General features: G+C 48.4%; 4 protein-coding genes and 1 long non-coding RNA gene across 13 annotated transcripts; 2 read left to right on the top strand and 3 right to left on the bottom strand.

Annotated features, from left to right (window-relative positions):
• Window positions 1–489: 489 nt before the first annotated feature.
• UNC45B (unc-45 myosin chaperone B) lies at window positions 490–10741 on the bottom strand. Its single transcript, XM_066202028.1, has 21 exons — window positions 10691–10741; window positions 10500–10583; window positions 10205–10374; window positions 9896–9932; window positions 9439–9614; window positions 8790–8879; window positions 8164–8331; window positions 7786–7954; window positions 7329–7499; window positions 6327–6498; window positions 5788–6088; window positions 5523–5617; window positions 4758–4899; window positions 4171–4311; window positions 3855–3982; window positions 3358–3424; window positions 2915–3028; window positions 2710–2825; window positions 2257–2374; window positions 2012–2167; window positions 490–1298 (listed from the first exon to the last, which is right to left on the bottom strand). The coding sequence occupies exons 3-21, from the start codon at window positions 10364–10366 to the stop codon at window positions 1032–1034; spliced, it is 2790 nt and encodes a 929-aa protein (XP_066058125.1). The 5' UTR covers window positions 10367–10374; window positions 10500–10583; window positions 10691–10741; the 3' UTR covers window positions 490–1031.
• Window positions 10742–12029: 1288 nt separating this feature from the next.
• RAD51D (RAD51 paralog D) lies at window positions 12030–19352 on the top strand. Of its 4 annotated transcripts, none has more exons than XM_066202015.1 (11): window positions 12030–12045; window positions 12874–12983; window positions 13590–13651; window positions 13803–13921; window positions 14150–14231; window positions 14338–14472; window positions 15319–15414; window positions 15598–15688; window positions 16414–16484; window positions 17358–17525; window positions 18204–19352. In XM_066202015.1, exons 2-11 carry the CDS (start codon window positions 12902–12904, stop codon window positions 18285–18287), a joined length of 990 nt encoding a protein of 329 aa, XP_066058112.1. In that variant the 5' UTR covers window positions 12030–12045; window positions 12874–12901; the 3' UTR covers window positions 18288–19352. The 4 variants fall into 4 exon arrangements, with proteins under 4 accessions (XP_066058112.1, XP_066058111.1, XP_066058114.1 ...); XM_066202014.1 differs by lacking the exon at window positions 12030–12045 and adding an exon at window positions 12486–12537; XM_066202017.1 differs by lacking the exons at window positions 12030–12045; window positions 14338–14472 and having other exon boundaries at window positions 12695–12983.
• A 1835-nt stretch (window positions 19353–21187) lies between these two features.
• Window positions 21188–48271, top strand: RFFL (ring finger and FYVE like domain containing E3 ubiquitin protein ligase). 4 transcript variants are annotated; one of them, XM_066201620.1, is made up of 8 exons: window positions 21201–21286; window positions 24686–24764; window positions 39248–39432; window positions 43528–43932; window positions 45420–45506; window positions 45863–46070; window positions 47219–47242; window positions 47737–48271. In XM_066201620.1, the coding sequence occupies exons 3-8, from the start codon at window positions 39253–39255 to the stop codon at window positions 47916–47918; spliced, it is 1086 nt and encodes a 361-aa protein (XP_066057717.1). In that variant the 5' UTR covers window positions 21201–21286; window positions 24686–24764; window positions 39248–39252; the 3' UTR covers window positions 47919–48271. The 4 variants fall into 4 exon arrangements, with proteins under 4 accessions (XP_066057720.1, XP_066057717.1, XP_066057718.1 ...); XM_066201623.1 differs by lacking the exon at window positions 24686–24764 and having other exon boundaries at window positions 21188–21286; XM_066201621.1 differs by lacking the exons at window positions 21201–21286; window positions 24686–24764 and adding an exon at window positions 33296–33791.
• Window positions 48272–50491: 2220 nt separating this feature from the next.
• LIG3 (DNA ligase 3) lies at window positions 50492–64364 on the bottom strand. 3 transcript variants are annotated; one of them, XM_066201618.1, is made up of 20 exons: window positions 64262–64364; window positions 63442–64004; window positions 62860–62976; window positions 62001–62198; window positions 61469–61620; window positions 60417–60583; window positions 59703–59780; window positions 59447–59615; window positions 58157–58312; window positions 57615–57746; window positions 56755–56834; window positions 56278–56365; window positions 55366–55443; window positions 54997–55120; window positions 54524–54666; window positions 53712–53786; window positions 52991–53137; window positions 51822–51996; window positions 51121–51212; window positions 50492–51024 (listed from the first exon to the last, which is right to left on the bottom strand). In XM_066201618.1, the coding sequence occupies exons 2-20, from the start codon at window positions 63983–63985 to the stop codon at window positions 50791–50793; spliced, it is 2949 nt and encodes a 982-aa protein (XP_066057715.1). In that variant the 5' UTR covers window positions 63986–64004; window positions 64262–64364; the 3' UTR covers window positions 50492–50790. The 3 variants fall into 3 exon arrangements, with proteins under 3 accessions (XP_066057715.1, XP_066057714.1, XP_066057713.1); XM_066201617.1 differs by having other exon boundaries at window positions 50492–51027; XM_066201616.1 differs by having other exon boundaries at window positions 50492–51212.
• Window positions 64365–83499: 19135 nt separating this feature from the next.
• Window positions 83500–85029, bottom strand: LOC136300037 (uncharacterized). Its single transcript, XR_010723613.1, has 3 exons — window positions 84906–85029; window positions 84686–84764; window positions 83500–84540 (listed from the first exon to the last, which is right to left on the bottom strand). It is a non-coding gene; the product is annotated as an uncharacterized lncRNA (long non-coding RNA).
• Between the last annotated feature and the right edge of the window lie 53813 nt (window positions 85030–138842).

A 138842-nucleotide genomic window follows, 5' to 3' on the forward strand; every position in this document is an offset into this window, starting at 1 on the left:
GTGTTTAGCTGAAAGAAGCGCCAGTGGATGTCTTTTACAGAAGTTATTTCCCCACTCAACTTCAGCAGCAGTCAGGTAGTAGAACCTAGTTGCTTCAAAGAGAAGCTTTAACGGGAGAAGGGGAACTTTGCCTTTTTTAAAACACCGATGGCATTTTGTCTTGGTGTCAGGGATGCCGGTTAGGTAAACCTGTGTAGAGTTAATGTAAAGGACTTTCGAAAGCCAGATTCAAAATCCCTAAAAACGGATATCCAAAAATTGAAGGCTGGTAGAAAACAAACCGTATTTCCCACCACAGAATGTGGCTCCCTCAGTTTGGAAGAACAGTCTAATATCCCCCTGCTGTGACTATAAAGCACCAGCAATTTAACTGAACGTGATTACATTCATTGAATATAACTGGAATCACCCTTCAAATAAATTTGCCTTTAGGTTATCAGACCTATTAGCTTAAAATTTTCAATCTTTTCCAAATTCAGGACACTTGAATTCCACATGGAACAAAGTAGTGAATTTATTAAGAATTCACCCACCATCCTCACACTTTGGCACACAACTTCCAATAAATAAACAAAAAAAGCACACAGCTAAAATCCTATTTTCTGACTACAGAATGGAAGGCACTTAACCCTCCCTGTTCCACCATTGCTGGGAATTCCAGAAGGACCAGGAGCTGGAGGTGGATGCAGAACCGATTTCAGCTTTGTTGAGTTTCCTTCCAACAGCCTCCTGACACATCTCCAACACAACCCAACTCTTTTACAGCTGGGCCTTGAAGCTTTCATCATTATCAGCTGAATGGGGGCAGAGAAAGGATTTACACCATCTGGAAATTACTCAGATGGACACTTCCCAAATTTCCCAGGCAAATTCCCTCCTTTTCCTCATACAGCTTATGATCCTCCAAAGCTGTTCCCAAACTATTCACTGCCTTGACAGTGGCACTAGATTCTCCTCATGGCTCTCACTTTTTCCATATTTCTCCATTTTTTTTCCCCCACACTCAGCCTTTTTCGGTGCTTTTCATTCCCTCACGCCTGAGAGAGAGGTTTGATCAGCTCATAATCCATGCACTTGGTGAGGCAATCTCGCGCCACACTAATGATGTGCTGCTTCTTGGGGTGATCCTCCTGCTTCCCGATGTACGTCAGGATCTCCAGGAGCTCTGACTCCACCAGCTTCTTCGCCAGCTCTTTGTCAGCGCTGATTAAGTTGAAAGCAATGACCAGTCCTCGGTGCTGGACCTCCATGTTGTCATGCAAGCAGAGCCTCTGCAGGATTTCAAGCCACTGGGTGGTCTGGAAGGGAGAGAGGGATCATTAGTACTCATCTGAAGAGTATGTCAACCAAGAACATGAGTTTTGCTTCCTTCAGCAGAAAGAAGAGCAATACTCATGTCACTTATGGTTATTTCATTTATTTAAACTAAGGAAACCTGACTCCAAACATTTGAACCCAATTTTTCTTATACTTAAGTCAGAATTTTTCACAGCATTGGGACAACATGGAATATGTTTCATATTCAGGCTGCTGCATAAACTCTGTGAAAAGAATCTGACCAGAGTCTTGACACAGCTGAGATGACCAGGACACTCCCCCACCCCAATCTTCTTGAGCTTCTCTTTTGGCTTGATTAATCATCTTTATCTTAACGAGCTCCAGTGTTCAATCATGTGTGCAACAAAATAGGGTTCAGGAGTTCTCAACCACAGCTCTACAGACACTCAGCCATGCAGGATGTGGGTTCTCAGGGAAGGGACATCCTTTGGGATCTCTAAAGCTCAGCAGGTTATTGATCAAGCTCTTCTCATTTCTGGGTGGAACAAGATTTGGATTTCAGGTTATTTATCAAAATGGACTAAAAGCATGCACACCCAGGTCCCAGCTTCTCTGGGTTCCTCAGGATTGAACAAGTAAATAGTATAATTCTTTGGAGAGACTTTTTCATGTCTGAGCTGGGACCCTTTGCAGGGTACATCCACACTGCCCACAGTCAGGGTTATGGTCTTACCACTTGAGTCATCTTTGAGCAGAGTTTCTTTTGTGCTGCCGTAAGCATGGCCAGGGCTCCTGCTGCTGCAACCTGAACCTTCTCATCATCCTCACCACACAGCAACACCACCAGCTTCAGCCGGTCATTGCCATCAGCCACAAACCGCTCTTGAACCTAAAAAAACCCCAGAGATACCCAGAGGTAACACAATTAGGCATGGCTCCTCACAGGGGCAGGTCGGACATGCCCAGGGGGTTAGTTACCTCCTTGTTGACCACCAAGTTGCACATGCACTCTGTGGCTGCCTGTCGAAGTTGGTCGTGGTTCTCAAACATGTAGTTTTCGATATCTGGCAGGGCTTTCTCTTTGACTATCTTCAACCTGTGTCAAAGAGCAGTAAAAACCCCACATTATAGGTCAAGAAATAACCAACTTATCAAATATTAAGTGCAGGGAAGGCCTTGAAACAAATCAGTGTCTGCAGCACTGGAGCTTATGGTGTGGTTCATTCCCCGTCTAATGCAGATGAGGTTTGTGTTTTTACTGTTTCTAGAGGAAAATGTGCCATTCTTCTTTTCCTATTTCATTAATCTTTTAGCTCTGAGACCTTTGTAGCTCTGCCAAAGGTAGCTCAAATTGACCAGTCTTCATAGTCCAACAAGTAACTCACATTCACTCCTGGGGAAGAAGGAAGACTAAAAAGCAGTAAAGCTCACCTAAGTTTATCACTTCTTCCTGAAAAGTTTGTAAGACCTAGCAGAGCCTCGTAGTTCTGGAGGCCATCTCTCTCTGTGTTCAGCAGGCTGACAAGGGGCCTCACCACCTCATACACCTGGAAGAAAAGGCCTGCATTAGCAATTTTCACTTGCTAAAGGAAGTATCAATGCTTCTGGTTCTATTATTATTATTTTCTAAGCTTACCCTCTCCCCTGGGAATGCAATGTCTGGATTGGAGATAGCAGCGATTTTTGCCAGAGCATGAGAAGCCTTTATCTTGCCAACATCCGTGCCTTCCACAGCCAGAGGTATCAGGGCCTGGAGACACACAGGAAAAAGCATCCAGTGTTCTGAGAGGATTTACAGGATTGCCTTAACAGACTAAAACAAATTTTAAAAATCCTATAGCCCTCTGTGATGTCTTGCTTTTGTTCTCAAACAGGCACCATGCCAGAGCTTGTAGCTCACACAGTCACTCCAAGAACATCACTTCTTTGGAGCCTTGCAGAGATGGGACTGCAGCGTCAGTATGGCTCTGAGGGGGACAACCTGTGCTCTTCTGTCACTGTCCCTCACTGGAGACACACCCCAGGCTCCCAGGCAAACATTAATAGCACAGCAGGAACTGTGAAGATAAAAGTCATCACCTTCCCACCACCTTGGGCGACAATGGTCCCGCGGTCCTTGGGGTCTTCACACAAGGCAAGAAACACCCTGCAGGGGCACAGAACACTCAGTGAAACAGCCACGCAGGACAGCAACAGCCCACATGGATCTGAGGCTTCACTCATGAAAACCTCATGGGCTGAGGTTTTGCAGGAGTGCCAGAGCCACCAGGTAAATTCCAGATGCTTAACCCCGTGCACACAGCACTCTATGAGGAAGCAACAAATGGCAGAGTAAGAAGTTTCCAGGTCTGTAAAATGAACTCTATTCCAGCCAGAACCAATACAGAGAACTCAAAAATGCATTCCAACAAGGCACCTTGAAGGCCAGAACATGGATTTTTATGACACTGCTGAACAAAAATTTTGGTTTTAAATCTTTGCTACACACGTTCCCCCACAGGCAGAATGCCCCACCCCAAGTGTTCATCCCCATGGCACAAGGGCTGCCCAGAACCCCCAGCTCCCAGTGAAGGCACCTGGCGATGAGCTCCTTGCTCTGGTCTGTCAAAATGGCACTGTCAGCCTTCACCATGCAGGCCAAGGCAGAGACAACCCCAGCCTTCAGCAACCGCTTCACACGCTTCACCACAAAATCCTTCTTGTCCTGAGGAGGAAACATTGGGAAAGGATTAGCCCTTAGCAGCTGCTGTTCTGCCATCCAGCCACCTAACAGCCCAGCCTGGTCAGAGAGCAAAGCAATTTCAGTCTGGAGACAGGAGACCTGAAGCCTGTGACAATGGATAGACCAAAGAAAGTCTTTCTGAACAGCATCTCCAGCTGAACACAGCCCACCTTTGGATGCTCCTCAGGCACGTGCTGCTTGGAGAACTTTGCCAGCTGCACCAGCTCTGGGACCAGCTCCTTGGTATCATAGCTGTTGGTACAGTTCACCAGTGCAGAAGCCACGGAATACAAGATTGTCTTGTCGCTTGCCTGCACAGGAAAATGAAAACTTGTGTGAGGGTGAGGAGGGCACAGCAGGGAAACAGGTCCCTTTGGACTGCCATGAAGGTGTTTTGTGCTAGTGGAAATGTTCTTAGCTTTATCCACAACTTTATAGCCCATGAAAGTTTTCATGGTCAAACAAGGTGCTGGACACCATCAGGTGCTGTCAACACCTTGTCAACACCTTACTGCCTTTGGTTTTCATGGAATTGCTGCTAGTGAAGGTAGGAGCAACCTCGCTCAGCCTAGGGAGAAGAGCAGGATGGCAGCAGCCCTGAGATGGCTTTGGGGCACCGGCAAAACTGAAGTTCTGCTGAACCAGAGGTGAGGGGTTGGGGTCACAGCTCCTTCTGATTGGGGCATGGGGCAAGGCTGGAGGGCTGGGAGAACTTGATGCTGCCAGAGGAATGAGGGAACAAGGAAAGGAGATAGACCTTGGCTAAATCAAACATAGCTTTCAGGGCTGGCTCATCTTCAACAAAGTCATCCTTCACATCTGCATCGAGGGTGAGGTACGAGAGCCCTTCCACAGCCCATTTCCTTGTGCGGGCATCAATGCTGGTGTTGCACAACCACCTGGAAGAGAGAAAAACACTCACATTTCTATCTTGGGAGCCATAACTAATTAATCTGGAAAAAGAGGGAGGAAAAACAGATATTGAGGCTGATTCAGGCCCAAATATGTCTTCAGGTTCTGCTGCAGCTCCTCAGACTGGGGACGCTTCCCCTTGAGACACGACCTTCCTCCCATGGCCCAACTTGTGGGATCTAAATGCTGCAGGGAATGACAGACCAGGACAGCTACTCAGCTCTGCTTTGCCTTTTCCATCCCACGAAACACGAGACGCCTTGGTTACTCCACCTGGCAAATTCCTCCCCCTTCAAAGGGGGCTTGTGCATATTCAAGGTAAGCATTAATTAGGCTGTGCCACTCTGGCAAAGAGGGAGGCACTGGGTCTGGTGTCTCCCATGGGCAGTGACAGAGCGAGAAGGCTCCTCTGGATATTGAGGCAGGAGGAACACATGGCTGCTTCAGGTACAGAGGAGCTCCATGTCCCAGTGCAATGGCTCTGGGGGCACTGTCAGCTGGCAGGCAGCACAGGAAATGGAGGCAACGTATGGGCAGGATCTCATGGGAGAGGAACATATTGTACTTTGCAGAGCTTGCAATAACTGAAGGAAGAAGTGAAGTCACTCACTTTCGGCACTGCTTGGCTAACTTCTCAGTGGAGCCCTCAGCAAACTGCCGCAGGCCGTAGTCTGTGCCTCCTGCTGAGCCCAGCTTGCAGAGACCCTGAGGAGGACAAAAAGGACATACCAGTGAGAAAGGCTCATTAATCCTCTGGTGTTGCTGCCCCAAAACAGCTTAAGCCCACCTCTCATTCCCAGAACCTCCCTCCTCTCCCAAGTCTGGGATTAAGATGCTGAGTGTGGCAGGCGATAGAGGCAGGGCTGCATCCTTACCACCAGAGCTCGGATTTTGATCTTCTCATTCTTGGTCTTCTTGTAGATCTCCTTCAGGAGCGTCACCCCGTTGGTGATGATGAAGGTGGCTCGGCTCAGCTTGGTGGAAGCGTGGATGAGGGCTTCCACAGCCACCAGCTGGTCAATCTCCCTCTCAGACCCACACAGGGCAACCATCATCTCCATCACTCCCTTCATGCCAAGCAGCTTGTTGCCCAAGTCAAAGGGCCCTTGCAGAACACCAGACACAATCTGGACAGCATGGAGTGTCTTATCCATGTCTTGTGGGTCGATTTTGCTCCTGTATGGGATAGAGGGAGTAGGGTATAGAACGGTAGTGGGGAGGGAATGTCCTCCCTCAGCTGTGCTGCTGAATCACATTGGGTATCTGGGAGTGCAAATTCCTGCAAAGCTGTGATCCAGCAGGATCTCAAGCAAGTCATAATCTCCCAGTTTTGAACACAAGTGGATTTCAAGTGCCTGATCTCACCCCCAAGAACCCCTGCTCCTGCTCTCTGGGGCAGCTCCCCCCGACTAACTTGATGTACTCCTCGCAGATCAGCCGGTAGTTGTCCCGCTCCGGGTCGCAGCGCAGGTCATCGTAGAGCTTATTTAGGAGGACAGAGGCAGTCAGCTGGGTGTTCTCTGTCAGTGGCAGGCAGTCAGGCATCTCAGGAATCTGGCCCACCACTTTCAGTATCTTTTTTAAGCCTAGAAATGATGGAGTGATAAGGCTGTCAGAGGGGAGAGGGTCTGTGCAAATAAACCATTTGTTACTTTCTTGCTGTGGAATAACCAGCTTGGAAGGTTTTCAATTATTTTGCAGCCTAATCACATAAGCCTTAAGCAAAAAAGACACTCAGATATTTACTGGGGAGGAGCTTCTGCTGGTGAGATTACAGGTTTGCAGCATCAGGCTTTTTTCCAGTTCTCAGTGAGATAAGCAGAGCTGCAGTAGGTCCCAGGCTGGATCTGTCATTTTTGTCAGGAGACATTAAACCTACTGACCTCCAAGGCTGGAGGGTCTGACTGAGGAAAACTCTGCCACTTTCAAGTGATTTTGGATGACTTAACTCTCCTTTTGCTGAATTATCATCAAATAACTTCCATCAAAATGGTAACATACACATGCATTGGAATTACTATAAAAACACACAGCACGCTTATTCCTCACCCTTGTCCAGTTTTAGAATTGATCAGTTTATGGGTCCACCAAGCTCAGCAGGCACTCATCTCATCCTGCCTAAACCAGACAATTTATCCAAGCCAAATCCTCCTAACATTAGCAAATACATTGGAGAAACTAACCAGAGATATTAGGCAGTCCTTTAGAAACTCCAAAATTCCTGTTCTTATACAAAGTTAATTTTCTCTTAGCATTGTTTCCTGCTAATAAGTCTAACTTTGTTCCAGGCTTGCATGCACCAAAAAAAGCCAGACAGGATTTATTTTATAGGAAGGACCAGTTCTACAGGCATTCAGGCGAGAACACACAGCTCCACTTCTCCCAAATCAGAAGAGGATGGAGGGCAAGGACTCACCATTGTCGATGACAAAGATGCTCCTGCTGTTGTCATGGTCTTTCAGGTCCTTCCTTGGTATGTTCTTGTTGAGGAGGTTGAGGGCTCGGTCTCGCCCTTGCCCAGACACTTTCTTACTGACCAGCATATCCAGCAAACGCATTGTGATCATCCTCAAATCCTTCTTAGTGTCTACACAGAAGCAAAACAGTAACAGCCAGTTACAAGAAGTTACCTCTGAAAGCAGATGAGCTCAGTCAAAACCATTCAAAGCCATTGTGTAGCTGGAACAGAAGTATTTAAGCTATTCATGAGGATAAGAGCTGTGTGCATGGTGGTCTCCTGTACAGCTGAAGGTCAAAGTCCCCACCTCAGCAAAGAACAAGGAATAAGGTGGAATCCCAGGAGCAGAGCCCTCCCTGCTGGGCCCACTCCTCCTGCAGGCAGAGGGAGAGAAGAGCAGGTGATGTGCTGTTACCTAGCACGAGAGCCTCCTCCTTGCCGTGGTGCTCCTCCTTGCCCTGGCCCAGCAGGCAGTCGGTGATGGTCTGCAGGAGGTTGCAGACAGCCAGGGAGATTTCTTCATTGTCCACCGACATCCACATGCAAATGCTGTCGATGCCCAGGTAATGGAGAATGGCAGTGGCCTGGCCCCAGGAAGGAGAGAGCAGGACAGTGTTAGCAAAGGCCTTTCCTTCCTGTGTCCTCTAGGCTCAGCTGGGACAAAGAAACGATTTTCCTCAGTGAATCCTGAATCAGTACAAGATTTTAATCTTCTCCCACTGCTCACAAACAACACAAACTATTTCAATCTCCCCCTCCCCAGGTGCAAAAGGGCCAAGCACCCTGTCCTTACCCGAGCCTTGTGTCCTGTGCACATTCCTGAAAGTGTCCTCACAGCTGCCAGGATCAGCTCAGGATTTTTGGTTTCTATCAGCTGCAGCAGCAAGTTGACCCCATTATTCTGGAAAATCCTCTCGGCACCTGCTTCCTCCCGCCCCAGGACTATGAGGTTGTTGGCAGCCTGGGTGGGAGGCAGAAGAACCAGGGGTCAGTGGCACAACCCAGCCTCCAGAACATCTCCATGCAGCTCTGGGAGATTCTGGTGGGAGCCATCTCCTGACAGATGCAGCAGATCAGCTCAGACCCCACCAGACAGTTTAACCAGCTGCATTTAGGGATCAGCTCTGCTCTGCCCAAGAAGAGTGGGTCACTGCTTGGAGGAAACATCTGGAGGGAGATGTCAGAGATGGACCTGAGCAGAAGTCCAGGCTGATCCCACCTTTGGTATTTTGGGTGGCTGGGCCACCTTCCCTTGGCACAGGGGTGATTATCCCTCTCTCTGAGTGCAGTTCACCTCCCAGCTCCTTCCCTCATCCTCCATCCAGGGGAGGTGGGCAAGGGAACGCAGGGTTCTGCTCCCTGGTGCAGCCTCTGACATCAAAGAGCCACTTTGCCAAGTCCAGGGCAGCTCTCACCCACCTTCTCTCGCTTTTCTTTGTCGCTGTTCTCATCCAGCAGGATCTCAAACATCTTCTGCACCCTCGAGTCCGTGGAAAACTGAATGCGCAGCTGTGCCGAGAGAGACAGTGCAAAGCATCAGGAGGAGAAAAGCAAGGAGCAACTTTCCTTTTTTGCTTCAAGAATACTCCCTCCCTTCAAACCATAGGTAATTTAAGCTGAATAACAGGAAATATAGTTTCTCAGCATTCAGCATCCATTACCCATCTCATGGCCACAGGCAGAGCCAGCCCCAAACTTTAATTTCTGAGACTTCACAGTATGTAGTTGTGCAAGGATTTCTTCACAGCACCCCTTTAAAGGTAACTGTAACAATGTGGCAACTGCCAGACCCAACCCAAAGCTGGTCCAGTCCCTTGCCAAGACCTTTCCAAGACACTCAGGACCAGGCCAGCCTCAGGAGGGAGCTGCCACACTTTTTAATTTAACCATTCAACAACCCAATCCTCATATTTACACACATCAAGTATGAACTTCCAATCAACGGAGCCTATTTATCCCCCTATATTGCCATGAGTTTCCAGTATGACCAACAATCCATCGATGTAACCCAGAGCAAGGATTTCCCACCCCTGGTCTGTGAATCCAGGACAGTTCCCCTGGCATTTACCTTCTCCTGGATGTTGGCTCCCAGTCTCCTCAGGGTCTCCTGGAAGTTTTTGTTGCGGGGTTCGAGGGTGGCACATTTCTGAGCATCTTTGAATGCTTGGTCCAGCTTCCCCAGTTTTTCCAGGGCTTGGCTGCGCCGGTACAAGGCTTTGATATCTGAAGCATTGATGTCAATAGCTGGGAAAGGAATCCAAAACACCAGGCATCACAAATGCTGCTTGGAAAGGGCCTGTGCAAACTGTGATTTGCTTTGTTGTTAGCATCAATCAGTGCCTGATTAGCACTGATTGCACCAGCACACCAAACTGGGACATCACTTGAACTTCCAGGAATTCCCCTGTGGCCTCAGCACTTGGGTGTTAGTGGACATCAAGGAATAAGGCCACAGTGTCCCAAAAGCAGGTGTGAGAGCAGGTTGAGCAGGTAAATCTAGCTCTCCTCATAACCCCCATCCTTACCTCTAGATGCATCCGAGGCTGCCTTGGCATATTCCTCCTGTTAAACCAGAAAGGAGAGGTTTGTTAGCCATGGAATAGCAGGGCATGTCCCCACTGCTGATGGACATTGGGACCTCTCTGTTCCCATTTCCCAGTGGGACATCCCAGTGAAGCTCCAGCACAAGCCCAGAACATTCCACTCCAGACCAGCTGGAAACACCCTATTCAATAAGTGGACAAACCACCCAGTCCACAGACAGTGAGTGCCCTTGGCTGCCCTCCTGTTCTTCTCCCCTTGAGCACTGCCCAGGTGAGGGGAGCTTTTCTCACCTTTTTGAGGAAACAGGCTGCCCTGTTCCTGTACAGCACTGCCTGCAGCGCCTTGTCCTTGTTGAGCTTTATGGCTTGAGTGTAGCTTTGAAGGGCTTTCTCATAGTCACTGGCCTGAAAATATTTATTGCCCTCCTCTTTCAGCTGGATGGGATCCTCCATCTGGAGAGCTTGAAAGAAAAACATCAATTTGTGTCTCATTTTCAACTGCCTGGGTCGCCTGCCTACTCCCCCCAAGCTGAGTTCCACCATGAGACTCACATATAATTAACACACATTAATAAAAGCAGCTTACCAGGCTGAAGAGTTTTGAAAATGAAGACCTAAATTGCTCTTCAAGGCTGTGGCTTCTCAGCAGCTTTTCCCACCAGTGTAGATCCTTAGGAGACAATTTTAAAAAAGGTAAAACAACAACAACAACAAAAAAAGAATTAAAGAAATCTGCCAGCACTACAGAGAGTCTGTGTGGCTCAGTAAAGAGCTCACTTCCCACTCCAAGTTTGGGCAGGACCTGGCAGCTCCTGCTGCCTGTCAGTGTCACCTGTCACCACAGCCTGTCTCCTCCCTGTCCCCTCATGCTTTATATGCCTGAGGAGGGCTGGGAGCCAGGGCCAGCTCGGGGGGGGGGCACCTGGCTGTAAGCAGGCAGCCCCCTCTGCAGCAAGAGGGAATCCTCTCCCACCTGCCAGGGCAAATCCCAGCTCCCCTCTGCCTGCAGAGCTACAAAGGGTGCAGGGAGCAGGAAGGGGGAGGTTCATGCCAGAAAAGCCCACGGCTGGGATGGCTGACCCCTATCACAGTGCTTAGACCCTTTTCCCTTTCTATTTAGGGAAGCATGAGACAGCTGAGCCTTGGGAACAAGTGGCCCCAGGCCAGCAGCTGCAGCAGTGCCCAGCACCTTCCAGAATTCCCTGGGATGGAAAGCTGACAACCAGCTCTGCCTCCTCCTCCTTGCAGGGCCTTTGGGAGCCCATCCCACTAGAATTCCCACCCCAGTCTGGTGCTGCCACCCGCCCCACATGCGATCATCCAGTGACACCCTGACCTGGGCGAACACACAGGTCTGGAGTGGAACATGCTGGAAGTGCTGTGATGAGTGCCTCAGTTTGAGTGACACCAGGAGACACTGAGCACTGAGCTCCAGGAGAACTGAGCCTTTCAACCCACTCTGCTCCCCAGCAGTCACAATCAAGAATTCTGCTTTTTGATTTATCTCCCCCCAAGCACAGGCCTTGGCTTTCCCAGTGTACTCACCAGCATCCCAGCTATAAAGCACAGCAGGGAACTGGCAGGATGGGGAAATGACTGAGGAGAGCATGGGCTGACCAAGACACTGCCAGGAGCAAAAATATCATTGTCTTTAATTGTGTGAGCTGTGTTGTGGCTTGTGGCTCTTATGCAGCAAGAATTAGCACAGAACTTCCCTGTCCAGGGCTCCTGTTTTATTCACCCAGCACCAGCAGCACTGCCTGGTCCCTGGTATCTGGGCAGGAGGCAATTCCAAATCCATTTGTAAATCCCTTCACAGCAAATCATCAACACCACAGCTGCAGGCAGCTTCATCAAGAGCAGCTCCCACATCTTTACCTGTTTGGGAGTAGGTCCAAGGCACAAGGACAACAGCTGTGGAAAGTGCAAGATGCCATCCCTGCCTCGGACAGACTCAGTACAGCAGCTTTTCCAGCCTTCATTTGGATTAACACACCAGAAACTCCTTCCAACGTGGACTTAGATACTGGGCAAGACTCAGGGGGCTGAAATATCAGTACTCGTGGGATATAGCACTGCCTTTTCACGTCAGCCAGAACAAACCTTCGTTGTCACAAGCGGCAGCACTGGAGGTAAACTGAGTTACAAAATCCAAGGGTGTTGGGTGCTGCTGCTGCTCAAGGCAGAGCTGAGAGATCAGCGCAGGGCAGGCTCAGCAGCGAGTGCCGAGAGCCCTCTTCAGGCCTCGGCTGGAAAGAAAAAGATAATAATAATAAATACCCTCCCAAAAACAGCTTTTCCAGGAGAAATTCAAGCCTCCGAGGCAGCCAGGGAGGGACACATGGGCAGCAAAGCCCTCCCAGCCCTTCGTGCACCTCCATCTCCCACCCGGCAGCCCTGGCTGGTGAGCCTGGACAAACGCAGCCCGGGAAGCGTCACGGATCCCGGGATAGTCTGGGTGGGAAGGAGGGACCTTAGCGCTCGGCGGATCCCGGCGGAGGGCTGGGGAAGGGAAACCCGAGCGAGTCGGGCAGACGGGCTGGAGCAGAGAGGCGGTCCCGGCCCTTCCGCCGGCGGCAGGAAGCAGGAAGGGAGCGGGCAGGGGCCGCGGGCAGCCCGGGGCGGTGGGTCCCCCTCGTGGGGCTCTGATGGAGCTGGCTCGGGATGGGGGGATCCCGGGGAGGGAGTCCCTCCGCCCGCTCTGATGCCCCCGTGTCCCCCCTTACTCCCCCGTGCAGGATTTTGGGCCGTTTTGTCCCAAAGAGGAATTAATTACCCACCGTAACCACCCATCCCAAACACAGCTTGGGTGGCTTCTCTCCCCGGCTTCAGGGGCAGGCGCCATCCATGGCTCAGTGTTGGACCTGGCAGTGCAGTGTTCAGGGTTGGAGTTGATGGTCTTGGATGTCTTTCCCAACCTTAATGATCCCGTAAATTCCACTCTCCCATCTCCTCTGCAGGTCTCTGCGCTTCTCCCTCCCTGTAGAGATGGTGGTCCTGCGGGCTGGGCTCTGCCCTGGTCTCACTGAAGACATGATCCAACTGCTCAGGGCCAATGGCATCAGGACGGGTAAGAGGGTGGCACTGCGGTTTAGGGTTGGGGAACATCATCCCCTGTGCGTTTGGTGGACCTGTATCATCCCACATCCTGGGAGGGTGGTGGAGGAATATCCTTCTGTGTCCTCCTTGCTGGATGTCTTCTGGGTCCTTCTGGGTGGATACAGTGAGTAAGGACTTTTCCAAAGGAGCGGGAGAGTGTAAGGACAAGGTAAAAGATCTCTGCAGAGGCTTATTGAGGATTGATCCAGTGTGGCTTTTTATGGTGTTTCAGGAGGGTTTGTGCAGTTTTCCTGCTGAAAAATGCCCAGCTTCCTGGAATGCTGCACCCTGGGCACCTCCTGCCCTTAGAGGGGAGGGAAAAGGTGCTGGGCAGCTCTTGAACAAAACAGGCAAAATTTTTACTAGTGTCTCTCCCTGCTCTGTTTTTCAAGAGATAATTTGTTCTGTGATGAGTGATGGGGTCATCTCAGAGGACAAACTCCTCCACTCACAGTGTTGACAGAAGGCACAGACACTTTGCTTGTTGGTGCAGATTTTGTCTAAGCTGGTTGTCTTTTGGTGTTTGTGGTCTGCCCATGTTTGGCTTCCAGCCTCTTGTCCCTCATGTTATTTGCAGTGGTGGACTTTGTGTCTTCAGACCTGGAGGATGTTGCCCAAAAGACTTCCCTGTCTTACAAGGTAGAAGGGACTACTCCTAACTCCTGGTACATTAACTGGGGAGCTCAGGGCTGTTTGGCTTATGGACTGGGATGGGCTTGTTCGGGGCGCCCTTCTGCAGCAGTTGTTGGCCATTGATCGGTCCCATTTCCGGACATCTCTCTGCCCCCAGGCGCTGGTGGCAGTCAGGCGTGTGCTCTTGGCCCAGTTCTCTGCCTTCCCTGCCAATGGAGCAGACCTCTACGAAGAGCTCAAGAGCTCCACTGCCATCCTGCCCACTGGCAGCCCAAGGTGGGTACCTCACCCATCCACCCCCCAGCTCTGCCTGGGGCTGGGTTTGCTGCACAAGGCTGTGGTTGCCAGCTTTGAATTTCAGTCTCCAAAGCGTTCCCATGCACTTGTGTGCATTTGGGAAGGGGATTTTAAGGACAAATATCTGGGGACTGATGCCTTCCAGTGCCCCTGCCATTCTGGCTCCAGGGGTGTTGATAATAATCCCACCTTGTGTCCATCCCATAGCCTGGACCAGCTGCTGGACTCGGGGCTGTACACGGGGGAAGTGACAGAGCTCATGGGAGCACCGGGCAGTGGGAAGACACAGGTGAGTGGGGTGGAGGACAGGGGACAGGACAGGTAGGGTGGAGATGGTGCCATCAGGCACGAGGGACATGTAGGGGCAGGCTGACACCCTGTCCCTGTTCCCCCAGGTGTGCCTGGGCATTGCAGCCAGTGTTTCCCTGGGCCTCAAGCAGCATGTCCTGTTCCTTGACTCCACGGGGGGTTTCACTGCATCCCGTCTCTACCAGATGCTACAAGCCCGGACAGAGGATGAGGAAGAGCGGGCAAGTTCCCCTGGAGTTGGTCCCTCTGCTTGCTCTAAAACTTTGCTCTTGCCTGCAGGAAACCCCAGAGGTGGTTTGTCTTTCCAGCTCTTTGTCCTCATGGGCTTTTTTGAGTCCAGACCCTTCCTTCCATGGCCCGGTGGGTGCCATGCTCAAAACAGACACTGCTCTTTGCTGTTTTCCTTGGGAGAAGGGAAGGACTTACTGGACTTGCAGCACTCTGCTCCCTGAGCTCAATCCATGTTGCTTTTCCCATCAGTTCAATAGGGGCAATGGTGTTAATGGGGTGGAGGCAAATGTGGAAGAATAAGGGTCCCTGTGATACCTTGGGAAGGCTGACCTGAAACAGAAACTGGACAGAGCTAGAGAATAAAGTAGATACTTATTGAAAGGCCTTTAGGGTACACCTTGGGCAGGACAGGGCCTGACCAGGGCTACACCCATGGTGGACCCAAAAATGGTCACAAAATGGCTGACCAGTCATGAGGTCTCACACTTTTATAAGTTTTGTTTATTGGGGTTTAATTGTCCAATTCCAGCTCCAGGCTGTGAGGTCTCATCCTTCTTGTTCCTCCCTTCAGCCCACCCTTGCTTGTGCTTTTGAGCCTGAAAGTTGTCCTTGGTCTCCAGCAGGAAAAGGATTTGTCTCCCTACTCTGTGCAGAGAGCTTACTAACACTTAATATGAGGCTCAGAACTGCACCCTTGGGCAGCACGGAATCTGGAAAACATGAAAGATAAAACTAAAAGCATCACCTGTCTCCATGGCATGGTGTGAGTGCAGAGAGCTGGAGCAGGAGGAGTAGGACAAGTCCTGGGGAGACTGAGGCTGTGTTTTGTGCTGCAGCTGGAGGCTCTGCAACGGATCCAGGTGGTCCGTGTGTTCAACATCTATGAGCTGCTGAGGGCCCTGCAGGAGCTGCGGGATCGCCTCTCCCAGCAGGTAGGAATGAGCCTCTGGGCCCCTCTCCCTTCCCCAGAGCTACAGGGAGGGCAGCTGGGCTTGTGTGCCTGAGCAGTGACTCCAGATTGCCTCATCCTGGGGACCCTGGAGCCTCTGTGCAGCTCACAGCCCCCAAACCTGCTGCGTTTGTTACTCCACCTTGCACGTGGTGCCTCCTTGCAGGTGGTGAGCTCCATGGGACCTCTCAAGATGGTGCTGCTGGACTCGGTGTCAGCTGTGATTTACCCTCTGCTGGGTGGCAGGCAGTCAGAGGGTGAGCTGGGTCACTGCCTGTGCCAGGAGGCTGCAGAGCTCTCTGCTCATCAGGGAGAGCCTCTTCCACCCATGTGTGCTGTGCTTGGAGTGGGGGCTGGGGCAGGACTGATTTGGGTGTGACTGCTCCCAGCTTTTCCTTTGGGACTGGGTAAAAGGGAAGTCTGCAGGGTTAGGAGCAAACACTCCCTCTGGCTGTGGCTGTGCACGCCCATAGCAGTGGTCTGAAACCCATCCAGGGGCTTTTTGGACTCTTTGCCCATAAATCAAAACTTCTCTTACAGTGTCAGAAATACACCATAGTTGCTGGCACAGTTTGTAGAGCTCTTTCTGCCAGAAAGGACCATGAATCAGAAATGAGGATACCAAGGAGGCCTCTCAAACATCTCCCAGAGGGTCGTGCACAGCTGGGTGGCAGCCAGTGCTATCACAGGAGGTCCCCTGGCAGCTGTGGGTTGTAGGAAGTGAAGCTGTGAGCTGGAGAGATTAGTCCTGTGCCTGCTAAATCAACCTGGCCAGCTTTGTCTGGAGCTCCTGGTGCTTTTGTAGGGTTTTTTGACCTTGGGCCTCCTAAGATAGGAAAGGATGGGAATGGTCCAGTGAAGGTGTTTGTGAACACGAGTGCTTGCACTGAATGCAGTGCTGATGCAAAGCCAGATGTCAGCTGCTTCCAGGATGCACTTTGGAGGCTGATCCCAGACAGCCAAATGCTTTATCCTGCTCCAGGTTTGGCCCTCATGATGCACCTCTCCAGGGAGCTGAAGACCCTGGCCAGGGAGTTCAGCCTTGCTGTTGTGGTGAGTGTTGCTGTGCTTTGTCCTCTGTGTGCTGGTGTGTGGTGAGGAGCTGTGGGGCGGCTCTGGAGCCTGTGGGAGAGGGGACCCCACTCTCAGCTAAGCAGGAGCCAGAGGCCTGTGCCTCCCAGTGCCCTGCTCCCTGACACCTCTGCAGCCTGCAGATGTCTTGTTCCAAGCATGGGGCAAGACCTGATGTGCTGCCTCCTGCTCTTGCTGTCCTCAGCCACTCACTGGATTGAGCAAGGCAGAGTTAAGTACAGGCAGATTGAAAGGCTGGTTGTGTTTGTTTTTGATATAACACCAATCATTTAAAGGGCTGGCCAGCTCCCTGGGTAACCTCCTGGTCACCTTGCAGGAACTGCAGGGCATTGCATCATCCCACAGGAGCTGGGAAAGGCTCTGCTGTAGCCTTCCCCAGCTCTTGGCCAAGCAATTGCATTTGCCAGTGCCCCAGACAGGTGGGTGGGACCACAATCAGTGTGTCTGAACAGGGAAGGCCACACCAGAGGATGGTGGTCTGCTGAGCCTGGCACTGGAAAGTGTCCTGATAGTCCTGTCCTTCATTCTGATAAAGTGACAAGGACAGCCTGTCTGGAAGGACACTTGGAGGGCCCAAGTTAAACTTTGTGGTTACTTTAGCACCAAGTGATGCAGCTTGCAGGTATCAGTGAACTCCCTGAGTACTGCTCTGGGGCAATTACCTGGGCTGTGTTCAGAGGGGATGGCAGAGGAGCTGAAGGAGGGCTCAGGACGGAGAAGGAAAAATCTCCCCAGAAGCAGCAGCCTGGCCAGAATTTCCTGGTGACCTCCAGTGTTTCACTACTGAGTGGCACTGCTTTTTCCCAGGCACTGATGAGTCTGTTTGTGCTGCAGGTGACCAACCAGGTGACAAGGGACAGCAGCAGTGGCCCACTGAAGCCAGCCCTGGGCCGCTCCTGGAGTTTTGTGCCCAGCACTCGGGTGCTGCTGGAGAGCAAAGAAGCCACCTGGGAGAAAGCCAGCACACAATGTGCTGCCACCCTGGCAAAGTCACCACGGCAGGTGAGGCTCCCTGGAGCCATCCTTTGGGAATGCAGGAGTGGCTGTGGGATTTAGCCCTGGCTCCTGGGGGAGTGGGGCAGCACTCAGCCTCGCTTGGTGAGCCCTGGCAGTGGGAGAGGAGCTCGTGCAGCCTGAGTGATTGCTGCAGAAGAGAAGAGCATCTGTTCCCAACAGCCTGGGCTGGTATTTATAGGCAGGATAAACAAGTGGCACCACTTCCAATATCCAGGTCACTGTGTTCTTGGTGTTGGTCTCACTTTCCTGATGGTGTGTGGGCAGTGAGGGTCCTGTGGAAATGGCTCTGACACCTTCAAAGGTGACTCCAGCTTGAGCCGTGCCTGTGCACAGGCAGCACTGCCTGAGCCTCCTGGCTGTGAGCCTGCTCTGCTGCTTGATCCAAACAAATTTGGGTAGGGTGGTGTGCTAGGCAGAGAAATGCATCCTGGATGTGCTAAATAATGGTGCGTCTGGGGATGTCTCAGAGCAAGATGTTCTTTCTTTGCTAAATTGCATTGTCTATTTGTATCTCTGCATTCAGCAGACCCAGTTAAAACAGGGGCACCAGCAGAAGGAAATCCTCCGGGGGATGTAACTGGGATTTTTGGCTCTGAAACGGGAGATGGAGTGCTGTGGAGTCCAACAGTGTGGGGATAAGCTTTGCTCTGTTCCTCCTTGCAGCCGACAGGGATCCAGGTGGAGCTGGACATTGGAAATGGTGATGTATTGGAACCCAGCCTGGTGACACCCACACAGGGACTCTGATGGGATGGAAAAGCAAATGTCACAAGGCTCAAGAGAGCTGCACAAAAGCAGGCAAGCACTGAAGGTTTTACAAACTGACTGAGAGTCCTGCAACCCTGGGAAGGACCAATGTGAAAAATCTCTTGTTCTTCTGCCCCATGGACAAACTGAGTGTGGGGTTCCCTGGAGACCTGTGTGCCCAGCAGATGCTGCCTGCAGTAGCTGGGCTGCAAGGGCAGCAGGACTGCCAGCTCCTGCCCTCTGCTGCAGGCTTGTCTTCACCCCCCAGAGCCAGCCCTGTCCTCAGGTGTTGTTTGGGATCAGCTTTGTGCCTTGTCCCTGCACAACCCCACAGCTCCCCGTGCTGGTTTTGTTCCCCCCGTGGCTCCCTGGCTCCTGGGGTTCTGATCATCCTTGGGCACACAGTGGGCTTGGTGCAGAAATAAAAGATAAAGAGCTGTTGCACGTTGCTGTTGCACGTAGTTGTTGAGAGCTGGAATTCAATTAATGACAGCTGCTCTGAGCTTAATTAAAATGTTGAGCAGGGCTGGGGTGGGACAGGCTGCTGATGAGCAGGGACATAATGAGAAGCTTGATCTTCCCTTCTCCTCAGAGTAACACCAGGCCCTGTGGGGACCTGCTGGTGTTTTTGGGGCACAGCTGGACTGTGCAGAGGCTTGCTGATAACTGATGGAGGTTCTGATCTGGATCAGCTGAGGCAGATGGGTCCTGGCTGGCACCAGCTGGCCCTGCTTGATGCTCAAGGACCTATTCAGTTGCATGTGGTGATGTTTAAAATTATCTTCGCGTGCTCCAGTGCTTTCCAGCTGCTCTTGGCAACCTCCTGAGGAGAGGGGAGGCTCAGCTGTGGAGTTTCCTCTTGATTCCAGATGTCTCAGATACCCTCAGTTTAAGAGAGCTCCTTGGCAGGTGAGCTGAGCCGTGGCTTGCACTTCAAGGTAGCTGATGGAGAATTTGGAAGCTGGGGCTAATTAGGGCATGATCATTAAACTAAAAACACAGCAGCACAGCTCTGGAGTCCTCTAAGGCTGTGCTTGGTGCATTAAACATATGATTTTTACTGAAGATTTTAAAAGTTGTGTATTTATTTGCATTTCTGGGCTCTCCAAGTTTAGGAGGCAAGGTTTGGCTCCAGGGATTGCAGCCTGGTTGGTTGGGGTGAGGAGGAGAAGGAGGATGGTTTTCCTGTCTGCTGGAGGCCTATGCTGACATGGCTGGAATTAACAAGCAGAAATTTACCTTATCAGCTAATTTCTTGTTAGTTAATTCCTTGCTAGCTCCACTCTTGGAGCTATGGGTAAATGGGTGGTACACACACATTTCAACTACTAATTTATGTCTTTGCCTGAGGTTCTCTAAGGGAATCAAATCTCTTGTGGGGGAGTGTGGGGCAGGAAGGAGCCAAATAGAAACCTCTGGGGTTATATTTGAACCAAGAGGGCTTTCCAGGTGGTTCCTTTCCCTAACCAGCGGGATGAGAAGAGGAACAATGTGCTTTGAACCCTTGTTAGAGTCAGCATGAGACCAACCATGTGTGCGTCTTCCCTGTGATCCCTGAGAAATGACAGAAGAAATTCCACCCTTGCACTCAGTCACCAGGGAGTCACGGGGTGGTGACTCCACAGGGACACTGCCAGTCTGTCAGGAAAGGTGATGGTGTGAAGTCTGGGCTCCTTCAAAGCTTTCCATCCCAGCTTTCATTGGCATAATCGTGACTGGGGGAGGATTTTCTCTCCTTGGCATTCAGCTAATTGCAGCTGTGGGAGTTTTTTCCCTTTTGGGAAACATCTGGGAAGCTTGGGGAGGGTGGTGTGATTTGGGGCCTGGCTGGGTTTCATGTGGCACTTCTTCTGCTCCCAGGTGTGCTTCAGGGTCACAGGAGAGTCCTGAATTTCTGGCTGTGTTGCTGCAGGGAAGTTGTCACTGGGTGGGTGCTGGCTATTGCACAGTGTGGGGACAGCAGGAGCGTTCAGGTCATGGGAATCTCTTACCGCATCTGGAAAAACTTGACTTCCTACTCAAGCTCATTTGCCCTAAATTTGCATAGTAAAATCAGGCTTAAAGGAGTTTGACCTAAATATACTCATTCAGCCTTTCCCCTCTGTGCTCAGACAGGCACTCCTGCAGCTCTGTATTGCAGAGCTTGGGATGTGCTTTTCCCCTGCCTCTTCCCTATGCCCAAAACAGCTGGAAAACCACTGGGGAGGCTTGGAGCAGGGCAGTGAGTCCCATCCCAGGGCAGGCAGGGCACTTCTCACTCCAAGCAGCAGGGATGCTTTTTGGCACTAAGGGCTTATTTGCCCTTGATACTTATAAAGTACACATAGAAATGTGTTTACACGCATTGTGTGCATATATGTGTGTGCATATATAGGGATGTATGTCCATGTCTCTGTCCACCTGGCCGTGTATCTCAGGGTGAGAGGACATGAGTCTCAAGCTGTGTTAGGGGTGTTCAGGTTGGATTTTAGGAGGAAGAAGGGGTGATTAAACATTGGAATGGGCTGCCCAGGGCAGTGATGGGGTCACCATCCGCGGGGTGTTCAAGGAAAGACCGGACGCGGCACTCAGTGCTCCGGTCTGGTCAATGAGATCTTTTCCATCCCGATTGATTCTGTGATCCCTCGGTGTATGTGATCTATCGGTGCAATACCGACAAGCCCCGTGTGCACCCAAGGGGCTCCCCCGGCACCTGGGGAAGCCCGCAGTGTCCCCGTTTCCTCCCAGCTGCCCGGGGCGGGTCTCGAACGCGCGGACCTCAGAGCCTCGGCGGGCGGCGCTGCCCTCCCGGCCCGCTTGGGGGCGCCGCGGAGTCCTCCCGGCCGCCAGGGGGCGGTGCTGCCCCGCCCGGCGCCCCTGGGGCCGCTCCGGCCGCCGGGCCCCGCGGGCAGTTGCCATAGCGCCGCTGCCGCCGAGCGAGCGCCGGCTCCGGGACGGGTCCGCCCGCTCCAGGCCCGCCGGCCTCGCCGCCACCAGGGACGCAGCTCCGCAGGGGGAAGGTGAGGCGCTTGGGGCGCTGCCGGCGTCGGAGGGGCTGCCAGGTGTGAGGGGTGCGTGTGGGGCTGTGAGGCCTCGCGGGGGCTGAGAGGGTTTGGGGAGTGTTGGGGGTGTGTGTGTGATGCTTAGGGGGGGTGACGGGGTTTCGGGGGCTGGAGCACAGCTGGCAGGTTTGGGGAGTGTGGAGCGTTGGGGTACAGAGGGGGCTGGCAGGTTTGGGGACGTGTTTGAGGCTTTTGGAGAAGCTGCCAGGGTTTGGGGGTGTGGGGCACTGGGGGCTGCCTGGGTAGAGATGGGGGGAGAGGGGGCAGGTAACTAGGGGGTCCATGGGGCTGTAGAGTTGCCACTGAGGGTTATCCAGAGGCTGTGGGCTCAGGGAATGGCTCTGGATTGGGGTGTTGGCAAATGTAGGAGGACAGAGGGCAGGAGGGCATGCCAGGATTTGGGGGGCACAGGGCAGGGGGAATGGAGCTGCTGGGCTTGGGACAGGTACAGCCCCTGGGTTTCATTTTGGGGAGATGGGGTCAAGGGGCTCCCTCACAGGGTTTCCCTCATGAGGGGTAGTGGGACTCTATTGCAGTTTCTTTATTCATGTTTAAAAGTGATGATGAGCAACTCTTCCCTTTCTGAGTTCTGCTCCCAAAGGGCCTCTGGGGTTCAGTAGGTTATTCTGCTCAAATTGCTATGAGAGCTGAGGAATTCTGGATAAGCACCAGCCTTCTGTAGAGCTCTCTGCTTAAATTATTGTCTATTTGCATTTTAGCGTGTCCAAAGTGTAATTTGGTGTTAAGGACCCAAATTATTTCCTTCTCTGCTCCATACTGCAAAGCGAAAGCTGAGCAAGCCCTACTTTCGCTGCAGAAAGCAAAAGTTGTTCAGAAAATAAAAGTCCTCGAGTGTCCTTTGGAGCAGTTTGTTCCTGTAAGCAGGTCAAGGTGTTTCCTGTGAGGAAAGTATTGACTCATCCTCTGGTTCCTTAGCAGTATTTTGGTGTCTGCAGGTTAATAAATGTCAGCTCTGCCGTGAGAGCAGGGCCCTCTGAGTCTCCTCAGGTGAACAGGCTGAGGATGGGCAGGCTCAGTGTTTGACCCTGTGATAAAGAACCAGTTGCACTCCGGAAAAAAAACCACTCAGGTGGTTTCCAGCACTGCAAGGACAGCAGGGTGTGCTTAGTCAAGTGTGGCAGTAAAGGCAGATAGGAAGGGTTTAATTTTACACTGCTTGGATTGAGCTGTGCTCAGGGTAATGTTTAATTGGCTGAGGCAGAAGGGGTTTATTTGTGTGCTCCATTTGAGCTCACTTCCTCCTCTCTGACACACACTGTGTCTTCAGGATGTAACTTCAGGTGGTTGGTTTGGCAGAACTGTTCCACAGCAGTGCAGGGACCTGTGGCAGTTTGCTGTTCTGTCTAACCTCACTGTGGAGTTGGTGAAGAATTTAGTGAAGAACAAGGAGCTTTTTTAGCTCTCCATATCATTAGGATGGCAGATGATGGGTGCATTTTAAGTTGGTATTTTATTGTGTTTATGTTGTGGTGGGTTGTGTGTTTCGACACTTTGAAGCTCCGATTTTAAAGTAGATGATCATTAAGGCATGCACATGATTGCATAAACCAAAAGAGTTTTAATCCTTTGTTTTCCCACTGTTAACTTGTTTTTCCAGGGCTGAGAAGTGGAGCAGAAAGCTCTGATGAGCTTTAAACGTTTCTTACAAATTCCATATCCTTGGGTTTACCTACCTCCATCCATCAAACACTCCATCTCAAGACCTTTATGCCCACAGTGATGGGGACGGGATCTTGTAGTCCTTCTCTGCAATCGCTATTGTTTTTGGTGGCACAGTTGGGTTTAATGAACCAAAACAATCACCTTTGGCTGCTGTGTTTCCCACTGGGGGCTGGGAATCCTGGGGCAGAGTTACCCAGCTGCTGCACCCTGTGACTGCACATCCACTCAGCTGGAGCAACTGAACTTTTAATTAAAGGCTGATTGCCTTGACAGTGGTGCTCATGGGTTAATGCTTAATTGCTCAAGTTTTTGCTGAGTTGGAATAGTTTTGAAGTCATCACGTAAGTATTGTGTCTAATTGTAGGGTAGAAAAAGTAGCGTGGCTTTCAGTGGGGCTCAGTCTTTCTCATTGTCAGGTACCATGTGATTTGGCTCCTAAAATGGGAGCTGAATGCACTATTCTGCACTGAGAGTACAAAGGAATCCTATAGATGAGTTTTTGGGAGGTTAGTGGTCACTAGTTGAGTTTATGACTGAAATCTGTCTTCATTTATTCAGTTTTCTCTTTATTGTTGTTGACTTCAGCGTGGGTTTGCGTTGGTTTGTTTGTTTGTTTGTTAAATGGTGTCATTTTCACTTCTTGTGCAACTTTGTACCACGGTTTGTTGTTAATATCAACTGAGATTGTAAACTCTTCAATTAGGCTGGAGCATGAGCTGAGCTGAGCTGCCAGTGCTGTTATTAAACCTGGAGCTTGGACTTTGAACCAGTTTTTGCCTGGAGGTGTGGAAGCAGATTTCCCTGCTCTGCTCTGTGTGCCTGCCTCTCCTCGGGAAGCTCTGAGGGGGCAGTGGGGCTGGGCAGGCTGTGTCTGACCCAGCAGTGCAGTCTGTGTCCTCAGCTCTGCCTGGGTAAAGTGCTCTCCTCACCTAGGGTGTGTTGGTTTCACTGCAGGAAAAATGGTGTTTAATTAGGGTTAGGCTGCTCTCCTGTCCCTTACAGTGGGTTTTCATAGGATGTGGAATCACAGAGTGGATTGGAAGGACCTTAAAGATCACCTAATGAAAGATCCTCTGGCTCCATCTCTTCTCTAAACCTGACCAGTCCTCATCTGAGGATAAGGAATCAAAACACATTGAACCAAGTTCTTGTGCTTAAAGTAACACACTGTTGGCAGCAGGATAATGAGAGCTGCAGAAAAATGTGTGCATGTGGCTCTGTTTTGGACACAGTTGTGTGTAACCTGCTGCTGAGAAGGGAGAGAGGACCTCTGGGTACCTGGGAGTTAAGAGAAATTGGTTCTTTTCTCTAGTCCCAGCTCTGGCTACAGACATAACCCAGCTTCACCTGGATATTGTGGCAGTCTGGATACTGGATTGAGCTCTGGAACAGTGCAGCCAGAGCCCTGGTGAGGTCTCTGCTCTGCTGTTCACTGCCTGTGCCTCATGCTCTGCACTTCCACGTATTAACCTGGTGCAAATGTTCCCCCAGCCCAGTAATTCCAGTCATTATCCCTGACAGTCCCTCTCTGTGGTTACCCACCAGGCCTGTTTTCCCTCCCCTTCCCAGGGACTGTCCTTACAAAAGCCAGGGGCTGGGAGTGTGAATTTCCCTGGCATTCAGGGAGCAGGGAATGCTCTGCAGGGATGAGTAAGTGGAATCTCTGTTTCACAGGTGGGGACAATCCCGTCACTTCTGGGCTGATGTCAGGACCAGGACTCACCTGCATGCAAAGGTTTCCAACCCCCTGCTGGTAGGTGCCTCTAAAGCTGATTCTTTAGTCTTCAAACAACATTGCAAGGTTGAAAAATAACCCTCTTCTTTAAGAAACCAAGATGTCAGATCAAGAATTCAGTTTCTGTATTAGGTTTTTCCTTCTTTCTCAGCTCAGATGGCTTATTCTAACCTCTGAAAGGCCTTTTTGGCTTGTTAAATTTATGCTCCCATAAGGGACTTTCTTTAGAAAGAATTGTTGTTCTGAGCTGCTGTTAATTCTTCTCACTGTCTGTAAAATCTACAACTTCTTCACATTAATTGCTCTTGAGGTTTTCAGTTTACTCAAAAATATTAATCAGGCTTCTTTCTCTAATGCCCTCTGGCTCCTCTGCCAAATAGTCTTGGAATAGGAATTTCCACATTTTATTTCAGTGGAGACTAAAATATTCATTAAACATCAGCTTTTTCTTTAATGCTGCCACCTTTTTATTTATATTCAGAAGGCTGTGGGATATGCTTATAAGAATATACTTAAGGAGCATATGCTTTGAATCTTTCAGTTTAGGCTGATGTGAAGGGAGATTTGAAACTCATGAAATGTAATTTAAATTTAAAATACTCTCTTTTGGGAGTAGCTTGTTGCGTGGTAACCTCTGCTGCACGGAGGATGATTCCTTTGGGCATTATATATTCTACATATACACATGGATGATTTCAAATTGCAGTGTCACTGAATTCACACCACTTGAGCTTTTATTGCTCTGGCTTTTCCCCAAATGAGTGAGGAACTGCATCCCACAGAATTCCAGGCTGACACTGACATGATGCTCCTTTTTGTTGATGTGAAAATACCTTGCTCAGAGCAGAGTGACTGGATGGCTGCCAGGAGTCCTTCACCCACAGACTCTCCTTGCTGGCATCACTCTTGAGCAATTCCTGTGTTTGAGGTCATCCTTCGCGAGATTACATCATGCAGTATCCATAAATTTGCTTCCATGGAAGTGTTGGTGCTTCCCAGGACTTTGCCTGGGCCATGAGGTCTTGGAAAGCTGCCCAGCAGTGCTGTCCCTGGGCATGGAGGGGTGATAAGCAGCAGCTTCGTGCTCTGCTGTAGCTTGGTGTTAAGATAATCGTGGCCAGTCTGGGAACTGGTGCTGCAGCTCTGAGGCACTGAGCAATTCCTTCTCTGTGGGATTGCCTTTGAATTTGTTTTATATGTGTCTTAAAAAGGAGCTTTTATTCATGTGCTGGACTGGATTTCTTTATAGACACTTGAATTTGCCAATCTGAGGACAAACAGGCCTCTAGGTTCCTGAACAGTTTTTAAATGGCAAATTAATGGTTAAAAGAAGGGAATTCTCTGTTTAGATTAACAAAATAACTTTTTTTCTTACTGAATCCATGAACCTCTTCCTATATATATGCCCAGCAGTCTGGGCCAGCAGCAGAGACGGATAGAATGTCGAGCCTGATAGATTGTTGGAGCTGGTTTTTGGTAGTTAAACAATAATGGAGCTGTTGTGTGCTTGCAGGGAAACACTGAGCTCTGTGTGCAGCCTTCAGCCTGGAGAAAGTTCCAATTGTTCCAGAGAAGGGCGAGTTCTAAAATGCAGCTTCTGTGGCTGGTGGCACAGCTGGCCAGATCCCTGCCTGTCCTGAGGCCCTTGCACAAGCATTGCAGGAGAGTTTGGAAACAGTTTATTTTTCAGATTCCAAGTAAAGTGTAGATTTCCAAGTCCCCTTTGACTATATAATCCTGAAAAAGTAGAAATGGAAGCTGTTTTTTATGTAGGGGCTGTTTGATGCTCTTGGAGCTCAGGGCCCAGGCTCCTGCCAGTCAGGCAGAGGCTGATATTCCATAATCCAGGCCTTATGTCTCTCAGATGGAAAGGCTGATCAGTTGTTGCAAGGGATCATGGAGTTCCTTGTCAGCTCAGTCAAACTTCATCTGTCTCCGTGCATCTTCTTGTGCAGAGGGCTCTGGGGTAGGAGGAGCAAGATTTTGTCTCTCCTGCAAAAGAGAAACAAGAGTTGAGGCATAAATTCAATAAAATGAAGCCCAAATCATCAGCCTACTTTTTGGCAAACTGCTTCTTTCTATTCCTGCTGTTCTTTGTTACTGTTGCTTTATTGCTGTTACTTGTTACTTGTTCCCCTGACCCAAATATAAATCACAGGCAGATTTTTGCAATGGAAATACCCAAGTCAGGAATGTCACTTGGAGTGAAGGAATTCCTGGAAAGAATTGAAATATGTTGTTCAGCTCGATGCTGGGCTTCAGGAATGCCTACAAGGTGTGCAGGGAGAGTGCAGCTGGAATTCAGAGCACCTGTAAATGACTGCTTGTGTATGGCAAAATAACACACTTGGGAACAAAGCACTTGTAGCATTTCTTTTTATCTGCCTTCTGAGACACCTTAAATCAGCTAATAACCTTATCTGATCACCCTGATACCATCTCTGAGCTCTGCCATGGGTGAAAACCCATTTCAGGGTTTAAGCTGTGTGTGTTTTAGGGAGAACACACACCACATTTAATACAGTTTTATCATTTTGGTGCCTTGGAACCCTCTAACATTGCATGATTTCAGTTTGTCCAGCTCTTGCTGCGGTAAAGGCCGTTTATATCAGGTTTTCAAACAATGTGTTCAACTGCATATAATGAAGCCTTTTCATCCAACAGAATGTAGGCCAGAGCCCAGCCTGGGTCATGAAAGGCTTTACTTTGTCTGAGGGAAGTAAGATGATCGTTTTTGGAATGAGGCCTGTCTCCCTCAGTGCTGCTCTGCCCAAAGCCAAACTCTCTTGGTAAGACATTGTTCTGGAGGCCTGAGCTTGCTTTTTTACTTCTGGATGTGGCTCTTAATAACATGAGCTAAAGCTTTCATTGCTCTGGCAGGAATAAGAGATGCCGGCTTGACATTAAATCTAATACATAAAAATTCCCCTTATGAAAGAAAATGTGAAGAAAATGGTACTGTCCACTGTGTGCTTGGTTGATCAACCTTAATCCTTGATCATGGAGGAAAGAGTCTAAATGTATTGATCAAACCTTCTAAACTTCTAAGGAAAAGGGTTTCTTTACAACATGTGCAACAGATTTGAAATCTAAAATCCTTGATGTTTTCCTAGCCAGCAGTTTGACAGCATGCTGCCTCCTTCACACCTTTTCTTGTCTCAAGTCCCAAGACTGTGTTTTTTGTTTGTTTTGTAGTGTTTTGGGTTTTTTAAAGGCCACATTTGTCAGTAACGCTTTTATTTTTAAGTTGAAATGCCCCTTTAAGTTTCTTGAGCGATATTTTTTTTCTTCATGTTGACCATAATTTTCATAGTGAACTGGGAAAGAGTTCAAACAAACAAACAAAAAAAGCCACAAAAAATGAACAAGACTTGCATTGTCTTTTGTACTTGTGTCAAACGTGAATTTGGCCTCAAAATCATCTTCTTTTGTCCTGTTTATATTACGTGTTGTAAGGATTGTTAGGTGCTCTGCAGAATTGCAAGGAGGCATTTCTTCCCTTAAGTGCCTCACTTCTGTGAGCTCTGCAGTTCTCTGAAAGTATTTAATTCCATTACGAATGCAGTACTGCTTTAAAGAAATGAAATATTGATTCCATTCCCTGATGGGGCATTATCTGTATTTTGCTTATGGAAAACTCAGGCACAGAGAACTGAAGTGGCCCAGACTGAAAGAGTTGGAAACTGAAACTAAAAATCCTCACCCTGAATTTTCCAACATTATTTATCCCATTACTAATCTGAAAATAATTACCCAATGATAGATTTTGAAATTTGGATTTTAATTTTTTTTAATACGAATATCTGGTATCTGATTTTGTTTGTGTAATCAAAAACTGGTCAGTTTCTGCTGAACTATTGAACTGGGAAAAGTAGAGTTCAAAAGAGAAGAAAGGTCATGCTGATGTTATCAGGTCAGTGGTGGAAAAGATTGTGTCACGGGGAGCTTCTTACTGGCAGCAGTCCTGTCTGGTTTTGCTGAAATGCCAGATAAGTTATTTGTTTGGGATCTGAGGACAGAAGTGAAGATGTTTTGAGGTTTTATTTGAAAAATAAGTATTCTTTATTGTTAGAGAGCTGTGTGAAAGTACAAGACAGCTTAGTATGTTCCCAAACTCCATGATAGTTGGTCTGGTTTTATTCTTCATGCCCTGACACCAGGATTTAGTCTAATATGAAAACCTTGTCTGTCATTTTACAAAGCAAAAAACCCCAGAATGGAAAGAAATGCTCCTGCCAGTTACAGAGAAGCAAAATGAAAATGTGACTGTGTAGTGCAAAGGTTGAGGGAAAAAAAAACCCAACTGAAGGTGAACCAAAAAACCCAACGAAAATGAAGTAGATTTATTGGTTTCTAAACACCAGTGATTTCTGGAGCACTGACTCATGATGTCTGAATGTCTGGACTTGCCAGAAGCCTGCACTGAAATGTGACCCTGCTGCCTTGGGCCATATATGGGAAATCTCCCCTCTGTGACAAAGGTAGGGAATGCAGGAGATGCAGGTCCCAGGCTGAGGCTTTCCTTACCTCCTGTCCTCTCAGCCTTCTGTAAAAATACATTCTCTGGGTTGGATCCCACTGGGATTCCACGTTCAGCACTTTCTGTGTGATCCCGTGGATTTAGGTGAGCTCTGCCATCCCAGGATGCCCATCCTGCCTCTGCTGGTGCTGCACACAGGTGATTAAAAGGCTTGACTAAGAACTTAAATGTTCTGCCATAATTGATGTGTAGAGATGTGGCAATAAAGGAGAATTACTTTTTTTTGGACCGTGGCTTTAGTTCCCAGAGACAAATGTTTTACTGGAATGGTTGGTGAGCCCCTGTGTGGGCTCTTGCAGAATCTCCTCAGGATGTGCCCCCTCAACTCAGCAACCAAAACCACGGGAGCAGATGGCTGTTGGGTTTGTTCATGTTTCTGTTTGAATAAAGCCCGGATTTCAGGCTGCTTTGTTTTGGATTTCTCAGTCCTTAATGTTCTGCAGAGATTGAGGCTGGAGGGAGGGAGGGAAGCACAGCAGTTGAACAAGGATGGAACCAACCCATGTAGAACCTTCCAGCCCTAGAAACAAACACTGCAGATGGTTGAAATTGGACTTTTCCACAACATCTGTCCCTTCGATGCTGCAGAGAGTTCATGCTCATCCTGCTGGCACACACTGCGTGCTAAGGCTCGAACTTTCCCTCAGTTTTCAAGCTCTTCTCCAGGGCTGCACGTAAGCAGTTCTGCATTTCAAATGCTTCCGTGCTCAGGGGAGATTGGCACAAGAATGATATTTATGGAAATGCTTTAAGAGTACAACTTCAAAGTCCCTCTCAAAGTTCCACCTGTATTAACTTCCTTCAGATGAGAGTGGGGTATTTTCCTTTGTCTACAGATAAGGTGACTAAACCATAAATGAACTCACTTTTTTATGGCCCTATCTTTTGTTATCTCAGGAATAAAACCAGTCCTCAGTTTTTTATTCAACATCCTGGACCATTTTTAACTGCTGACTAATTTTGAAGTATTTCTGCGGCCTGGGAGGGCAGATCTTCCCACACCGTGTCGGATGTGACGTCCGTGCTGGTCTCTGTACGTGTGTGCCCAAGGAAAAAATCTGCAGCTGCATTTCCTTCTATTTCAGCACCTAGTTTGGATTTGAATTCCATTTAATTTGGACTAGGCATAGCTATGAAATGAATCTGCAGTGTTTGTACTTGTTATGATGTCTCTCAGTTATATACATCCAGATCTGTTTCAGTCCAGCCTAATAAAAATTATCTTTTTTCAGGCTCCAGTTAAATAGGTTAGAGGTTGCCTGCCAGTCTGCACAGAGCTGTGGTGCCTCCAGTCCTACTGCACGTACACTCTTCCACTTCTACAAATTCCATGGGGTTTAGGTTTGTTTTTTCTGCCAGCAGCTCCTGGAATAAGGTGGGGAGAGAAGAGTAGGTTTGGCATGTGAGGAATTTTGAGACTATCTTTTGATTTTGGAGGGGTGAAATTTAGAAGTTTACTGGTTAAAAATAAACCCATAGCTTGGCATGACAAGTAATTTCCAGGGTTTCCAGCTGGTGTAATTTATCAGCAAACACTCTCAATTCTGGGTGCCTGAGACACAGTGATAGGCCAGAGTCTGCGGAGCTTTAGGGCCAACTGCAATCCCAGTTTCAGGGAAACTTAATGTAATTCTGGCTAGTCTTGTCCAATCCCAAATTTGAGGAGCTGTATCTGGGATAATGCACTTCTGTCTTCTCCTTTCAATTGCCCCCATATGCTTGTGCTTCATTCCCAAGCTGAACTGTTGGTGAATATGTAATTTATCCAATTGTCATAATGAACCAAGATGTGTAATTGTAACCACAGGCCTTTGGGGCCAGGGATTCCAATGGAAATAGCTTGATCTCTTTATGCCTGAAGAAGGGAACTCGAGATGTTATGAAAATACAAATTTAAATCCTTTCTCCTCCCCTTTTTTTCTCCAGCTCCCTGAATTCCTCCTGAATTTAGGAGAAGGGTATCATTAAACCATCTGACAGTGGTTACCTTCTTCCATGGTGAAATCACCTTGCAGCAGAGGGGATTCCACGCTGTTAAACTGTGGATCTGCTGCTGTTTGTTTGCAATACCCAAACACTGAAGTCACTGAGTCCACAGCAGTATTTTGCAGCACAGCAGAAAACTTATTTTCAGCAAGGTTCTATTCTGGGAGCTGTAAAACTTGCTGAGAGAGGGAGGTATTTGAAGTGTGGAGAGGAGGAGGAGGAGGACTCCCTGAACAGCTCCTGCTGTGCCTTTGGAGCCACTTTCTGGTTTCCAGGTGGGCACAGATCCAGGAAACCTCCCCCAGCTGTTGCCACGTGGCTGTCATGGAAGAGTGGTTGAGGTGGGTTTTGAGATGAAATCTGGGTAGGATGGACCCTTCCTGGAGCAGGGCTGGTTAGGGAAGCTGCACAGTTATTTAAATGTTCAGGTTTGTGTTGAGAATTTATTGCTACTTATTGCAATTGCAGTTTTAGCAGTGACCCATGCTGCTGAATCCAAGAAAAACTGTGAGGATAGGAATGAAGGGAGAGAAAAATCCAGCATGGACCTTTTTTTCCATAATGAAAAGGACTGGTTGAGTTGGGAGGGGATAGTCTAGGATTCCTGGACTGCTCCTTGCTGACTTTTTGGTGGAGAGTTTCCACTTTCAGTGATACTTTTGGCTGTGAGACCGAGGATGGAGACACAGCCACCCATGCAGGATGCTGGGAATGGTAACAAACAGTACTCTGGAATCTTGCTTCTCCAGAGTCTCCTTTCTTCTCCTCCTCCTGACTTGGTTCAGGCTATAATTACAACTGACTTAATTCAGCCTTGCTGATGAATATCAAACCAGTGTGAAAGAGCACAGCAGCTTTTTGAATTGTTTTTCAGCATAACAGGAGAGTGGAAGGGAGATAAACCCAAGGTCACAGTATGTCCCTTGGGAACAGGTATGGGACTAAGGAATTGAGATAGACTGGGTAAGAAAAAGAATTTTCTAAACTCACATGATCTCATTAATCACTTTGTTTTGTTTTCTGTTAACTTGCTGGAAGAATGTCACTGACTTGCAAAGGAAAAAGGCAGTTGACTTTCCATCTTGGCAGATATCTCAAAACCTAATTACAGTTAATAGCAAAAAGAACTTTTTATCTAAATATTTTTCAATATAGAAAATGCAACTTTGAGTCAAAACAAACAGTTTATGTTAAAATAATACTCACCTCAGGTATCCAGTTCCTTACAAAACAGGATTTCTAAGCTCCTCATGATAAAATGGGGGAAATTTGGTGTTACTTGTGCTACAGAGAAGAGGGAAAGTGGGCAAGAGTTGAGTTTGCAATTCCAGGTGCAAAGCTGGGAGTCAAGTGAGAAGGTGTCTGCTTTGGAATTAGCTTTCTGGGCAATGCTCTATAAATCTCACAACTTTCTAAAACTGTTTTCTTCATTTCAAATGGGAATTGCAGCTCTCTAGTTTCAAAGAGGTGCTTGAAGCTGAGATCCTTTGTGCTTGTAACAGTGCTGGTGGGATTTTGGGTGGAGATCTTTCTGTAAACCTCCCAGAGAGCATCAAGTGTTGCTGGGAGTACTGATAAACACTGCCACAGCTGCAAAATGCTCTTGGAATACCTGCTGGATTTTTGTCATCTATATAAGAACTCGTAATTTTCCCCTCAGCTAAGCCAATTTTCCAAGGGCTTACCTGGCAAATGGTCTGCTCAACGTAAACCAGGTTATAGCAGCATGAAGGGGCCTTTGTGTGCACGATCATTTCGTGGGAAGTGACTTTTGGTGCTTCTCCGGGCTCAGCAGCAGTTGAAGGCGCTGGCGTTTCAGCAAGAGCTGTGTGTGGCTGTGCTGAATGCCTGTGGCCCCATTCCAGCTTTTTCCTGCTCTGCCTTGCACCCTGCCCCAGCGGGCTGCCCTGTTTACTCTCTGCTCTGTGCTAAATGGATGTCACTTCCTTCATTAAAATGCTGGTGCGTGGCCAGTTCCCCTTCCTTTGGGCTCGCACGCTCGGAGCAGCGGCGCTGCCGAATCCAGCTGTGTGCCACGCTCCGGGATCTGCTCCTGCCCGGGTTGTTGGGATCTGCTGAGCCTGCCCAGGGTCCTGAGCCCACACACAGAGGCTTTTGGAGGCATCTCCGGGCTGGAGAAGCACAGGTGCAGCTGTGTTGAAGAGAGGCTGAAGATGGATTATTGCTGGTGGGTGCAAGCGGCGCTTCCAGCCAGGAGCTGCATGAATCCCACGGGGAAGGTGTAGGCAGCGTGCAGGATGGGGTGCCAGCGCCAGTGCCAGCCTGCTCTGGCCAGCCTCTGGACATGAGGATGTGGGTGCTGTTCAAGGGCATCCCCTGATGTGCCTGGCAGTACAGGCACTCCTGGATACACAGGATCACAACCAAGGGGACACAGAAATCCTGGACGCCCCGTTGTGAGCGCTCGGTGTGGACTGACCTGAGCGCGCTGCCTTTGTAGCTGACCAGGGTCTCACCTGAGGAGTTTTAAACTGACATCAAAGTTGCTGATCAGACTGGTGAGCAATTAAATGTTTGTCTTTGTAAGGATTATTGCTGTTGCATACTTAGATGATTAGAGATGGGAAATATCTCCAGGCTTTTGGAAGGCATGGAACAAAATCGAAAAGTGTTTCCTCCTTCCATAACACAATTTCTTGTGTCTCCTCACCTGAACACTCCCGTTTCTAGCTGTGATCCAGTGCTGGTATTTACTTATTTTTTCAAGGTGTGCATGCTGTCCCCTTGGGCACAGGTGAATTAGTACCTTTACTATGAAGATATTTTTTCCTATCCCTACATAAAAATCTGACAGTCTCGGTCCAGTTATTTTAGACAGTAATCTAGATGTACATTCCTTGTGACAGATTTGTGTCCCATGTCTTCCTTTTCTCCTGCTCTGTGCTGATTGAGACACCACGTCTGCAAATGTCATGCTCAGACTGGCAACCTGCGTCCTTCCCTTGTCCCTTCTGCAAGTGGCTCATTTGCTGACTTTTCCAGCTGTCCCAACATATGGCTGCTCCCATTTATCACAATTCAGGTCTGTGCCTGGGACAAAGGCTGATAAAAATAATACTTTGTGCATAAGTGGCATTTGAGCAGATTATTCTATAGCTCTGTTATCAAGCAAATACTGGTTTTTTTGACCTAACTGTGGATTCAGTTTGTAAGTGGTATAGGTCATTAGTGAAAGTAATTTTAGCAAGGCATTTCTTATCAGTACAGGTTTGTTGAAATAAATAAAAAAAAAGTAGTAAATTGTAACAATGAGCAATTGTGCAGCACTATTAATAGGGCACCAAGGTGCTTAACTCTTTAAATCCCTCAATCATTTCAAACAGCATTCGTCAAAGTGAGATCTGATTCATTTTGCAGGGGCTACAGCATGGATTAATAACAAAACCAGTAATTTTAGAAGTGGGTTATCAATATATGAGTATTTTAAACCCACACTGCCTTCTTCTGGCCTCCTGAACAATTTTTCAAGCTATTAGAAGTGGCAGAACGAATGATTTTGTGATCAGCATTATCCCAGTGTTGTGTGTTGTGCTGAGAGTTGTGTCTTACAGTGTGTTGTTGTAGAGCATCTGTAGCTGCTCACTGCAGGTTCTGAAGGCCCCAAGAGGGTTCTGAAGTGGGAAGGAGGATGGTTCTCAATGGATGAGGGGCAGAGGGGAGCTGGGTGGCTCAGGGAACTGATGGAAAATCAGCTCGTTGTGGTGAACAGAGGAGGTGTGAGGGCAGCTCTTGGGGCTGATGAGCAAACAGCACTGCAGGGAAGCCGGCCCTGGCAAAGCTGCTCTCTTGCATCTCCCTCCCTTTTTGGCACCCAGCTCCATCTGCAGTAGCCTCCAGGGTCATCGACCCTGCTGTTCCAGTGGTTAAAGGCCTCTCAGGAGCAGAAGTACTTGCTGCTGTGGTTTCTCCTCATGTGGGAGTAAAATCAGCTGCTTCTGGGAGCTGAGTTCCCTTTAATCCCTTGATTCAAGTGTCTCCTTGGTGCTGCTGCATTCCAACTGCTGAATTCCTGAGCAGTCACGAAACGGAGCCAGACCCAGTCCTCGAGAGCTTTATTATACAGAGCTGGAAGCTCATTGATTCTGACATGTTCCTTTGCTTGCTCTAGTCCCTTGTTGTTTGTACCCTTAGGAAAATAAAGGCAGGTTTTATATTCAAACATTAACCACAGTTTCCCTCTGCAGCCACAGCCTACCCTTTGATGAAATCCAAACAGCATGTGTAATAAATCCTGTGTGCAGGCTGTGATCCCTGATACTCCAGCTAGCAAGGTTATGGCAGTGATACTGCATGTAGAGTGAGAACCTGAGTTCAAACACTTTTTAAAATGAAGATGGAAAGTATAATAATCCAGGCCTGCATTATGAATCCTGTCTCCAAACTATGTATGGGAGGAAAACTTTGACATCACTGGTACTTCCTTCAGAATTGCATTAACGCAGAACTCGTGTTGTGTAGAACGTGTTAATGAGCTGGTGATGAAATGAATTTCACTCTTCTATTTAAATCCAGTGAAGAGAGTCATGGCATGCATAGTTTCATACTAGAAAAATAAGTAATCAAATCAATAAAAGCAGTCCAGCAGAGCATGGTGGAGTGCTGGCACCACTTTGTCCATGGCAAGCACCTCCCTGCCATTTACGGGATTTCTTCTGGCTTTCCTTAAAGCAGCTGAAGAAAGATGAAACCCCCTCTTCCCAAGGTGCTGATTGCTGCGGGGGTGGATGTGTTTGCAGGTCCGAGACAGACTGTTTGATCTTGTGTCTCCACCCTTGATGAAACTCCCTCTCCCTTTGCCCTGGCAGATGCTCCAAGCACAACGTGCACTTAGGATTCGGGGCAGGTGGTTTTTGGCTTCCAGCAGTTGCTCTTGGGTGCCTGCCATGGAGCTCCCAGTTTGCCAAACCCAGCTCAGCTGCGTGGCTCAAGCAGTCGTTTCTGTGGCTCCATGGGGCAGTTCAGGCACCTTGTCCAAGGATAATGCTGCTATCAGTAGTGCCTCTAATGTCAGCTATGCCAGTAAGTCCACATCTTTTATTCAAGATGTTCCTCGAGAATTCCTGAAATCCGTGCTGTCATTAAGTTTTCCAGCTGGCACACTGTTATTAGTCAAGTTACTGTAAGTATTTTCCCAGCCCTGGAGCACAACACAGCAGTAGCTCATTCCACTGAGTGTTTTTTTTGTCTGGGCATTAATTTGTCACTTTGGTGTAGCTGTGGAGCTCCTTGGGTGCAGAACAGCAGCTCCTTTGCAGAGAGTGGACAGGATTTGTACAGGGCAGGATTTGTACTCTGGTTCTGCCACTCAGACTGCCACATCTGTAACATCCATCCATCCATCCATCCATCCATCCATCCATCCATCCATCCATCCATCCATTCCTTGGAGAAATGAGCAGTTCCTGGGCTATGTGTACCACGTACCTCCAGATGGGTAACAGAATAAATAAGGGAATAATTTTGCTGTAGCAAACATTGTAGAGTTATCAAGGAAATTGTCACCCTGCAATTCCACTGTGGCATTCTGCTTGTAACTTTGAGTCCTCTCTCAGTGGCAGTGCTCATTTCCTTGGCTCTAAAGCCGATCCTCTCCAGAACAATGGAAAATCCCTCTTGAAGCAGCTGCTGAATCTTACCTGTATTTCTTGCTGCTGTAGGCAGTACAGAGGTGTTTTACATGTGTGCTTCTTTCTATTCAGGTACAGAGATGCCTTTGGAAAAACGTTACAGATCAGAAGACGGTCCTGGTTGTTGTTTGTTTATGGGCATTTCCCTTCAATGCTTTTGTAGTTGAGCAGGATTAAGGTTCTTCTAAAGCAACATCTGAGCTTTTTTTCTGCCTTTTAATTCCTGGCAGTCACAGAGCTACAACCCCAGCTGAATGCTGAGCTCTGTCTTACTTTATCCCAGTTTGTGCACTGCCTTGTGTTTTTCTTCCCAGTGTTTGACATGTTGCAATGTTCCAGAGTGAATTAGTAGGCTGTCTTTTTTTAGGAAAACAAAGCTTTTGGGGGCAGGCAGTAGCATTTGTGTATTCTGTTATCGTGGGTGGCCTTCAGCTTGCAGGGGTCCTTGAAACAGGAAGGGAGCTGAACTCTGGGCACAGTTTTCCACTGATCTGGAGGCTGTGAATGCTTATTGGGCTGTGCAGCTTTCATGTTGTTTAGATTTGTGATTCCTTGGAACAAATTAAAGCTCCTAAGAGCGTGATTTCAAGTAGATATTCTGTATTTTTGCAAAAGAAAGGCTCTGTTAAGTTCTAAGTGGGACAGAGAGCTTGGAAATTAACGTGCAGAGAGAAAAAGGGTAATTGTTTCTTTTATGTGTGCCATCTAAAGTGCGTGTTTGATTGCAGGGCAGTGCTAATATAGCTGGGTGATAGGTTGTTCCTGTTCCTGCAGTGCTTTCCTCCATGTATTTATTGGGGTCTCACTGCCAGCCTAAGTGCAACCCACACTATTTATTGAGATCTGTGCCATTTCCACTGCAGCAATGAGCACATCAGCTACACCACGGATCCACGGGCTGAATGTGTAGATTCGCCCTCAAACACTGCAATGTGCTGAGCCTGCAGGGAGGGCTCCTGCCTCAGCTCACACTTTGTGGGCTTTGAAAGGCATCTGTCCAGGACAGCAGGGACTCCAACCAGCCAAATTCAGCCAGGTTTTGAAAGGATTAAAGATGCCACTAAAGCAACAGATACTGGAACAGCACCAGAGTGCAAAAGCTTCAAGTGCATCAGTCCCAAAGATTTAGCACAGTTTAAAAAGAGAATGTATTATACCCAATAACCTTTAGGATTCATACCAGCCCTGTTCCCTTGGGAATCTGGAGTTTCACAGTGGCAATACTTCCTGAGTTAAGAGCCATGAATTGGCTGTGCAGCTGAGAGATGTTTTATTTCCAGAAGTTTATAAAATCAAGCAGTTGCTGAACACTGTCAGTGAGGGAGCAGATTTTTAAGACATAAAAGAAACAGTTCAGGAACTCCCATGTGAGAGCAGAAATGCAGAGGAGGCAATTTGTATTCAGTTTACCCCTAAGTGATGACACATGGTGTGTGCTCCAGAAACTGAATGCCCAGATGAATTCAGATTTCTTTGTAAACTCCCAAAAGCAAGTTTCTAGCAGTGTATTTCTGGAATATTGCAGCAGAAGTGGTCTGAGAAGACTTTGGAACTGAGCATTTTGCACTGGACTGTGTTAGGATTTTTAGTAAGTGTGTGTAGATGTGTGTAGATGTGTAAAATTTGACTTGAAAAAAATAAACAAGTGATTTTGTGTCTCAGCTGCAGTCATTTTCTCAAGCAAGTTACCAAACCCAGTATTTGATTTTCTTCCATTACTGCCATTGACCTGCTGTGTGATGATTCAGCCTTGTAATGCTGTGAATTCAGCTGAGAACTGCAGTGTGTGAAATCAGTGGCTCAGCTGTCCTTGCTTTTATTTTATCTTTTTGGATTTGTAGCTGTAAATCTGGAGAGGGATTTAGGATAAAGCTGAGGAATAGCCATCTATGATCCTGCTGCTGATTTTATTTAACTGTTCTGTGCTATATAATTTGAGCTTTTGTGTTCTTTTCCTGATGCATTATTACGTCCTGCTAAGCATTATAGCTTATGTGAAATAGAAACAGCCTGTTACAGCAAACTCAGAATCTGATATAGCCAACTGGAGCATAAATTTTATCTTATCTTCACTGTAGTCTCTTAACTCTCTGAAGTTTTAGTAATAAAGTTCTCTTGATCTTTATTTGTCCCTTCTCACCAAAGCTCCATCATGCTGGACTGGGCGTGTGGGGTTTGTGTGCTCTTGTCAGGGAAAGGATCAGAGCTGACAGTGTGCTGTTAGAAATGAGCCATGGGTGAGCAGTTGAGCTGCATTTCCTGCCTTGTTGTCACCTCAGCTGCCAGCCCGTGTCCCTGCCACCTCTGACACGTGTTTTCCCTGGCAGGTACTATGTGGGCAAGCTGCTGTAACTGGTTCTGTGTGGATGGCTCCCCTGAGGAAATGCAGCCACCGCCGGCAGCCCGAGCCCAGGCCTATTCCAACCCCGGCTACAGCTCCTTCCCCTCTCCCACCTCTTCTGAGCAGAACTGTAAAGCCTGTGGGATGCACTTTGACAGCTCCTCCAGCAAGGTGAGTCCAGAGCCTGCCCTGCCAGGGGCACCTGCCTTCATTTAATTCCAGACACACTTTTCATACACATCTCAGATCTGAGCACGTCCCATGTGGGAGATGACAGCTCACCTCTTGTGTCTTCAGTCATTCAGGTGTCATTAATGTGACTGCAAATCCTCCAGCAGACTACCTCAATGAGAAAACCAAGCTCATAATCGCTTAAAGGAGCAGTAACTTGAACAAGAGTTATTATAATTCTTATTTGAAAACACCAATGTCCTTTAAAAATAAATATTGCGGGAAGAAGTTTAATAATGTTTGTGCTTTCAGTAAAGGAAGATATGCCTGACTGTTTTCCAAACTCGTGTTGCTCAATCTAAAAGCCAGTGAAGTTTTTTGAGGGTGTGTGTAGAACTGCTGAGCAAAAATAGCCCCAGACCAAACCCAAATCTGTTTTATCTTACTTGTAAACTTGATTTGTGGGTATATAAATGCCAAGATAATTGGTACAACAAGGCTTAATTCGACAGCCAACTGTGCCTGGGGCGTTATTTGGACATGGTGGGTCCTTTAATGCTGCTTGAAAATGTTCCAGTGAGGAAAATTGTTCTGTGTACACACTCTGTGGCTTAAGAAGTGTCTGATCTATAGTTACTGAAGTTAAGTATGTGAGAATTTAAAAATAATGGTGAATTCTGGCCACAGCCCTTTTAGATTGTATGGGAAAGTTCATAAATTGCTTTTCCTTGCACTTCTTTATTTATGCATGAGGACACACATCTGAGGAATGGTGAGTCTTGGCAGAGCTGCTGCTCTCTACTCCCAGGACAACAGGGATCTTGATGCATTTTTGCACTGAGAAGTGTAGTTGCTTCAGGAATCAAACTCTGGTGATACATTTTGGGGGGTGTGAGTATGCTGAGACTTCTCCTGCTGCTGGGTCAGCTGCAATGGGGCTGTCCCTGCTCGTGGCTCTGTAATGTTGTCTTTGACATTGTCCTCATTCAGCCACATGTCCTCACAAATGCTTGTGGAGAGTTACCCTGGACCCAACACTTGCTGTTGGGCATGGTTGCAAACAGTGGATGGAGATAATTCTGAAATGAAATCATTTCAGGCTGTGAGCTCAACAGCCCTGATTTCCCCAGCATCTCCTAAATACCTGTTCTATATGAGCTGCCCTTGGAGCAGTGGCTTCTTCAGAGCCATCAGTGGCTCCAGGTGAGCTCTGACTGTGGACAGGGAAAGCTCTGGTGCACAAATTGTGGAGGATCTGCTAAAGCTGTTGAAAACATTCCTGCCCTCAGAAGCTTCCCCCTTGTCCTGTGGGATCTGGCGTCCGTGCCCGTGTCCAGCTGCTCCTGCTCCAGGCTCTCAGGGAAATTGAGTCTGAGGTTTTTATTCTGTACTCCAAAGGGGGCTCCCAAACCTCCTCCCACCTTGCTGCTGCCCCAGCTCCTGGGCACTGATCTCTGGGAGTGACTGGAGCCTGGTGCTGCAGGTGGGAATGCTGGAACAGCTGCAGGAGGGGCTGCCAGAGCTCACCCATCAGGTCTCTGGTGTGTTTGGGCGCCATGGTGTTGCCTCAGGGCTGGTGCTGTGGAGGGAGAAGTGTTTGAAATCTCACTGTGCTGCAAGGACAGCATGGAAAACTCCATTCTCTCCTGGGAGAGGCAGCACCTTTGAACTCCAGTGTCCAGTTAATGTTTATTCTGAAATAAAGTGGATAAAAATTAATTCCTTCTGCACTGGTGACCATAAGGATAGCCAAGATCCTTTAAAAATCCCAAACCAAACAAACCAGCAAAAACCCCCACAAAAAGCATTTCAGGGCTGCCTGACTGTGCTGTCAGCAGCACTCAGATACGACCTGACCTTTTGGGAAAGTTTCAATGTACAACAACACTTGAAACTAATCCTTCTGAAGAACACAGTGCCTTGAATCACTGCCCTTTCAGTCAGAGTTCAGTGAAGCTGTTAAGATGTGCTTGATGCTGAGATGCAGCCAGAGTGTCCATGGTTAAACACTTGGTGCTCAGATACAGGCTGGGGAGGTGTTTTTTTCCTCTGAAGATAAATCCTAGTGCTGAGCTGCTAAGTCAGAGACGTGCCTGGGTTTATTTTCATTTCCCAAATGTCTCCTTTGATAACTGAGGCAGCATTACTGTAAACTGTGTTTGCTAGAACAGCCCTTGTGCTGTGTTTACTTGGTGATACCTAGAGGTGGGAGTGCCCAAGTTGGGGTTTTGTGGCTGCTGGAAGGTCCTTGGCCATACAGGGGTTCCCTTTGGAGTCAGTTTGGTGACCTGCAGGGCATGGGGAGGCTTCCCCTGCCACAGAAAAGTGGGGCTGCTTCAGGATTTTGGGTTGTTTTGTGCAGTTTTTGTGTTGTTGGGGTGTTTTAATCTCAGTTCTGATTGCTCCCATGGGGGATTCAGAGGGCAAGTGTTACCATCAGGGTTATTTTCCACTTCTCTGCCTTTGTGGATTTCTTTTGTTCCCCTGCTCTAGGCACACACAGCCCTCAGTTCCTGTCTCTGCCCTGAAAATTTCCCGAGGAACAGGATTGCTCCTGCAATCACAGGGTCACAAAAAGTCAATTACATACTAATTTTTTTGTTTGTTTGTTTTATGGTGATGAAGTTAAGGAAAACTCCAAGCCGGATGGTCTGTGGAAATTGCCCTTCCTGCCTTGCTTTGTGATTGGTGAAAGTCACTTTTCCTTGGCAGGCCCCCAGACAGCAGTTTGGAGATGAGGTTTCAAGAGTTTCTCTCTGTGGTAGAAATTTTCATCTCTTAAAATGCTTGAGCAGGAAATTGGGATTCTTTCCAGTAAGTGTCACTGTGAGTGTAGTGAGAGCTCTAAATGAGAGGCCTGGAGGTGTTAACTGGGGAGCAGGGAGGGCTTCAGGCTGAAAAGGGCATCAGAAAGAGCTTTTGTAAGCAACTCGTGTACTTACACCCTGTAAAACACGAGCAACATCTGCTTTCTTTCAGCTGGGAACTTAGAGATGTTCTTCAATCACTAGAGCAGTTCATAAACCAGTTTATTGTCTTTGAGTTTGTATTTATTACTTCTTCAGCTCCACCTGGGTGTTTTTCCTTGCACTGCTCTGAAGGATCAGGATGTCAGGATTTCACAGAGGTGCTTGGCTTCTCTGAGACTGTGAATTAACATTTTTAAGCAGCACTGAAACCACTTCTTTCTTCCCTCAGGACTTTTTAACAGGCACGTAATGTGGCTGTTCTGCTGTTATTCCTGTTGGAAAATGTAGAATTTGCCTTTCCAAAGGGTTGAGCAGTCAAGTTTCTGCAGAAGTCAGCATGGACTGTGAGTGCTTGGAACTTCTGAAAAGCAAGCCCTGAGTGACAAGATTGGAACAGTATCAAATACAAACATTTAACCAGCAGCATTTAATCTGTAAAGTTTTTAATTGTCTAGGGCATCATATTTCCAAAACTTCCAACACTTTCTGTCCAGCACTAACTGGTATTAAGTATGGGTATTGCTTTCAAAATAAGCTATTTTTGTATAAATAAATGTCAGATTCTTTGATGTCTGTGAGACCTTGCTGTTCCCTGTCTCTCTTATGGTGAAACAAAGATTAATTCCATGACTGCAGCAAATTGAAGGGGAAAAAAAAGGGAGTGGAAGGTCATTCATGGCAGGTATTTATGAAAGAGAATGTTTTTAAGTAGTTCCCTTCAATGCTGGAGCTTCCTAATGCGCAGAACAATGTGCACAACTAGCTGGAATCCACTTACAAGTCTGCTGCCTCAATCTCCTGGTTTCCTCTGGCTTAAACTGCATGAGCAGGTGCAGAAAATTCCTGTCATGTGAGGGAATCTTGTCAGGATATCACATTTCCTTCTGGGTAAATGGAGTGGGAACGGGGCTTCTCTAAGAACGGAGAAACCTGCTCATTGCTCAGGCATCGATCCTTTTCCTCCTCTAGGAACATGGGTAATAAGCACTTGGCACTTTTTCATGGATTGGAAGGTTTTGATTGTGCTTTAAGAGCCGCTGTGGCCGGGAGGGAAGCGCTGCCTGCGGCCGCTGCGGGCACAGGGCACGGGCTGGCTCTGATTCCTTCCCTCCCCTCTCTTCCCCAGCACATCTGCTTGGACTGTAAGAAGAACTTTTGCACGTCCTGCTCAAACCAGCCCGAGGGTGGGCCCCTGCTCTGCCACCTGTGCCAGCGCTTCCGAGCCACGGCTTTCCAGCGGGAGGAGCTGATCAAGATGAAGGTGAAGGACCTGCGGGATTACTTGGCGCTCCACGAGATTTCCACAGAGTTCTGCCGTGAAAAGGAGGACCTGGTTTTCCTGATCCTTGGCCAGCAGCCTGCAATTACCCAGGAAGATCAGATAAGAACAAACGCGTTTAATACCAGTGCCCCTGGACAGCAAGACTTTGTGAGTCACCCCCCAACCAACCTGGCCTCTCCTACCTCACATGATGAGTCCTCAGTGTCTGCAGATCCCATCTCAAGTTCAGAAGCTCAGGAACACCAACAGGTACAGTCTCTGGCCAGAACCATCTTCTGCAAACTCATTCATCTCTGCTTTTGGATTAACTACTAGGATGTTGCGTGTGTTTTTGCTATGTGAAGCTGTGACTGCTGTCACTGACTTTGATGTGCCATTCGTTATGGAATTCAGTTTGGTGAGCAGTGCTGAATATCTGGAGTGTTCGCTGTCAGAACATCATCAGTGCTCTGGGATGTGTTTTCTCTGGTCCACACTTCCATTGCCGCAAGATGCTCCTGTGAATGCTTCCTTTGGTACTTGCTGATGGCTTCTGGCACGTGTTTGTAGGTGTAATTAAATAGTTGATGCTGTTCTTTAACTCCTGGGCCAGATAACAAGCACGGTCTAAAGCAGTTTTGGAGCAGGAACTGATCAGAGGTGATGGGGGCTGGGTGAGGTTGTTGGTGCCTCCTGCACTCAGATCAATAGAAAACAAACCCTGAATCTGTTGCCAAGTCTTGGTTCATGATGAACCTGCAGTTCTGGTGAACCTTGGCAGGGGCATTTGAGCTTAATTATTTTTTATTGACCTTGCTTTGTTTGTCTTTCTGCTCTCTGCTAAGGAAAGTTTACTCAGTGTTTGACATCTGCTCCTTGTCCTGTTACAAAGTTAATGGATGTATTCAGTTCCATGTGGGCCAGAGCTGTGAAAATGTGTGCCCCTTCTGCTTCCTCGGCAGATATGTCTAGTTCAAAAGAAGAGTTCTCCTGGGAGAATGTTTTTTTACAAATCATTAGAAGGCATTTTCATTCCCTGGTTTTCCAGTTTTTACCAGCTCTGCTGTCTTCCCTCGCTGCTCCATGATACATTTCAGCTTCTTGTCTCGACTTGCATGACATCCTGCTGCAGTTCAGGCTCTTTGATCCTGATTGTTACTCCTGGGCTCTGTAAATGTTAACAAGTCCCCACTTGGATAAGTGGGATGGTAACATTACAGTCTCTTTGTCAGTAGGAAACCAGAGGGAGCAGTGGCTGCTGGGGTGAGTCAGCTGAAATTACACTGCTCGTTTGATCAAGTGTTCAAAGCAACTGCCCAGCTTTTCTTCTCCAGTTCTGCTGCTGCTCCCTCACTCGGTGTCTCCTGTTTACCCACTGCAGAGCCCACCTGGGGAGGTGTTTGCCTGGTCACTGTGAGGAGCTGAGCTCTGTTAGAGGAGGGTTCTGCTCTGACATCACACCACAGCACGGTGTGACCCTCAGGGGAAGACTGCAGAGATACACATAGAAATTTGGGGTTTAAATTTGGTCTCCTCCTCATCCAGCCTGGAGTTCTGTACTGGGGCTTTCAAGGTTCAGCTTCAGCCAGTGTTACTTTGTGTGAGTGCTGCCCGGGGAAAACCCTCTGTGAGTGTGCCTGGCTTGTGTCTTGTCCTGCTCCTGTCCTTCCAGAGGTCAGGGACTGCAGGGACACTGCCCTGGAGTTGATTTCCCGCCAGAAACCCACAGCTGGTGAAAGCTTTATTTCCTCTTCCAGGCCAATGGTCATGTGCCTCCGAGCCCAGCCTATGGAACAGCAGCTGAGAATGCAGCAGAAGAAGCAGCAGCAGAGGACGAGATAGAGGTTTGTGTGTCCTGGAGTTGGATGGCAGGGAATACCAGGGACAGGGAATACCAGGTTTCCTGGGCTGGATTTGCTACCAGAGGTGAACAGCAACTGAGACTGACCAAACCAAATCAACCCCTTCTGTGGCATCATCTTGTCCTCCACATGCAGAAAGAACTGATGTCACTTGGACACCAGAGCAGAAATTATTTATTTCTATCTCAAGATTCGTGTTTCTGATAGATCAATTCAGAGTAACCGCTTCTCTGTACATCCAGGCCTGAACTCCTGCTAACACACATGCTGAAAGTCGATTGAAATCTTCATTTAAGGTGTTGAGGGCAAGAATGATTCCCTCTTTTTCTCCCTCCCAGTCTAGTGACTCCGAGGATAACCTGGTGCTGGGCAGGAAGGCGTCCCTGTCCGACCTGACCAGCATCGGGGACATCAACGCGCTCTCCGTGCGGCAGCTGAAGGAAATCCTGGCCCGCAACTTCGTCAACTACAAAGGCTGCTGTGAGAAGTGGGAGCTGCTGGAGAGGGTCACTCGCCTCTACAGAGAGAAGGACCTTCAGCATCTAGGTAGGAAGCTTAGCAAACACGTGCCTGTTTTCCAGGTCTAGCCTTTTTATGAGGAAATAGAACTTACCTTACATTTCTGGTGCAGCAAAGTGCGGAGGAAGGAGGGAGTGTTTTGTGTAGAATGAAAGGAGCTGAACTCTGCTCACCACTCCTTGTTGTTCTTTGAGGAGAGAGTTCTGGGAGCCCTGCAGCAGCAGCAGCAGCACAGGGCTGTGCATCCTTCACACCTTGGTCGCTGCCTCGCCCTCACAACAGCTGGTGGGTGGCTGGGCACAACTGCACGTGCTGAGCTCTGTGGCACCTGGCAAAGCCAGCAGGGAAATGCTGCCCAGGCAGGAAACTGCCACCAAAGGGCAGCTGGGAGATTGAGAGCATGTGCTCAGAGCAGTGGCTCCCAGGGCTGCCCAGCTGGGGGTAGCTGGGATTTCACTCTCTTACCACCAGAGTGTTCTGCTGCACGTGTTGGGCCTGTACAGGTGGCTGTGAGGGGACAGAGGTGCATAGAGAATATATCTGGCTTGCTTTTCCAGGTGCCAGTTTTCACATCCAGGGGATTTCTTAAAAAAGACACACATTTGTAAATTACTTCCAAGAGAAACTTATTTTAACACTTTGGTTTCATACATTTGTTTCTCAGTGCTGTCCAACATACTGTTGTTTTCTTAAACATGTCTCTCTAGGCTTTGTCCTCTATGGATGATCCAAGATTTAAGACAGCAGCTTTGGGGTTATATTCTTTCATTATCTTGTGCTTTTGAAGCAATTTATCCTTTTCTTTCACTCACTGTGTGTCTGTCTTCAATCACTTGGTGATTGTGTAACAGTAGAGGAACTGGCACAAGAGGCTGCTGCAGGTGCAGCACTGGGAAGCCAAACTGCACACATTCCAAGGCTGTCTTAAAAATTGAGACATCCCTTTGGATCCCTTATCTCTGGGAAGCTGAACTGTTCTGTAAGTTCAGTGTAGAAGAAAGTTCTTGTCAGTTGTTGAACCTGTCCCGATCAGAGCCCAGCCTGAGCCTCCCATGCTGAGCAGCAAGAAGCAGTTTTGGTTTAGCAACTCCCTCAAGGCTTTCAGCCCCTGCCTGGTAACACTTCTCTCCCAGCCTTTCACATTCTCACCAAATCTCTCTCTTTTTCTGTTGCAGTTTTGGACACAGACGATCAAACTGGTGAGTGAGATCCTTAATCACGGAGTTCTTTATTGGGTAAAACCCTCCAAGATCCTGCCAAGGCCACCCCTAAACCATGTCCCCAAATGCCACATCTACATGGCTTTTAACCTCCCCCCCCGGGTTGTTTATGCCACCACTGCCCTGAGCAGCCTGTTCCAGAGCTTGACAACCCTTTTGAAAATGGGTATCAGGAAAAATTCCTATGTAACCCTCCCTGGCACAACTTGAGGTCATTTCCTCTTGTGCTGTTACTTGGGAAGAGAGACCCGTGTTGCTTCATTTGCCTCATCGCTGTGAATCTCAGTGGTGTTTGTTTCCATCTCACAGAAATCACTGTGCAAAAGCTAAAACTGCTCCTTGCCAGCTGATGCAGCAGCCACGAGGGGAATTCCTTTGCAGACCTTGTCCCTTAGGGAATCCCTTTGGCAGAGCCAACTGGGATTGCACCCGCCCCCTTTGCCTGACCCATCCTTGCTGTGGTGTCCCCTCAGGTGGTGCTGGGCCCCCCAGCACCGAGGACAACCTGTGCAGGATCTGTATGGACGCTGCCATCGACTGCGTGCTGCTGGAGTGCGGGCACATGGTGACGTGCACCAAGTGCGGGAAGCGCATGAGCGAGTGTCCCATCTGCCGCCAGTACGTGATCAGGGCCGTGCACGTCTTCAGGACATAAAGGTGGCTCTGGGGTCAGGGCTGCTGTGCCTTAAAGCCTCAGTGCTCTTAGGGAAAGGGCCAACATCCCTGCCAGTAGTTAACCTTGGAGATTAGCGTGGACCCCCTGCAAGGGAGGGAAGGAGGAAGCCTGGGGAAAGCTGCTCTGCTCAAGCCATGCCCGACTCTGCTCATCCCACCATCGTGCTTTACACCACAGTGCCTGGACTCCCTGGAGCTCATTGCCAGCAATCATTAACCACCTCCATCCTAGGATAATTTGAGGACAGATGGATGCCCAGCTTTCCACCAGGAAGATCAGCTGCAGAGGCTTTGTATTTTCCTCTGAATAATAAAGTGAACTGGGGTCTCAAAAAGTGTCCTTTGTTTTGCTGCTCAGGCTATGCCCAGCAACAACTAGGTTTTTGAAGATTAAAGTGTGCTTGTTAATTTTACTTTTATTTTTAATTTAATGTAAAATTGTTAGCTTGCAAGACAGGCAGACCACCCCTGCTTTCCCGAATTCCACCCTAGTGCAATTGTGGAAAATGTGTAATTTTATATCAAGGTTGTCTTTGTATTATTTGAAAACTGTTGGGGAGGGAGGCTGGGAAGGCTCAGCCTTGCCCTGTGTGCTGGGTTCTTGTTTCTGTGCCAGAGGGAGGTTTCTGGTTTGATTTTGTCGACTTTGACTTTACAGCACATGCCAGAGGTGGGGCTCAAACTGAGCAGCCCTCATTTGCTGAGGGAGTTACAAATCCAAGGCTTGAGTTTTCCTCAGGGTTCAGTGAGGAAATCACAGAGCTGCAGAGCAGTGAGGACTCCACTCCAACACAATCATGTTTAATTTAAGTACAGGTGAGTTTTTCTTTTTTCAGAAGGGAATCATGGAAGAAAGGCTTTGTCTCCCTTGGATCCATGAGCAATCCACACTGCAGATCAGCTTCCCCCCCCCTCCCCAGGGCTCGGTTCTACAGTTGTCACCTTCCACTGCTCATCAAGAGCAATTTTGTCCTTTCTGCTGCTGAGGGTGGGGAGAGGGGCTGTGGCCCGATCCCTGACAGCTCTCCTGGGCCGTGTTCAGCTGGAAGACGCTTGCTGGAGAAGAGTCCTGCTGGAGAAGCCTGGCAGTTCTTGCTGGAGGTGATTGTAACTGGCGTTTTCCTCAGTGGCCTGCAAGCATCCGGGGCACCTGGGCTGCTCCACAGCCAGGCCTCAGCACCCTGCTGCCCTCAGGGGCCATCCCCGTGGGCCTGTGCTCACCCCAGGGCAGCGTGAGCCCTGTGCAGAGCTTTCCTGGCTGCTTTGGGGACAGGGATGGCTCCGTGTTCCAGCCTGGCTGCCAGCAGGGAACAGCACAGACCCAGAGGGGCCCTGCGGAGTCCCCTCACAGCTCCTGAGGCTCTGCAGGGACAGCACCAAAGCTCCTGGGCAGTGGAGTGACGGCAGCGGCACATTTACCTTGTGCGCTCTGAGCAGGGACAGTGCTCAGCTGCAGGGAGTGCAGGGGCTTTGCCCCGGGGGCTGCAGCCAAAACAGCTCCTCAGATGACAAATCCATGGCTCAGGAAGGCCGGAGAGCCATGGATTTCTCACTGAGGTGGTCTCAGAACTCCACAAAACTGCAGCAGCTCACTGAACTCAGCATTCTGAGTTCTCCCTCTGTCCCAGGTCAGGCTGTTCTTTCATCTCTGACTTAAGGTTGAGCACATCCAGCATGAGAACAAACTGAACAAGTCAGTGCATGATGACAGAAAAAAGGGCAGGTAAGAAGTGACTCTCCTTGCTCTGGAGAGGGCACAGGGAATACAAAAAGTGCTGAACAGCCTCATTTGGGAAATTCACTGTGAAAATTCGTGTTGTCATATTTTTCAATAAACTCAGGGCTGGGGGAATTGAGCAGGAAGAAGAAGATTCCCCTATGGATAGGTGTGCTTTTCCTTGTAGAGGGTAGGCTTACTTTCTACAGCAGATAAATCAAGCTGCAGATCAATGCCTGAAATTTTAGGGATGAGAAGATCCACCCACCCTGTGACTCCAAAATGTGCTTTTTGAAGGGAGGACTCTTCTTGTTTCCCTTGTAGAAACAGATTCTCTACTTATGGATACGAGTGAGTTGTTTTTAAAGGAAAATCAAAACCTGGAGGAAACTGATTAATGATCCAAAGGAATATATTGTTCTGAACTAATAAAGTAAATGGAAATATTTATGTGCTTTATGTACACTGTACATTGTTTAAAGATTTTAAAAGTTAATATTCTACTTGAAAGGGCATGTTATTCACTATTAAATCCTCTGGTACTATGACAGTTAAACTTACTAGTTTTGGTACAGAAGTTTGGTTTATAATTTTATAATAAAGTTGAAATGTGATTTAGTTAACTTTGTTTCTGACTGTTACAAGCAGAGATCCTACAGCTACTGCTGAACCTCAGCCAGAAATTGGGATCCCAGGTCCTTAAATGTTGTTAGTGGAGGTGGAGGGGCAAAAAATTTACCTGACAACACAAATGACCTTGGCACCACAGCCAAGAGTCCCATGGAGCTGCTGGTGTGTTTTCCTGAACAGGAAGAGAAGAACCTTTGGAAAGTAAGTCCTGACAGCAAAGGAGAAGCTGCTTCAGTTTTATTTCTTTCTCTATAAAAATACCCAAACTTTAAAAACCCAAGGAGACTAAACCAGCACCTGGATAAGGGTGGTGGTCCACAGTACGGGCAGGACAATGGGATTCAGCAGTTCAGAGAACTTTTGTAATTCATTCCCCGGGGTTTGCTCTGGATCTCTGTAGCTACTCCTGAGGGCACTTCCCTTCTACCCACACCTCCGTGGAGGAACCTCCCCGTTCCTTCCACCTCCCCATTCCCAGCTGTGCTGCGCCAGCAGCGCCCCTGTGCTAGCAGGGGGCCACCAGCCTGCGCTTGCGGATGCACTCCCAGATCCACCTGGGGCTCACCCTCTGTGCCCCGGGGTTGTCCCCGATGTCCCCAATCACGTGGGTGGCCGAGGCCGTGTCGAACTCCTCCACCAGGTCCCCGTCGAAGGCGATGAAGTAACGGCGGATCCGGGCAAAGTCCTTCACCGAGGGCGCCAGGTACAGCCTGACGCCCGTGAAAATGTCCAGCAGGGGCTGCTGAGGGGGAAGGGGAAACAGAGCCTGGGCAAAACGTTCCTTGGCATGGAAGTGAACAGACAACAACTGCTCTGTACAACAACTCCCCTGTACCTTTTTTCCGTTGTCCTCCATCTCGGATGCTTTTCTCTTCTCCCCTCGTTTCTCCTCGGATTTCTGAGGGGATCCAGTGACTCCTTTGCTCTCTAAAAACAAAAGTTTGGTTCGTGCACGTGCTCTGTCCAGATCCTGGTTGTGTATTAAAGAGCAGAAGGGAAAAGTCTCCTCCCCTCTTTCTGGGAAATCCATGAATTGCTGTCACTAGTGAGACACATTTCTCTACTGGCAATGGTGTGGCTGCCGCTGCCACCTGCCCTCCCATGCTGCCACCACCGTGTCCTCTGTGAAACTGCTCAGCAATCTGCTTCACGTTCCAGCTCCGTTCACCTGGAAATCACCTCCAGCCACGTGTCCCTTTATACACAGGAATTCCATCCAAATCAAATTTAACACTGGCTCATGGCCAACAATCTCACACCAAAGGCTGTGACCTGCAGAAATGGGAGCAGGGAACTCCAACATGAACAGCACCATCAGAGCTGTTTCCATCCATCTTTCCCCAGTCCCAGGACATCCCAGAGCTGTGCCTACTCCATTCATCCTGGGCCAAACCAAGGATCTGAACAGCTTTGCCCATTATCCCTGAGATCCACGTGAAAGGTGGGATCAGCAAGAAGGCAAAGACCCAGAGCCAGGCTGCCCCAAGCACAGGGGACACAGCCCAAGGCTCCTTCCTGAAAGCACCATCATCTTACCTTCTGCCTTCTGGGCTTTTGCAGGAGACTTGCTTGGGGGACTCTTAATACTGCTGTGAGGTGTGGAGGACCTGGAATTCCCGTCATTCTCTCCACTGCTGCCAGCCGTGGACTCATCTTCCTCCCCAGCCGTAACATTGAAATCAGCCTTCTCCTTGGAGAGCTGGTACAGCTCCTGCCAGAGGAAACAGAGCACTGATCATGTCTGACACTGACACGAGCTGTGGTGCAGAGTCTGCTCTGCTTTTCTCCCCCCCGAAGTGTTTCCTCAAAAGCTTCCTCTCCCAGGACCTCTCTGCAGTCATTTTCCTGTCAGCTCTGTCCCAGCTCCCAGCATTCCACCCGTCTCCTGGCATTAAGGGAAGCCACATCCAACCGGCTACAGAGCCAGAGCCTGATTCACCAGAGGCTGAAGGATGAGCAGTGCCCAGGGCTCTCTGTGGGAAGGGCCCATCTGCAGAGAGGTTTGTTCCTCTCTCCTCCCCACGGGGATCCTGGCAGGCCCTGGGGGCTGCATCACTCCTTTTTCCATGGACAAGCAGCCCTGGCAGCTGCTGCCAGCCCCGAACTGCAGCAGCTCCCCTGAGCAGAGCTCCCCCAGTGCCAGGGCTGGCACCAGGCTCCTTCCCCCCAGCACAGGAGGGTGAGGAGGGGTGGCCGCAGCCCCGGGGCCCTGGCTGGTGCCACTTGGCCTCTTTGCCCCACGGGCACTTCCCAAATGCCTCTCCCAGTCTCAGCAACTGATGGGAAACTGAGTGAGCATGGAGAGAATAAAGGTCTGCCCAGGGAGGTGGCGGAGTCACCGTCCCTGGAGGTGTTTAACAAAGCCTGGAGGTGGCACTCAGGGCCATGGTTTAGTTGATGAGGAGGTGTTAGGTCACAGGCTGGACTCTCTCAAAGGTCCTTTCCAACCAAGTCCATTCTGTGAATGTGTGGTCACCTCTGAGGGAGGCAATTCCTCACCCTGTCCCAAGAGCTGATGGAACCAAGAGCCAGCAGAGACCTCTCTGCCCGGGCACCACAACACAACAGCTCAGGGGACTGACAGGCCTCCCCAGCAGAGCAATCCAGGCCGAGCCTGGCATGAAGGGAGAATGGCAGGTGCCACCAGAGGCAGCAGGAGCTGTGATCTGTCTCTGTGAGGCCCAGCCTGGCCCCATGCTGCCCACCTTGAGCTGCTGCAGGTTGGTGGCAGTCTGCCAGTCCTTGTCGTCGCGGATGCGGGTGCAGCGCGGGAAGCGGATGGAGATCCCGTCGGCCGTGTGCGCCTCGGCCTTGGAGAACTCGGCCCCCGTGATCTCCCACACCGGGGCTTTCTGCACACACAGGGAGGGACACACGTCACATCCCTGTGCTCTCTCAGCAGCCAGCTCCAAGTGTCTCACCCACACTCGCTCTCCACCCCAGCACACTCCCATTTGCACGGACTGACCTTCCTGCTCACCCTCGTTAGAAAAAGCTACTTTTTCACTGAGCCAGAGATCCTTCACTAACACAAAAGGCCAATTTCCAAGTAACACCTTCTCCTTCAGGCATACAGAGCATACTGACACATTCCCTACAATATCAGCAACTTTGGGGTTGCAGCTGTGTTTCAACCCTTTTAAATCATTTTTCTCATATCTCAAATTTAAAGTAAGCTCACTTCTGGAAGGGATTTAATGCACAAGAATATTTCCCAAAACTGCTGCAGGTGTGATTTCTTCATGAAGCTCTTAGCCTCAAATGCACCTGCAAGATTGAGAGATAAAAACTTGTGCTTAATTTCCCATTCCAAGTATGAAGATTCATTTCGTAACAGAGACAACTTCTAAGTTGTCCTTGTAAAGGATTTATAGAAGATTGCAGAATGAGGGCTGGGAAATGTTAAATGGTTACGAGAGCACTTACCTTTGGATCTGGGACAATGAAATCTGGGTAGTAGATTTTGTTAATTTTTAGCCACCTTGGAATTTTACTAGGATCCTGTTAATTAAAAGCACAATTAAAATCACTGACACTTATCATCATATATAAACCTAATTCTACAATAGAAGCTGCCGAAACACAACCTAGAAGTAGATCAGCATTGAGATATTACATTGCCTTTGCACGGGTGAAACTTGCACTGATCTGCAGCAGTTTCTCCCATCTAGAAAATCACCAATATTGCCTGAAACACAGCCCTCAATCCCTGTCATTCTGTGTGTGAAACAACAACAGTTGTTCCAACTGTGATTCATATAAAACTATGTTTAAGAATCTACAACCTTGCAAATGGCCTTTAGGATGTCAAAGTAATATTAAAATTCAGCTGTTTGTTTGTGCAGCCTTGAAAAGCAAGATTAGTCACTCACAGAAATTTTAACTCCAGCCCCAGCTAATGGAGCCACCAGAGCCTGACCCAGCACTTCCCTCCCACAGCCCCATCTAGTGACTGCCTTTGCCAATCACAACGTGCCCAAACATCCAGATAAAAAATTGGTATCTTCCCTACAAAACTTTGTCCTAGCAGGAAACAGATGGTGCCTGGCTTCCCACTCAGTGTCTGGGAACAGATCCCAGGCAGTGCCTCCTCCAGGAGCTGGCTGCTCTCACTTGTGTCAAGCAGCTGATGTGCTCTAACTCTGGTTCGTTCCAGCAGGAATGAATTCCTGCAGTGCAGCAGGGCCTCGAGGGCAGCTGAGCCCTTTGCTGAGCATGCCCTGGCTCCCCTCTCTCACCTTGCTGATCTTCACCATGTCCAGCTCCGTCTGCAGACGTGCCAGGGTGGCGTCGTCGTGGCCACCAGAGCACTTGGTCACCGTGCACCACTTCTCACTCTTGGGGTCGTAGCAGCCCATGAGGAAGATGGACATCATCCCACCTGCACAGGGACAGCGGCCTTCACCTCTCCCACAGGACAAGCCACAGCTTTTCACAGCCAAAACCCTTTCCCATCTTTGGGAGTCACAGGGGCCTGGGCTTGTGGTGGTTGCAGGGCCACTCACAAGGCCGAACGGAGCCCCAGCAGCCCAACCCAACACCTGCAGCTCTGCTGTGCCAACCAAGCCACAGCAAACCCCCAGCAAGGACAGGATGGGCTGCAGCAGGTAACCACTGCTCCAGCCACTCTCATTCTGGAGGCCTGGAACAGGAAAAGCTTGGGAGCTCCTTGGACAGAGAGATGTGCGACTTCAGCCAACCCCAGACCCACCTTTACTGCCTTGTCCATAGAAAGCCCCCAGCACCACCAGGTCAGCTGTGTCAGCCATCGCCCCCTCGTTGAGATAATCCTTCTTCACCTTCAGCCAGTGGCGTTTCCCTGGCTCATAGTTACCCTGTGCAAAGGAAGGCAGAGCCCCCTCAGAGACAGCCCCTGGTGGGCAGCAGCTCCTCAGACAGCCCCGGCCTCTACCCAGCTCAGCAGCTCCTGAGCAGGAGGAGCACCTTGGACTGGATGTCAGCACCGAGAAGCACCCAGAGATGTTTCCACAATGCTCAGTGTGTGATTGTGTCTCAGAGCTGACTCTCTTGTCATGCCCCAGTTCCCAGCTTACACCAGTGCAGGGTGAATGGAACTTGCCTTTAGATCTTTCAGCACCAGCCCCTCCAGCCCCTCCCGGATGACTCGGGTGATCATGTCTGCCAGGTCTGAAGCTTTCTGCAAAGGAGAGGGATCATCGTTAGTCCAGGACTGTGAGAAGGGCTGAGGTCTTCAGCCTTTTCATTTGGAGCTAAACCCAAAGCACCTGCAGAGGGAGGAATAGGTAATTTTGTAGTACTTTCCCATGGAGAATCCTGAACGCGTTCTCTTTGCTGCACATGCAGTGACAGAGCTGGGAATATGTCCCCAGAAGAGAAGGTTTGTCTGGTTAAAAAATACCCCTCAGAGATGTGGCTGCCCCACTGGCTGTGCCCCAGTATGGCCCATATCAGATCTGCTCAGCCAGCAGTGCCAGCTTCCTTCTCCATCCGACTGCCTGGGGACCTCTGAACCTCCTTCTGCCCAAAATGCCCAGGCATTCTCCACCACAGCCAAGGAGCCACAGAAATCAGTAGCAATGAGGAAAACAATGGGACATCAGGCTTGTGCATATCCAAAGGAAAACCCCAGTATGTTGCTGCCTAAATGCAGGTTTTAGCAGCCAGGATGTCTCAGGGCTGTGTGTTTGGGAAGTGGCCCAGTCTGGCTCCCTTCAACCACACTGCAGTCACAGCACAGACTGAGTGACAACAGATTTAACTCCTCCTAACAGGGTCACAGTGACAATGGCTACAAGATCAGTAACAAGCCAGAAAACCTGAGGTATGCAAGTTAAGATTATACTGAAGGGCTTGTGGCCAGGAAAAGATGGGAACACAACGCTGGCTCAAGCCTTGCACACAGAGCAGGAGAACCATTTTGCCAGGGTGAATTTGCAGAGTTAATCATAAAAAAAGAGTCAAGGGGTGGTGGAGCAGCAGGGTGAGGGCTGTGAGGGCACACTGGACTCACAGTGACGTGTTTCATCTCCGAGAACAGGATCCTGTTGGGGATCTCCACCATGTTGTCGTGCAGGAACTTGCGCCGCTCACACAGGGGCCTGGGGCAGGGCATGGAGAATGAAGGATGAGCAGCAATCCCAACAGGAACATTGAAAAAAGCTCTTTAAAGTCATTAAATTATTGATCTAGAGAGCTCCAGAGAGGACAACTAGTTCTTACTTTCCCCCAGGAAGAGATAAAATGGGAGTTCCAATGTTGGCAGTGTGTTTAGAGGACGTAAGACGAGCGGCTGAGATGCAGCTAATCCCAGAATTTTGGGGAGCAAGAGGAGCTCCACAGGGAAACTCCTTGGCACTTCAAGCTTCCTCCCGTGCTGCCCTGATTTCCCAGAGAGTGGCCAGTGTGACAGCCCAGCTGAACTGGTCTGTGTGCATTCATGGGCTTTTCCAGCCAGTTCATCCTGGGAAACCAGCCCTGTCACACACACCTGTCCATCAGGCTGATGTCATTGAAGTAGATGCAGTCAAACACAAACAGGCAAACGTTGGCATCCTGGAAAGCAGCTTTCTGAAATACAATTAACACAATTCTGCAGTCACAGCAAACAGCTTTAGCAACGTAATAAAAGGATAGGTTTTTTTATCTCTGTATTATTTTAGGTATGATAAGCTCACACCTCTTCTAAAAGAAGCATTCTGAGAATTAAGATTTACACTGAATGAGTCCAAGCACAAGCTAAGAAGATAAAAAATGTTCATTTCCTAGGAATGGGAAATAATGCTAAAAATATTAATGGCTTTGGGCTACGCAACATCTGTCACTACTGCTGAAAAAAACCCCACCACATTTCTACAGACAGCAGATTAATGGCTACTTTTAACTTAAGCACTTATAGTTTAATTTTCATTTTCCTGTCCTCCTCCTCACCCCCATTCAGTCTAGACACAGGCACTACATAACACTTACATGGAATAATCACTGCATCCCCGTGCTCTCCCAGGCTGCCATACATTGCTCAAGCCATGAGAAACAATGACAGAATTGCCAGATTTTCCAAAGATTTTTTTAGTGTTATTGTAATATTAATTTAAAATTAGTATTTTAATATTAATATCTTGGAGATGAAGTTCTATTAATGTCCTGGCAGTGATCAGGTTAATGTCAAATCTACTGTATTAGAGCAGTAGCTTTTCAATATCAGCCTTCTCAATAATCTTATTTTTTTCCCCAGATGCTCTAAGAAGCACCAGAGCTCTGAAATTATGCTGTGACAACAGACTGTGTTTAAGTCAGCAGAGTAACAGCCTCCAAACACAAAAAAGACATTTTTATTTAATCTTTTTTTACCTTGTGCACACCAAGAGTCCCAAAAGGAAGTGGCTTGCCAGTTTTATTGTCAATCAGGAGAACTTCTGAATCCAGGATCATACTTTGCCCACCAGGGAAAGCCTGGGGGATGAAATCCTTAAAATGGGCTACCTTGGGAAAAGGAAAAAAAACCAGAAGAAAAATAACTGGCTGAAGAGAGGGATTCACTCCAATGCAGGTGTTTTCTCCACAACTGTATGAGGCACATGTGGCACATCTGCACTTCTGATACCCAGAGCAGTCTACAAATAGAAAAATGAGGTTTTCATAACAGAACCAAGACACCCAACTGGCAGCAAGGCTCCCAAAAGGCAGTGCATAGAGAGGATTCTACAGCTGAAATTTAATTTCAAGCTCTTAATGTGCACCAGAATTAAATAATTACAGTTTCAAGCGTTGCTTTACCGCATTCTACACGTCTATACAAATTAGGAACAAGAGAAGGAATCCTCCTTGCCTGCAGAAGGAGGCTATTGGGAATGCAGTGGGGGAGCTAGCACAAGGGGGGAGGCAGTGCTTACTTTGTGGGGGAGCACAGGTTTGAGGCTCCTGCTGAAGTAGCTGAAGTGATCCCCGTTCTTGTGCACCTGCACGCGCTCGCCGTCGTACTTGATCTCGGCGTACATCCCGTTGGGACACTTCTTCATGGCATACTCGATGGACTTGCAGGCCTCAGCCTGGGGGACAGAGCATCCAAAACCCAGGGTGTTGGGATTTTAACTGAAATGGGACCTCTGAGAGATGTTTAAAGCATGATTTATCGCCCTCAGTTTCATGAAGGGTGAGAAGGCCTTCACCGCATACGCCAGGGGTTCGTGGTCAGTGGTCGTCAGTGGTCACAAGATCACAGGTTACAAGGTCTCTTAAAGGTTAATTAGCCAATAAACTACTGCCACAAAGAATGCTTTTACATTACTTTTCACTTCATTGGTGTTTTCACACCAATCCCTAACTGATTTGTCTTATAAGTCTCTGCCACAATGCAGACTCTCTTGACCAATCATCTAATGACACACAAACTTACAGTACAACACCTTAAAACTCCTTATTACCTTCATAACTACTTCTGCATCTTAACTTTTAAACCTTAAAACTTTCCACTACCTAGCTTAATATGTCTCTGCTTAAACTACTAACTCACATTCTTACTTATGGTCTCTAAATTTGGAAGCCTTTGCCAAGGTCTGAGGTTGAACCCTGGATTCTGTGCTGTATTTGACCCTGTATGCACAAGGTTCTGAGAATCCTCTGTGCTTTAATTTCCCACACTAGGTGATACATGGAAAATAAAGCTCATGAATGAACTACAGTGAATTCCCTTGTGGAGCTTTTTGTCCAGAGTAGCTGTTAGCAAGTCCAAGTTTTCCTTAATTATTCACTTACTTAGAACCATCTGCACATGGCCAGAAAATTAGAGCTATTCACTGCTTATCCCCTCCAAACCCTTTAAAATGTGCACTGTGCCTTCTGCAGGAGGTGTGCTCAGCCCAGAAGTAAACACTTAACCCTGCTTTGTTCACACAAAAAGCCAGACTTATTTGAATCTCTAATCCACTGGAAAAGCTTACACTATTTCCAGAGAAAGGATCAACTTCTGCAATGACAGCAAGAAAATAGAAAAGTCTGAGAGAAAGACTGAGAGCGAGGCAAGGTTTTAGCCTGGCAGTGGCACTGAGGGTGCAGGGTTCAATACACTGAGTATACTGAACATTTGGCGGTAGGAGATGCTTTTTAAACTGGCATTAAACAACACCGAGGCCTGCACAGGCACTCTGCTCCGTGCCTGGCTGCCAGGAGGGGCCCCAACCTACCAGCATGGGCTGCACCGGGGTCATGAGTGAGGCCTGCACACTCAGGGTCTTCTTCAGCCCCGGCACCTTCTCGGCCTCCTGCTGGTTCTGCAGCACCCGCTCCACCACGTCCTGCAGGTTCCGTGAGGCCTTGAACGCCTCGTAGGCGTTGGGATCCAGAGCGTCCAGCCTGCACGGAGAGAGGGGGACACGGATCAGTCTCAGGGCTGCTGCTGCTGCCTCAGGAAATTATCATTTCTGGGCTCCTGTCACTTACACGTGCTTTGCTCCAGCGTTCATTTTCAAGTCGTGCTTAATGAGCCTGATGATGCACTTCAGGTCGTTGCCCGTACACCTGGGGAAGAGAAGATTCAGCAAAGGTGTGAATGGAACAGCTTTCCAGCTGAGAAGAAGAAACTCATCCAGGTCTCTTTAAAAAATGGTGCTCCCCTTGCAGAAGGTCTAAACAAAACTCAGGACACCTCTTAACAGTGACACCTCAGAGACACAAGGGAATATCCAAAAGGTTTTCCAGAATCTTTATGCCAACATTAAGTCTGCCTCAGTGCTGATGTACCTTCCAAAATTTACTTAATTAATGCATCAGGAGTAACTGGTTGGGAAATCCTCAGCCCCAGATCAACACAAACCCAGCTAGACCAAGAATCTTTGTCTTAATTACTTGAATGCTTTCCCCAACATACTTAAGAACAGCAACTTAATTAACAGTTAAACACCATTAGAGTATTATTGCAAATCAAATTTTGATTGAAGTGTGCTGACAGGCAGGGACAAAGTTCTCTGGCATGAACAAGAGCCATAGATTTTCTCCCTTGCTGTCAAGATATCTCAATCACACCACTAACAGCAGCTCACAGATGTTAATTAAGCTCAGTTTCAGCGGCTCATGATTAATTTTTCACCTTCTCCAGCTTGTAGAGAACCATTCCAGTGTCTGTGCAAACCTTCAGAGGCTGATTCCTTCCCTCACCTGCGACTGATCTGCTGCAGGACACTCTGCTGGTCATCCTCCTTGGTGAGCTTGGACAGCTGGATGAGGAATTCATCGACCTCCTGGATGGTCAGGAGGCTCTTGGCTGCTGGAGGACACGTCTTGCTCTGCTCGAAGAAGATCCGGATGGTCTCGGAAACATCTCCCTGTCTCCAGAAACAAAATCAGGGGGTGGATGAGAGAATGGGGCTGCCACTGGGGATTCTGCGTGGTTCCAGTGAGGATAAAGGATAGCAGTGATGCTGGGATTGCATTAAATCAGAATCAAACACTTAAGGAAGCTGCCACGACACATAAAGCTGCTCAGCTGTTTAATTTGCCAAGAAAGGTAATAAGGAGTACCAGCATCATCTCATGGCTCTATTTTCCACTGCTGCAGCAGCACAGACCCTTTATTTCCTCAGGAAGAATCCACTTGTAAATCCAGGGATGTGGGACAGGCTAGTGATGTCACTAGAAGGCAGCACACAGCAAGGCAATGAGCAGAGATGAAAGAATTACCTTTATCATCTAATTCACCCCTTTTCTGCACCTTGCAGTGAGTCAGAGGGTGCAGAGTCAATCACCCGCTCCTGTGCACAGGGACTGGGTGCACAACTGAGCACTTGCAACTGTAGCAGCTTAATTGTATCAACCAACTGCAGCTGCCAGTGACAGGTCTGTTAATTGAATCCCAGGTTTTGATATGCGATGGTACAAAAAGAGCAATATAAATCAGTTCTGTAGGAATGTGCCAGACAAAGGAGTTCAGACAAACAGCTGCAGCCCAGCTTGCCTAGAAAATTTCAGTCTTGCTTTCTAAAGCTTTGCCAGGTGAATTCTTATCCTGCTTTCTGTTCAAACATGATTGTCTACGGGTTCCAGATGGCAGAAAATGCTATGAAAACTGCTAAAGCCAAGGAAAACCAAAATAAATCACCAGCTCCCATTCTAACAGTCAAGCTAAGGAGTGAAAATCCTAAACCATTACAGAATTTCCACAAGCAAAGGGCTGAACAGAAGAAATTAAGAGAGCTGCTGTCCGCACTCACCTGCTCCAGGTCCCGGACCATTTCTTCCTGGTTGCAGTTAAAAATCCTGCTGAACAGCTTTACAATCTGCTTATCATTCAAGTTGTAAACTATTTTAATGACACCTGGTAACAGCAACTTAATGGTCAGGTATACATCACCATGAAAACCATCTGGAAAAGAAAAAAAAGGCAGCACATTATAACTGTGAGGACTTATTTTCATGTCCAGGCTCCGGTTAGTTGTGTCCATTTATCCCTGGGGATAAAATCCACAGTTGGGGCTTGGAATTCTTAGGGGAAATAGCCACAATTTGCCTCTAAATCTGATCTCAGCACTAAATTTGGCACCTACAACAATGAGCGAGATATTTTTTGTCTGAATTTGCTATTTAAAGAGTTCACTTTTCAACGCAGAATCAGTTCAGAAATCACCACAGCACAAAGCTGGGACCACCCAACGATCAGATTTTAATTTCACTTTTTTTTTTTTTTGAGATCAGACCTTGAAGCTGACTCTGAGAGGGCTGAGAATTGCAAAGCTGGAGCCATACCTCCTGCAGATCCCTTCCTGAGGAAGTCCTGGATGATCTGAGTTTTCACATTGTAGCTTGGTTTTTCAGCCACCATGGCGCAGAGCTTGCGGAATTCCCGCAGCAGGCAGTCCTTGTGCTTGGGGTCACACCTGGCTGCAGACAGGCTGGCCTTGTGGGCAGAGTTTGCAGGGGCATCCTCTGAATTCTTGGGCTTGGCTGCATCAAACACACATCACAAGTTGCCTTTTTTTTTTAACAACACATTGCAAATGTTGAAGTTGCCTCTGCCTGGGAAGCTGGGAACAATCCCAGTGTGCTGGCAAAGCTTTGGAGCTAAAATTTATGACTTTTATAAAAGCCTTGTGACTATTTTCACCCTTCACATTACACCAGAATTTCCTAGATCTTAATTCTTCCCAGAAAAATATGGTGAAAATGAATTTCTCCTTCCAGATACCTGTTTTATTAATTTTTTTCTACTTTACAGGCTTTTACCCTTCCCAGCAAGAAGTTTTCCTTTCCATGAACACAACTTAGAAGCCCTCAGCAGTTTTTTCCAGGTTTTGAGCTCCACATGGGATAGTTTTAGCCTACACCTTAAGTCTGACTGGAATGAGCCAATGGATGCAGGGAGATGGAGTCAGCCTGACAATGTGGGTCATGGCAGAACCTTTGTTTCCTTGGGAAAACTGGAAATCCAAACATCTTTCAAGACGTTCTTTCAAGACTGACAGCCTAAGAAAGCACTGACAGCTTCTGACAAATAACCCTAAATCATCTATACGTAAAAACCTACTGATCTGGGCCAAGCTAAAACACCCCTTGGTGGTGAGATTAAAAGAAATTGATTTCCCAGAACCAATTTCTTAATTCTTACCAGAGAATCCAGAGAATTTCTTTGGCGGATCTTTTGTGGTCAGCTGTCCCGTGGCAGTGAGTTTTGCCTGCACTATCACCTTTTTCTTCGGGGTACCTCCAGTCTTGGAATTGGCTTCTGGAAAGCAGAAAGGTTCAAAGAGGCAGTCAGGAACAATCTCACACATCCCTCACCATATCATGTAGCTTACAAAGCAAAAAGCCTTAAAAGAAATGGGAATTGGAGAAGAAAAAAACTCGGGATTTTTTCAGATAACAAAAGTTAGAAGAATACCTACTTTATTAAAGATCACAAAAAAAAGGTGGAAATGGAAAATAACTGATGCTTCCTCATGGGTTTTATTTGCCCATGAATTAAATCACCTAGGCCTTGTCCCCAATCAGCTGTGACAAATGAATCAAGGAGTGTCAGTATAGAAGTGACCATTTCTTCCCTTTCCTACGGGGCTGAGAAGCACCACACACTTTGTCCCGAAGCCACACAAACAAACCCACGAGGATTTCATGGCAAAGACACAGCTGGGTGACAGCCTCTGGCATGACTTGAAAGTAAGGAGAAAAGTGACCCCGGCTCATGCCTCACCTGCGATGTACTTGTTGATTGTTTCTTTCTCCTCATCCTGCAGCTCTTCCCACCCCTCCAAGTCTGTGATGTCTTCAATTTTCTTGGTGGTGGCCCGGGCCTTGTCCAGCTTCTCAAAGATGCACTTGACATGGTACCACTCCTTCATGTCCCCTCCGGACTCGGTGAAAGGATTGGGAACGATCTTCCCAATGCGCACCATCCCCTTCACGATCTTCTCCTTGCACTTCTTGCAGCCCGCGGTGCCTCTCTTGGCATAGTCCACACAGTACCGCTGCTCTGCCATGTCCCCGGCAGCCGCGCAGGCCGAGCGCAGCCAGCTGCCCAAAAGCGGGGAGAGAGGGAAAGCGCCGGCAGCACGGCGCTGGTCTGGGGACGGCGCGGAGACGGGCCGGGGCAGCAGCTGCCACCAGCAGCCGGGGCTGGCTCCGGCAGAGCAGGAGAGCGGCCTGGGCACGGGGAGCTGCGGGCGAGGGCAGAGCAGCGCTGTGCCCCTGCCGAGAGCGCGGGCGGCGTGTGACAGCGTCCTGCCGCCCGTGGGCATCCAGTCCGCGCTGACGGTGCTGCGGGCGACAGAGGGGACACTGAGCACCCGCAGCGGCCCCGGGCCTCAGCCCCCGGCCCGGCACGGGCTCCGCAGCGGCGTCCATCGCCCCACACCCCGACCCCTCACAGCCCCCTCCTCGCCCCCAGCCCCTCTCCCCTCACGCCCCAGCCTCGCCTCGAGGCCGCTTTCCCGCCATGCCTACCCCGGCCCAACCACCGGCTCCCGCCGCCGCCGCCGCCGCCGCAGACCCCGGGCCGCCCCTCCGCCGCTCACCGAGTTCCTCACGGTGCCGCCATCCCGCCCCCGGCTCCGTCCGGACCCCCGGGACCTCCCCAGCCGCTCCGGCCGGGGTCGCCGCCTCCGCTACCGCCGGGACACGAGCGCACCCGCCCGGCTTCCGTAGAATCGCGCGCGCGCGCGCCACACCGGCCCCGCCTATTCCGGCGGTGAAGGGGCGGGTACGAACAGGCCACGCCCCTCCCGCCCGTTTAGCCACGCCCCCGGCACGCGCCCGTGGGCGTTTTCCCGCCTCGGGCGCGGCTGAGGCGGCAGTGGGACAGCTCCCGGGGCTGGGACTGTCCGTGCGCCGGGACCGGGACCGGGACCGGGACCGGGACCGGGACCAGAGGTGGCACCGTGTCCTCGCCCTGGGACAATGGAGAGTTCCCCCTCCGTGAGGCGCTGGAGGGTTTGTGCCCTGCGGTAGAGGCGCTGGAGGGTTTGTGCCCTGCGGTAGCGCCTGCTCTGTACCCTGAGGCAATGGTGGTGCTGCACCTGAGGCAATAGAGGGTCTCTGCCCTCAGGCGGTGCCAGGTCCCTGCCCTGAGGTGATGCTTGGTCCCCACCACACGGGTGACTCCACTGCAGCTCTGTGTGTCCCTCCCTGAGGGGATGATGCATTCCCGACTGCCCAAAGCTGCTTTTCCAGAGCACTACAGCAAGCTGGGGCAGGTGTGAGGGGATGCCCCGTTCCTGACTGCACCACACTGGCTCACCAAGAGGGCTGTGCTGCGTTAAGATAGCTTTGAGGTGCTGTTGGATCACCTGAAATGGTCTCTCCAAGCGTTCTAACACCGTGTTTGTGCACTGAGTCACTCCCTTATCCCCAGCCTCATGAGGGAGGAACAACCCTTCAAGAGTTCTGTGCCATGTTGGTGCAGGTTTGAGATGCTGCCGTGTCACCTGGGCCCTCAATACCTGCACAGGCCTGAAGTGCTGCCCAAAAATCTCCTGAAACTGTCCCTCACACTGTGTTTGTGTGGGTCTGAGGTGCTGCTGTGTCACCCCAGGCTCCTGAGAACAGCCCTTCATCCCAGCCCAGGTGAACACACACCTGCAGTCCAGCTGCTGGCTCTCTGCTGGTGGCAGCCACCCCTGTTCCTCTGACGGAAGCGCTGTTGTGCTGTGCCAGGAGGCTGCTGAGGAGGCTGGAATGGATGCAGAACACAGCTCCACTGGATTCCTGCCTTCATCCGTGGGAAGGATGCTGTGTGGGTTGACATGGCCAAGTCTCTGACCTGCTTTGCTGTACCTCAAAGGCAGAATATGAGACAGAAGGTACAGAATTTGCTTCCCCAGCCACATATCTGTCTTTTTGCTGGCCTCCAGCTGGTTGCAAAGTAAGCTACAGGCAGTCTTCATCTTCTTCCCAGCACATGAAACAAACCACACTGTTTGGAGCTGGGAGTGTAACAGCTGTGCCTGGTCACAAAATTGGGATGAAGTCTGACAGAGGCATTTCAGATCACTGGATCTGGCTGTGAACAGAGCCTGCATTCACTTGCAATATTTCACATTGCAGTATTTGCTCTCAGACAATGCATTCAATCCATGATCTCGGGATGGAAATGCACCTTCCTGTCCCTCATGGCCCAGAAGTGGAGGAAACCCCAAAACCAAAGAGAGAAACAAGCTCCCCCAATCAAAGCCAACTGGGAACTTTGAGTCACAGAAGAGGAATTGCAGAAGGATTCAGAGAGGTCTTCCTGCTATGGACTTTAGGTGGAAGGCACCCAGACCACCACTACACTCCAGATTTTTGGGTGAGTGCATTCTCTTCCAAGACCATGCATTTGGCAGACTCGGATTAAAGTTTTAATGTGTGAGTATAATGTGATTTGATTTTTAGCAGTTCAGACTGCTTTGAGAAACGATTTACAGAACCAGCAGTGACTGGATGCACCAGTTTGTAAGAATACTGGGATTTTAGAGGGGAAGAAAACAAACCCCAGGTAAAGATGAGGTGTTCAGATGCTGTGATGTGAAGATGTGCTGAGCTCAGAGAGAGCTGGCTGGGAGCACAGAGTTCATGGCACCACGGTGAGATCTCCCACTCACTGTGAGCCTGGTAAAAGAGATGGAAAGGCAAGGGCTGACACTGCAGCACATCATTATCAGCTTTAAATAAGGCAGCTGAGCAACCTGGCAGTGGTGGGATCTGCTTCCCTAACTCTGTCTAAAAGTCAGCTAAATGAGCTAAACTAGGCAGAGCCTTCAGTCAGTAGAGAGACGTTTCCGAGGCCTCAGCGAGGGTGAGATGAATTGCTCCTGGCTCTTTTCAGCCTGGAGGGAGTTTGGGTGGCAGCAGGGACAGGTGAGGGGAGGAGGAGGAGGCTGCCCCTCTGCAGAGTGGTGCAGGGACTGGAGATTGATCACCCGGCAGTGAGAGATGCAGCGAGCACAGGCAGGTGGCAGAAGGCTGCCACGAGAAACTGGGAGTTTTAGATAAATTTCCTCTCTCTGAGAAACACACACTACTGCTGTTTGGTTGTTTTGGAGAGGCCTGGGAGCAACAGCAGCAAAGCTGGTGCACTCTTAATGCCAGCTCTCCTCCTCTTGAGCAGTAGATGAAGACTCTGCAGCCTGGAGCATTAATTTTGCTGATTTTCTACTGTGGCTCCAAAGGAATTGCTGGAAAGTTGAAACTTGCTTCTTCAAAGAATGACAGGATGATCTGGGTTAGAAAGGACCTTAAAGCTCACCTTGTTCCACCCCTGCCATGGGCAGGGACACCTTCCACTGTCCCAGGTTGCTCCAAGCCCCATCCAACCCAGCCGGGAATGCTTCCAGGGATGGGACAGCCACAGCTTCTCTGGGCACCCTGTGCCAGGGCCTCCCCACCCTCCCAGGGAACAATTCCTTCCCAATATCTAATGTAAATCTACCCTCTTTCATTTGATCTTGTCATCTTTTTTTTTGTGGCTAACAGCTCTGACATGGCAGTAAGAAGTGATAAGAAAGTTTCTTGCGGCCCATCAGGCCCTGATTTTTGGTCACTGCTCCTAAATGTTCCCTGCAAGCACTTTCTTCCCCTGAAATTGCAATGTGCATCCACCATTCTTATTGTGAGTGGGAAGGTTTGTGTGCAAGGGGAATAATTAAAATTACTTTGGGTTTGAGAGTCTTATTGGAATAAACTCCTCCAGTTCTCCCTTTGGCTGGATGTACCTTCAAACAGCTGTGAGCAGAACAGTATATCCAGTGAATAAACCCACAAAACCACAGGACACTGAGTTCACTGAGAGAAAACCAGGAGACAAATCCATGCTGCTTTGCAAAGGATCAGGGAGAAATCACTGCTGGAGTCTCCCCTGGTAGCAAATACTGGAATTGCTGAGCAGAGCTTCTTTACATAATGTGCTCTCTATGTAAAAAGGCAGCAGTGACAGAGCAGTAGAGAGGCCCCAGGAAATCAGAACTCTGGTTTAAGTAGTTTATTCCACTAATACCAGGAAGATAATACCCAAAAAGTCAGATTCAAATGTTTAAGTCTGTCCTTGCTTAAGCCAAGTGGGCATCAAGAGTTCTGTCAGGAGTTAAGATATATATGAAAGGAAAATAATGGTCACAAGTTTTGCTTTTAGGAATTTTTTCCTCAGTGTTAAGAAGCAAAAAAATCATTTTAGCTTCATCTTAAACTAGGGTTGAAAATAGTCCATATAAAAAGGTTCACCTTGTCCACATCTTCTAGGGATATCTTAAATTAATGGAGTTTGAACTAAAATTAAAGTTTCCTTGCAAGCCTTCTGTCAGAGTTATATTCCACTGAATCCAATCTTCTTGGTATTGAGAAAATGTCTGGAATCTCACTAAAATCAAATAAAAGGAGGGAGATATTTAGAATTTTAATAACCCCAATGAACAAATATATCTCCCTCTCTGGCTGCTAAAGAAGATACTGAATCTGTACATGTGGTTTATTAAAATACAAGCGATAAGAGAAATGGGAAAGATTATAGGAAACAGACACATATACATGAAATACATTTGGCAAAAGGGAAGGCATGTCAGTTAAATGTCACATAAAATAGATTTGCAAAGCTCAGTATTAGTCACTTATTTGCATTTATGTTTGTTGGTAAGTCTGACTTTAGGGGGGGCTTGGGAAGGAAAAGCTCCATGGTCCAGTCTGAAGGGATTTGCAGTGGTTTTGGCCGGAGAAGTGGCTTGCAAGGCTTTCTCCTGCCTCGTGTGGGGCTGAAAAGTGGAAGCTGGGTATAACAGGAACAAAATCTCTTACAAGCCTCTTTCTGCTCCCTCAGTTTGGTGGGGAAAGGAGAGAATAGAACCTGTTGTCAGTTTAAAAAACAACTTTCTGTTCTTCGGTTCTCGTTTTCTTCTTAGTGTTTCCTGGAACAGTGAGAGGGACTGGATGTGATCGAAGGTGTAACACTGAAAATTTGAGGATATCTCAGAGGAACAGCTGTTCCTGCTGCAGGGCATGGGCCGGGTGTTCCCAAAGAGGTTCACCTTTCCTTCCCTCCTGTTCCCTTCTCCAGGGCACTGCCCGTGATTCAGCGCCTGTGACACAGAGCCACGGAGCTCCTCTGCCTCCCTGCTCCCATTGCAGTGACATCCCTGCCTGGGGCGGTGACAAACAGATGACAATGAGTGTGGGATTATCCTAAAATTGGTCTCTGCAGCCCTCTATGGAGGAGACAGTTTTGGAATGTGAACTTTGTCCTTTCATCCAAATGCAGCAAAAGTCTGTCTCTGCCCTCTCTCTCAGCACATCTCAGCTGTCTTTTTGAGGGGAAATTTTGACATTTGGGACATGGACATTAGGGATATCCGAGTGCAGGGAAAACAAATGGGAAATTTGTCATCTCTAATGCAGATCGCCCAAAGAGTCATTTAACAGCCACCAAAATAAAAATGTGTCAAGAGATTTCCAAAGGCACTGAGGAGATGCTCATGCTCATTTGCTATTATTACTAATGAGAAGTGAGTGTCCAAATCACTTGGACAGGTTTTGGAAAATCTCAGCTAGATACATGTCTTCCTGGGGGAAATTGCATTTGACAGGAGGCTTCTGATGCAGGGAGAAGAAGGGCATTGGAGGCCACGCTCTGAATCCATTCTATTTCGGTTCAGAAATCTGCCAAAAGTGTGTTAGACACAGAGCTGCTACCTCCACCTCTATTCTGCCGGCACCTAATGGAATATCCTTTATTTTTCTGCTTGCTGCATATGCTGTTAAATTAGATAGAGGTATTTGCAAGGTGAATGACAAGTGTAATTGGCTATAAATGCTCCATTTAGAGAGATTGCAAACTATGTTTAAGTTACACCCAAGTGCACCTGTACTTGAGATGCAAAGTCATTCAGCTCCCACAGCACCTTCATTATAACCATACTTCATCCTCCCACACAAATAGATTCTGAGGAAAATAATTTCTCCCCAAATGTACATCTGCTGCGAATTATCCTGGCATCATTACACATGCCAGGGTAGTGAACACAAATCTCATCCTCTGGGGTGGTGTTGATTGAAAGATGACACCTAGTTTTGGAAAACAAAGGAAATCTAAAATAAAAGCTTGGCAGATATTTTTTGGGGGGGAGTTTGTTTCAAAGCATTTCCCAAATTATTTTGTCATTTCCGCGTGCCAGGAGAGGACTTTTTTCCAAAATTTTAATTGAAAATTTTAGCTGTGAATACTTTAGAATGAAATTGAAACCACAGTTGATTTTTTTTTAACTGACCTCGTCAGGCAATGACTGTTGCTAAAACCAGAGATCATTGTGATAACATTCTTTGAGACATCCAAAATAATTCCAGAAAATCATCAATGTTTTCAAGACAGACTATAAAAGTTTTGTTTTGTTTTGTTTTTTGGAAAGTCTTCAATGCTACTGATTCAAAGGCTATTCTTGAATGCAAACAGCATTTTATTAAAACACTTTCGGTCCTGCAAAGGAACACTTGTGACCAGGAAGAAAATGGTGCAATTAGCTGGTGCCTACCTTGCATTGTCCTCTCTGATCTGGGCTTGGTTGTGGGGTGTAAATCACTGTTTATTCCCTTAAACATCCAGGAATCCTGCAGGCTTCAGATTCCCAATTTCTTCTCTCTGTTTGTTCCTTGTTCTAAGTGGCAGCTGGATACGGCTGGAGAACAGACAGGGCCAAGCAGCTTTAACTCCTTTTTGTGTCTCAGAGAAACTCTGTTCCTCAGTGCAAAGCAGTCCCAGGTTGCTGTGCACTTTCCCCAGGTCCTTTCAAGCCACATCTGTCATATCTGCACTCCACAGCTGCTCTGGCCTGGTGTCACACATCCAAAGTGAAATGAAAGGAATTCCTCAACAAATCCAATCTCGGTTGTGCCCTGCCGCCTGCGGTGTGGGGCTGAGCTGTGCCTGATTGCAGATCTAATCTCACCCTGAGACCTGAGGAGCAATAACGACACTGCTCCATTTGGTCCTGCCCAGGGAAGCTGAGGGATCTCTTTAGCTAAATGAAATATTAGCTAAATTAAATATTAGCACTTCCATGTTTTGGAAGGCAAATGGAAATTCAGTCACAAGGTGACTTCTGCAGACCCCAGCTCTGGGCCTGGGCTCTTCAGGACATTTAAGAATTGTCATCTCTGGGTTTTAACAGAGCTCAGGAGGCACAGACAAACTGCTTGGAGGGAAATTCTGATTTGAAATGTCACAGGACCTTTCTTACTTCAGTGTTTAACTGTGTTACTTCTCTTTGAATCTTCCCTGAAGTAGTCCTGTGATGTTCCCCACTGCTGCGCCGAGGGCTGCATGTGTAATTAGTGACTTGTATGACTCCCAAAAGCTGCAGTCTAAACCTTAATCCAACCTTCACGTTGATCACCCTGCCACATCACTTGAAAGCACTTATGATCAAGGAACTGCAATTCTCCGAGCCAATTCCACATTGGAGATGACTTTTATTGGGGAGACGGGATGTTAAAAAAAAATTAAACCGGTCCTCATTAGAAACTGGAGACATAAAAGTCTCCAGAGCCAGACTGTGAGTGCCACTGCAGAGCTGTTTATGCAGCTATTTATGCAGGGAATAGCTCCCCTGGGACGGGCTATTTGCTGTTGCTTCTGCTCAAAGGCCCCGCGCCGCGATGCCAGTGCTGGAACCGGGGGTTTGGGTTCCTGCAGGAGCAGCGGGAGCGAGTCCTAATGATGGCAAAGTGCTGCCTTTCCCTCTCTGGAGGGTGCAGGGGTTGTCACAACGCCTCTGTGTCACTCGTGTCGCCCCGGGGCATGGGAAATGGGATATAAACAAAGCCAAAGCGAATGCAGAACCTCTGACCTATCTGCAAATGTTTCTTCTGGGGCTATTTGTTTCTGTAATTCCTCAGAGCACGTTGGGGGAGGCCGATTTATCGCTGCCTGGGATATCTTATCCCTCTCCTCTCGGTGAAATGGAGCTCCTTTCTCATTCTGGAGGGTTTTGTGGGTGAACCGAGGGGCTGCCACTCGGCTTCTGTGCCAAATAACTCCACATTCACTCTGGTGCTGTCAGGACCACCAGGTCCCTCCCTGCAGGGGGAAAGATCAGGGCCCAGCCTGTTCCTGGGGTGCAGCAGCTCCAAGCAGAGGAGCTTTGTTGAACTCAGGAAGTTCCTGCTGGCCTCTTTCTCCAGAGAATTCAGGCCCCTCAGCAAAGGCCAGGCTTCCCTTGCCTTGCCTTGCCTTGCCTTGCCTTGCCTTGCCTTGCCTTGCCTTGCCTTGCCTTGCCTTGCCTTGCCTTGCCTTGCCTTGCCTTGCCTTGCCTTGCCTTGCCTTGCCTTGCCTTGCCTTGCCTTGCCTTGCCTTGCCTTGCCTTGCCTTGCCTTGCCTTGCCTTGCCTTGCCTTGCCTTGCCTTGCCTTGCCTTGCCTTGCCTTGCCTTGCCTTGCCTTGCCTTGCCTTGCCTTGCCTTGCCTTGCCTTGCCTTGCCTTGCCTTGCCTTGCCTTGCCTTGCCTTGCCTTGCCTTGCCTTGCCTTGCCTTGCCTTGCCTTGCCTTGCCTTGCCTTGCCTTGCCTTGCCTTGCCTTGCCTTGCCTTGCCTTGCCTTGCCTTGCCTTGCCTTGCCTTGCCTTGCCTTGCCTTGCCTTGCCTTGCCTTGCCTTGCCTTGCCTTGCCTTGCCTTGCCTTGCCTTGCCTTGCCTTGCCTTGCCTTGCCTTGCCTTGCCTTGCCTTGCCTTGCCTTGCCTTGCCTTGCCTTGCCTTGCCTTGCCTTGCCTTGCCTTGCCTTGCCTTGCCTTGCCTTGCCTTGCCTTGCCTTGCCTTGCCTTGCCTTGCCTTGCCTTGCCTTGCCTTGCCTTGCCTTGCCTTGCCTTGCCTTGCCTTGCCTTGCCTTGCCTTGCCTTGCCTTGCCTTGCCTTGCCTTGCCTTGCCTTGCCTTGCCTTGCCTTGCCTTGCCTTGCCTTGCCTTGCCTTGCCTTGCCTTGCCTTGCCTTGCCTTGCCTTGCCTTGCCTTGCCTTGCCTTGCCTTGCCTTGCCTTGCCTTGCCTTGCCTTGCCTTGCCTTGCCTTGCCTTGCCTTGCCTTGCCTTGCCTTGCCTTGCCTTGCCTTGCCTTGCCTTGCCTTGCCTTGCCTTGCCTTGCCTTGCCTTGCCTTGCCTTGCCTTGCCTTGCCTTGCCTTGCCTTGCCTTGCCTTGCCTTGCCTTGCCTTGCCTTGCCTTGCCTTGCCTTGCCTTGCCTTGCCTTGCCTTGCCTTGCCTTGCCTTGCCTTGCCTTGCCTTGCCTTCTCCAAATCTGGAATCTCATTGAAATGCACGAGTGAAAACAGCAGCACATAGAAACAAATGCATTTAAAACACCTTTTTAAAGAGCTTTTGTGCCTTGGTTAGCATCTGCTGTCGGTGTTTTGGGGAAAACCACTCCTGTGTGCCACCCCCATCACACACAGGTCACGTTTCCTGTCTGAGCAGGTGCTCAGGAACACCCACCTGCTGCAGGTGAAATGCAATTAACCCAGTTAAGGGCCTCATGTTGTTCTGAACACCGCAAGCAGCTCTGCTGGTTCTTTGCCTGGGCGGGGAGGGTGTGCCTGTGCTCAGGGTCACGACTGGGAGTTCTGTTCCTCATGACGTTTTACCCCTTAGGATGGGAATGCTGAGTAGCGCTGTTGTAGAACCGCGCCTGTCTGATCAGTGAGTTTTCCCTAAGCCGGCTCTAATTGCCTTGTCTAGATCAGGATCTTTCCCTCCTCTCTTCCAGGGGTATTTTTAGACTAGTTGGTAAGTCAGTGCTATGCCCGGACCCCTGAAAAGCTCCTGCCTCGGAGAGTCTAAAGGAAAGGGGGATGGGATCTGCCTTGTGAAGGGCCTGACAGCTGTTCTGAGCTGCTTAGATCTATTCCATACTAATGAGAGAGTTTCTTCTCTGACTGAACTGCAACTTTGCTTAACTGCTGTCCTCTTTTGAAAACCTGCGTTAAATTACCCTGAGACAATACTTCCTAAAAGGCACTCCCCTAACCTTAGTTTCTTCACTAAATTGGATGAATCTAGTGAAATGTCTCTGAGAAACAAATCTTTTTTAAGCCTGCACTCTATTCTTCTTAACCTCCCTGCCCTAAACAATTTCTGAGACAAGATGAATGCCAGCCCGTGATGATCATTGTACATATATTCCACTTAAGCATTCACTTGGCTGATAGCCTGGAATAAGTCACTGTTGGGGGTTAAACAACTTCTGGGACTCTAGATGGGACCTCATTATGCAAAATGAGGAGAGTTATCGCTGGAAGCAGCTCAGGTGGAGCTGCTGTGTTCCCAGAAAGTACAAGAGCTGAGGTTACCTGCTGTTGGAACCTCTCAGCTGAAAGCTGAAACAAGTAGGGTAACCTCTCTCCCACGGGGACCTTCCACACTTTGTCTTGGTTTTGCTAATTTAGGATCCATTTTCTGCTAGGAAATGTAGGAAAGGAAGGTTTCCACTCCCTTTAAGGATTATGTCGTTGCCTTGAGATGCTTTGAATTGCAAATGCTACCTTAAATCTGGTCGGGACTAAGGCACTGCTGAGAACCAGAACAAGGCTTTGACAAACCTTTCAAATCAGAGGCTTTTCCATTTGAATTTCAGATGTGCCCAAGGCTCTGGAGCACCAGAAGGCAGTGCCTAAACACGTGAGGGGAATGATCCTGCCTTTGCACTTCTCTGGGGTAACCAGCATGGCTGTTTTTCTCTAGGAGTGTGTTCCTTCAAGTGATCTCCACCTCTCCATTATCTGGTATCATTGCACCAGGTTGGGACATTCCCAGCTCCTTTAGGAGTGTTCTGAACTGAAGCTTGGTTTGGATTCAGGATCCAGGGTTTTAGCAGACCCTGCTGTGGGCTGTCAACAAAGACTCGGTTGGGAAGTAATAAAACCAAGAAAATCAACCAAAAGCAGCTGTTCTATTAATTCAATAAATAATCTTAGTAGATTTTTTTTTTTTCCTGATAGGAAGTTACTTTCTAAAGGCAGATAAAAAGTGTGTCTAGCCAAGTTTATCCTCACGTGGGACTGGGAGAGAAATCTGGATTGTTGGTTTGGACTTGCACAGTGAGGGGGGAGCTGCTTTGTTGTCTTCAAACAACCACAAAATCACTAAAGGTTCTAAACTTTTGTGCTGCAAACTTTGTCTGTGTCCTAGAAAAATCACCAAACCAAGTAACTTCTTTTTGGACCCATTTGGAATGCTGAGGTCTACAGGCTGGATTTTGAAACCTCAATGAAATGCATAAAGTCAGCTTAGATTAAGAATTTAACTCACCTGTACTGTGAGCCTAGTGTTAGGCTGGAATGAATAATGATGTGATTGGATCGCCCCACACAACAAGTGACACTCTCATGTCTCTGCTTGAAATTCAAAGTAGAATAGGAAATTTTGGAAAAGGAAAAAAAGGAAACTTTTTAAAGCTGAGCTTTGGTCTGCTCTGACTCTCTGCATTTCTCTGTGAGCTGTCTTCCTTCTGAATTAATTTAAATTGCCAGTAGATCTCCAAGCTGGTGGGGTTGCAGCATGCTGAGCTTGCTTTCAGCTATCCACATCCTTATGGGGAGGCCGTGCTGTAGTTACTGTGTTGGGATGCTCCTTCCTCCTCTGCATGCAGAACAAGCCCCAAAAAGCCATTGACCAAATGCTCCCAAACAGTGCCAGATTCTCTCAGGACTGGTGTCAAGCAGAATGTCACAGTGTGCTCAGGGCTCTGCTCATAAACATGCTGAACTGCGGGATGGAAATGGAGGATTGATTCACTGATGGATTGCTCACTCCCTGCATGGAAATAGAGACATGGAGGGTGCTGCCAGGACCCTCCAAAGGGTTGTGTAATGTCAAGGATCTTTCCCTGCAAATGCTCCCCCATGACTCTCCTGCAGATGCAGTGGCTGCCAGGGCTGTTCTGTTTTCCTTCTGCAAGTCCTCCTCAGCCTGTCCTTGCTTCAGGGCAAAAACCTTGGATCAAGGTGTCCTTAACCCTGTCAGGACCCTACAGAGGTTGTTCCCCGCTTCTCACCTGCCCCTGGAGCTGCTGCATAACTTAAATCATCAAGTTGTTCTTGCAGACTGTTCCCCCATTTCACTTTAATACTTCAAAGAATTACTGGACCTCGTAATATTGATCTATTCACTTCCTATCCTTTTACAGCTGCCTGTATAATTTCTGATCCTTAAATCTGACAACTGTGTCCCCAAGATGACTGTTCTTAATGTTGAAGTGATTGCTACCTTCCATCAAAACAATCTAGCATTAAAACTGGAAATACAGTGCAAAGGCAGTAAAATAATGTGTCTGTGGATTAATTTCTGACTACCCTCTCAGTATAAAACCAATGTGCGGAATATAATTTGATTTTAAGGTAAAAGTAGATCAAAGCTCTCTAAGCACGAACAAGAAATCACCTGGAAATAGTGCAGCTACAAGGAGAGGTGCCCAAATTTCGTACATTTCATGTATCTGAAATTGCATTGAAAGAATTATTTCAGAAAGAAGGAGGGGTTTATGCTTTTATGTAGATATCAAAAACACACAGGAGTGTGTTCCAAGAGTGCTAGAAACAGCAATTAATGCACCAGGTCTTTCAGTAATGCCATTTCCTCTCTGTTGAGCAATACGGTGTTAAACATTACTTTTTATTTTGTATTTTTTTAGTGGGTCTGTGTTTTCATGCTAAAGCATTGTGTATAATTTGGGGATACAACTCCTCATAAATGCAAAGAAAATTTCCCAGCTCCTCTCCTGCCTGCTCTGCAGACCACCAAATAAACTACTAATGCAATTTTAATTTATAGCTCTACCTTTTTTCCTCAAGCTCTGGGACAAAGATTCCCTAAAGTGCTTTAGAACAGAGGTCAGGCTGCATTTCTAACAGAGCTGCGAGGAGTCTCTGCTCTGTAATATAAACCCCATGCTCTCCATCTCCACAGCCCAATCCAGCTGGGAAGCTGCTGCTTTGGGAGGAGGGTAAATGTGCACATGGCAGCTGTGCACATCACATCTTCCTAGGAGTGGTGGATGCTTTGGACAGCCAAATTTCCCATTTTCCCCTGTTGCCGTGTCCTTTCCCTGCAGAGCCATCCCTCCCTCATGGGAGGTGCCCTAAACAGCAGCCCGAGCTGCCTGCCACGGTAAGGAGCCCTCAGCCAGGGCCGTGCTCCACGTGAAACTCTTACAGCCTCTCTCCCCGGATCTATTAAGAGCCGCGGCCTCGCCCAGCGCACTTCCCAGAGCTTCTGGCTTTTGGCTTGACATGTTTGTCCACTTCTTTGTTAGCTCACACCGCAGAGACGCCCCCATCCAGCCTTGGCTGTTTGCTCAGGCTTCTCAGAGCAAATGTCAAGTGGCTTGGAACCGGCTGTCTTTTAAGTCATGGTAAAACAGGCGTGAAAATCAAATGCAGCAGCTTTTTGAATCTGGGCAACTTCCCGAGTATGAGCTTCTACATTTCTGTGCTGTGAGGCAGGTGCTTTTTAGCAGAGTTCCTGTTTAGCTGCTAGTCAAACCTCCAGACAGTTACGTGATAAATACCTGCCAGTCCTGCATCCATCATCCCAAATATGCTTGGATTGTTTGCTTGTGCAGATGGAGCGTGTCTGGTGTTTGCATTTGGTTCAGACCACATATGTTACCTGTCTGATGCTTATATTCTGTGAAAAGAAATGAGATTTGAACCTTTTGTATTTCCATGGTACCTTCCCCTAATTCCTTCTTTTCCTCCCTCTCTTCTTTCCACTTCTTTTTCCCCTCTGTTTTCAGCCCATTCCACCAAAGGTGCACCAGCTGTGCAGACAAATGTTTCAAGGACAGAAAAGTGAGGTACTGTAATTCACAATTTTAAATACAATTCAGTGCAATGTCTGGAGAATCACTTACTGAGATGTCTTTCTTCAGAGTAAGATGAACTTTCAGTGAACAATCTGGAATGTCTCTGGCTCACCTAGCGGGGTCAGGTGTTACAGGAACACAGAGATTTTGGAAAGTGAAGTGCTGAGAGTAGTGGGAGTTGTTCACTGCGAATCAATCACAAGAAGTGTAACTTTGTTATCAGGCCTGTTACTTAAAATGTTATAAAACCCCCTTTTCTAAGTGCTTAATGATTTTGGGAGCTTAAGCTCACACCATGCTGAGTTTACAATCTTTTGATTAATCTCTTTCAGGCAAAGCACTGATAGGTAAAGCTGGGAAACATGCAACAGGCAGATCTCAGATTTAGGGCTGATGGTCTAAAATCTGTCAGGGCAGGAAGGTGCCCTGTTTGTGCTGCCCTCTTGCAGCATAAACACAGTGCTCAGCTTTTCCAGAGGAGGGCTCAGTGGAAATTTCTGTAATACAAAGAAGAATGAATTTTACAGGTTCTCCTTGATAACAAAAAGGAGCTCACTGAGATCTAGCAAATGTTAGGTGAGTAATTCAGCTTGGAAAAGCTGGTTCAGAAGGCTGCAGCTTTGAAGCAGTGAGTCAGTGTGCCAAACACAGCTCTGCTGGCAGATTTCGGTGACCCTGCCTGAAACTTCAGCTACTGGTGCCCACTGAAGTTCTGCAGGGAGCAAACTCTGCCTGCACGAGAGCTTTACAGTGGGGTGAGGAAAGGTAGCTTCAGAACAGCTCCTCCACCTGCCACCTACTCTCCTTTTCCACTGCCACAACTTTCCTGGCAGGGTTTCCAGGGTTGTGCACACAGCAGCACTAACAGGGCTCTTTCCCCGCTGCAGGGCTCTTTTTTGCACCCCATTTTAGCATCCTGGTTCACCCTGTGAGGGCAAACACTGAACCTCAGTCACCCACCCGTCTGAACTACTGAGAGCTCCTGCCAAGTCCTCCTTAGGGCAGACTGGCAAAATAAACTCCCCTCTCATCTCTCAGCTGACTTACAGACATCGTGTTGTTGGGGCTGCCCCGGTGTTGTCAGTTTTGTTTGAAGCAAAACATGAAAAATTGTTCTTTGCCTTGCTGCTGAGGGGGCTGCAAGATAGAAAAGGACAATTTCGCAGCTTGTCTCCTGCCTTCCATGTGTAACCTGCCCGTTGGAAAGCTGCTGGAAGTGCCAGAGTGGTGCTAAGCCATTATTCTCAGACATTATTTCTTCCTTGTGCTGGTGGTAGGAGAAGCTTTTGCAAGAAACTGCCACTTGAGCCTTCAATTTGCAAGAACAGAAATACCTTTATATAAGGTATATAAAAACCATTATATGAGGAGGGAAGGGAACCTGCACTGACCTTTTGATGGGAGAAATTTGCCCCTTCAGCAGGCTTGCCTGGGCTCTTATAACAAGATAATTATTTCAGTGCTGTACTTCAGTTGTGGCCACTTGCTGCCTCTTCTGATTTTATCTTCTTCCTTTTCTATTTTTTCCCTATCACATTTTAACATGTTAGAGAAGATTTTAATTTCTTTCTTAGTCTGAGAATGAGGAATGGCACGGGAGGAGGTGGTAGCAGCGAGGAAAGCAGGGCTGTGGTCATGTCTGCCATCAGATGAGTTTCAGGTGCTGAGCAGTAATGTGGTGTCAAAATACCAAGCAGTGAAGCATTAGGATGATGCATCTCAATTTGTTCCAATCCTCTGGAAGCTGAAAGGAAATCCCCTACTACTTCAGATCCCATCATGAAATAATGGCATTCTCCTCTTCTGCCTCCCTCCCTGCTCCCTGGGGGAGAGATCATGCAGGATTTAGATAACCTTTGTTCACATGGCATAATGATATTGTAAAGGAGAAGATTTTTAAAACAAGCAGCAGACAGACCTGGGATCAGGCTCAGCTCACTGTCCTTGTGGTTGATGGGTGGGGAAGGTGGTTCTGTTTTTGGAGAACTGCTCCCCATTTCTGCTGCTTTCCCTACTCAGTTCAGCTCCCTCAAGGCCTGTGATGTCCAGGTTCTCCCATCCCCTTGGTTCCTGGCTTATGAGTGACTGAGATATGGAGGAAGAGAGAGAAGAGCCTGAGGAGCTGTGTGAGAGCCCTGAGCTCTGCTCCTCTGTGTGACCATTCCTTCCTGGGCTCTTCCACTTGCTCCCTGACCTCACTGTTCAGCAATAACCATGCCCTTCTCTCACAGCCTGTTCTCTCTCCTGCTTCCCTGGGATGTGGCCAGAAAGGAAAACCAGGCTCTCCTGGGTTTTTGAGGCTGGCAGATGAGTCTGTAGCCTGCAGTGCTCTGGGCAAGAACAAGTTCCTTTTGATTAAAGCTGGGCTGTGTTGGTAAACCAGCAGTGGATGAGGGACAGCTTGAAACACTCAGATCCTCCAGGACTAGATAAGCATAATTGAGTATTTGGAATTAGCAAAACTGCAAGGATCAAAGCAATCTCCTGGATGGATAACTAGATCAAAGGAGAGACTTTAAAAGGAGAAAACATGGATGTTAAGTTCTCCATCTACACTCTATAAATACAAGATGCCAGCGGTAAAGAGGATATAGGAATAAAGGGAGCTTTTGCACATTTCTCAGCAGGAAATAATTTAGTGTCTGACTAGTTTGATTTTAAATTACGATAAAATAACAGGCACAAAACTCCAGCACAAACAAGGTTCTCCTTTTAAAAGCAAAGTCTGAATCCTTATTAGGATATAGGATAAAATCATAACTTCTTCCATAAATTTACATGAAAGAGCAATATTGTGTTTCTCTGCTTGAAGAACAGATGTTACCTGACTAAACAGCAAACTGCAACATAACCAAAAATCTATCAAGGGCTGTTACTTGGACTCCCTTTAAATCACTCCCTGACATCCAGATAGAATCAGAGAATACAGATTTCTCCCCGAGCACAAGGGGCCCAGCAAAGCTCACGGCAGATTGGAAACGTGACTGCTGCTTGTTTTGCGTGTGCCTGTTCAAAGGATGTGGCATGCTGGATGAAAAAATCAAGATGAGGATCTGCCAGTTTTGCCTTATCTTTCCAAGGGGAAGATGCTGCCTTTTAATATTGCTTGGTCTTATCTCGAGCAGCCTGGTGGATGTGGTTGTCCTGCTGGTGGATTGCCTGTGATGCTTTTAAGCAGGGTGGAACTGGGATGAGAGCTGAGCTGCAGCCTCAGAACAGGAGAGTCTCCAGAGTCCCTGTGCTGTGGAATGAATTCTCCTGTCATATCCTGGGGGATTGAACTCCCACGCTGACATGTGCTTCCTGCTGCAAGGGGTGCTAATGAACAAATACTTCTCCAGTTAAATGAGGTGTTTCAGAGGGTTGTAAAAGCAGCTTTCTGGGAGGAGAAAATGAGCTGAGCAGTGGTTTATGTGAAAAGGAAGTACAAATGGTACATGTCTGCATGCTCAGCCTGTCGCCCTCACCTCACTCCTGTGTGTGGATCTGGGGGTATTTAAAGGATTAGGCAGCTCTGAGGATCCCAGTGTTGGGCTGGACTGGAGGTTCTTCACTGAAATCCTTTTGTCAATCTGACCCCTCAGGCCTATCCCATGTGGATGTGAAAATCCCCTGACGGTGAAATATGGAAGGGCTGGGTGTTAGGAATAAGATTGACTTAACTTTTGTGGGGAGGCATTTAGAAGAGCATTAATGTTCTCTGCCTGAGGCTTTCCTTCATTACACTTTGGATGGGAGACAGGAAAGAACCATCCAAAAGAACAAGCAGCACTGCCGTGCTTGGCTCCTCTTCTTCTCTGAGCAGATAAAGCTGTGAGGAAAGAAATTATTGTGCTCTGCTCTTTCTCCAAACTCTGTGATCAGTTAGCTGCCAAGCACTTTCCAATCCAACCAAATCAATTTGCAAACTTTCACTAATACTATCAGGTGATCTGCAAGCTGTTTTCTCCCTGCCTTATTGGAAGGGCCATTAATACACAGGATAATGGATACCTCAGGGAAGCCAGACATTAAGTTAATAATTAATGTTTACAGAGGCCTTAAGGCAACTGAGCGCATTTACCTCTGCGAGGATATTGAAATTGCATTACTGTAATTTCAGCTGTCTCCCCATAGCTGGCAATCAGAGTTGGGCTGGAGCCTGGCTCAAGATGAGCTGTTCTTACCCTGGATTGCAATAAATAAAGTGTTCCTGGGAATTGCTGGGCTTCTCGTGCTGTCCTGTCAGTTTGTGCTAATGCTGAGGGAGGCATGTGGGACTAATCCCTCCTGACAGGCTCCTCTGGTGCTCTGCTGGAAGTGCTGCGTGTGGGCTCTGGGTGCTGAGTGCAGGGGGATGAGGCTGATGGCACGGGAAGTGTCGATCCTGCTCTGTCTTCTGAGGACACCAGAGAGTTTGCACAACCCCCAGAGAGCTTCTGTGAGGGGAAGGGGTGGATCCTAAGAGGGATATGCAATCCAAACCCCAGCCCTGGTCTTCAGCTAGCCAGGGAGGGGCTATTCACTGAATATACCTCACAGACATGGTGACAGTGAATTCACAACAGAATTCAGACCCCGTCAGGGTCTGGCATATGGACGGGTCAGGCTCCCCCTATAAACCTGACAAGCTGGGGTTTTGGTTGGCAGGTCTTGGGGAGTGGTATGCATGCTCTACCTCTGCAGGTCACAAATCAATTGTGTGTGTTCCTTGAAGGATCTCCACTTTTCATAGGTTTGCCTCTAACTTTTCTTCCCTTCTTTTTGCACCATCTGCAGTTTGATACATTCCTTGCAAAAAGCTGTGGCTCCACTTTGTCCCATACCCAGTGTATATTCCCTGTTCTCTCAGCCCACGTGTCTGCTGCCTCTGAGGTTTCCCTTCTGTGCTGATTTTGTCCCATTTCCCTCAGAGTGTTTTCCTGTAGGTATTTCTCCTGTTCCAGGGCCAAGCATCTGTTTGGGGTCAGAGTGCTGGGCTGGGACTGATCCTACTGCTGCTTCAGGACAACACTGAGCACATGCTTGTGCTGGGACACTTTTGGGACATTTGGGCACAAAGGCTTTAGCACAGGCATCGTCACATGTCAGGGAAAACTGGGTTGGGTATAAATCACATTTGTTGGCCCCAACTCCCATGTTTGGACAAATTTTTGCCAAGTACTGTAATGTTTAAAATAGCATTAGAAAAACCTCCCCTTCAATTTGTGAGCGTTCATCCCCGAAGAGTCTGGTTGGGTGTGTTTAATTCCTAAAGCCATTGTTTTCCACTCAGAACCTCTTCACTCTGGACAGGTGAACAGCTACGCTGAGCTGCTTGTCTTTCATCCAGCCTCCTGAAGATAGGTCTTATCTGGCTGTGAGGTGTAATTTGTTTGAAACTGTCCTCACTCATCAATCCCAATGATGTTAGCTCGGTGCTTAAGCCAGTCTTTTTATTAAGTTCCAGGGGTTTTGTATTCCACAATCCAATTTTGCATTATTGATAAAGTCTTGAGCAGGGGATTACTTGAGCCATGAGCTTTCTGGCACATTAGTCATATCTGAGCTGTATTTTTCAGAGGAAGCTGCTCTCCTCTTTAGTTACTGCCTGGCTCTCCTGATCCTCTGGAGCTCTGGGGTTCCTGACTCCAGGCAGAGCTGCAGGACCACAGCAGGGAGGTGACACTGCCCACAGGACAAGCAGAGGCTGTGGCCTTGCTGGTGAGTGCTGCAGTGCCACAGTGATCCCCAGCAAGAAGAGCAGAGCAGCTCCAGTGACAACAACCAGGGCCCAAAATCACTCTCCAAGTGCACAGAGCCAAGGCAGGTCTGGGGTCAAGCTGGGAAGTGATGGCAGCAGGTCAGGATCAGCAGGGGACATGGCCAGGCATGGACAGATCCATGGTGGCACCACAGCAGCCCCTCAGGGTGGCAGCCAGCTTGTCCCTTCCCAGTCCTGCAGGGTGGGGAGGGGTGTCAGAGGGGTCACTGCTGTGCCAGGAGTGGGGTTTGCCATGGCCTGCAGAGCTTCACAGGGAGCTCATCCCTTTTCCATGGCTGGACTGAGGTGGCTCGGAGAAAGGAGGGCAGGGATGGCCTGCAGGGCCACAAGTCTGTGCCAAGGTGTGGAAATCTGCCTGGAGCTGTGGAGGAATCCTAAAGGTCACTGTGTGAGGAAGACTGCAAGGTCCTTGATGCACTCAAGGCCCTGATGTGTGACTCCTGAATGACACATTTTCCCTGTGGATGGGCAGGCTTTGTAGTCTTGGGATCACTGTGATTTTCACATATCAGTTATTTATAAGTCTAAGAAAATGGTAAAACAGATCTTTTCCCCTCAGATTTCAGCAAAGTGATCATAAAAGGCATTGAAAGTAGTGAGAGCCTTAATCTGTTGGCTGACTGGCAGATGTGTGTGTGTTGGTTAAAACCAGGTTGTGTGCAGCTTTGCACCTTCCCATCAGGGCAGGGCAGGGCACATCCTTCAGGAATCACCTTCACCAGCACAGCTCTGCCATTACAGACTTGCTCACAAAACAGCACCAGCCAGAAAATGGAAACCAAATTAAAGCACTTGTTGTCTTTGTTGCAGAAGAAAAGAGACATTTCTTTCTGCAACAAATTTATGTCTTGGGTTTTCCATGACTACTTGATATATTTTTTAACCACTGTAGAACTGCCAGAAACAAGGTATTTACAACCCCACTGTGCAACTCAAAATAGACTTGAAACTAGTTGGTTCTTTCCTCTGAGAGTTTCTTAGCGTGGTTTGCAAAACTGTGCAGTGAAGTGTGACCTGTGCTGGCTGGTTTTGCTTTCCCTGACTTGTGTATCATCACTTGGGCAGGCCAGTGATGATGGAGGGATGGTACTCAGAGGATGTGCTCCTGCAGGGGATGTTAAAGCACGTTTTACAGTCACACTCCCCTTCCTGTTCATGTTTCTTGTCACACACTCATCGCTGCAGTATTGCCTTCCAGATGCACCACAAAGGCTGGAATAAAAATGTCCCCTCTGTTTTTCCTTCAGGCTCTCTCCTCTCCTGTCGGTGAAGGGGGAAAGACGAAATAAAATCATTTTAAAATTGGGTTCTTCTATGCAGTGCCTCAATGAGCAGGATCGAAGCACAGCTGCTTTTTAGGAACCATGGGGAAGGGTGGGGTTGGTGTGACAGGAGAGCTTCCTACTTCACTTGGGGGGCATCATCTGAGCCGATCCACCAGAGCCGTGCCCTATGGACTGAGAGTGTGTCCTGCACGCAGGAAACTGAAGTGATGAGACAACAGTGGGAGTTGTTGTTGTGTCCCGTGCCTGAGCCCCAGGCAGTGGGATGTCACGGGGCTGGGAGTGCTGCCTGGTCCCACCGCACCCTGCCCTGGCTGCCCAGCCTGGGGGCTGGATCCCCACCTGTTCTCCACGAACCTCTCCTTGAAACTCCTGCAGATCTCCCCCGGAGCTTCTGGAGCCTTTATTAGCTGGAGCTTTCACAGGCTGACATTATTGTCACAATTCACATGCTAAAAGGCCTTTTACTTCCCCCTCCCTGCCCCAGCCTCTCTTATAGAGGGCTGGTTTTATAAGCCTTATTAGAGGCTCATCTTGCAAGGCCTTTGGGGGCAATTTGCCTTGATAAAACACCGTATAAATTGGAGTGGCTGTTGATTTTGGAGCCGTTCTTACAAGACAATTGTGTTTCCAATTAGGGATTTCCTTCTCTAACATGCACAACATGGTTGGTTTTTTTTTTTCCCCTTTGCAAGATGGCTTAAAATGCCTGCCATGTGCTGATAAGCTCTGTGCTAGACCTTTTGTCTTCTGCTGCATGTGTGCAGGCCAGCGTGCACAATGGTGAGGTAGATACAACTCCCCAAATCCACTGCCAGGCACAAAAAAAGCTGATCCAGGACAGTGCTTGCTCTCCCCAGGAGCTGTGGGGATGTTCAGCAAAGTCAGTGATTCAGATGCTTGTTGAATACTGCCAAATGTGGAATTATTTGGTTTACGGGTGGCCTCAGGAGGCTGAGAAGGTAGATTAGCAAGGCAGGAGTGCTGGCAGAGGGCAGTGCCAGCTGGCTGCTGTGGGTGTGGGTCTCCTTGGGAAGAGCCTTGGCCATGGGGAGGATCCCACAGAGCCAGGGGAACAGGAGGACTGAAAGGCTCCCAGGCCAGTGCCACCCTCGTCAGAAATGACTGCAGGGCCACAATGAGATTTCTGCTTACCCTTTTTGCCTCTTCATTTCCATCGTGAATTAGACTTGATCATCACGGTCTTGCAGTTTCCCCCATCCCCTCACCACAAAAGGGTACAAGAAAAATAAAGAAGCCCAGCTTATCAGAGGTTATCGTCTCTTGGGATGAGTTCTGACTTGGGGGTCTGAAGTGATTTGTAGGCTCACTTGTAGTGAGCCTACAAGTGCCTGGGCAGCAGGCCTTGCTGATGCTGGCAGATTTTGAAGGGTGGAGGAGAGGTGGGTAATGTTCTGATCCTTTTTAAAGAAGAGCAGGAGATAAAGTTTACTCTGGAGTGTGTAACATGCTCCAGCACTCTTGTCCTCTGGTAGTGGCCTGTGCTAAAAGCACATCAATAAAATTGCTGATGCTGCTGTTAAGTAACAAGGTAATTACCAAGGATGGGGAGGGGAACAGAACTAAAAATCTGAAATGGTAGTTAATGCCTTTCCCATTAAGTTACCAGCCTTAAATACATGGCTTACTGCATCTCTAACTTTCACTGCTATAAAAGGGTGCAAATTGCAGACTTAAGAGATCATTAGCAAAATACACAACGGATTTATCTTCATGAATAAAAAAGATGCAGCACAGAGCTTTTTCTTTTGTGGGTAGGCAGATGGAAGCCAAGACAAGGGAGACCCTGTTCCCAGGTAATGTTTAGAAACAGCAAATCCAAAGGTTCGTGCTGTCTGTGTGGTTAAAGCTGTCTTAACCTCCTTGATGTAAATAGTTCTTAAGATAAAAGATGAAGCTCTTCCGAGAATATTTTGCCGTTCCCTGGTGACAAATCAAGGAAATGTTTTGTGCTGATTAAGTCACTGTCAGCAGGTCAGCCATCTCGGGGAACTGATTTAGAAGCCTCTTAAATAAATCACCTGTTTTTTCTCACCCCCGCCCATTCCTCACTCAGCTGTGTACCTGCCCAGGAGATGCAGATGGGGCTCTGTGTGCTGTAACCTCTGCTGTGACCCTCCCCTCACCTCGGGGGAAGCTCGAGCAGCAGAATCTGCAGGAGCTGCTGTCTCCCAGCTCCACTGCAGATCAGCTCCTGCTGAATGAAAAAGGAAGGAAATGTGTTCCCACAGCAGAGCTTTGGGTTTTTCTGCCCTTTTGTTACTTGTGGCTATTCAGGTTTCAGATGCAGTGAAACTGTGCAGGTGCTCATTCCAGAATGGTTGGAAAAGAATCCTGATTATTCTTGTTCTCCCTAGCAAGTGTGGAAACCAAGTTCCTCACTCCTGTGCCTTATTTCCTCTCTGCTAATGACAGAATGTGCATGAGCCCCACCTGTGCTCAGCCGGGCTGTCTGCAGGATGCCTCTGTCAGGTTGTAATTTCACAGCCACCCTGGGCCTGGGTGCCCTGCTTGTGTTTGTGCTTGTGACTCCTGGGCTGTGCTTGTCTTCCTGTCATCCCAGGGCAGGCACAGCAAGCATTTGCTGGCAGTAAAACCCCCCTGGCTCCTGACAAAGGAGACTCAGAGCTTCGGTCTGAAGGGGCTGTGCAGTCACCTACAGTGACCTCAGACAGCTTCAGAGAGGGGAGGGTGAGGAGAGGACTGTGTCAGAGACCCGGGGGATTTTATTACAAGACATTAACCAAGCATAAATTCTTTTATCATCATTAACATTTCCAGTCCAAAGCTGAACAGATCCAGGAGCTTTAGACCAGATCAGGGCTCTGTATCATCTGGCCATTACAGCTTTTGATACTGAGCCAACTTCATCCTATCTCTTTGGCTAACAAGAATCTGGGAGGCTTTTGCTCTGTTTTCAGAGCGGATGAGATGTATCACCAGCGCTCCAGCTCTCCTTTTCTCCCATTTCCTAAACCAATAAATATTTTCTCATAGATGGACCTAATAGTCTAAGCATAACCTGGCGGCTCATGAAATATTTCCTTGCTTTAATCAGAATCCTGAAGCAAACAAGGAGGGAAATAAAAAGCCAATAATATGCTTGGTTGTGTGCACAAAACTAGAATGAAATATATGAAGCTGGTAATGGCTCTGCTGTCACATCTTAAAAACATTTGCTTTGACTTGCATAAGTGTCAATTCAGCTTGCACTTGACACATTATACCATGGATAAAGCTGCTGGCTTTTAAAATCAGGTCTTTAAACGAATGCAGAGATACTCTAAGTAGCTACTCTGTATTGTTGGGTAATGATGTATGTAGCAGGGAAAGCTTTTTCTCTAAAAGCACAACTTTTAGACTGCAATTTTTTTCTGCTGTGTCTCTGCATTAGGGAAGGAGCGCAGCAGCTCATCCTCTGTCATGATTAAAGGCAGATCTCTTTAGCCAAGGTCACAACAAGCTGGGCCTCTTGGCCATTTGCTGGGGAGGAGTGCTCAGCCAGGCTTTCTTCCCAGCTCCTGGGCAGCCTGGCTGGGAGGAGAGCAGAGGAGCTGGGGGCTCTGTCCTGGGATTGCAAATCCGCTAAACCTGTTCACTGAACATCCTCGTGCTTAGATCTTCTGAAAAGCAAATCCTACTCCCTGCCCCAAGCCCAAGATCACAGAAATCTGCCACTCTTACCCAGGAATATCTTTTAGTTTCTCCACTGGGATTCAAGTTGACCAGCAGCCTCCTACCACCCAGAGAACTTTTGTAACTCTCTCCCCAAGATCTCTGAGTCAAAGGAAATCCTCCTGTCTTCATCCTCCACCCTGTCTGCCCTCTTTACCTTCCATCTTCTCATACTCCACCTTTGCCTCCTTTTGGTCATGAACATTCTGCATTTCACTTCTGTGATCAAATCTGATGGATGAACAGAACTTTTCTCACACTGAGGTCACACCTGTCCTAGGCTTGTTCATGTTTTTGTGCCAGCCCTTTCTCAGGTCTAAGATCCCTGCCTAAATGCACCACTGGCCCTTCTCTGGCTGTGCTGCTCAGTTCCTTCATAGCTTCACTCTCTTTGCCCTCTGGTAAGTTTTTCCTTCATTCCTTCCTAGAACTTTTTAGGTTTTCTAGTCCTCTTCCTATTTCACTCCTCCTGCACGACAAGAAGTGGTCTCTGTGCTGATGCTCCACTTCCATTTCTGTTTTTGCATTGCTCCTCCACTCACCTGAGTCCCTCCTGGAGGAACAATCCTCCTTCCAGAGGCACAGCCCACAGCTCCAGACCTTCATTCCAGCACTCCTCTCTGAGCCATCTCTGCTTTCCTTCTCTCTGGGCAGGAGAAATCCTATTAAAGGGCACTCGAGTGCTGTGTCCTTTGTGTCCCCACCTGTCAGGGTCGCAGTATCCATGCCCATGGTGTAGCTGGGTGACTTCTCTACTATCCCAGATCTCTCCTGAGCAAAAACTCGAGGCAGGGAGCTGCAAGTTAATGCACCTTGCTCCGGGCAAGGCAGTTTACCTTACAGCTGCTTCTCACGACTTCGCAGCCTCTAATTTTCTTGTCCTACTGCCTTGAACTTTATTTACTCTGGGGACAATTGGAGGAGATGGCTTTGAGTGTTTCTCAAACACTGAACAGCAAGAGCTGGGCTGGAATGTGTGAATTGCTGAGAGCCTTAAGTGACGGCTGCTGTACTTGTGACCCTTGGGTGAGGAAATTAGAGGCTGTGAAACCTCTGGAAAGGCTTTCTGCCACATTATTTACTTTGCCCAAGCTCCCTAAGGCTCACTCAGAAATGTGCTTCTGAGGACTGCTCAGTGCTCACATGTTTACAGTGCAATGGAGTTAAAAGCACTTGGGATTTACTGGAAAAGCAGGGTGGGAAGCCAAGCTGCCTTAAAGGCTTTTTAAACAGGATTAAAGCTTTTCATACTCGGAGAATAGGAATGGGAGGGCTTTTGCCACACTGTTGTTTGATCAGTGGGAAGGGGGTTTCCATCCCCAGGATTAGCTGCTATTCCGCTCCAGGGGCAGCCTCATGACGTGTGGGAGGATAAATCTGGACTTCGCCGGTGATATTCTTCTCTGTAGGCAGCTTTAGGATTTCCAAACTGAGCCCTCTCCCCTCAGAGAGGGCAGCAGTCCCTGGATAAAAAAGAGGGGCCGAGTTCAGAAAGGCTTTAAACAGGAATTTTGTCTTCATAATACCAGTCCTTTCCCCTCTACTGATTTCTGCATCTTCTTGTAGGGCTCCAGCCCTCCAGGTAACTTTTATCACTTGCCCTGTGGATGGAGAGGATATTTCTCTTCCCAGTCAGAAATCCTGGGGAGGATCTTCTTTTCCTCCATGATGAGAAATGTCTTTGCACTCAGCATCATGTTCCAGCCTCCATGTGAAGAAGCTTTCCTCGGGGAACGTGCTGGTAACTAAATTCCAGGGTCAAAGCCCTTTCTGAATATCAAAGTGGTGGTTCAGTCTTTTTCCAAATCAGCTCTGAGGGAGCGAGTTTGGGATATTCCTGGTGCCAGATTTATAAAAAAAAATCTGAGAGATGGAGCCTGATTCCCTGCCCTGCCAGTGGCTCTGTGACCTTGGATAGGTCCTGATCATAAGGGAAGTGGCTGAGATGTGAATTTGAAATGTTTTTGTCAACAAAAAGTGATTACATAGGCATTGGGAAAAAAAATAAATAAGTGATCCAGGAAATTTTGTAATTTTTTTTTTTTAATCTACCAGTACCTGGAAGAAAAAAAAAAATATCATGGAAACTTGGCTGGAGTCCCTATTCACTTAATCCTTTTCTCCTTGACAAATGCTGCAGATTCTGTATGCTGGAGGATATTCTTCAAGAGAAGCCTGGCTGTTAGTACATTAAGAGGCAATTTAATATTGAATGCACGCTGAAGAAGCAGAGCTCCTTGACTAGAAAGCAAACAGGACCAGAAAGGGGATACAAATAAATAGAGCAAGCACCAACCTTTCCCCAAGTCTCACCTTAAATTCCCTTTTAAATAAAGGTAAAGCTGATTCCAGCATTTCCAGCTCGAGGAACTGCTGCTACTTTCTCACTGTAAAGATGCAAACGAAGCTGAGCTCTGAAACAATGCTCAGGTGCTCTGGTGTGTTGCTGACATCGCTGTGCCCACGGGTCCTTCTCCTCTCAGCACAAGCACAGCTGGGTGGGATTTTTGCTGTCCTGAGAAGCCAAATGCCTCGGGTTTTCCCCACGATTTTCTACTGCCTAATTCATACGTGGGATTTGCTGTTTTATTTTACACCTATTTCCTGCGAGGTGGTTTTCAAACAGATTGAGGTGAGGGGAGAGTTTGCAGCACAAATATTGAAGCTCGCTGTGTCAGCTTCAGAGATAAGGGAGCATCTTAGTGTGTTGGCATTGCTGAGCTCTGCCTGGCCCATCCCGTGGTGGCTGCAGGTAAACCCAGCTCACACTCATCAGGCAGGATTAGAGCTGATTTCCTTCTGCTCTCAGCAAGAGGAGCTGAAATCTGAGCTGCTTTCAGGGCTGGAGATGCGCTCAGTTCGACAAGTAATGCAAAGCTGAAAACCTGGGGTAGAAGAACGTGCAAGCTGCCTGGGAAAAATTCTGGATTGCAGTGTTTTTCTTGCCTTAGTCCTGACAGCTGTACTAAAGCTACCCACAAATCTTATCTCTGCAGCGGACGGACACAGCACTGTGATGGAGATACTGCTGATTTTGGTGGATCACAGGGTGGCCCCTGGCTGGGCGTCTGGGTTATTGATTCACACTTCACTCTCCCAGCCAGTGTCTCCCACCCAGCACTTGCCCTTCCAGTCGTTTCCAAACCTCATTTTGCAAGACCTCTCCATGTGCAGAGGTATCCAGTGCTGTCCTGACATCCTTTCTCCCTGTAGGAAGCCTTAAGCAGCTCCCGCACAGGACAGGCAGTGACTGAAGCCTTGGCTTCACCAGAGAGTGTCTGAGCTCCCTAGAGACGTGAAGAGGGCTCTGCTCTGGCCTGTGTTTGGCACTTTTGAGTGAAGTGCACTTTCTGTGAAGTGCAGGAGAGTTGTCTCCTGTCCAAAGATGTGTTTCACCACTGCAGAACCAGCAGTGAATGTCATGGTGTGAGGGCTGGGGACAGGTTCTGGGTTCTCTGGCACTCAGTGTGACTCTGTGGCAGGTGCCTCGAGCTTTTCCATCTGTTCCCTGTCCCCTTCATTGTTAGTCTGTAGCTGAGAAAGGATGGACAAGCTGCTGGAGACTGGAACAACCTCTGCTTGTGATGGGAATAGGTAGAGAAATGGGCCTCCCCTCCAGGCAGAGCAGAATTCCTTTAGTGCCAGAAAACTCCTCTGAGGACGATGCCTTTCCCTCTCTCCTCCTGCCTGGGAGCAGATACAAATCGTCCCACCGTGCTCTGTGGGTTTAACTTCATTACAAAAAGTGTGCCTGCTAAAAGCCAATGTCCTTCACAGGTGCTTGGGGAGAAAAATGCCTCTGGAATAGCCCATCTGGTGCATGGATTTGGATTAGTTCCCTCTCCCTGCCCTCATTACTAAGAAATGCCCAAACGCTGTTAACAGTCCATTCCCATAATAACAGTGCTGCTTCATCGGGGGCAGCCTCCACCACAGGAGAAAGCAAAGCAGCTTTTTTTTTTTTTTTTTTTTCCCCTCTTCCTGTGAAGATGGAGAAGGAGGAAATCGCGTTGGGAAATTGTGTTTGGATGCAGAGGAGGGTTTGGGAAGGGAAGAACAGCCCTGGGGCTGCTGTTCTGTCAGGGTGATGGGCCGGCAGGTTCAGGGCAAAACCACTGAGATAACACCACTGCCTTTGGTGACCCACAAGCCCCAGGCAGCAGTGAGGCAGATCAGTGTCCTCTGCCTGGACAGAGCTCCCCAGCTCTTCGGGGGACGTGACATGATCTCTTCCTCAGAGAAATGTAGTGCTGGCCTTGGAAAAAACCCAGTTATGTTTGGGTCTGGAATAGCAGATATCTGAAAGCCACTTAGATGGGCCAGAGGTGATTTTGAAACCAGCAGAAGTGAATATATGACTAAGAGAGAGCTAAATGAGGAAATTACTTGCCCTGCAAAACACTTCTGATGCAAAATCAGATGTCAGTTAAGTGGCTGCTTTCTTTGCTTGTGTTCCAGAATTTCAGTTTCTTCCTGCTCACTTCTCATGCTCCCAGCAGGACCAGGCCATGCCCTTTTGCTTGGCACTGTGACCTTTTATCCCTGGCCTCTGTCTTGAAACATAAATTGCACTGTCTGGGCATTTGTGCTGCACAATAAATCTGTCTCTTGCTCAAGCAGAACTTCAGTGTAGGGGGAAGGAAACAGTAAATTGTGGGGAGATATTTCTGTTTGTTTTTTTCCTGATTTGCTCATCTTTAAATCTCCCTGCCTGGTTTTTGGTAAGTCATTGAGACAACTTGGCCTCTTTTTCCCTGCATGAATTACCAATAAAATAACAGGGACTTTTCCCTGTGTCCTTATTGTCTCTTGTTCTTATTCCACAGCAGAAGTGAGTGTCTTTCAGGAGCCTTGTTCCCTTTACAGATAAGTTATCAGGGCTTTCAGCACCACTTGCATCTAAGGCACTCAGCAGCATGGAATATGGCCTCATATTGGTAGTTCAAAAAGCAGCTTCTACAGTTGATTTAATGTCTTTATGGAGGAGGCAACAGAGACAGAACTGGTGAGGAGCCATTGGAGTCAAATCGTGCTTGTCAGGAAAACAAGCTGAATTTCTCTCCCACTGTGTCATCACTCTTTGGTTTATGAGAAGCTCTCTGAGTTGGCTCTCCCTTGCCTGGCTGGCAGGAATCTTTATTTCATTTTCTCCCTGGCTCTCCCCTTTGGTGCTCAGCCCTTGCTAATGCTCCACAGCTGCTTTAGGGCTGCATGTCCCTCACACCTGGACTTCAGCACAGACTGGTTTTTTAAGCTCTAGCAGCCAGATGTGCCACACAAAGCTGGACTTAAGTTGCTGCCGTGTCCAGGAGTTACTTCAGAGGGCCCTGCCATTGCTTGTTCTCTTGCAGCAGAGTGATTCTCAGGTCAGCCTGGTGTGGGTGTCACCTCCCCACCTCAGAGCTGTTACACAAGTGCAATAGGACCAGCCTGAGGCTGTGGCTGTTCCCCTCACAAACCCACCAGGAGCTGTTTGGAGGCTTCTGTGCAATCCACCACCAGCAGCACTTCCACCAGTGCAGGTTCCTCTGGAATTTCCAAGCCCATTCTGCACCTGGAGCATTCCCCGGGCAGGATTAGTGTCTGTTAAGCAGTGCTGGAACAGGAGCAGCCTCGGCCACCCACCCCAGGGAATGTCCCTGTGAGGACACAGAGCCCAGCCCAGCAGGGTACAGCTCTGTTTAGGTTTAGCTCTGCCTTCAGCCCGTGCTGGGGATCGTGTGCTCTCAGGACTGCCCTGGAAAGGCAAAGGCAGCTCCAAGGAAAGGTGTTGGTGATGAGGATGAGGAAGGAGAAGGTTTGACTTGATAAAATCCTGGCATGTTCAGCTCTTTCCATAACAGGCAGGATGAAGGTGCAGGGCCAGGAGTACCCCTGGCAGGTCTCTTCATGCATTCAGGGGCCCCATCAAGGGACTTCTTGCATTTCTTGCAGGTGGGAGATGTTTCTGGCATTCTCCTCACAGGCATGGCTGGGCAGAGCCAGCTGCACAGACAGCAAGAGGAAATCTCCTCTTTTGGAGTGGTGTGATGTCATTACACAGTGGGCAGGTCAGAGGGACAATAATGTGTGTGGACAGCAGCCAAGACATGCTGGAAAGGAGAGCAGAGCAAATATTTGAGAGACTTGTTCTCCAACACAGCCTCTCAGGGCCAGGGCTGGCACTTACCTTGAGTACTGCAGGGTTCAAGTTTATTCATTGTCAAGCTAATCCAGCCATGAGGAGAGGAACTGGGGTCTGTGAAAATGGAAAAAATCAACCATTATTTCCTAAAGGAGCCTGTAAACTCGTTACATGCCTAGGTGCACACAAGGGCTCAGATCCTTTCCAGCTAAAAATCAGTTGAGCCACCACTTATCAGGGGAGAAAACTTTATCTTGTTCCTGCCCTGCTTTCCATAGCCGCTGTCCTGTGGCCAGCTGGTGATAAGTTCCAGCTCCTGGTCTGCCAGCTCCCACATCTGGATCCACATCATGTGTCCTGATGCCCCTCAAAGCAGTGCTGTGGGAGAGGTCACTGGGGGAAAGGACAGCGGGAGGAGTGGAGGAAAGGAGCTCATCTGCTTCCTATCAGTTGTAGAAGTGCCAGAAACCACCAGGAAATCCCAATTCCTCTAAGGCAGCTCCACCTGGGCGCACTGCTCAATGCCCTGTTCCCTCCTGCCCTCCCCAAGCTCATCCCAGGGTTTTCCCAGGAGGATGCAGCTCCAAGGGCACCTGGCACATGCTGTCCCTGTTTGATGGCCGTCACTGCAGTGAAACAAATCTCTTTGTTTTGGTTCCCTGACCTTCAGCAGCCAAATCATTGGCTGGCATTTCCTACTCTCCCCTCTTCCCTACGCTGCCAATAACTGTGTGCACATAAAAGCTTAGGGAATGCTGATCAGGATAAATGTAATGGTGTTTCTAGCCCTGTGAGCACATACTTTATGACTATTGTGGGGTTGGGGTTGGTTTGGGGTTTTTTTGTGGTTTTTGTTTTCTAGAAAGAAGAAGTCCCCCAGGGTTTTTGTTCACGTAATTGTGTTAAGCAAATTTGAAATATTTGAAAGCTTTTAAGTGCCTGTTATATATACATCCAAGGTTTGTCTTGGAACATGCTAGGTTGCAATAGACATTTTCCAATTAAGTGAAACAGCAGTGAGGATAATGGGTTTATGGAAATGGAAGAGCCATGCTGGAGGGAGATGGAAAGCCAGGAAGCATTAATCTTAATAGGATCCTTTTTCTTTTTTAGCTTTGTTTTTTTTCTAAAAACTTTTAAAAAATTTCCCTAGGCATGTCCCTGGTTCTGCAGCGGCACGTTATGTATCTAGAGAATCTCTTCCCCTTTTTTCCTCATTTACTCCAAATTACTCTTTTTTTTTTTTTTTTATCCTTTCTCTCCAAGAAATCATCTGCACTACCCTTTCTCCAGTGATGGAGGCTCGTGCACACATCCAGTCATCTGTCCCTTTAACTGAGCAGGCAGTGTGGGAATGGGAATTCACAGCCTTCTGCTCTGGGAGGCAGAGAACCCTCCAAAGAGCCAAACCCTCCCTCCCTCTGCCTCTCAGAAAACCTCTGGGAGAGCTCTGGGCTCTGCTCCAGTCCTGCAGCCCAGTCACCTTGGGCCAGGCTCCTCCCTTCTCTAGGGTGAGGAAATATCTTTTCCAGGAGGCTTCCCAGTGAAATAAGCGGGAGCCAGGGTGGGATCGGTGCCCGGGACTGGCATCTTTCTGTGCTGCTGTGATTTCCATGCCGTGCCTTGCTGGGGCAGTCCCTGCGGACCGGAGCAGCCCAGTGGATGCTGAGCTCTGCTGAGGGGCTTTCCCTCTTTGGGAGGAGTCACTGTGAGAGGAAGGTGGGATGAAAGGGCAATTTGATAACTCACAGCCAGAAATCAGGACTCTGAGTCCCCAGCCAAACCTGCTGGCAGTCACTGGAGCTTGAAGAAAGGAAGCAACTTGTGGGTTGTACATGACACATCATACAGAGGGATAGCTGTGCCATCTCCCAGGAGGGCTGCTGGGCTTAACCCAGCCCTTCCCTGTGCCTGTCACCCCTCCCAACATTTCTGACCTGATCTGTGACACTTTCCCATGCCAGCTCTCCCTCCTGGCTCACCCTCATTGTGTGAACACAAGCAGAGATTCCTGTGAGATGCTGGATTTGGATCATCTCTGTAGGAACAACCACCTCGAGTCTGGCATGGATGTTTTTACTTCCCTTCCTACCCCTGGCTGTAAAAGTGGACCGTGTTTCTTTAAATCCACTCACTCCTTTACAACTGCTGCTTTGCAGGAAACAATGCTTGGATCTTTAATCTGAAAAAAAAAACCCCAAAAAAATAAAAGGGCTTAGGCTGCCCTACTGTATTTTTCTCTGCCCAAATCAGAAGGGTTGGAGTCTTAGACACCTCAAAGAGCTCCCTAAGGGTAGGTGCATTTCAATAGTGGATGAAGGGATATATATATAGATAGATATATAAAACATTCAGGTTAGATAGGCTTCTGCATGGGAAGAACCCCCAAGGAACCACATAATTCCACTCTATTGAGGTTCTAATGCTGCACCTGTCAAGGCAGTGTCAGTGTGATCTCAGAGCAGGGCACTGGGGAGAGCGTATTGATCCCATCTGGATACAGAGCTCAGCATCCTCTGCATCCTTTATGTCCAACACAGCAGTGCTTGCCCAGCTTCCCCCCCTCCTCCAGCAGCAAAATCTTTCATCCACGAGCCAAAGCAAAACGACTTCACCAGCTCTGATGTCCTGGGGAAATGTGTTGGGCCTCTGCCATGAGTACAGAGCCTCCTTCCACACCCAGAAGCTTTCAGGCAGTGAGCAGGATTAAGACACGCAGCCCTAGGCTTTGCTGTGACCTTTGGGTATTTAAACAGTCTTGGCCTGGCTTCATGAATATGTGCAGACTCCTGTCTGCTTTCCAGCCTAGCGCTCTCCCTGCACGGATAGACTTGAAAAAGCAGGTCTTAAATGGCTTTCTTGGAAAAGTAAAAAATACTACTGCAAGTGATAATCAGACTTTATGACTTTATTTCCCCGAGATATTCCGTTTCCCTCTGTTTTCAAGCCCTTTTTTATGGTTACTCTCGATGCAGTTTTTCTTTAAAACCCCTGCATTTGTGTGTGTGTGTGTGATGGTTTGAAAGGCTTTCTCCGGGCTGTTCTCCCACTAGAGGGTACTCCTGCTACACCAACCGTGGGCACTCGGGGCTGGAGCGGGTTCGCAATGCGTCCTGGCCTCCTGGAGCAGGCTGTTCACTGTCAGCGCAGCCTGCCCGTGCTCAGTCCTGCTGCTGCCCTGCTCCAGCAGCCACCCAGCTGCCTTGCTTTTGGGGCCCAGAGATGCTGGAGGGCCGTTTTGGCCTCTCCCGTTTTCACCTCCACGGCTACACAACCCTCTGTACTGTGCAATTTGGGGAATTTGACCCGCTGCGGGGCTGAGGTTGGTGCCAGCTCCAGGGATGTTGTGGAGAACCTCACACACACCACAGCACAACATTTTGATGTGGAAATGCTCCCATGGCTAAGTGGTGCTGAGCTGAGGGGTAGAGTTTGGGTGCTCTTGTTTTTAGGGCTTGCAAGTGGGGTGAGGAAACAGAAATTTTCCTGGCCATCCCCTTTTAGGCAGGAGATCAGACCCTGTGGTCCATTCTTGAACTCTGTGTGTGTGTAGCTGTTGATGGATGGGAGGCTCCCTTCAGAGCAGATTTATTTGGCTTTCATGTTGAGAGGCTGCAAAAGCAGCTTTGGGTACGGCTGGACCCCTCCTTTCCCCTCCATGCCTGACTGCCCCTCTCCATTTGCAGCAGGCAAAACCCGTGGCAGGCAGGATGCAGCACATGCTGTGCTTGATGCGGCTCTGGGGGCTGCAGCCTCTGCAATGGCACAGCCAGCAGGCTGCATTTTCGCTTTTCACCCAAGGAAAAGCCCCAGGTTCCTTGCCTGGTATGAGAACTCTCACTCCCCTGTCCCCTTCACACCTCCCAGCTCTGCAGAGCCGCTGGGATTTCCACCCCTGCCTGCTGCTCTCTCTTTTGAGCATGCTCGTGCTGCTGCCTGTTCTCACTGATTAAATGAGCAGGCAGGAATTACAGTCAACCATCCATCTCCCGAGCCACTGTTCCTTGACCCAGTCAGGATGAAAGAGGTCAACATTTTTCTTTCCCCAGCCGTTTGTAGCAGTGAGAAACCCAGTGAGAGTTTTCTGGCAGGGTAATTCTCCTTCCTAAAAGAACCAGCTACACAAAGTGGCATCTTCAGAGCAATGAGAGTCACAACTCAGCACTTGTGGTTGGTTGAAAGCTCTTCTATTCTCTGGAGAATAAAACATCATCTTCTGCCTTGTGTTGGTATTTGGAGACATAAATCCCTAATGTGGACCATGAAAGGGAATGTCACTGTCCCAGGAAAGGGAATGTTGCTGTCCCATGAAAAGGAAGGCCACTGTCCCATCCAGTCTATCTTAGGCCTCTCCAGAGCAGCTCTTTGTATGTGCTGCCCCACAGGTGTCTCCTTTGCTGCTGTCCAACACAGGCAAGGAGATAACCCAAGACACTGAATGCTCAAAGCATTTGATCCTCTTTGCCTGGATCCATGGGCTGTGGGTCTTGCAAAAGGTGGTGGTTGGGATATAGTTGTTCCTGGAAGCATCAGTAGAGCTGGCTCCTCTTCAGAAGGAAGTTAAGGAAGGACATCCATGAAGCTGGAGAGGAAGTTATACCCTAAACCCCAGCAAAACCTTCTCTCTTCTCCCAGACTGAGGTAGCAGAGGCTCTGATGGGAGGCTGGAACAGCACTCTCTGCTCTCCAGGAGTGGAAAGGAAGTTGGGGTGACAATTAGGAAGGGGAAAAACAGAAAACGGAGCCTACAAAGGGGAGTAACTCACCACTGTGACTAACTCAGAGAAAGTAATCTAGCAGCTCAGAATTACAGTAAATGACAGGCCTGGCTTAGCCTGGCTGCTGAGTGCTCCCAGGCTGCATCGATTTCAGAACCAGGCTATGAATTGCTGCCAGGCAATTGCTGCTGGCTGGTGGCTGAACCCTTACGTCCTCCCCTGGACCTGATCCCTCTCTTTGTCCCAGTTCCCATCAGAGGCTGTGGCTGCCATCAGTCAGTCCAGCTGAGTGCGGAATCAACTCCGTTTTAGCCCTGCCTAAATCCAGAGGAATTTCACTCTAACAGCCCTTCCAAGATTGCCTCAGGAGCTCCTTATTCTCTGCCACTCCTGGTCATTATTCAGAACGTTCCTGAGAGCAGCAGGGCATCTTGGAGCTCTGCTGGAAGGAGGAATCTCTATGTCCTTCAGCCAGCCCCAGGCACGCACGCCCAGGGCAGCCTGCTGAGCACCTCTGCACCACACTCCCCTTGCTTCCTTCCAGCTGGGAGCCGATCAGTCTGGGAGCTGGAGAGGAACATCCCGGCCCACCTCATCCCTGAGGCCTCTCCCCAGAGCTGTTGTGCAAACAAAGGGCTGTTTGTTTGTTTGTGCAGCCCGGAGCAATTAGGAAGTGCTGAACTCTGTGTTTGTCGGGCAGCTCCCGAGGACAGAGCGCTGCTTGAATCCTCCCCAGCCACAGCCGGGGTCAGCTGGGTCTGGCAGCCTCAGCTTTTGGTGCTGAGGAGCTGCTGCTTCTTAAACCCAGAACTCCCTGATGGAGAGGTTTGGAGAGGGAGGATTAGATTTGCTAATCAGGAGGTGTCTGCTGCCCGTGTTGGGGCGGCTCAGTGCTCGTGTGAGTCATTCCTGCTCAGGTTAGCAGCCTTGGGGGCAGGCAGTGCAAACAGACAGGACTCGCTCCTAATAATGCTTCATCCCCCTCATGGAGGCAGCTCCAGTCCAAGAGATGTTCCCAGCCTCCAGCTGCACTTTGTTCAGCTACAAGTCTGCAGGATTGGCTCTGTCCTCCAGCTTCTCTCCTCTGATTCTCCCTTGTTCTCTCCAAATCATGCTGTGCCGTGCAGCCATTTCACCTCCCTGGTTTATGTGCCTTTGCTTAACCTGTGGTGCCTATTTTGGGACTCTTGGTGTGACAGTCTCTGAGCTGGGAGGCTTTTTGCTCCAGGTAGGGAAGTTAATGGTAAAACACACAGAGCAAAACTAGGAGGGAACCACTGAGAAAGAGCAGCGCTCCTGGGCCGTCAGGCAGTGAAGGATTCAGGATGTGTTCTCCAGGGCTCACGGGAGACCAGCAGTGGTGGCTGGGCTTTGCTGCAGGTCTGTATGAGCCAGCTTGGAGGTCTGGAGTGGGGACAAGGCTGGTGGTGTGGCTGGAGAGTGGGCCCAGCAACGACAGATGGAGCAGGGGGAGAGGCAGGGGGAAGCCAAGGTGCTGCTCGATTGAGTTTGGCCAGGGGCACTTTGGAGGGGGACATCAAAGAATAAATTTAGTTACTGGGGGGTAATCATGGGAGAACAGCATTTGGGGGTTTAAATGTAAATCCCAGAGGGTGGACAGATCCCGTAAGGAAATCCTCCTTAGCAAAAAGCATGTGAGGGATGGGGAGATGAAACTACTGGAGATGGATAATGAACCTGCAGGGATGTTTGCTCCTGCTTCCTTTAGGTGCTGAGACATGAGGGAAGAGGGAGCAGCCTCACAGACCCACGGGAACCTTGGGAGCTCTGTCAGGACCTGTGCCTGTCCTTCCCTCCCCATGGGCTGACTGAAATCAAGTGACTTGTGATTGCTCCCCCAATTACCACAAAACAGCTTAAAAATGGAGCTGTGTCAAATCCAGCGTGTGCTGTCGCTGTGTCTGCAGAGCTGTTTGTTTGCCTGATGAAGGGGAAAAATAACGTGAAGCTGGAGATGAAACTAAGCTGAGAGAAGGTTTATTTTTTTTTCTTTTCAGTCTCAGCTTTTCCGGCATCATTCCAGTAGGTGCCAGTCTCACCTTGTGGAGCAGGGGAGGATGGAAACTGCCAGTAATTCTGCACAGAAATATGAAAAAATACAGCATGAGAGGGGGTGGGTGGAGACATGAAAGCCTATAGGAAAGATCTCTGCTCTCTGGGATGCTCACTTCATTTCTTCCTCCCTACTCAGCAAAGTTTATCTTGGGCTCAGCAGCACGGACCAGTCTCCCCCTCCCCTTGTTCTTTAATTAGCGTGCAGTAAAGGAAATGTTGTTGGGGGAAGGAAGGGGAAATGGGATATTGTGTTTGGATGCCCCAATGGGTAGAAAACTGCATGGTTTCCAAATATGATAGTTAATGCTTAATCTGACAGGCTGTCTCTTATCAACAGGCTGGATGTGACTCCCCATTACGTGATAATGGAATTCTGCATGGGGACCACAGGAGACCCAGTTCCATTCAATTAACTCACAAAACAGCAAACCTCTGAAAGCATCTTTGTCTTCTCTTCTCCCCACCTCTTCCTCTCCTTTTATTTTGTTACCCTGAGAAAATGAGAGAGTGAATATTTCCATTTTGTTTTGCAGAGGATTAGTACCAACTAATAGGATTAATATCCCAAGTTGTGTGGCAAATGGAACATTGTTAATAGGGTGATTATTAGAGAATTATATGGAGGGGCAAAAAAAAATATTAAAAACAGTTGAAAGAAAAGCATCCCTGTGTTGGAGAGACTGCCATTTCTGTGCAATAACCAGCTGCTGACCTGCCTGTTCTGGGTCAGACTTCTTTATTTCTCAGGCTTGCTCTGCCTCTGGGATTGACTTCCCCATCAGCACAGGGCAGGAAGCAATTTCAGAGGCTGGAAATTCTGGATGCAAAGAGCATCTCCTCCAGTGACAGCTCCAGGGACCCTGAGAGAAAAAGGAAAGTAACGAATAGTCACCATTGCACCTGGGATGTGAACAGGCTTCTGCTCAGGATGAACAACTCCATCCCTCCCTCATCTCACTCTGTTTCCTTTGGCTTTGCCCACGGGCTCTGCCCACAGCCACAGTCACGACTCTGAGGGGCTGTGTCCTCTGGTGGTGTTTGGTTTGGACACTGGTGGCTCTGTAGGACGTGCTGGAGAACTTTATATGAGATTGCAGAGCCAACTAGAACTGGCAAGAATCCTGTGGAGGCTGCGTGCCAGAGGTGAACTGGTTGTGTGCCATTGCCAGCAGGTGTAGGACAGGCACCTTCTGCTAACCAAGGGTGGAAAGGCCCAGGGCTCTGCTAGGAAAGCACAGAGTCCTCAGGAAATTAAAGCACATTTATTTGTTTCCCAGGCCCTCAAGGAGGGACTCTTGGCAGACAGGTTTCAGCAGCAGCAGCAGCACAGTTGATGCAGAGAGATTTTTTCTGACATCTGTCTGAGAGAGTCTCCTTATGCTCTGCATAAATCCATCTCTCCTGGGCCACCAACCAGGGCCATCCACAGCACTGGATGCTTGCTGGACAGGGGACTGGCACAAAGGACTCTGCCTGAGAGGTATTATCCTGAGCTCTGTGTTTCCAAATCCCTGGAGGTATTTAGGCCTGCTCCTTCGGAGGTGTTTGCTGTAGGAGGCTTTGTCTGAGCCACTGATAGGGATTTGTTCCCCTGAACTGGATCCCCATTACACCATGAGTCACTACTATTTATATCAGCTGTCGATCTCTCTCTCTGGCAGCTATTTCTGGCTACCTGCATTGTATTCAGGGGAGATTTAGCACCTTTTTAAAAACTTTTATTTCTTTTACTGATCTTGCTTTTAATTCTTTTTTCAAACGTTTTTTGTCTTAGTTTGTTTTTCAGCAGCTGTTGAGCTGTCTGCAGCTGAGCTGCCCTCACCTGCTGTTGTTCTGCTGAGAAAAAGGATTTTCAGTGCTACTTTCAGCAGATTCAGCTTTGTCTGAAGGAGTACTTTGCCTCAGAGTGAGAGTGTTGTGCCATCTAGAAATGAAAGGCTACAACGGGAACCAAAGCACTTTGCATCAAACAGGATTCTAAACGCTGTTGAACTGCAATCCAGGGTGGCAAGTCTGCTTTGTTTATAGCCCTTGTTATCCTAGGAACTCTTCAAGCAAACACTGAGTGACCCATTCTTGCAAGTAGATCAAAAAGGACCGACCCCTTTTATTGCAGAGAGAAGGGAAATGGGCCATGACAAGGGCTCAGCCTCAGCTGCACTGAGCAAAGTGGGAGCAGAGCTGAGAGTCCAACCAAAATCTCCTGAGGCCTGCTTGGATGCTCTGCCCACAAGGCTGAGCTTTCTGCTCCGCTCTGGTTTCCCTTCCAAATGTGCACACTCAGAATTTCCAACCCATCACAGTCGGTTAAAAAACTCATCGTCATTCTCCTGTCTTTTATCAGGACCAGGATTTTCCTTTTTTTTCCCCACGTCCCAGTCACCCAAGAGATCTCCTGCCTGCCTTGGGCTCTCTCTGGAGCAGTTCAAAGGCTTAGGCTGGAAGCAGCTGTGGAGGAGCTGTGTGAACTTCCAGGAAGGAGAAGATGCTCTGGGAGCTGCTGGGCAAACAGGGACCTTCTGAGGGGCTCAGATTAGGGCTTGTGTGCCCTGATCCTGGCACAGAGAGGCTGAGGAGCCACGTCTGCTCCTGCACAGAGCCGGCTGCTCTGAGGCAGGACAGGCAGGAGCAGCAGGATGGTGTTTTACGTTCACCTCCGTGGAAGGTAAAAGTCTACGTAATTTAAAGACGAGTTCCCTTATGCCAGGCTATGAAAAAAGTCTTCAGAACACCCCCAAGGTTTCCATTTAATTACCAATTGCAGCTGATTTCACAGAGCAATTTCTAAGCCTCCAGCAAGGCCTTGTGGCAGTTCTTTCATCTCTCAGGCTTATTGGGAAAAGCTGTATTAAACGTCTTTTAATCCTGCCTTGGATGCACTACCTTTGATCACCTACAATTTTATACATCTGTGCTCGGGCTCACGTTCCTACGTACGTGCCTCCCCATCCAAAATGCTTTAAACTGTGTCAGTTGATTAGAAAGTCTCTCCTGACTGATATCAAGCATCTTGCAAGCTTGACTGAAACACCCTGAGAGCTAATGATCATCCAGAGGGTCTGGGTGATCCAAGTGGATGGTTTAGCATTGCTGAGGAAGCTGATGAATGTCAGCTCCTCATTTAGGTTTTACTCCGTCTTCTCCTTCCTTAGAGAACAAGAAAAGGAAGCAGTGAATGTCCTTGCATGGAAAAAAAGAACTTGAGCCAGATCTGGCAGGAAATAATTTCAGTTACTAGTAGAACATCTCGAGTGTGGGATGCAAGAAGGTGGACATTCACAGAGAAGATGCAGAAATCCACACCCTAAACCCTGAGATTTCTGCAGTTCATTGAGGGCAGGGTCAGCTGGAGCTCTGATCTCTCAGCCTGATGTCCCAGGTACAGGACACTGTGTCCCTTTTCCTGTCCGAGGAGAACCTGGTCTCTTTTCTGGGAGGAACACAGTGGTGACAATAAAAGATTTCACTTGGGATTCAACTGGACTCTCAGTGCTCCTGAGCATGGAAATGTGCCACAGGAATTGTGCCACTTCCCTGCAAGAAATCCCCACAAAGCTCTGGTGGGATTGGCTGCCTGGCAAAGGGGAAGGAGCCGTGCCCTAGAACTACCAGTGTCTAAGTGGGGACATCTGCCTGCCCCAACAGCTCTGTGAGGCCACCTGGACTCGGGCTCCAGTCAGGGCTGCTTGAACATATGTTTGTTTTATCTGCAACAAGAAACCCGAGTGTGGGGTGGTGGGGTGGAGGCCTTGGGTTTGCTCACTGGAGCAGGAACAATCTCTTTCCCGGAAAGTCAGTGTGTGATGCTCAGAGAGAGAGAGAGCAGCCGGAGAGCTTTGTGATCTGAACAGCCAGAACAGCTCAGCTCTGCAGGAAAAGAGATGTCAGCTGCCAGATGGGGCAGCTCCAACCTTTTGCTCTGCCATGACCAGCACGTTTTGTACTTTGCAGCTTTTCCACAGGATCTTCAGGCTGTGGCATTCCTGGGCAGAGCCCCTTGAGGTGTGTGCCCACCACCTGCCCAGGGCCTGTCTCTTCAGGAGCCTCCTGCTTACCCAAATACATTCCTACAACAGAACGTGTTTTCTATTGCTCCTTTCTTGAAATCCTGGTGCTGCTGCTCTCCCCTGCCCTGGAAGGAGTGAATGTCTGCCTGTGGCTGGGCTTCTTGGACACTGGGAATGTCAGGAGATCATCCATGAGCTCCTCTTCCTGCACAGCAGCTGGACCTGGGGTTTTGGCTCGGGGGGATTCATTCCCAAGGGATGAATGAGGCTAATTGCTTTTCTCTTGCTCTATCAGAGAAGAGAGTGAATCCTAAAGGAGTCAGATGCAAGAGTTAGATGTGAGGATCCAGCACTGGCATGCTTTCCAGGTCTGATGAAACTGTGATCTGATGTGTCAAATGCATTTTAGGGTCTCAGTTCTGTGACAGCTTGCTAATGACTCTGAGCTTCAGGAAGCTTTGACTGATCCCTCCAGGAGCTGGCAGAAAAAACTGCAGCAAAACTTTTTTTTTTCTTTTTTTTCTTTTTGGAAACATTTTTGTCAAAATCAAAACATTGAATGGAAACATGTCTCCTCCAGCAGCATTTTAAACTGGAATGTGTCAAAACAAATGCTTTCAGTTTGATTTGAGTGAGACATTTATAATTTTTTACTTTATCTTGCAATAAGGAAACAACACATTTCCCATATTTTTATTTAGATCTTTGCTTTTTTGGATAATTATCAGAAATGAGGAAACACATGCTTCCAAAGCTGTGGCATTCTTGGCATTCCTATTCAGAGATTTTCAATTTCTTGTTGATGATGGAAGCAGATGTGGATGCTCAGCCAGAACTACCAACAGGGACAGGGCAGAACACGTCTTCAGGTAGAAGAATCAGGAATTGGAGCTATCCAATGAGGCTGGCACAGGAAGGTTGCTCTGCTGCTTGCTTGCTTGTTTCTTGCAACCTGTTCTCTGCATTCAGTCATTTTAGGCCCCAGAACTTCAAAACTGTGTGAATAAATCATGGTCCTGTCTCGCACTGAACTGAGCTGTCCTTACGGATCAGAGCCTGGCTGAGCTTGGTCAGACAGAGCCAAACCTTGTTCGTGTCCCTGTGCTCAGCCTGGGCTTCAAAGGGGCTGCTCTGGGTTGGAGGCAGCGTTTTCTCTCTGTTTTTCTTGCCTTGGGCTAAAAACGCCTTGTGGGTTTTCTTTCCCCAAGGCTAATGGTGATTCTTGTCTTGTCTTAATTGCTTTTTAAAGCACGCAGAGCTCCAGGTCTATCCCAGACAGGGCTGAGCTCCGTGGCGCATTTGTCATTTTCCCAAATACCTTTTTAATTAAATTGGAGCAGAACACTCCGCTTTGTTGAGCTATCCATCTCAGCAAGTTTCTTACTTCTGCTGGGCAGGCATTCTCCTAATCATCACTGGCAAAATTTGGTGACTCTTCCTCAGGCTTTGTGATCTGCAGGGAGATTTTCCTCTGGTAGGCAGAGAGCTGCTCACACCAAGGTTGCTCAAGCTGCCTGCTGGGGGCTGAGGATGTGCTGCATCCATCCAGGGAGGGCTTTTGCAGGGCTTAGGATGAAAAATGTGGTGTCTGTCATGGAAAGAAATGAGGTTTGACACCACATTAGGCCCTCTCTGCTCCTGAATTCTGCAAATCTGTGCGGGTTGGGTTTTCTGTGGCCAAGATGAGGGCTTGGAATTTGGTTAAAAGGGTAATCCCAACCCTGTGAATTTGGGACCTGCTCCATCACAGGCACCTGCAGCACCAGTGACCTCTTCTGCTCACTGTGGAAAATTTGTTGTCCTGTGAAAATCCACTGCACCTATTGGCTGGACAGCCCTGAGCTGTGCTGTGCCATTTCCCATCCCCATCCCTGCACAGGGGTCAGTGCTCAGGCCCCTCCTGCCCCACACACTGCAGAGCTTTAGAACCCAAACCCTGCTCATGAAGGTCAGCGGGGTGACTGTGTGGAGTGAGCCTTTCTTCCCTGACACCTGAGTTATGTTTGTTCTGTTGGAGGAGAAAAAAGAGAGGTGACTTCCAGTGTTTTCACCATCACTCTGCAGGATCAGCTCAGCTCTGGAGAGCAGTTCCATCTTCTCTGCCTGGAAAAGCAATGGAATGATGAACTTCCCTCTGCAAATCCTGCTCGACCTCCTGTCTGTGCCTTGAGCTCCAGCTGTGCAATCCTTCCACGGAAAAGGGGTTGTGGATATGCCTGACATGAGCAGCATGAGGTCCTGGGAATCTTATTGCAGCTGGTGATGATGACTGAGCCAAAGCCAAAATGATTTGTTCTCCCTGAGTGCGTTCCTGGGCATTTTCTCTTGGCAGAGGGGTTGGAGGAGTCATTTTGACAGGTGAATTGAGCAGATTTGTTGCTGACACTGAGAAAATGGAGGTGGTGCCCCACAAGAGAGCTTTGTAAACAGCTTTTGGAAACTCCAGCAGTGTGTGACACATGGAGTTTTCTGTGATGATCTGACTTTGAGAGAGACGAGGCAGCTGCTGCCTGTTGGCCGGGCACATCTCACGTTCAGCTGAAGAGATCAGGTGGAAACTGAGAGCTGGTGCCTGGTGGGTGCAGACAGGAAAACAGAGATTGAAATGAAAATTGCACCAAAACCCGTGGAAGGAACTCCAACACCAAATCCTGCATGGGTACAGAACCCAGAGGGCAGTGCTCACCCCCAGAGATGGACACTGACAAAGCCTCCGTGTTCCTGTGCTCACATTTTAAGGCTGGAACGTGGAATTTCCTCATTCAGATGGTGAAGATGCTGCAAGAATTGCAGTTTAGGAAGTCTCCGCATGGCTCTGAACATATTTGAAGGTATCTCTGGCCCCTGAGGTTCAGGTTGATTCATTTTTCTTCTGTAGTTACCTAAGAGGAACTTGCATGTTCAACCTGGATGTGTCAGACCGATGTTCTGGGACTCACCCAGGGAGAGGTTTTACATCTTTGAGACATTCTCTTTTTGTCAAAGACAATTGGATCAGAGATGTTCAGTTTTGTTGAGTTTTGGTTTTGACTCTTTTTTTTTTTTTTTTTTTTTTTTTTTTTTTTGTCACAACAGTTTTGTCTGGGAAAATGTCATTTTGATGAAACAGAAATTGCTGAAGAAATCTTACCAATTTTGACAATTCTGCTTGGAAGAGAGCTGAGGAGGAATATCTTGAAAGTGCTGGAGCTCCCAGTTATGACATTTTCTGAATGGAAAGGAGTTTTGATTTATTTCTTTTTCTCTTCTCAAAGTGATGTTTCAAAATGTACTGTTTTGTGGAGAAACAAAATGGTTGAACTAAAGGCCTGAAAGAAAAAAAAAAAGGAAATAAAATATTTTGACTGATCCAAGGCAGTTTCTCAGCATTTTATTTTGCAACTCTGTTGGCTTTTCGGACAACATGGGATGATTTAAAATTGTTGGTTGTTCTGTTCTGATATCCAGACTCACAGATGTGTTTCTCAGTTGAGCCAATGATGTATGAACCATACTTGGGCTTGTGGTGATAAATTACCTGGTTTCATAGCTGAAAAAAACCTGTTTTAATCCATTAACTATAGAGAACAAAATACCCCAAGTCTCTCAATTCACGGAACCATGCAAGGATCTTCCACTGTATGAATTATTCAGGAGCAGTGGTGGAAATGAAGTACCCATTACATTTACAAATATTCCACAAAGAGTTCAAGGCTGAGCAGGAATAGATCAGACAGCATTTATTGTAAAGCCTTGCTGAGTATTACTGGAGATGTAATTTCCCGTAGTAATTAACACAGGATCTGCAATCCAGCTTTGAAAAGACGATTGAACCTTTCCCTGTGAATTTAGGAATCATCTGAGTTATTCCATGCTATAGGTGACTGGGAGCATTGAGCCTTTGTCTGAAATTAGTCCTCAGCGTGGTGGATGATTAAAGAGGGTTCTTTCCTTCAGGCTACTCGGGATTGATGTTTTCTATTAAAAAATGCACTGCTAAGGATTTGTGAAATAGAGAGAGAGCTTCTCTGGGTGTGTGCCACTTACTATGCAGATGTGCTTAAGCCATCAGATAAATGATAAATGATTTCTCCGAGCTGGATGGGGTAGCATGACCCAAAGGGGATGGAAGGGGGGGGTTGTTATTTTTCTTCCTTTCCAAGAATCAGAGAGAGCCATTTGTCAGCTGAACCCAGCGAGGTGCCCAAGGATCAGATGTCAAAGGCTGCTCTGTCTGGAGAGGGAACACTGGGAGTTAATAGTGGTGCCCCTCCTCAGACCTCTTCATTTCTACTCCATTTCTCTGTCCTTCCCCTTGCTTTGAACTCCACTTTCTTCTGCCTTCTGAGGCTGTGAATGGCTCCGAGTGCTGCCTGCTGGAAAAAAAAAAGGGAGTGGAATTTTGGGTTTGGTTTTTTTTTTTTTTTTTTTTGAGAAATAATACGCAGAATTTCTTCTTGGTGGATGGAGTTCAAACATCTCTAGCACCATCCAGTCTTAAATCAGACTTTAAAAAAAACAAGCCTTTTTCTAATTACTCCCAGAACGTTAATTCACTGCTGGAAATTGGGATTCTGTTGAGTTGAAGTCCCTACATAGACTATAAGAGTCACAGGCCTGAAGATTTACCTACTTAAAAAACAGAGTAGGGGAAAAGTTATTAGAGCTGTTCCTGCCTTTGATATGTGTGAAATCTTTTAAAATCGAAAATTTCAGTGGAAGAAAAGGAAACTCTTTTGGAAACACAGTTCTTACCTTTCAGTTAACTCTGAGTCTTCTTATCTCAATCATGAAGAATGGAGATAGTGATTCTCAAGGAATATTGAATTTGACAATGGAGAAAAATGACAGTTCATCAAAAATGACCCTTTACTGTAGGAATCCATTTCACTGGAGGTCTTGCTGGGCTCTTTTGTGTTGGAAAAATAACAATTAAATCACATCCCAACAGTTTTACCCTTTGAAAATTGGTTTTCTTTTGTAAACTTGAAATATCTTACATCAGTTGAGCAAAACAATTTAGCAGTGTTCCCTCAGAAATAATGTACTTTGTAGGACTTCCTGCTGAGCTGTGTGGTGTCTCATCAAAGGGGGATTAGAAAGCCTGAGAGACATCTGTGTCATTGAGGCAAGGGGTGTCTCACCCCACATTTTTATGGCACCAACGGGACTGTGATCAAGGCCAGAGCACTCTGACACCACTGTAAAACTCCTTATTGTGTTTTTAACCTAGTCTGGAATTGCAGCAGAGTCTGGATTTTATTTGCCTTCCCCTGGAACATTTTCTTTTCTTACATGTAATGTAAATAGCCCAGAATCTTCTAAGAAGGGAAGGTGTCGGGATTTGAACAAATTGTGCTGGGTTTGGGTAGCAGGAGATAATCCCCAGCCAGTACAACACCTTTAGCTCGTTGTATGAGTTCTGTAGACAGCAATCACTTCACTCCACCCTGAACTGGCTGTGACAGCATCCCTGGGCTTTGCTACCTCCCCCAGCAAGGAGTGTGGCAGGGGTTTAATGACTGCAATCCTCTGTGGGTGCTGGATCCTGCATCCAAATGGGGAAAACATCCAGAGAGGAGCGAGCAACAGGCACAGAAAAGCTCAGCACAAGTCCTGACACTGCCACCCTGCAGCACCACGGCCTCCAGGAGCTGTTGTCACCTCCCTTCTCAGGGGGCTGCTTCCCTTCCCCTTCTCCAGGACATCATCTGCTTTCCTGGCCATCAGCTGCTTCACAGCCTCACTTGCTAATGCTGAAGGACAAGGGGAGACTCTGCTGCCAGGGTTGATACAAATATGTAATAATTTGGTTTTAATCAGTATTAACAGTGCTGAGATTACCAAGTCAGATCCGTTCATATCACAGGGTTGGGGTAACGAGGAGCGATCTGTGCCATGTTGGTTGAATTCCTCCTTCCTTACAAAGCGTGGAGATGACCTGAGCACAGCTCGTGCATGCAAAATCAAATCCCAGCTCGTGCAGCTTCTTGGGGAAACGACTTCTGCAACATCTTTGTTAACACGTGAGTCTCAGTGTACACACGGGCCTCTGAGGGCTCACAGAGCCCAGCAGTTCAGCTGTTTGCAAAGGGAGCTGCCTCCTGTGTGCTGACAATCTGCTTCCATTAAAAGAATAAAAGCAGGCAATTAAACCAAGCAACACGTTGTTTTCCTAACTCTGGCAGGTGCCTATCTGATTGCACAGGTAGGCTCAGGGCTGCTCTTTGTCCCTTCATGGCTTTGATGAGCTTCCAAATCAAAGCAGGACAGGCAGGAACCCACAGAGATGCCTTTTGCATTTATTCACTGTGCGGATTCCTTGTTGGGATCTGCACCTTGCCTTGAGTTGGGCAGTTTGGAGCCCATCCCCAGGCTGAAACACCCACTGGGCTGCTGTGGTTGTGTGTTTGTGGTGGAGGGATGGGATGGGATGGGATGGGATGGGATGGGATGGGATGGGATGGGATGGGATGGGATGGGATGGGGCTGTGAATGGGTGACCTCACTGCACATCCATCACCAGTGTCTTTTCCCTGCTGAGGGAAAAGCCAAACCCTGGTGCAGCTGCTGGCTCAGGGGAGCTGACTGACCCTTTGCTGCTTCATTGTGACAGTTCAGACCCCCCTGTACAGACCCAAGCAGTGCTGCAGTGACAGGGGACAGGGAACCTGCAGCCCTTTCTCCCACACTCTCCACTCTTTGATCATCTCTACAATCAAAGCCGGCAATTCACTGGTCAGCAAAAAGAAGGATCTGCCCCCAAATCATCAGGGGGGAAGGCCAAGAAAGGCCCTTGGAGATGCCCCCAGCCCTTCACTTCTCCCCTGAGGCAGCTGGGGGTCATTTCTCTGCAGAAGCGTGGGGTGGCCACAGCTCTGCAGGACTGCACAACTTCCCTGGTCACTGTCCACTGCTGGAGCTTTGCCTGCCCTCTTCAAGAAACAGAAAGAAATTAACAGTTTTGTGGGCAGGGAAGGAGCTTGGACTCCAAGCATTTGGCCCTAAAAAACCTTTCCTCAGCACCTGCTCCTTTCTCAGCAAAACAAAAACGAAGCAGCTGAGACCCCTGGCCAGCAGCCCCTGGCTGGAGCAGCGTCCAGGGGGTCAGCACTGCCCAGCCCAGCCAGGTTCCTCTGCAGCTTTAAAGCTGATTCCTGCCTTTACTTCCAGGGATGCAGCAGCATTCTCCACGGAATGAGTCCTACTTTTACCCCCAGATTTGCCCAGCAGCTGGAAGTGGCTGACGCAGGGCTGTAATTTCTCTCCTCTGTGAGCTTTCACCTTCCTTTTTTTTTTTTCCTGTGTAGTGGCCATCTCAGGAGTGTTTCAAATTATCAGGGCTGTGGTCTGCTGAGCACAGAGCAGATCCCTCCCTTCCTTCTCTTTCCCTGCATTGCTCACTGCAGTGAGAAATTGGCCCATCTGCTCCTCTTTGGCCCCAACAGTGGGGTTTTTGCCCTTCAGCGGTTTTTGCTCATATTGGGTGACTGAAAAGGAACAGGCTCTCGTCTTCAGGAGCCTCACAGATTTCTGTAAAAATATCCTTGTTGAAGAATTTCTGTCCTTTCGCATCTGTCTCTGCATTTTTAGGATTTCACAAGCTACGTTTCTTTTTCTTTTTACTGCTCTGTTTTTCTTGGGTTTAGCTAAGTTGTTATTTTATTTAGGTTTTTTGGTAAAGAACAACAGTTTTCTTCCTGAGACTTCTCCTTCTTTCCTCAGTAAATATTTATCATCTTCAGAAATAACTAAAGAAGATTTTTTTTTTCTAAGAGGTGGGCCCACTCTGTCTTCCAAGCTGGCTCCATCTACGTGGAGCTGCTGCTCCTTTGGACCATGTGACAGCTTTCCCATGTCCTGTCCTGGCTCTCCTCACAGCCTGGGCTGCTCCTCTCTCTTTACACAGTGAGTATCAAGATGTCTCAGCAAGGCATCAAAGTCTGTGCTGCGTGTTCAGACTCCAAATCCCTGCCAATAACGCAGAGATAGAAGAGGATTATAAGGCTGCGTAACAAATAACAAGGGTTTAAAGTGTCTTAAGAACACTGTGCTCAGAAAAAGAGGGATTGTTGGCATGGGGAAGCCTGCAGGTATGAAGAGAGGGTTTTTTTTTGTAGCATTTGCAATAAGAAACTCTGCTGTGTGAGATGGGTTATTATAAAGAACTTATCCTGGACTTGGGTGTTGCTCTCACTCTAATGCCTCTGGCCTGTGGTCACTTTCTTCTTCCTTCAAAGGTGTCCAGTTTTAGGAACAAATCCAAGGAGAATGAGCAGATACTGGGGGCTAAAGGCAATTGGAAATCTGCCCTTCCTGCCTTTCTTCCCATCCTTTTCTCCTTGGACCACCTCTCCTGCTTTGCACCCCCTCACAGCTCACGCGGGCTGCTGAGGAGGGCGATCCCAAACCTCCTGCTTGTGCTGAGCTGCCTCCCCACAGGAGCTCAGGTCTCCCAGAAAAGCCCTGGAGCCATGGATACTTCAGTCCCTTCATGCAGGCAAGGCCTGAGCGTTTCAAAGCTCAGTGTAGAACAAGGGCTGTCGTATGGGAAACAGAAGCGAGGGTGTCAGAACACATTAGTGCTGCTCGGAGCTCCTGCCTACCTGACAAATTCCCCCTTCCCTCTGAAATCCCACACAGGCCTTGCTTTGTACAAAGGGAGCTGCCAAATGCAAATGCTTGTTTGTTTTGTGTTCAACAAAGCCGCCTTCTCTTCCCCTCATGTTTTTGAGTAGTTGCCACACGTGGCAAGAGAAAATAGGGAGGAGGAACCTTGTGGGTTTTTTGAAGAAGAAAAACAAAACCCCCCAAAATGAGTAAATCTGAAACATCTAAGAGAGGTGTTTATTGAAGCTGGTTTTCTTTACGTGTTCCCTTTTTTTACAAGCTGAGACATCTGGATTTGTCTCATTTACCAGATGAGAATGGCAGGCAGCAGCCGTGGAGGTGATTACACACAGGTTTAAAGCAAACAAGGAGAACAAACCAGTTGCTATTTAAGTGCTATTTCCAAGCCAAAGGTGGCCCTGCTGTAAACACCGATTACTGTGGTGCAGACACCGTCACCAGCTGTCTCCTGGAGCAAGCCTGGCTTTGCTCTCCTGTGCTGTCTGAGCATCAGCTGTGACACAGTCAGAGTTTTACTCACTGCCTTCCAAAAAAAAGTGACTTTTTTTTGACTCTCCTCCTCCTCAATTCAACTGCAGGTCGATCTTTTCCTATTTTTAAGTGCAGAACACTGAGGTCCAGGTCAGCTCCTCTGTCTTAGCCTTGTGCTGGCTTTGCTGCAGTCCAGTGGTGCCCAGCACTGCAGCTGTGACAGTGACACTCCCCCAGAGGCACCCAATTATGGATGGAAGTGGCCCAGCTGCCTGCACAGATTAGACAGAAGCAAACACGATTTGCCATCCCTGTAGATCCTCTGACACACAACGTTCACAAAGGGCAGGGTGTCAAAATGCTTTTGACTGGAAATAAGAGAAGGGGGGAATAAAAAAAGCCAGAAAATGGGTCATAATGAAAAGCACTGGGTGGAGAGGGAGAATGCTTTAGAGATGCTGCAAAGTTTTGTGCTGCTCTGCTGGTTATTGTGTCGTGGAAAGTGGCAAGTTTCTGCACACTCTTAAAGATTTAAAAAGGCAACTTTCTTGTGTAACTTTACCTCTAGAAGTGTGTCTATTTCCATTGAGTGTGGAATTAATTTCCTGTACAGGAGGACTCAGGAAAGTTCTCAAGTGAGCAGGTGTACAAGAGCCATTATTGGTAGCAGGACTCTTAACTTGCCTTCCTAAATCCAAACCAACTTTCTATCCCAAATCCATAGAAAGTTCCCATCCCAAAGAAGTGCAAAACATATCACATCCTACGTACACAGTGCATGGTCTCCAGACAGTTGAAAAGTTTCTAAATGGGCAGAAGGTGGTGCAATCCATTGTGAAGGTCTTCACCAGAGAAAGAGGCTGAAGAAGCCGCAGCTCTCCCAGGCTGACCCTCCTGGGACTGCACGTGGCCTGGAAAACAGCTCAGGACTTGGGAAATGCTGGGAATGCCTCGTGTGAGCTTCATTAACTCAAACATGTTCAGCACAAGGCATTTCCAGGAGCTCTGCAGACTGTGTGACCACTTGGCCAAAATCTCCAAAGATGGAGACTGTAATCAAGGAGTTTTGAGGCTCATCGAGTCCCCATCTCCTTTCTCTCTCTTCCCCTCGTGGTGTTAGTGCTGACAGGCTCCTTGGGAGCTTCCAAGGATTAATCTGCGAGCAACCTTGTCCAAACAAGCAGATGCAGTGTTGGGTTTGTGTGTGGCTGCTGAATGGCTGTGTGTTTGCCTTCAGCAGGTTTCACAGGGGAGGACAGAGCCCCTCAGCTGGTTCTCCAGCTTTTTTACATCCACCCTTCCTGTTCAGGCTCCCCCTTTTCCCCCTAAAGCTGTCCTTTGTCTTGCAGAAAAGCCGTTCAGCTGGCAGGAGATCTCTCCAGGCATTCTGAGGATTGTCATCGCTCTGTGTTCCAGCCAGGCAGCTTTTGGCCATTGTTAGCTGGATCCACAGTTCAGCTCGTTTTCATCTTCATCCAAAACAGGGAACTAAATCCAGAAGTGCAGCTCCTCTATTAATATCTCTGTGCCGTGGTAGGACCACGCTGCCAGGTGCTCTGCTTTGTGCACAGTGAGGAACTCTATTGCTCCACTGAGCTTGAAGCAAAGGCACAGAGAGAAGCCAGATTACTTGGGAGAGCTGAAAAATCAGCTTTGGTTTCCTAAGCCTCAATCCAATCTTTGATCCACCAGGCTACGCTGCCTGGTAGTTTGAAATTGCTCACTTCCACGAGGACTGAATTTGCCCCCCTGCTCTAAAATGTGAGGCTATTGATGTCTGACTCCAAACTTTCAGTGCCTCAGGCCTCTCCTGAGGGTGCCTCTATTCCAGCAGCCCAGAGCCACTGGTTTGTAATTATTTTGCACACATTTATTACCAGTCAGAGGAATCCACTCTGCTCTCAGCTTCTTGCTTCAAGGGCAAACATCCTAATTACTTTTGGGCTCCGTGGAAGGATAGAGCTTCATGGAAGTGCCTCAATCACAGGTTTATTTGCCAGTTATCATCTTCCTCATCTGAACTGTTTGTATCTTACTGGGTTGGGGTCAGTTTAAATTTGTTGGCATCGTTCTGTTCCATGGAAAGGCAGCTGATGGGTAGCAAGTTCTCACTTGGCATCAACAACACTGGGCCCAGTGGTGAATGCCCACAAATTTCCTTACTAATTCCTGAAGAAAAGAACCTCTTAGAAACCCATGGTGCCCTGAGCAATCTCCCTTCTCATGCACTCCCAGTCTTGTGGAGTTGTAGGCTGGATAATCTCTCCAGTTCCACTCTCTTGCACGGAAGAGCTCGTGTTCCCAGGCAGCACTTTGTGACCTGAAATGCTCAATGGATGCTTCAGACTGAAGGGGCTCCCTCCACCAGCAGGATTTGGATCCGCTGAGCAGCTCCCAAAGGTGCCTGAGAGGGATTAAAGAAGGAAACAGAGGTGTAGTCCTTTCAAGCAGGGCGAGGGGGATGGAGCTCAGCAGCTCCTAATGGCCTCCAATCAGCTGTGCAGTTCTGCTGGCTGAAAATTACCTTTTCCCTTGGTAAGATGAGAAACAAGCCAACAGAAGAACACCCCCAGCATTAACAATCATAATCCTGAATTCACTCAGAGAGCACACTCTGATTTGAGCACGCTGGAATAATACTAGAACTTTTTTAGGTTAATAATTAATTGCGTGTTTTTAATTAGAAATTACTGTTGCATCCGCATGGACTTCTAGCACATTGCATCTTATTAAAGCTGTAATTGGAATGCGTTATTTATTTGTTTCCTTTGTTAATGTTCATATTTCTGGCTCCTGAGGTCACTAGAGCTGCAAAAGCAACTTGTTTAAAATGAAATGCAGCAAACTCCCAACAGTAAACGTTGCTGTGTGATGGTAATTGTTCTTGTTCCTCTCCGTGTTCCAGCATGGTGCTTCGGGATGGGGGGGTGCATATTCTTGTTGTATTCTGATGTTTCTGTGGTGTCTGCTCGTGGCTCAGCCTCAGCTGCTCACCAGGAGTCTGGGGCTTCTCCCCTACAGGGACCTGGGTGTGCTGTGCTGCCCCGGCCCTCAGATTGCAGTGCAGCTGGATGCTGGGTGAGGATGGAAGGATTTAAAGCACTCCCTGAAGCCATGCTGGGAGCAAACCTGGTGCAGCTGGGAGTGCTGCTGGATGGCTCTGAGTTCAGCCGTGTCCCTTCTCACTCATTCCTGTCCACACAGTGGGAAGATTTCCTGTGCTCATCATCCTCGCTGTTCCTTCCGCCTCCCCTCCCCTCACTGAAGTTTCTGGAGATAATCCTGGATGAAAAGCAGAGACTCTGCAGAAAAAGCTCTGCTTTGTGTCCTGTCCAGGCAGCCTGGACAGCTCCTGTGCTGCCTGTGGGGAATGGAACAGCCTGGGAAGGACTTGCATGGCTCAAAGCAGATGCTGAGCTCAGCCTTAAGGATCAGGTGGATGCAGCATGAAAATTAAGATAAGGAACAGAGTTAGAGACCTCCACAGGCTTTGGAAAACTTTAAAGAAGTAAATCAGGATAAGTATGGCTGGGAAACCAGTGAGGAGCAGTCTGGTCTTCCAGGGAATGATGGGCTAGAAGCTCCTTTGGGTCAGTCCAGTGAAGGTCTGGGGAAAAAATAACAAAGCTTATCAGAAAAAACAGCTTCTCTCTCGGTTCCAAACAAAATTGCATTTCCTTCCACTAGTTCCATTTGTTTCATTATCCACTGAGAGAATTGACTCAGAAATCCTGTGTTGTGTAAGAGATAATTCTGAGGACCCTTTGTAGCCTTCTAATCAAAAGTCTGCATGGAAGCTGACACCTAAAATCTGCCCTCATTAAGGCAGTTGAGAGATTACCAGTTGCAGGCCACCCAATTTGCCTGTAAATATTCAAGGAGCTGAGGTAAACTCCACAGATGGGAAAAGCCAGCGTGTCAAAGCAACAGCAAAACCTTTGGCACCCGTTCAGATAATCTTTGGAACACCAGGATTTGGGCTGATTAGAAGAGAAAACCAAAGCAATTTGAAGAAGAGCTGGGGGGAGGAGAAAGGAGTAAATTTAGACAAGAGAAAGCAATTACAGGCTTAAAAGGAATAATAAGCATCAATTAGCAGCAAGTATCTCTGCCTACAATGAAAGCATTTTCTAATACATCCACGGTGGAATAGAGAAAGAGAAAAGACAGCTCCGTCAATGAATTGCAGCAGGGATCCCGAGATAAAGGGGAGCAAATGCTGTGGAGATATTAAACAATTACTTAGCATCAGCCTTTTAGAAATTAAAAAGGTGGAGGCTGCCCTGAGCTGAGGAGCTTTCCAAAGACACCCGATAAGGCTGCAGATGCCAGCTGATAATGGCACGTGGCTGATCCTCTTCAGAGAGCCTCTCGTGCCTGGCCAAGCAGCAGCTTCCAGGGAGAGGCACGGCAGGAGCAGGGAATGATGGCAAAGGGCTGGGCAGGAGACGGGGAATGAAGTGCCAGCTTCATTCTGTGCTGGCACTGCCAGGCTGCCTGTGTGCCACTGCTTCCCGTGGAAAAGGGGCTGGGGGAAAGGTCTGGCTTCTCCATCTGCTTCTTCCTGCTCGTGGTCCCTGGTGGGTGATAGTGCTCCCCGTTCCGCCGGCCAGGATTCCACGCTTGGTTGTGCCTGGTGGGGAGCTGAGTGATGGGCAGCTGTGCTGAGGAGCCCAGACTTGGCATCCACTGTGAAAGGAGGGCAGGGACAGGATTCAGTTGGCTTCACCTCTCCTTAGCTGTGTCCATGTTCCTAGAACAGGCCTCTAATTGGATCACGCCAGTTATTCAGCCGAGTGTAGCTAATCCTTTTCTGTCTCTCTCCTCCTCCCCTGCCTCAAAATAATGGAGGCTGGGGCTTGGCCCAGGATTGTGGGGACTTGTTTTGTGCCTGGGACACTGATTTTTAAGCCTTTGTTTAGGAAGATCTTGTCCAGCCCTATTTTCTGAATGGCAGCAGTTGGCAGAGCTCAACTACATCTCCCACTTTGATCCCTTCTCGTCCCAGCAAAGGTGTGTCAGGAGTGATCGCAGTGTGGAGCAGGGATGTGGGAACTGCTGCCAGGTCAGTTCATTCCCACAGACCACCTGCACCGTGCAGTTCTGGGCTTCCCAGTTCAAAAAGGATCCAGGATAACTGGGAGAATTTCAGAATTTTCTGCCCTCCCCTCTGCAAGGGGTGAGCAGGCGGCCCTGACTGCTCCCTGTGAGAGAGTTCTGATGGCAGGGGTGTGTGAGGAAGGGCTGTGGAGCCAGGAAAAGCCTGTGGAGGGTGGGCAGGCATTGGATGTGCACTTCCAGCACAAGGGAAAGCTTCCTCTTGTAGGTGACAGCATCAAAAGAAATGAAAGAAGGTTGGTGCTGGCACTGATAGCTCAGCTGAGGAACTCCTCGCTGCAGGATGGTTTATACAGTATCAGGGAATGTCACACTGATTAATGGCAGAGAAATCTGCTTAGAGATACTAAATACATGAAAGCACTGCCCAACTCTGAATGAGACACAGAAGCTGGAATCTGAGAGGCTGTTTGGGGGAAAATGGTATGTTTGCTATTAATTCTCGTGCTTTTCCCAGGCATCTCTTTTTGGCTGCTGTCAGAAAGAGCTACCCAGATGTTTGGGCTGCTCCTTATCCTTGTGTGTTTTCCTGGTGCTGTATTCTGCTGGTAACAGTCTCCCTGGGGCAGCAGTGGGATTACAGAGCTCTTTTGGAAAAAACCAGCTGAGTTTTAGCCTGTGTGGCTTTCCCTGCTGCAGCAGCTGGGATGATCCAGGTACGCCTGACAGACAATGAAAGCCAACACTGATCTCCCTCTCCAAAACACTGCAGTCATTTGGGTGACCTCAATGCAGGCATGATCCTGCTAGCATTAAATGGAGCTGAAAAATATCAGTATTACTGCTCAGCAGCAGCTATTTCCAGAGTGGGAACAAGGGAAGGAACACCACTGATGCTTCAGCTGGCACATAAGCCATGTAACCCTTCGTTCCCTCCTTCCCCAAGGCCTGCCGGTTCTCTCCAGCATTCCACAATTAGCAAAGAAAGCAATCAGCTGTCCATATTGCTCGGTGACTACCTGGCAAATTTAAAGTTGTATTGTGAAGCTGCCTTGCTCTAATGTGAGCAGGGAGGCACTCACTCGAGATCAGCAGCGTCACACAGATCGGTGCCAGTTTGATTTGTGGCTCCCAGAGTCTGGGCTCTCTGTTTTCCCGAGGTGTTTGCAGGAGGCTGTGCCACAGCAGGTGTGACACTGGGGCTCCTCAGGATCCTACCAAATGCCAGGTGAGCCATCCTGATTGTCAGGAAAATCAGTCCACAAACGCCAGAGGTTTGTGTCCAAAAAGGAGACAGAGGAGTCCTGTTACTTTATTCAAATAAAGGGAGAGGCCGTGGGGTATTTCCCCTGGGGTATCTCAAGCTGTTAGAGGACACAGTCTTCTTTTTATTCTCATTTCCCAGCCACATTTCCCTCTCTCTTTCCCCACTGGCTGAGGTACTGGAGAGGTACAGACTTCCCAAATCACCTAATACAGACCCCCTTCTAATGTGTACCCTCCTCTTTCTTTTTCCTTGTGTCTCTGTTCTTTTACTCTGAATCCAGGGATTTAGCGCAGTTTGGGTGAATAACAGTCTGTGTCAATTCGTGGAATTCCTCTGGAATTTCTGGTTGCCCCCACTGCTTCTTTCACCTCTCAGTATCTGTGTTTATCTCCCAGCAGGCCCACAGTTTGTAAAGACTTCTCCTTCTCATTCCTTTCCCTGACAGGGAGTTCTTCCCTTTCCTACAAGGCTGTGCCAGGGCAGGGTGAGCAGTGGGAAGGGAGGCTCATTCCTTCCGTTACACTTCTTCCTCCACACAGCAGAGAGGTTGTGATCCTGACTGATCCTATAGAGGGCAAAACGCCTTTAAAAGTGTGGTAGGTGACACCAAAACCACCCAAAATAAAAATTAGGGTTGGGTTAAGGCTGGGTAAGGGTTGGGTTTGGTTAGGTTGGGGTTGGTTTTAGGTTTGGGTTGAGTTGGGTTGGGTTAAGTTTGGGATTAGGGTTAGACTTAGGTTTAGGCTTAGTGGTTTGGTTTTGTTTGGGGTTGTGGTTAGGTTTAGTGTTAGGGTCAGGTAACGGCTGGGTTTGGATTCATTCATGTTAGAATTGTGGTTAATGTTGGGTTGGGGTTGTGTTTAGGGTTGGGTTGTGGTTAGAGTTGGGGCTAGGTCTAGCCTTGGGGTTAGGGTTAGTGTTGTGCTTAGGTTTGGTCTCATTTTATTTAGGGTTAGGCTTTAGGGTTTATTGTATGATGAACGGTAAGGGGTTTTTTTAGGGTTAGAGTTGGGGTTAGGTCTTGAATTAGGGTTAGGCTTGGGTTTAGGATTGTGCTTAGAGTTTGGGGTGGGTTAAGGTTGATATTGGGTTAAGGTTTTTTGGTTTATTGCGTCCTGAAGGGATTTAGTGAGCTGTACAAATCCCCTCAGTCAGATCCAGATCCAAAGCTGGGTTTTTTCAGGATACCAGTGCTGGGAATGTGCTTGGGAATTTGTCAGCACTTGACTTCCAGGGGTGAATCTTCACTTTTCCCAGCTGCAGTTTTTCTCCTGTGATGCCAGTGTGCTGAGATGGCAGAAGGATCCAGCAGGAGTAGAGTGGGAGGAGCTCTCTGGGGGAAGAGGAAGATGGGGAAGGGAATGCTTCAGTGAACTAATTCAAAGCTGGTTTTTAATTAAAAAAAAAAAAAAGGAAAAGAAAATGAGATAAAAGTGAAAGACAAGAAATATCTCCTCAAGGCTGGACAGGCCTATCATGCAAATAAGGATTTTAAGTGGAAAATTAAAAAAAAAATTACCAAGAAAGAGAGGAGAAGCAAGAAAAGTAGCCAGCATAAAAATTAAGTTGCTGAGTCAGTCCTGGAAAGAGTTCAGAAGAGAGGGCTCCTCTTTTTTTTTTCCCAAATAGATTTTTTTCAGTAAATAATAGATGAAATAGGAACCAATAACACAAAACTGCCAGAGTTTGTGAATGCTGAGTGAGCTTCCCCTCATTAAACCAATTTTTGAAGAGACATTTACAGGAAACTTCCTGCCCCAGCAATGGCAATCTGCAGAGCACTTTGCAGCCACCTGTGGCTCGAGGCTTTGCTGAGTTCTCTTTGCCTGTGTGAGTCAGTGGTTCTGAGGGGAGAGGGACAGCACTGGTGGGATGGAGTCCTCGTCCCCTGGGGCTGGCAGGGCCTTTGTGCTGGGTGCACTGAAGCAGCTCCTCAGTGTGAGGTGGAGTGGGATCTGGGATCTGCAGCATCAATCTCAACCACGCCTGGGAAAAGCTGGCCAAAGTCTAATTTCCCATGAGGAGCCCTAAATCTGTATTTGGCAGCCAACAGCTGCCTGTTTGTTGTGTTTGTGGAGCTCCAGGAGGGGTCCAACCCCCATCCATGGCTGGGCCCTGTCCCAGACCCCTTTGAGAGCCCAGACCCCTTTCCCCGAGGGACAGGCAGGACACAAGGCTGCATTTGCTCAAGGTTCACTTGTTCCACACAACACCACTGTCCTGCAGAGCTCCTCTTCTCATCCCAGAGCAGACTGGCTCCAGCCTGAGGGGCTGAGACTTTGGTGTGTGGTGTCCCTGGGAGTGTCCTGAGAGGCACCACAGAGCCTGGGGGTGTTGTCCATCCATCCATCCATCCATCCATCCATCCATCCATCCATCCATCCATCCATCCATCCATCCCTCCACAGCCTCTTGCTTCCCATGGCTGAGAAGTTGCTGCATGAACAGGGAAACAGCTTAGCCTGATTCCACCTCTCTGTTTCCTCCTGGAATCTCCTGCAGCAATCCCCAAAGCTGTCAGGCGTTCACGTTCACTGGTAACAAATCTGTTTCCTAGAAGCTCACAGGAAGCTCTTATTTTCTTTCTCTTTTCCCAGGAGGTGTCCAGCCTGAGGACTCAGTTCAGAGTGTGGTTCCCTGGCAGCAGAGGGGCGTTGGAGGGGGCCCCATCACTGGGTGTGTGTCCTATGCTTGTGCTGCTCCGTTGTTTATTAGCAAACAGAAAACAGCTATTCCCGAGTAGCCCACACTCCTCTGCTGGCTTTTCTTGTGGAGTCACCTTATGGGATCTGTGAGGATCATCAGAGAGAATTCTCAAACATTTTCACCTCTTCCTTTTGGCAGGGTGAGTGAACTGCAGCTCTAATTGTGTGATTATTAGAATGCACTGCAAGTCACACAGCAGCAAGTGTCTGTGTCTTGCTGTACAGCAGCTCCAAACGTCCTCTGCTGCTCAGCAGCCTTTTCCAAAGACATGTGGGATGTGTTAATATGCACATGAAAGCCAAGGGTCACAGTATCACACACACTGACTTTCCTTGGGGTGAAACTTCTTGCAGCTCGTGCCAGAAGTTGGGATTTATGATGAACTCCCCCATGACCAAAAGATTGATGCAAACCTCTCCACCTTGGCTGATGGTGGGAGTGTGTCTTGGATCTCAGCAGTTATACCTACCAAAAAATATCTTTGTCTTAAAATAAATGCATAGATCACCTGGTTTTTTCCCACTAGGAAAAGATGTAGAGGCTTAACAATTTTTGTAGTGCTGCATGAGATGCCACAATGCCTTAGGCAACACCAGCTCTTGATCAGTTCTTGGGATGTACAGCTGCAAAAAGAAACTGGTGCCCTTCCAGGGTTTACCCCCTAATATAAATCACCCTTAAAAAAAAAAAAAAAAAAGAAAGAAAGAAAAAAAGAAAAAAAAGAAAGAAAATGCCCCAGAATATTACCTTTTAGCCATTTTGCTTTGGGGAGATAAATCTGAGTGGAAGACAATCCATCGAGGTGTGACATGAGCTATACTGCAGACACAAACCATCTGGGACTGTTTGTTATCCCAGGGTGTCCTGTTTGTGTCCAAGCACCATGAGTTACTGGTACAGCACTGCCCATGGAGGGGGTGACTCCACTGCTGAAGACACAGCAAAAGCAATTTTCTTCCTCCTCCATCTGGGCAGCGAGGACAACTCGCTTTAATCTCTTCTTTCCAAGCACTAATTAATCTTCTGCTGAAAACAGGGACAATATTTGGCCTGGCACAGTGGGTGGTTACTCATGCAAATGAGCATCTTTGTTCCATCCACAGAGGACAGAACTGAGCCCCCATCTCAGACCTGGGGCCAGTGTCAAGGCAATGACACGAAGGCACTGAGTCCATGCAGAGACACCTGGGCAGGTGTGAGAGCAAAAGCTGAATTCCAGCCGGGCCATTAGTGAGCCTTTTGCTGCAGCACTGAGCCAGCTGTGGATGATCTGCTTTGATAAACCCTTAGCTCAGACACCCTTAAAGCCAAAGAAGCAATAAAAGTGAGAGGTAGGCACTGGTGGTTAATGAAGTGAACTCCAGTAAGGAGGAATGTGTGTCAGGCCAGAGGCCCTGAGGAGGCACTGACACATTTTCCTCTGGAGAAGCAGGAGCTGGAGTCCAAGACCTGAGGATTCAGTAATTGAGTGTGTTTGAGCCTGCCTGGGGAGCTCTTCGCAAATACAGTTGTCCACCTGGGTAGCTGAGGAGGATTAAAAATAGCCCAGCAAGATGTTGGCTTATCCCTGAGAGAACAGAATTAGTTGTCTGGAAAGACAGAGCATATTAGAGGAGGATGAAAGGTGGGTGAATGCTGCTCTTTCTCTTCAGTTAAATTCCTGCCCTATCCCTGCAGGCTTCGGATGGAAGATCAGACCCTTCTTCTCTTCAGCACTTGCCCTCCCTAATGCAAAGTTAAGCACTGCCATCTATCCTCTGTCAGGCCTGTGCTCATGGCCACGACTGGAGAACAGCACCCAGAGCTGGGCAGCCCTGCCCCAGGCCCTGAGCTGCTCTGCTGGGGCTTTGTGCGGATAAACTGAAGCTGATCAGCTGAAGAAGCACTGAGCAGCAGCTTGGGCTTGTAGTTCTGAAGACAAGGCCAACCTGGTCGTCTCATGGGCTGTAAAAGTGTGGTCAGAGGTGTTTGACTGCTGCTGTTTAATGTGGGCTTGCAGCTCTTCCAGCTGGGAATTTTCTGGGCAGGAGAGGCTTCCCTGGTGTTGTGTCCCCCTGGGAGAGCTGGGGGGCTGCTGAGCTGGTCTCTCTTTCACCAGGGTGTTCAGCCCTGCTTTAATGGCTGCAGGGAACAGCAGCAGTGCTTGACAGGTGACATTTCCCACCACTTCTCAGTGAATATACCCAAATTGTACCCACAAGTTCCTGCCCCACTCTGCCCTCTCAGCCTGAGCAACCCAGCAGACCTTGGTTCCCTTGGTCTTCTCTCAGACACAACCATTCCCCTTCCTCCAGGAGTGCTTTTCTAAATATTTCTCTCTGTTCTGCAGCAATCATGAGGCCGGATGAATTTTTTTCCCACTTCTTCTGTGCTCTTCTATTACCCCCATTTTTAACTCTGACTCCTTGCTTTGCTGCCCCATTTCCCAATCCGTGCCAGTGGCCTCTGTCCAGATAATTTAGTCAACACAGGATGTTCCAGCAGGATCAGGCATGTTCACTCTGCACACAAATCTCATTTTCACTGCCCATGAACCTGTTGAATGCTGAGCCTTGGATCCAATATGGCAAAAGCCGTGCTACAGCTCAGTCTGTAACAAGTGGCTCATTCTAAATTGGGATAATTATTTAGTTAATAAATACCCATTAAAGATCAGATTAAACTATGATTCCTTCCTTTGCTGATCTGTCATTGTTTCTTATTTAGTAGCTTCATTCAGGAATATTCACACATGACTGCTTATGATGTTTTAATTGTCTTTGAAATGTTGTTTCACAGCTGAGGTTGGAACCTGGGTAAAGTGTGCATGGGATCCCGGAGATCATTGCATCTAATGGGTGTCTGGCTACTGATGCAGGGTTATCTTGGCTTCTTTTTGACTCTTTAATTGCTGGTAATAGTCAAACTTGGTTTCCTGCTGGCTGTGTCTGAAATCCTTCACCTTGTTAGGAGCAATGAGAAATCACCAGGATAAAGCTGTGCTGTTAATATCCAAGGAATATGGCTAACCAGCTGCTATCAATCTTAATGCAAACCAGACATTCAGCCTTAAATTGTATCATCCTTAATGGAGTGATGCAGTTAAGCAAGCATCAAGTGGCCCCAGGGCAAGGATGTTTCAGTTTCATTGAGCTTTTTTTTTTTGATCTGGCAAGGGCTGAGTCTTGGGTTTTGATAATTTGAGTCCTCCAGAAAGTGATGCTGCAGGGGATGGGGTTACCCATCTGAGAGAGCTCCCCATGGCTCATGTGACCCTGGGCAAAAGGGACAGCTGGCCTTGGCACAAAGCACCCTGGAGGAGCTGGGTCAGGAATTCTGCTCTTCCTGGCCTTCCCCTGGCTCTGCACAGCACCAGGGATGGTTTCCTGTGGTTCCTGGCACACACACGAGGGACTCTGGCCTCGATGCTTTGATGGAGGACCTGGCACTCTCTGCTCTGCTCAGGGCAGCTTGTCAGGTGCTCGCAGTACAAACAGGGCCCTTTCTCCCTGCAGGAGGGTAATAACCAACCAGGGAAACAAGAGATGCCTCTGAGCAGCCTGGCTGCACCAGGGAGAGAAATCAATCTGTGGAAATCCCAGATGAAGCACAGAAAAGAGGATCTAAATGTAGCTGCAGCCTGCCTGGGGCTCCTGAGGTTTGTGGCTGCTGGGGCAGTTGTTCAGAAGTTGAGCCTGCATCCAAAGGCTGCAGGCAATGCAGGAGAGCAAACACACTCTTGTACTTCCAGGTACGTCTCTTGAGTCTTTGGGATCATGGATTCATTTGGTGGTTGTTTTTTAGAAAAAAAAAAAAAAGGCAGTTGTACATACAAGGGAAGAGCAAGAGTTGTAGTCTGCACAGCAACGTCAAACAAGGGCCTGGAGGAACAAAGCTCTTCTTATCCTCCCTTCACAGCTGGGTAACTGAATTCTGTGAGATGAAGTGATTTGCCTGTGGTTGTGTGGGAAGTGGGGAGGCCAGGAACGGAGCTGGGATCTCAGGGGATCCGAGTTCACAACCAGTTTCTTTCTGTAGCTCCAGACAAACCCCGTGATTTCTCAGTGACCTGTTGTTTTGCCCTTGGCATTCCCCAGCAGAAGAATCAGCAGGTTGGCATCTCCAGTGGAAACAAATCAGTACAGCTCCTGCTTGGGACTGAGAATGTTGAGTCTTTTCAAGAAAAAAAAAGTCAAATCCACACTCCCTTTAGACATTGCTTGTTACCTTTTCTCAAGAGACAATTTGTAGATGCTACACTGAGGCCTGGAAGCAAACTAGAAACCTTGCAAAGTCTCCAAACTGCAAATTACAGCAGAACACGTTGCTGGGGCTGATAAAAGCTGCCAAGGACTCACAGTTTGGAAAGCTAGCAGCACTGAAAATTGAATTCCAGGGCAAAAGAATCTGCAGAGCTGTGACCAGAGGAAATTGCTGCTGCTTGCTGAGGATGGAGTGGCTGTTGCTGCAACCTGAATTTGGTGGAATCAACGCCACATCAGCACTAGGACCAAACTGCTGCATGTTTTGCTCAGTGAGTTCAAAGCAATCCTTCCTTCAGTGCTCATGGAGTGGTGGAAAGGACTCCAGATAAGTGAGAGGCACAAAGAAAAAGTACTTGCAGTGATCTACTTGCCTATTAAATGTTCTCTGGAAGGGGTCATTGTTAGTGTTGCTGCTTCCCATCTAAACAGGAACACAGAGCCCTCCTTGACAGGGAGTTTTTAGCAGGAGCTGAAGGGATTAGGGGGTGTTACAATATCTCACTTCTAAAAAGTTAATGTATTAGGGACGTGTGAGTCTAGACACGTACTGCAAGACTGATTTAGGATCTTAAAGAGGATTCTGCCTTTCATTCTGGCTTTTATTAAAAGCTTTGTAGTACATCTTTAAAGAGCCACTAAAGCCACAGTGAAAACATAAAGGAGAAAATAATAGAAGCAGAAAGATTTTTTTTTTAAATGGATTCCTTCCCCCATTTTCTCTCTTGCCCCTACTCAGAGTTGAAAAGCATTTGCATAAAAATATGATGTTCATTTTTTTTCTCTTTAAAAACACAACTCACTTCCTCTTTACTCTCTTCCCCTGAAAGCTGTGGGTCACTGTGCAAGATTAATGCCAGACTGTGGAGAATGCCTCAAATTTGGAAGTTCATCCGAACTTCCTCCAACTGCAGAGTGGTTGAGACAGCAGCAGGCTGGGGGAATCTGGGACAAGGTAACTGGTCCTCAGAAGGAGCTGGAGTAGCTGCCAAAAGATTGGGAAAGATGATGTACAAGGGAGCTGTGCAGATTTATGGAGGATGTGGATTTGCTGTGGTTGGTAAGAAAATGCCTATAGGAACACAGAGCTGCAAAACCTTGGAGAATGCAGTTATTTATTTGTGTGGGCAGATCCAGCTCAGCTCCTGCTGAATTAGAGTTATTTCACCTCTAATTTTGGAAAGAAAAAAAGCCTGGCACCCAACTTTTGGGATACTTGAGCTCTGCTTCTGCAGGGAAAGCCATCTTGAGATGGAAGAACATCTGCTGTTGACTTTTATCTTTTTTTCCTCCCAGTCTCTAACTTCTTAGGTCCTTTCAACTCCCAGGCACCCAATGCACTGAAAGTAGGCCTGCCTGACTTCAGGTGAGGAGGGAACAGCAGGGACAGATGGATTCCTCAGCACCAGAGTCTGGTTTCCATGCCAATAGAGCCCGACGACAGAGAACAAGGAGTCAAACTCTGCTGACAAAGGGTGTGGGAGCTGCTGGCTGAAAATTTCCCGAGGCTCTGGTGATTCCTTACCAGGTGGCAGCCAAATGGAGCAGCTTTCTGTTCAGAAGGGATTTTGTGTTTTAAACACGGCCTAAGTCCCTGAACAAAGCAGAAGAGAAGTCCCTACCAGCCCTGGTGGAATGCAAATGCACGCGTTGAGCTCAGCTCACCTGCCCCGAAAGGGGAGGAGGAAGGCACCACAATTTACATATAAATGAGGTCAGATCGGGTTCTCTGCAGTCATTAAAGCGGGTTTATTACCTTGCTCGTTCTCAGCAGAGCTGCTCAGCCCATCTCCGCCCCACAGCCCCTGCCAGCCCGGTCTGTCGCTGGGTGGAAGCTCCGCGGTGCAGCAGCCTGCCTTGCTTCCTTCAGGAGGGATGGGGAGAGAGGCCCTGGAGCCTCTGCTGCCGCTCTGGAGCTCAGCCACGCCTGGGGGATCCTTGTGATGCTTCACCAGGAGGGTTTGCAGAGAGAGGGAAACTGAGGCACGGAGGGGAGGAGGAGGTGCTGCGCTGGAAGAGCAGAGCAGGGCTGACACCCACTGTGGTGCACAGGAGCTGCTCTTTGCTTTCATCGTGGAGAGCTCCCTTTCCTGAGCTCCAGCTGGAGGCCAGGCAGCCGCTGAGGCTCAATCAAACACCCCCTTTCTTCACTCAGGCCTCAGTAGATCTGTGCCAGTTCTAAATTTTTTGAAATTACTCCGACTTCCCATGGGCAGAACCCAGCCTAGTGCGAGGTGCAGGATAAAATGCTGCTGAGTGGAGGATTTATATCATTTTACCCTCTGGAGGGGGTCCAGGAGTCAGCTGGATCAGCTGGGAACAAGTCTGCTAAAAGGCAGTTAAAAGACTTTGAGTGGTTTTCTGTCTTGCTTTCTCTTTGGAACAATCCCTGGAAATATCCAAATGCTCTATTAAGAGCATTTCAGAGTCTTTAGTGCTCAGAAATTACAGGTGACTCTGCTTTGCTCTGACAAATGCAGTGGGAGTGTGGGTCCTCCCCTCCTGAATTATTCACACCAAAAGGTAGTTTGAAGCCAAACCTCAAAGTTCCCAGATTTGTTTTGAGTTTTTACAAAATGCCTCCAATCAGCAGGCTTCTCTTAAAACATGGAATTTTCCTGAAAATCAAATTGCTTTGTTTAGTAAGGATAGTATTTTCTGTCAGCAAAGGTGTTGCAAGAAATGTAACAGAACTCACAGGCACAGCAGGATTAGAACAAAAATGTATAAAAAGAGAGGAAACACATTGAAATATTTCTGCCCATGGCTATTAAAACTTTTGAACAGAATTTGTGTCCTTCTAACTGGCACCCTTCAAAACCTGTACCTGCAGCAAACCCCTGACCAGGAGAACATCCCTGCATCCTGCCTGTGCCGGGGAGCTGTGTTAGACTGGTGTAGAACTGTGCCTGCAAAGTGGCTGCTCCTCTCAATAAAATATGGGCTTTCACTTCAGCAAGGGATCACAGCACAAAGTGCTAAGTGCTGTAAACACTTTCCAGCAAGGCATTTCAGGAGCTGAAAACTGACTGCTTAGGTAGCTGCAGTTGATAAAAAAGCAGACGTAGAAGCAGCTGAGCTCAGCCAAGGCGAGATTGTGCTTTCTGTGGAGTTTTCGGCTTGGATCCCTCTGGCTGCCCACGGTCACTGCGGGAGCGGTGGCTGCAGCTCAGGAGCTGCTGGGAGTTGTGTCACTGAGTTAAAAACCCTCTTTGAGCTCATTTCTAGGCTTGGGGTCTCTCATCAGTCCGACGAATTCCTTCTGTTCATCGTGGGATGATGTGAGTTCATTCCGCGTTTACCACGTGTGGTTTACGTGGCTGGGATAGAGCAGGGTAACAGATTGTTCAGTCTCCGCATCTTTCATGTCCAAACCCCACAGTGTAACACTTCACTGGATCTCATCATTCCACACCTTTCAATGGAGATGATTTCTCTTCCTCCCTGGACAGCTGGAGCACTGAGCACTGGCTCCTTTTCTCTCTTCGCTCTTATCACAACAATATTTTTCCAGCCCGTTGCCTCTGGGTGCTTTCCAAACATCACCTTCCTCCAGCAGAGAACAAGAGGGGAATGAACTTCCTTGTCCAGTCCCTTGGAGGTGACAGGGGGGAGAATCTGCCCTAAAACACCTCCCTGGGTGACTGCTGTGGGGGCACAGCCAGAGGCAGGGAGTGAAGTGGTTAAACAGCAGAAGGTTCTGCCAGGCAGTGGGGAAAACGTGGCTGATTCTCACCCTAAGTTGAAGTGCTAAAACTACCAGCAAATACTTCAATAAATAGCAAGCTCATAAATAACTTGCAACATTGCACTTCATAATAAAGCAGTGACAAATGTTACATCTCTCTCCAAGTGGATTAATGGTAATGGGGGTGGAAAGAAGGAGTGATGTCTGTGAGGTGGTATTAAAAATCACTTACATTTCACAGGTTCCCATAAAAGGGAGGCTTGTGCAAAACAATTAATCATGCATTATAAATGCAGCTTTTATTAAAGGAAAGCAAAAGCATAAATACAGCCAAGCCCCGAGGCACTTGTTCCTTGCAATAGTTAGTAAGTGTTTGGAAATATGAGCCAACACTTGGGACCCAGTTTAGCTCTGTTGTTATTGCTCTAAGAAAAGCTGGGATGCAGAGGTGGCTTTGCTGCCTTATTTTTGTCTTTTTTACAGTCTGGCATAGACTGCTCTGGATATCAACAGCTTTTCCTATGCCTTGCAGTACTTGAGGTCTAAGAACAGCCCAGCCACATCCTTCCAAGGATCTGGATTTGTCCTGGAGATGAGCCCTGCAGTGCAGAATTATGGAGCCATCTCTGCTGACCCGTATCCCCAGCTACTACAAGACTAAAACCTTTGCCAAAGCCGATTAAAAACAACTGCCAGTGTCCCACCGAGGCAGCAGAGAGCATAAAGAGGAGGAGAAAGTTGTTTTCCCTCAGGTTCACCATGGAGAGCTGTCCCAGTGGTTTCCCCATTGCTTTAGGGAAGGGGAGTTTGTTGTTGAGAGTCATGGTGCAATTCTGCTCTCCCAAATCCAGGGCCTGAGGAATGGAAACTTTGGGGGTCTTGTTTTATTGCCCTTGGAATGAAAGGGAATCCCCCTGGAATTTGCTCTTTCAAGTTGAAGTCTGAGCACTGAAAGAGGGAAGTGGCAGAACTAGAAGGTGATGCAAGAAGAATATTAAGGGGCAGGGGGATTTTATGACAGCACAGTCAGAGAGATGATTTATTTTGTCCTTCGAGCACTTTCTCTTGAAGGCTGCTAAAGCCCATTAAAGCTTCTGTCTGAAGCTACGGTGAGGTTCACTCCTTGGAAAGGACAGAGGTTTTAGCATGGGGAGCCAGGAGTGGGGATGGCTCTGCTTTCATCTGCAGTTATCTGAGCTGAAAGGGTTTCTGCTAAATTAGCAGCGGCCCTTGTTGCAATTAAAGTGCTCCTGTTTGTAACCACTGTCATTGCGGCTTGTTTGATTTTTGGGGGAGAGCCAGAAGACCATATCCAGGATCCCAGCAGTCAAATAACAGGAACCAAAGGGATTTCAGGAATCTGCACAGCCACAAATCCTCCCCAGCTCCACCTGTGCAAGTCCTTTCCTTGGACTTTTCTAATGTTCAGTGTCTAAAGCTCACCACCAGACACAATCAACACGTGGAGCTGGGATTCAGTGGGATTCAGCAAGACCATTGCAGAGTGTGTTTCCTTCCAAGGTGTGTTTCCTTGCTTGTGCAATGCTGCATTTCTCCATGTAGGAGTTGGGAATTACCATCCCAGCTCATCTGTGTGAATTGTTTCTCCTGGTCCAGGATTATATGGAGATGCACACTGTGGAATCAATACTGGGGAAGTTGCAAAAAACCCCCTTTGTCAGTTTGGTGGCAGCCCAGGAAATAACATCCATTCTGTAAAAGCGTAAATCCTGGTTATAATCTTCCCACCCTGCTCAGATCTGTCCTTTTGGCTGGCAGGTGATGGCTCCTCCAGCCACAGAGCCTGGAGAGCAGCCAGGGGTGCTGCCAACCCTCCCACTGCTCCCTCCTGTGCCTGTGACTGCTCCAAGGTACGTGGCACCTTCCAGGAGCATTTTGCCAGAGCAGCTGAGCTGTCCTGAGCTGTCACCCAGGCTATTAAATATTTAATTCATCCATCACTGAGGACTGCCCGTGATCAAACGGACAAAGGAGCTCCTGTTCAGTGCTGCTTGTTAATCAGAGCAGCACTGGTGAGCAGCTCTGACAAGATCTTGAAAGGATAATTTTAATTTCCATAGGGGTGCTCAGATGTGTCACCCTGGAAAGAGGACACCTGTCAAGCTGAGCAGAGCATCCTCCTCTCTCTGGCTGTCCCCAGAGACCAGAGCTCACCTGGCCTGGCAGTAGGGATGCTGCAAAAACTGGGCCTTTTGCTGGCTCCTGGAACTGGAGCAAAGCCTTGGGAACTGGGTCACCCTTGAATGATTCTGGTCAAGAGGAATGGGCAAAGAATTCCTGCATCCCCCAAGGATAAACCTGAGGGTTCCCCCTTCCATTTGGAGACAAACCATGATCCAGGATGAGGACACAACTCGTGCTCTTGGCTATCACTTAATGCTCAAGGAAAATGAACTTCCAGCAGTGAAACTGGATATTGGTTTTCTTGTTCTCACTGTGTGCAGGGCACCACAGAACCACTCTGTTCTCTTTATCTTCTCTATTCCCTTGCATCTGCAGCCAAATCTCAGCTGTCCCATTTCTTTCATCCCCTTCCATCTGAAAAATGACTCCTGTTCATACTGGACTGTCTCCAAACTTCCAAACCTGCCTGAAGAGTCCCCAGGCTCCATCATCAAATCCAGCTCTAATTGCTCTCACAGAATCACAGGGTGAATCTTTCCCCTGCTCTTCATCAGCCTGCACTGACAGAGGTCGGAAATGCCTTCCTGCCCATCTGTTTTCTCCAGCTCCTGGACGAAGTTCTCTTCTTTGTCCCTGCACTATTTGACATTTGTGGGGCCACAGGTGTCTGAATGGAACACAAATCACTGGAGTTACGGCCTCTGGAGCACACCGGGAGAGCAGGAACAGTGCAGAAATCCCTTATTTTGGGTCTCTCTTGGTGGTGAGAGATCTTCCAGTTGTCATTTCTTTTATTTCTGGCCCTAAATGATGCCTAGGCCTCTCCTGCCTGTCAGCCTGCTTTGCCAATGCTGTAAATACTTCCCATTACCCATCCAAACCTCACTGCACCGGCTGCTTCTTGGAGCTCTCCTGCTTATAAATCTCCCCAACTTTAGTCCTTTGTATTTGTTTGGGGCAATTAGTTCTGCAGCTCTGCCCAGAGGTCAGTGTGAGTCAACAGTGCTTTTCATCCTCTTTCCCCTTCTTTTCTCCTGGCATTCCCTCTCCATGCTATTTTGCCCAATTTTCTCTGCCCTATTTTACTGCTGCTAAATTCAGGCTCCTCTTTTTCCTCTGCATTTCTCATGGAAGTGCTGCCTCACCCCCCAGCACACCCCGGATGTTCCCTACCCTGTTTGCTGGTGGGTAACCCCAAACCCAGAGCCTGAGGGATCCCAACAACCCCCTTTCCTTGTTGTTTGTGCCCACACCTCCACTCTGCCTCCTCTCCTGCTTCCTTTGTGAGCTCCTTCCTCATTTCACTTCTGGAAAGCCTCGTGCCCGCCGTGAGCGGAGGGTCCCAGCTGCTCTGTTGTCCTTTATCCCTCTGGAGCTGTTCCAGCAATGCTGTTCCATGGGCTTCTAATTAAAATCTTCAAAGCAGGACGTGGGGGGAGCTGAGAAGAGCTGAGTGAACTCTGGGCACCTCTTCCCTGATGCCTCCTTTGTCCTCAGCTTCCCAGGGCCGAGCTGTTTGCCGGAGAGTCGGTTCTGATCGCGGGGAGAACATTTTACACAACCACTGCTATTAGCCATAATGAGAATAAATGACACAAGAATGGAATCTTATTATACACTTTTTGATGAGGGCCTTTCATCTGAAAGATTCCGAGGTGCTTTGCAGGCTACTGAGCACAGAAATCGTTTTTCTCACTGGGGAAATTCAGGCAGCTCGGGAGCACCGTGTGGGGAACTGTTGGAAAACACACATTGAGCACGTGGGACGGTTCAGGAGGGGGAGCAGACATACTGGATTCAAACAAAATTGCTGCCTAAATTTAGGGGAAGAAGTAGGCTAGAATGCCTTTTATGTGGAGCATTAAACAGCTGCCCCCTGGCTAATACCTGTTGGAGTGAGACAGATATCAGGTTTTATGATCAAGGCTGGTATTTTCTTAAAGGAGCTCAAATGCTTGACTGCCATTTAGTTCTTGTTCCTAACTCCCTTTGATTCCTATGAATCAACTCACCCTGGTTTCACATTCCACAGGGAGCAGGGAAGTTCTGCAGCTGTGATTTCCTGATTAACCCTGCCTGCAATGGGGATTCAGTGCTGGCTCAGACAGAGGACTGTTACTCCCTAAACAGCCAAGTCACAAATATTTCTCTTCCTCCTCTACTGTGGATTTTGTTTCCCTTGAGATCTCCAGTCCAAGCACTGACCAGTGCCTGACCCTGCTTAGTTTATGAGAGGCTGACAAGATGAAAATCCATAGCAGAACATGGAATGTACTTATCTTTTGTAAAGGAGAAAAACATCCACACAAACCCCTGACCTCCAAAGACACTCAGCTGTCTCCTGCTTCTTCACTGCTCCTTGGTTCTGTTTATAGGAGCAGATTGAACAGGGCAGCCCTGTGGAGGAGAGCTGTGTGCATTCCCACTGATCTGTGAGGTCAATAATATTCCCAGCCCAAGCCTTATGGAAAGCAGACCATGGGTTCTGCTGGGTGGCACCCAGGAGAGGGAGGCACAGGTGACAGCACAATCCATCTCTGGGAGCTCCAGAGCTGCCTGGGCTGGCACTGGCCCTGCTGAAGGCTGGGCTCAGCACATGAGCTGATTCCTCGGGCTCTGGGCTTGTCTTGGAAGCTGGATCTGCCACTGGAATCCCATCCTCTTGAGCTCTTTGGGTTGCAAAAATTGGTGTAAAAATGGATGTGCTAATAAAGCATGAACCTCCTGTAATTCCTGTTGCATCCAGGGGCTGGGTGTGAGGCCTCGGGAAGGGAATTCCCTGCCTTTGCTGCTCTGATGGTCTGAAGGGTAAAAGGGTCTCTCCAGACCTCTCTAAAAGCCTTGAAATTCTGGCAAAAGTGGCTATTTGGGGCCCATTCTGTGGTGCCTCCTGGTGCACATGGGGCCGTGAGAGCTCCTAGCCTGGAGGAGATCACAGAGGGAGCAGCGTTTGCAGCTGAATTGAGCACGACCTTTCCTGACACAGCAGAGGATTGAAAAGCCCGTCATGGATTGACTCATTCCCCAGGAGAAACACCATTAGTCCAGGAGGACTGGGGCAGCAGATGACAACGGGAACGACAGGAGGAGGGCACGTAAGGGCAGCGTGGCAGCTTTGTCACCGAGGTGTTTCAGAACAGATCCGACAGCTCTGACAAACGGCTGAGGGGTCAGATTCCTGCCTTGGAGCGAGTGGAATGGACAGGGTGGCCACAAATCCTTCCCTGTGATGGACACTGCTAGAGTGGGCACTTATGCAGCGAGGCCCTTCCTCATCCTGAGCATCCGTCCAGGCCATGAATTATTCAGAGAATTTGTCTGCACTGAGAATGGAGCCCATTTTAATGTCCTGGTGTCGGGCTGAGGGTGATCCCACATCCTCTGAGGGGATGTGAGCTGCTCCACAGGCTCTTCCCCAGGCAGAGGAGAGTGAGGAGCTGTTCCAGGAGCTGTTTGGAAGTGCCTGGTTCAGAGATCCCCTTTTCTCCACAGGGGTGTGATGAGCAGAGCTGGCAGCATGGATAATTAACAGCAGAGTATTTGGGGGAGAAGTATTTGGGTATTTGGGAAGGATCACTCTGAAAAATTCCTGCCTTTAAACAGCCACGGACAAGAGGGAGAAGGAGCCATGAGACACTATCACAAAAATGATGTCCTGACCAAAATCCACCTTGCATTGGTGCTGGGCTGTCTGAGGGAGCAGTTATTTGTCTTAGGAGTCAGGACAGTTACAAACAAGCAAAGATTACTTTAAGAAACTCGAAGCCATCCAATCTGGGCTTTCTGGAAGCTGTTCCAGGAGTGGGGATCATCAGCAGGTTGGAGGACCATAGCACTTCCAAGCCCTTTATGGGTAAATCTCACAAAAATTGGGCAGGAAATTTGAGAGTTCTTAGGAGGAGATGAGTGCTGCAGACCAATAACAGGTCTTTTTTTATTTTGTTCTCCTAGGAAATTTAGGCTGAAAAGAAACTTGAATAAATGCATGTAGCCGATTATTTACTGTAAGCTATTCACCTAGCTCAGCTTTAAACCAACTAGTTGAATGACTTGCTCACGCTTAAAATAAATGTTTATTTTAACCTAAGCTCATTGTAGAAAGCCTCAAACCCCCAGTGCTGCTATCAGCTAAATATATTTTCCCAGAGTATATAGAGGGCTGTAATTAAGGCTGTGTCAGATATTCCATTATATGTCTCTCATCTCCCCCTCTTAATATTTATCACCCATTTTCACATCTTTCCATCTTTACCCTGGGCAATCACTCAGGCCTGGCAAGGTATTTCCTCCTGAAGTGGATTTAATCCACCCATGATGGTTGCAGACCTTTAGAACATCCGTTAAGGTTGTCTCCTGTTGGATTTAAGATGTCCCTTAAGCTGTCACCGCCCTCCACCTGCCCCTACCTCTTGTGGCTCACTGTGTGCTGGGCTCATTCCCAGCTCCAGCCATGCAGGGAGCAGAGGAAATGCTTCCCAGCACACCCTTGTGGGAAATGGATTTGTCATCCAAGGGTGGTGTCAGGATGGAGCCCTGGCTGATGGAGATGTCCTGGCCCAGGTGTCCCAAGTGTCCCACTGCAGCCACAGGTGGGTTTGTGTTGACTGGGGCCAGTTTCCATCACAGTGTTAGCATGAGAACACCCATGGCAGCTGCTGCCTGGGGTTTCCTGGGATAAACCTGGCTTGCCACACTCCTGCTGTGTCCCAGAATGTTGGATGTCCCCATCAGGACTGTGGCTGTCTGTGGCTGGTGTGGAGTTGTGTGAGGGTGGCCTCACTCCATGGCTGCACTTTCGACCCTCTCTGGGCTCCCTCGTGGTGCCAAATTAGGCTCATCCTTGGATTCCTGGATCTTGCAAAGTGAGACATCACTGTCTTGGCTCTGAAAGGCTGCAGAGGGACCCAGAAATGCCATTTCCAGTTCTGCTGCTCACCTGCCAGCAACCTCCCTCAGGGAGACGTGGGGAGTAGCAGCTCTCGTGGCCTTTCTTTTCGTAGCAGGATTTGCAGTTCACACTCACTGCGGTGACAGCGGAGAGAGCCCCTTGTGCTGGGTGGCAGCAAGGACCCCAGGTGGCAGGAACAGAGGCTTTGGAGAGGCAGGAGCAGGATAATCCGTGGGCAGGGGGATGTCAGAGTGCTGGGCGTGCTGTGCCGACTATGCTAATGCGTGTTGGCTGGAGGAGAAGCATTTATTATGTGTCAGGGGGAGGGTGATGGATGGCAACTCCGGTTTTCCCCTGTATTATTTCAGCTCTCTGGTATGCTGGTGATTTATTCAGTAGCATTTATGGTGTTACAAGTCTAAAACCAAAAGTGGAATTTATTCAACCCTTGCCTGCCTTTCTTTTCCCTCTCTGTTTTATTATATTTCTGAGGGTTTTTTTTTTTCCCCCTCTGGTTTAAAGCTTTCCTTGCTTTTGGGGTAGATGGATTACAAAGCACCAGGAAGGTGCTTTTCTGCTGTTCT

The sequence above is a fragment of the Chamaea fasciata genome, unplaced genomic scaffold (assembly GCF_029207755.1).
Source record: "Chamaea fasciata isolate MVZ Bird 193981 ecotype frontalis unplaced genomic scaffold, bChaFas1.0.hap1 SCAF_21, whole genome shotgun sequence".
NCBI classification, from domain to species: domain Eukaryota; kingdom Metazoa; phylum Chordata; class Aves; order Passeriformes; family Sylviidae; genus Chamaea; species Chamaea fasciata.

Bases quoted from the DNA above. Each gene is read 5' to 3' on its own strand.
- UNC45B (XM_066202028.1), bottom strand. From the start codon at position 10,366: ATGGAGGATCCCATCCAGCTGAAAGAGGAGGGCAATAAATATTTTCAG. The intron at 7,955-8,163 runs GTAAGGACAGGG...TCCTGGGGCCAG, and splicing joins GCACAGGACACAAGGCTCGG to GCCACTGCCATTCTCCATTA. The intron at 3,425-3,854 runs GTGCCTTCACTG...GTGCCCCTGCAG, and splicing joins AGCAAGGAGCTCATCGCCAG to GGTGTTTCTTGCCTTGTGTG.
- RAD51D (XM_066202015.1), top strand. From the start codon at position 12,902: ATGGTGGTCCTGCGGGCTGGGCTCTGCCCTGGTCTCACTGAAGACATG. The intron at 12,984-13,589 runs GTAAGAGGGTGG...TGTTATTTGCAG, and splicing joins GGCCAATGGCATCAGGACGG to TGGTGGACTTTGTGTCTTCA. The intron at 15,415-15,597 runs GTAGGAATGAGC...GCCTCCTTGCAG, and splicing joins GGGATCGCCTCTCCCAGCAG to GTGGTGAGCTCCATGGGACC.
- RFFL (XM_066201623.1), top strand. From the start codon at position 39,253: ATGTGGGCAAGCTGCTGTAACTGGTTCTGTGTGGATGGCTCCCCTGAG. The intron at 39,433-43,527 runs GTGAGTCCAGAG...TCTCTTCCCCAG, and splicing joins TTGACAGCTCCTCCAGCAAG to CACATCTGCTTGGACTGTAA. The intron at 47,243-47,736 runs GTGAGTGAGATC...GTGTCCCCTCAG, and splicing joins GGACACAGACGATCAAACTG to GTGGTGCTGGGCCCCCCAGC.
- LIG3 (XM_066201616.1), bottom strand. From the start codon at position 63,985: ATGCCCACGGGCGGCAGGACGCTGTCACACGCCGCCCGCGCTCTCGGC. The intron at 58,313-59,446 runs GTAGGTTGGGGC...TCTGTCCCCCAG, and splicing joins CCCCGGTGCAGCCCATGCTG to GCTGAGGCCTGCAAGTCCAT. The intron at 53,787-54,523 runs GTGAGAGAGGGG...TTTAATTAACAG, and splicing joins ACATGGTGAAGATCAGCAAG to GATCCTAGTAAAATTCCAAG.